The sequence below is a fragment of the Streptopelia decaocto genome, assembly GCF_964273445.1.
Source record: "Streptopelia decaocto genome assembly, chromosome: 7".
In the NCBI taxonomy this organism is placed as follows: Eukaryota; Metazoa; Chordata; class Aves; order Columbiformes; family Columbidae; genus Streptopelia; species Streptopelia decaocto.
This window is the reverse complement of record NC_138661.1, coordinates 29,043,715-29,187,893: the sequence shown is the minus strand read 5'-3', so window position 1 is coordinate 29,187,893 and position 144,179 is coordinate 29,043,715. Positions and strand designations below refer to the sequence as shown.

Below are 144,179 nucleotides of genomic sequence, written 5' to 3'. Positions count from 1 at the left end.
TAGAAAATGTGCAATAGATTCATACTATTATATTCAGGCTGTTCTGACTGCTGTGTTTTTCTCTTGTCCACACAAACCATTTACTTTTCAACTGTAGTTGCACAGCACTTCTGGTAGCAAAGTCTTGTAGGGATTCCCAAATTTAGAGTTGCTTTCAAGAAACTTCGAGAAAATAAGAACAAATAGGAGATACCAATTACATTGTTAAGGGAGAGTCCCAAATTTTGGGTGGTTTTTTCCCAAGATATTAAGGAGGCAGCTCTGATTTCTGTTTTCATGCAGCGATTGTGACGCTGGTTTCTAATAAAAACCAGCTGGAGGATCTCACAGAGTCCAGCCTCACTGTGCTGTGTAATACACTAGACATATCGGTAGTCATTTTTTTTGCTCAATGTACAGTCACACTGAAAAAAACCTCAACACCCATTTATTAGACGAGAGCTGAGAGGCAAAGAAGAAGTTAAGCCAGTCACATAGGGGTTTGGTGGCAGACTTCAGGTGGTGCCTTCAGGTGGATTTCTGGAGACCACTCTAGTCCTCTGGCATACTGCCACTCCAGCTTCAGAAAGGAGACATGATGTGTTTGAAGGAGACCATATAGCAAAGACTATCAGAGACTAAAAGCTGAAAATAATGGAAGCTTAAAAGATTTATATGTCCTTCTCCAAATAAGCTGTTTTTACACCAGAGGTGGGATTGAGGTTCACCAGATCACACTTTTAAGTCCAAGTAGATGCCTCAGACTGATGGAATGGACTTTGTTCTTGAGGAGGGGCTAAGGAGCAGTGGTTGCATTGAGTCACAATGAAGAACAAAATTTTTGTGCAGCTTTTGTGGTAAATGAGATCAGGCATCACATCTTCATTAAAGGACCTGGTGAAAAACACCATGAAGGCTGGCTAATATCCAGCAGCCCATCAAGTGGATGCCATTTCAACAGAGGGAAGCAATGGTCTGCAGGAGCTGTTATGTGCAAAATCCTGTTATGGGCAAAGAGAAACCCACCCTATGTGTAAAATCACACAACATTTTTTATTAGTATAACTGCAACCTTAGCAGTCTAATCAAAGAACTATTATTAGTCCAGATCTAATTATCACAGAAAAAAAGAAAGGAAATAAAAATAAAGAAATTGTATAGAAAGTCTCAATAGTAATAGTACAGGTAAAATTGTTATGCATGCACTATCTAGTACCTACCCCTTCTCCTGGTGACAAGCTTACCTCTTCACACCCCTGTGGCTCCTAAGGCTGACGGCTTTCATCTGCTGAAGAGAGAATCGTGGATCACCACTATTTGGAGTCCTGTGCCAGTAAGAGTATGATGTTGGTACTTATGGTTTCTTTCTCTCATTTTTTTCCTCTTTTTGGAACTAGCTCTCACCTGGGGCTATTTTTACATGTTTTCTAATAAAGTTTTACAACTTGATTTTACTTCACTGGTCTGCAACTATATCTTTTGCATTTTATTTATCTTAGGTACTTGTTCTTCTCTTTTTTACCCCTCAGCCTACTTTTCCCAGCTGCAGGTCTGCATGTCTTTGACTGCTGGCAAGTTGTTTCTAGCCTGGGGTCTCCAGTGCCAGCCTGTGCCCCATCTCTTACTGTCCACCGCCTCTCCTCTACACTGCAGCTCGTGTTTTCACTTCTCAAGGTTGCTGCTCTTCTATTATAACAGGCCTTCATTTCTCTACACTGAAAGATTGCATTAAAGTCATAAATATATCATTCTACACAGAATAACTACTACTTATTAATATCTATATCAAAACTCTGGTTACACTAGACAAAGCAAACATAAAGCAAATTAGACATAGTCCCCCTACTAGTATTACTAGGCCACATGCTGCTTATTACCTTGGAATTCCAGATTACTATTTGTATGTTACATACTTTATGTAGAAGCAGAGGTGAATATTTCCACAAAGGACATGGGAAGGAAGCAGGGATACTGCTGGCTAGAAAACAAGCTGTTGTACCTCAACTCATAGTTTTATGAGCACAGTTCATAGTCCATGCACGCTCGGCCTAGATACACTGGGTGTGTACGCTGCAAATAAGGCTGCAAAACCCCAATATAGCAGTTACTGTGTGATAGTTGAGTTGGAGGCCACACTAGAATAGCATAATGGTGACTCCAGATTTTATAGTTTATTTCAAGGAAGCGGGGAATATTAAGCACCTTCCAATAGATAATTCTCTAAGTATAGAACAGGATAATTATTTCAGCTTCTGTCTAATCATAGAATACAAACTATTTAAAGCAATGTCAGGTCATCTGTTTAAAGCATATATTCATGGCAGAAAGGAAGGAGCATTTGGCTTTGAAAAAATAATTTTAATCAATTTTTTCATCAGTATGGTCCATCATGTTATTCAGAAATGCCTTCTTTCAGTAAATGGATTGTGGATCAATAGCAGATATAAATAAAGCAGTACGAAGGGCACAGTGTTCAACAAGCTGCCAATCACTGGAGCAGAAGACAGCAGAAACAGAGTATCCCAAGATGGATACACAAATAGATGAGAAATGGATAAAGATGCCACCTTTTTAAAGAAACACCAGAACTCTGTCTTGTCCCAAGAACCACTGAAATATACATAAGCCTACATGTGTTTTATATGAGAGATCAGTACCAGGTGGAGTTTGGTCTGTTTTTCACTAAACATTTTCAAGCTCAATCTTCTTAGAACTTACAGAGCTCCTGAAATACAGACCATAAATTGTCAGGCTGCCAAAGATCTTTCTGGAGCCAGGAAGAAAAAGAAAATATTAAATTCTGCAGACTTTGTATTATACCTCAAAGGATCAATTCTTGAGATATACTGAATACCTGCAATTCCTATAAGGTCAGTGAAAAGTGGTATTACTCAGCACTCTTTAGGATTTGGCCTCCAACAGACAGAGCAATAAAAAAAGTTATTGCAAGCACAAGATCATAATGAATTTGTATTAGTTATTCACATCAGGAAAATCTTATTCGAATGTCACTAGTAAGAACTTAGAATATGACTCATATTATGTCTATCATAACTGTTAATAATAAATATGAATAAATATGTCATTTGTGATCTAGCTAATATTTGCAGGCCATTTGTGTGAATAGTTATTTTCACCTGTGAGAATGCCATTAGCAGGAATTCAACATCCTTAGGTATTTCATAATTATTAACTATACAAATCTGAAAACTCTCTTTACTCTCTTATCAAAACTATGAGCTTTGTATCTATTAAAAAATGTGATACTCAGATAGTCTGAGCCTGCAGATTACACATTCAGGGTTGGTTTGGGGGGGGGTGGGGGTGGGGGATTGGTTTGTTTTCCCAATAAAGATAAGGACAGAATATTTGTAACTACTGACGCAGAGTTTAAGATTGCACAGGCTGGTATGCTCACTAACCATGAGGTTTCACATCTTTTCCAGAATAATTATTTAAATAGGATTTCTGGATAATTACTGCAAAACACATAATTGTGTAATTTCAATTTGAACCCTTCTAAATCCCTGACTTCAAAATCCATGATGCTGCAGTAAAAGAGAAAATTGACTCATAGGATGAATGCAATTGAATCAGTTTTGAATTTGCCACATTTTAATGTTGCTGTTGTGCTCTTATTGCCTTACGAGGCAGAATTTCTCTTCTTAACACTATCTGTTAATAAAGTTTACTATACCACTGCGTAAGAGGTCAGCTGGGAATGGGTCTTCAAATGTGCCAACACTGTATATAAAAGAAATATAAGCTGTTCTCTGCCCTGCAGATTCAGTAGACAAGAAGCTGGAAGGAACTAATAAGGGCAGAGGGAACAATGAGATGGCAGCATACATTGTACCATTTTTATTTTGTTTTCCTTTAAATATTTCAGTCCTTTTCCTGAGGCTCTGTTATGAAAGAATTGAGTAGACAACAAGACCAAGGTAACAAGGACACAGACCAAGCTATAGCAAGCAGCCTATCAAAACACATCAGGGGAGATTTCAGAGTGCAAACTTCAGGAAAGCAATTCAGTGGTACTGCCTCAACTTCAGCTTCTATTAATAGATGTGCCTTACTTTTTCTTCCCTGTATAGCCCATGTTCAGTCCTGGTCCTACCTTAAGTGTCTCATCCCTGCACACTCTGGATGTAGCAAATGGGCTTTCTTATTTAGTATTTACTCCCTGAGAGCCTAAAAATTCAGTGAATTTTTTCTTTCAATGTATTTGCTAGCTAGAAAGCGTTGCTATTTTATAGACAGAAAACAGAAAGCCAAAAATGGTCTGACTCAGGAAATCTGGGAACAAATAAGTACATCAGCATTCATTTTTTTAACCTATAAACATTGATTGCTTGAGCATACTTTACAATAGCTAATACATGTAATATTTTTGTCATTATTTTGCAGTAAGAAACATATGCATTACCCCATTTTCATTAATAAAGCCTTCCAAATTATACATCTTCATTGGATCAATACTGACAATTGTTTTGAGCATGCTTCAGATGAGTACGGATATAAACCACACACATTATCACAAAGCAGCCTCAGTCTCAGGTGTCCTTTTGTTTAATGGGATGAGCAATGTCAGTACAGATGAGTACAAGTCTTTCTTACACCACATCTCCCAAACCATTTAAGTACATTAATGCTTAGACATGAAAAAAAAATTTAAAAAAGAAAAAAAAAGACAAGAGTTGCAAGCCAGTACTGTATCCAGGATAGAATTTATTTTTTCAAAATTCAATCAGATGAGTGTAAGGTCCATTTGTATCCAGTTTTAACACCTGCCTGTTCCCATATGTGCCGTGCTTGACAAGAACACCTGCTTCCATGCATTTGGCATGGGCTGCCAATTCTTTTTCACACAGAGTCACAAACTGAGAATAAAGTTCCAGCCCCTTTTCTTTTTCAATGTTTGCATGGTACTGCATCTTTCTTCCCTTTGGTTTGCCACCTAGGGTAGCTTGCGGTATGATTAGCACATCGCCTGGTAAATCAATAACAGAAACGTACTCGCCACTTTCATTTTCACTTAGTTTAACATTCAACAGCATGTTGACTGCAAAGACAAATAAAAGTTACTGTTACTAACATACGTTAAACAGGACCAATATAACATCATAAACCAAGACTTAACAAATATTGCAATGTGTGACAAAATATTTAAGTAAAAGAAGCTGATTACTAATGCAACAAAACACAGACAATCTGTAAATACTATTAATCAACTAAGATGACTGAGTATTGTGAAGAATGTGAAGGACATTTACATTAATGTAATATGCCTAAAGAGTTATTTCTGGGGAAAGTGGTTGGCTGTCTGAAATCCTGAAGTTTACTCTAGTTGGACACCCCCTATGGAACTCAGGATCTAATTTGTGACCCTAACTTAATTGCCTGATACTCCAATAGGCAACATTTGCACAACACTACACATTGTAGGAGATCAAACCACCTTCAATGCACTTGGGAGAAGTTTCTGCCCCGACTGTCTTTTCATTCTGGTTGCTCAGCAGTTTGGTCTCAAGTGAAGTGACGGGTGGGCAGGAAGGTCAGAGGTGCAAACCGTAACATATAAACTTGCAAACAGAATTGATATTTTGCTAGCATAATATTTTCCAATGTTTCTATAAGAAATCAAATCATTCCCTCAAAATTTAATCCAACTCTGTTTAAAGCTGTGAGGATAGTAGTCATGTCTCCAAACCCATACAAGTTTAATGTTGTTTGAAGCAAAAAGAGCTGAGTTGTGATTCAGAAGCCGAAGAAATACCCATTTAAACAGTTTCAAAATATGTTTAAGAAAAAATATTCTATGAGACAGACACTTAAGAAGGATGGTGCTGGATGAATCTCCTAATAGGAAACAGTATTTCTTCTTCAAGCCTGTTTCATCTGCCACACAGATGAAAAGGTCATTATTCACAGTCATAGAATCATAGAATAGCTTGGGTTGGAAGCGACCTTCAAAGGTCATCTAGTCCAACCCCCTGCAATGAGCAGGGACATCTTCAATTAGATCTGGTTGCTCAGAGCTCCGTCCAGCCTGGCCTTGAATGTCTCCAGGGATGGGGCATCTACCACCTCTCTGGGCAACCTGTGCCAGTAACACTCTCATGAAACTCTCACAAGCACAGAATCAATTCTCATATCATAGCTTTAACTACACCCAAAGATTTCAACCTAGTTTAGCATCACAGAAAGACTGTTCCCTCCAAGACCAAGAGAGACACCTCCAGGAGCTGCTCTCAGCATTGTTAATAGCACCTGTGCTTGTGCACTGCCAGGTCTTTCTGCTGTTCCCAGCAGGCAGCCTGAAATACACTATTGTTACACAACTCTCTGCAAAACCACTAATATCAGCCAGCCACAGAAAAGGAGCACTTTTATCTGGAATATGTGACATCATGGAATTTCCCAGGTGATCCAGTGCTACTGATGGAGGAAAGAAGGGAGAAGAAATTAAATAAAAGTAAAAAAAGAAAACAAGGACAACAAAACCTCAAGCAAAACCAACAGTGAGTGAAGACAGAAATCACTGCCATTTGACCTTATCCACAGCATCTTATCTGTTTTGATGTAAATGTTAAAGTGCATGTGGAGAAGAGGGAAACAACTGCAGATACTGCTGTTAATCACTTCTGAACCAGAAAACTGCACTTGAAATGCTTACAATGTATATAGTATCTCTTAAAGGAGATGGGAAGGACACTGTTCAGCTATCCACCCAACTCCCTCTGCTGGCTATAATTTTAAATAGCCTACACATACAGTGAGATCAGTGTTGAAATAATTCTCAGATCAAGCTACAAATTATTTAAAGGCAATTTTCTCTAAATTCAGGTCTGTCCTCGACTGAACCTGTTGCCTGATACATGTAATATATCAAACAGCAGGTGCAGTGCTTTCTCTCTTTGCCAGAATCTTTTCATCATGGGAACTGGTTTTCTAACAGGTTGATCACGAGCAGACAGACAGAGCGAGAGGTATGGAGAACTGTCAAAAGAAATAAGACTGACCAAGCTGTTCTTTCAGCCAGGTGATTGATTTGGAATGATGCTGTGTGATGGCTTGTTGATGACTTCTCCAAAGGCTTGCTGCCTTTTCTGCCTCTACTGCTCTTCTTTTCAAACAATACAATAATTTATAAGGATTATATCATACCAATTTTTGGAACAAGATCCTCATCAGCGTCTTTGAAGAAGCATATGTAGATAACCAGCCCTCTCTGGATCTATGAAAGATTACAGAAAACTATGTCAATGTTTCTCATTGTCCACCATGTACACTTATCATTAAAACTTGTATCAAAAATTACAGAACAAAAAAAGCTTCCAAGAGTACTTTTAGTTATTTAGTATGGCTTCAGACATCGAGTTTAGACACCACACTGTAGAAGCTTGTGAGATATATACTGATTATCTGCACAGGGCTTCTATGTACAATTAAGCCAATTTATTAGCTCCATGTGAAAACAAATATGGTTGGAATGTACAGTGTACAGCATTAACACAGACAAGGTGACAAGATCAATTAGTGTGCTTAAATCCAGCATAGCAAATAATTAAAGTTTCTTCCCTATCAAAAATACAGATAAAGTAATTTTCAGTGTGAATTATGAGTTTATTTCCAATTATAAAACATAACAAATACCACAGGACTCATCAGTAAACTGAATTGTATTTTGATGTTGAAAGTAATCTGGTACAGGATAGCTCTGAATAAACAGAGTCTGTTAAATAAAAATTTAAATATGATGACCAACAATGAAGAAGTTGTTCAGAATATTATGAAGTTGCTCAAAATATTATTTATCGGTTTGGGTGAAATCTTTTTGGACGAAATGGGTGAAAGGATATGCCACTTCTTCAGCATTCAGAGAGACTACTTGTAAGAACTATCTGAGGGAATAATTAGAAGCAAAAAGCACAAAGAAATTCTTGTGTAGCTTTTCTGCTCTCTTGGTTAGTTCACAAGGAATGCGTGTCCAACAGCCTGTGCCTTAGTAAGACAAACTGATTGATATTCTCTGCAATCAACAGCAATTATGTCTCATGCACAAGTATACCTGAATGGTTCCACTTCTTCAGGAAATAAAAAGAAAGGTATACAATATCCAAATGCATACAATATCTAAAAAACCCTCACTATTGCTTTGTCAAGAGTAAGTATCTTTATATATTTGTTAGAAGAAAAGTAAATGTCACCTTATGAAATACCACCTAAGAGATGCTAACTAGATTGGGGCAGGAAGGAGTCATTAATATTGATGTTATCAAACAAAAATAAGAAATGTTTCTTAAAAATACCTTTTAAAAGTTTTTTCTCTCTTGTCTTTATTTTTCCTTTTTCCTTTTCTTTAAAAGATAAGGTTTTTGGTGAAGAAAACTTAGCTGTACACATGAGATTTTATCCCTTTGTTATTGCAGAGATGAAACAAAACGCTCAAGGCAATGACTGGGAAGAGCTATGCCTTCTCAACTATTTTCCTAGTGACTAAGTCCTGGAAAAAGAATGCTCTTTGTAGCCAAGACGTCACATGCTGAGAAGTTTCAAAAGCTTCCAATGGGTTCTTTCAAAACTCATTTTGACCAATGCAGAATATTATACAGATTCCCAAATGACTGCCTTATTTCATAAACACTGTAAGAAATTAGATGGCCTGAACCTCAAATAACACTTCAAATCACCTGTTCAAATAAGGGAGAGAAACACAGGCTGCCAAAATTTAGAGATCTTTACATGTTTAGCTAAATATTTGTTCCAGAAACAGACTAACATCAGGATATTAATAGAGAATAACAATGCACACGTACCTACTAATAAAAATGTTTGTGATAAAATAGGCCAAGCACATTTACATTGTACGTATCTGACCACTGCATTAGAAAGAAGTGACTCTGTGATAAAGCACACATCACAGAAAATCATTCAAGTTCTAAGACTTGTGACAGCGTGTTTTGCACAGTCTCACATACGGGAGTAACGATATTCTGCAAGCAGCTCATTTAAAAAGATGAAAAGGTAAATAAAGTGACATCTGCAAGTCCTAAGGCCAGACAACGGAAGATTAAGGAAAAACATTCATTATTTTTCCAGCCTCTCTCATGATTTGATGCCTATTTTTGAATATACTTTTTATCACAAGATGAGACATACATATTGAAGGAAATTAGTGGGAAAGGAGGTTAAATGAAAAAAAAGTTAATTCAGAGGCAAGTTAAAGGTGCTAGAGGATGCTTCTATTTATATTGCAGGCTTATGATAGTCTAGAACTTTTAGAGTTGAGAACAATTCAACTGTTTTGTAAATTGAAACCTACAGTTTCTACTGTGACTGAAACCTGTAGCTGACCACTATTTTCAACATGTGTTCAACCATGTTTCAACCTCTTGTTATGTCTTAAATTCATTAGCTTTTTAATTTTCCTAATTGAATACGAGACATAAAATTGAATGCAATTTCAGGAGCTAACCTAATGATAATGTATGTCGGTCCTCTGATCTTATACCCATGTTCCAGATGTCCCAAGACTGGTGCTTGTTGCCAGTGTGAGGAACAGGAATGTGTAAACCTTCTGAAGCAAAGCAAAACATTGCATTGCTGAAGGTCCTCTGTAACCTATGCAAGTCTAGTTGAATGCCTTTCAAAGCTATATATAACGCAGGAAAGCAAACTAACACAAATAAGGTTACAAATTCAACATGCTGACGTGTGAACAGCCACCGCAAGGAACTTATGTAGTGACAGGCAGGAGTCGGGAAGGGAAACTGCTCTGTGCGCATTTGCTGTTATCAGTAAAATGCCTACATAAATATACCAGCAAAGCAAGTTACTTTGCAACACTAACATTTATTATACAACTGTCCTATGTAATCAGCAGACCAGGCAACCTCCATGAAGTGTTGAAGCAGCCAGCCCCCAAGGCCACACAGCCAGCCTGAGCAATGCTGCCCTCTACTTTTTTTTTCCTTTTTTCTTTTTTTTCAGGAAAATGTAATACAACTGGTTATGAAAATGGAGGCACTTTGTAATCCTCAGGAAACCAGCTTGTGAAACTAACTTATATAAGTTATTCTTTGACATTTCCATTTCAAGTTCAGATTTGCTACTCCGTGAGAAGATTTCTTTATACTTATACATTCAGAGATTACATCACCTACCACAGCTCACAGAACAAGCCTGTGCCTGGTAACTTTGCAGTTCTTTTTGCTATCTTAACGAGAAGACAAACCAAGGGAACTAAGATAAGGGGGAGACAGTTTTCATTGTATAAATTGAAGGCACTTACACTTTTTAGCTGAATATTAACTTTGTTTCTTTTCACACATAGTTGTGAAACACACCAAATCTGACCTTATTTCTTCCCTGCATTTAAAAGGATAATGCCTCTTTTTCCTCCTAAGTATTTTACTGTATACATAAACTTTTATGTATGCTATCAACCAACATTTCTCCGTAAACAAGACATCCCATCCCCAGGAATCCTTAATAGGCCAGAAAAACTCAATTGTGAAAACACAATGAAGAACAGTGATTCCAGATAAAGAACATCCACACGGAAGTTCCTAAAATACCTACAGGGGTCTCTTAAAGCTCAGAAGCTATTCAAAGCCACGTACATAACGTGTTATTTATAGTACATCAAAAATTTCTCAAGGTGAGGACCTACTTTTAAGTTGTTATAGATCATCAGGAACACACTGGTTTATGTAAATAATAGTTTATGAGGTCTGTATTTTTTATTTTTGTATTGACATGCATATATAGGAGTAACGTTACCAGAAAACATCAGTAGCAAAGATTCCTCCCAATGACCTCTAAAGTAGGCATAATAAATAAACTACAAATGTCCCATAGTTTTTTGCTGCACAGTGACTAGTTCTTGTTACAACAAATTTCTCCTAAAAAGACCCACATATCCGGGAAAGATTCCTGAGTACCCATGACAAATATTATTAAGGTTCGCATCTGAAAAAAATCTGCTGCCGAGACTGCCCAAATCTCTTGCAGATTCCTTTAGTGCAACCCATTACTTTCCCAGTGATTTTGGTTAAGCCATTTAAAACTTCAAATAAGATATATAAACAGCATAACCTCATTGTAATAGAGTTAGTCATGATATTTCCAAACCATAACATATGCCTCTTTTTGGACAGTTTAAAAGACAGCCAGTAAAATGACATGTCTGCTTTTATTTACTAGATCTACAATTACTTCTGAGATTAGCAAGCTAGAAATAGGATGTTTTTCCTAAAGTTAATTTATTCTGTGCCGAGCAACTTTCAGTTTAATTAACCTTACACTGAGAGGCTAATAATGCAATACACACAGATGTACTTCAGCCAAACACAGTATCTGTGAGATGACATGGATTTCCTCTGAGCAAAACATTCTGTTTTCCCAGATCACACTGCAGAAACTAGTTCTTATGGTTCCATCTGCCTCTTCCAACCAAGGAGATAAATGTTTTAAGGACAATGTCCAACAGGGAAAAGACCTATAGATTTGTCTAGATTTGTTGAATGAACTCATAAGCCCTTTAAACATACTGGAATTTTTACTTTGAAAAAGTTATGCAAGTGACTATATTTAGTCCATTCTGTTTTAGTAGACATTAAGAAGGACAAAGGACAACTGAAAAAACCCAAGAGCTAAATACTTGTCACCTTCACAGATGAGTCATTCTGGTGTAGGTAACCCATAAACAGTGAAAGCCAGAGCAGGAGGGGACATCCCAAAGGGCAGCCCTGGGTGCTATGGATATAGCATGTAATCCAAAGAGTCTGCGGACCTACCGACCTCTCCAGCCACAGGACTGGGGGAGGAAAAAGGGGAAATCACAAAGTTTCCCTCAAGCTATGTGGTAGACTACATCCTAAATTTCATTGTTGATTAGTGGTCTAATAACAAAAAAAAAAAAAAAATAAATCAGAACTACAGCTGCCATAGTCCACTGCTCTACCTCCAAGTGTAGACTATCACACAACTAATGAAGTGCACAGCTGAACCATTCAGCCACATTTGTAGCACCTCTGTGAAAGTGTATTTAAGAAAGGGTATAAAGTCCCAAAGAGGGAGCAGCAACTTTAGAGGAAAAAGAGTGCTTTGTGGTGGAGCAGTCACACTCCTGAAGGGACCAGTCAGCGGAGGACATGCTGGAGCACAGGGGAAGAATGAGCAGCAGCAAGAAACCATCACACACTGACCCCAGGTTCCCGTGTTGCTCATTCCCTTGCTCAGGGGTCTGAAGCGATAACAAGGGGGAAGGAGAGGGCTCCGGAATAGAGAACAGACATCGGGTAGGAGGGGTGTCTGAAGTGAAGCTTAGCCTGGGAAAGGCAGACAGGTGTTTTCCCCAAATGTCTAAATATTTATCTTTTTTCCCAATACCCAAATATTTATCTTAATTGTCAACAAACTAACTTCCCCAAGTCAAGTCTGTTTTGCCCCTGATGGTCACTGGTGATTTCTCCGGCTTTGATCCAACGATTTTCTTGCTCCTGTTTCTGCCCCGGCCGGGCGAACGGCTGGATGGGCTGCGGGCAGCGCCCTCCCCACGCCCGGGGCCGCTTCCAACACAGGCAGCTCCACGGGGAGCGAACCCGAGCACGGACAGACGGCAGCTTTGCAAGGAAAGTACAGACACAACGTCGAACTGGGATCTGCTGAACCTCCCCGGGCGTCACTGCCGGGATCAGTGACCACGCGTGGGGGAAGGACGGCACTTTCCCCCCTGTTATCCCCGGAGAACCCTCTTCAGAAGCGGACGCACCACATCCCATCGCGGGACCCCCTCACCCCGCTCCCTGTCCCCGCCGCGGCTTGCGCGCAGGAGCGTTTTCCCGCTGCCCGGCCCGGAGCGGCCCAGCGCCGCTGCCCCTCGCCCCGCCGGGGAAGAACGGGCGATCCCGCGAGGGGGCGGCCCGCGGCAGACGGTACCTCCACCCACTCGGCCTCGGAGCCGCGCTCGGGCGGCTTCACCTGCAGCCGGGCGGACACGCACTGCTGCAGTAGGGCCCGAGCCAGCGCCGGCCGCGCCGCCGCCATGGCGGGCCCACTCGGTTCGCGGGCGGGCGGGCCGGCCCCGGCCCGGGTAACGCCTTTCCGCCGCCGCAGGCTGCTGGCGGCCGTGCCCCATTGGGTGAGGGGACCCGTCCCCGGGAGCCCGCGGGTCGCAGGCTGCAATGGCAGGTGGGGCGGGGATAGGAGAGGGGCTGCCGGCCCGGCCGCCCTGCAGGGGAGTCACGGGCACGACGGCCGGGGCCGTGGGGTCTGCGAGATGGCAGTGGCTTTGCTTTGCAGGTATCTAGAAGCGACCTGTTTGACATACAAGCAATAGAGAAAATCACCCGGCACTGTATAAAATACTGCATACCTTTTGCAGAAGGTAAAATAGGGCTTGTGATGTGTCAGGGACTTCTAAGGAGTGAGGCAGTGAGGATACAAGCTTTAGAAGGGGATAAACCAAGTATTTTTACGGTCCAACTTACTACAGCTACCAAGGAGTCATGTTTTTGAATTTTTTTTTATATGAAAGATGAAAAATCTGCATGTCTCGTGGGGAAATGTTGCATGCTTAGGTTAAGAATAGTATTTGTGTAGTTTCTGCATGGAAGTGAAAGGCAATTATCTGAATATTGTTTGTCACTTCTTTAAAAGTAAGTGATGTTTCTGTTTCAGGTGACTGAGGCGAACCTATCAAATGGGAGCATTTCTCTTCAGTTCTGCTGTGGAGCAGAGGAAACAGACAGGAATGCAGTTAAAAGGGATCTGGATAGCTAGGGAGCAAAATCATGATCTGAAAAAAAAAAAGAAGTGCATAGTTCTGAAATGAGCTTCCATGCCTAATGGGAAAAGTTGAAGTACTGTAACTGTTTCTTTCAGGCTTTTGGCTACATACCCTGATGTTCATCATACAGCTCCTACATTTGAAGAGTTGTGCCTTCCTCCCATCAGTGAATTCTGACAGATACCAATTTTCAATAATATTGGCAGCAAAGTCAGGATAGAGCGAATTCGGTCTCTCTTGGAATTCATTTTGAGGCTGAAGATCTTGTTTTTACAACTTTTTTTTTTTTCTTAATAAGATGTAATACGTAAAACGTGAGTAAGAAGCCAAATTTTATTGCCTGGCCTCAGTCACAGAGTAAGATTACTGAAGTTATCTGTTGCACAGTAAGGGGCAATATGCACTCATTAATAGCCTGTGTTACACATAGGGATACTTTCGGCTTCTGTCCTTTTAAAGTAACATTCTCTTGCATGCATGTTCAGTGGGGTTGCTCTTCACAAAGCAAACCTTTATGAAAGAAGAAGAAATCACACTAGGTCGTTAGTGCATAAACTAGCTCATTTTTGCTAGCTGTAGGGTATTGTTAAGTATGAGCTGTTTTTGTTTAAACACAGCTAATTTATTTAAAATACCTTCTGTTTTTTACTCTAAAGCTGTATCCCCGTACTTATTAGGAAGTGTTTAATGAGGTAGAAATACATTTAAAGTGAGCAGGTTTCCATATATGTGATATAAATGGAAAATGGATTATACTACAGGGTGGGCAAATTATGTAAGCAGATTATAAAGGGATATTAATATACAAGGATACTGATTGTTCTTTGTTGTGCTACCATTAGTTATGCCAGGATTTGATGGAGAACATTTACTTACATGCAAGTTTCAACACAAATGCCTTTGAAACAGTGTGTAGAGAAATTAGTATGACATCATTGTTTATTTTTGGATGCTTGGTGTAATTATGTCATATTTTCCTTGGGAAGCCAAATTCATTTTGTTGTAATGCATCTTGCATTTCTTCAGTCTTATTGGGCCATAGTTAGGTTAAGGGCCTTTGCATGCCAAAGAACAATAGTAAGTTTCGTGGTTAAATTTTAGATGAGAGTTTGGATTTGATTGTGGGTTTTGTATAGGAAAGAACCTCCTGACCTCTAAAGAATATTTACATACATAAAATAGATTGATGATTTTATCAGTTACTATATGAAGACATTTTGCTGCGTATTGTGTATTTGACACCTGTCCCAGAATATACCTTGTGTCTTCTCTGCTGCTTGTCCCTGAAGCAGAGAGTAAGTATTTTGAGGCTGGTATCCAGAAGACATTTCTGGTTATTTTCACCTCAGTTCTCTTTCAGAGGGGCAGATGACAGTATGAACTATTTCTCACAAATTTCAGTGGACATGCATTTTTCCATACCCCTTCTGTGAATGGTCATGCATATTTCATTTATGTTTAATGGAATGAATCCTTTTGTGAAGAGGAGGGGTGGGTGCTGGGAGCTCTGCCTCTGTGGGTACTTGGCTTTGTCCTGTTTGATTATCAGAGGATTAAATGCTAGAGATCTTTTAGTACCAAAATGATCTCAAATGGTCTTGAATTCTCCCCTAGGGATGATTATTTTTGTTAGTAATAAGTTTGGTGTTGCATACCATTTTGCAGGGGCAGTAGCTGACTGGAACTCTGAAGGGACAAAATGCATCTTAGATTTTATGCCTTTGTCTGTGGTGTCTGAAACCATCATTGAAAGTCTTTCAAGCAGCTATCACATCAACAGAGTGTCCCTAGGTAACATAATCTGTTTTGAAGAGAAACTATACAAAGCTGCAGTGGCACTTAGATAGCAAAGATACAAAATAGGTTGCTGGTAAGGATTATATCTTGGTAGAACTACCTTTTGTGGGACAGGCATAGCTGAAAGGCTGCAGAGTGTCAAGGGAAGAATTAGATTCAAACATTTTACTTTCTCCATTGTCCAGTGTGGAACTCTCTCTTCCCACACATACAGAGATTAAAAAAGCCAAGTAGCAGGGCACATAAAAGGAAAGAAAGAGCACTTAGTTAAATCACTTAGAAACATTTAGTAAATAATCACAGGTGGATGCCACTACTGCTGTGAAGGGTGAGACAGAACTGATGTGCTCCGCTGTGCTAGCTAGTAGAGGTTGCTCTTAGAAGACTCTTTCATCATCAGAGATGGCTTGGAAAGTGGAATTTGTAGCAATGAATTGCAAATTTCCATCATGAGATAAATAAAATGCTACAAAATACTTGGTAAACTGGGATTGGTGTTTAAATAAAGTACATTTTTAAATTTGGTCATGCTGAAACAACAGTTCAGTCCTCAAAGAAAGGAAAAAGGCAATATCTTTAGCTTAAGATATTTAAACTGCCACAAGACAGCTCAGAATTTTTGTTTTTGAAGTAATGTTTACAATCTTACCTCCTGAATTGAATCAAGTCCTTTGCTTTCTGTTGGACTATGACCCTTTTTTCTTCCCTTTTGCTTCCAGTTTACTTATTTTGCTTCTCTTTCTGAGCTACTTAGGCTACTCACGCTATCTGTAATGAGCTATCTGGCTCTTTGGTGATTCTTTTTTCTATTTTGTAGCCTGTTTCTCAGTCTAGTTCAAGATCCAATTAAGCTTTCTTCTTTCTACATCTTCAGAATTGCTAACTGAAATGCTGATTAGCTGTGAGAGAGGAGATGTCACTGAACAGTGATGTGGGTATAGAGATGATTAGGTGGTGTTATTAGAATATTTTTATTGTTTAAGTAGCAGACACATTATGATGGCTCTATTTACTTCTGACTTCTTTCTTATGTAAAGTGCTGTCCAGATATTAAGGTGAAGAGTATGACTGCCTCCCAGCCATCCTCCACCTTCCTCCAGAGGTATTCAAATAGGGAGGTGGAGAGAGGGCATGAAGAATTTTACCAGTCAAGCAGCAGAAATGAGATGGAATAGCAGTCATGTCACTCAAAGACCACAAATATTGCACAATGCCTGTGTAAAGCTACGAGAAATAGTTCTTCCAGAGAAGATGTGGGGTGAAGACCGTCATCAGTTTTGTCTTCCAGACAGACCCCAGATCTGTTTAGCCTTCAAAAGAAGCATTGCAGACTTCTGGGGGAAGATGATTTAAAGGAAGAGATGGTACTGTGATTTTTATCTTTCTGGTTTGCACCATAGCTCTCAGAAAAGTCATGATTTCTTCAGCCCCAGTTTTGTAGTTTGACAGTGGGTGCACCTCTTTAGCTCTTCCAGCAGAGCCAATTTTCTGTCCCCACCAATGTCAGAATTGTTGCCAGGGCAGGTTGTTATTCCTGTTGTGGAAGAGCAATCCTGTGATTTGAGTAGTTGATTTTATGCATGTTTAAAGTACACAGCAAATATTAAATACACTATACAAAGTAGATTAGTGTTTTGTTTAGTCCTTCATACAATTACAAAACAGATACTGAAATGTGCTAAATTAGAGTAATCAAAAGTTAATTAAATTTCTGAACAAAATAACAGACTGTGTGAAGGCTGTGTCAGGTACGATTACAGCTTATTTAAGTGAGAAGCAGAAATCTGGCTCTATTGGAAAAAAAGGTAGCCAGATAAAGGCATGCAATCTGCTTGCTTACTATGATTGCCTGAAGGAAGTAAGAACACTATTAATCACAGTTTCTTTCTCTAGAGCTGTGAGGCATGTTCATCTGCCTGTGACATTTAAGTACTGTGGTTTTTTTCCTGCTTGGGTGTATCCACCAAACCTTTGTCTGCATGACTGACAGATGTTGAAGTTTAAAGGACTTCTGTGCCCTGCTCCAATGAAACCAACAGGGCAGTGGGAGCACATAACTTACATATAGTACATACCTAGAGTATGTACCGTGGGGTCTCATTGTAACACCTCATACTGGCTAGGAACAATACAGGGTTTTTTGTTTGTTTTTCATATACCTGAGCTAATCTAATAAGCTACAGTCCTGAACCTTTCTTGTGTGGAGCCAATCTTGCGTTTGACCACAACACTCTCAATTCTGGAATTCAGAGGGAGTGTGTACAGAGCCACATAACTGACTCCAGAAGGAGTCTCTTGAAGGTCAGCAGTTTTTTGCTCTGGTTTAGGAATGGTGGTGCCAGATCCAGGCTGATATAGGTATATTGAAATGCCTTTCTACTTGGCTTCCCCAGGCTCGTGAGTTTGGGGTCCAGGTTCTAGACAGCAGGACCATGTGGATACAACTTGGATATAGGACAGTAACTGAAGCAGTGGTGAGGGAAAAAGCACCCACCTAGTTAGTAAAAGCCAAAATGCATAGTCAGAGGGTCTGGAGCAAATAGGGTGTAGTTAGAGTGCTGAATGTGAATCTGCAGATGTCCAGGCTGTTTGGCCTCCCTGAGCGAGCTCTGTGTTCATGCTCAGGCCAGCTTTGATCAGTGAAGCTCAGCTTCAGCTTCTTATGCCACACGTGGAGCTGCTGACACATCTGTGCCGCACACATCAGTGCAAAGCTTGATGCTGGTCTAGGAGCGTGCAAGGTGGCGGTTCTGCTTTGTCACTGAGCTGCAGGTGGCTGTTGCAAACCTGGCTCCTCCTCACGTGGGAAGTAGTGAGAGCTGGTCCTGTTGCAGGCACTGTGGAGCACAGGTCCTATGTTCTTCATGTCCTGCTTTCAGGGTTGGTTTGGTGCAGACCTGGGGTCACCACACCAATGCTTGTGCTGTGCTCTGCAACCTCTGTATTACCAGTCTCTCTTATGCTGGATTGTGCCCTGTACCTCTGTCAAGTAAAGGAATTAAAATCTGTTCTCTTCACCAGGTATTGCTGCACAACTGCTCTTTTCACCTCATAAATGCTTTTGCAATAGCAATTAGTACTACAGAAGTGTGGTTTTGTTGGTTAATGCCATTTCTTTCATTTTCAGTGAGTAATTTTGACGTTAGAGTGAGAACATTGCTATAGACAGAAGTGCATCAATACCTTCTAAGAGCTGGAACTTGAGCTCTCTGTGTTTTCAGTAGATGTCGTAAAATTCTTAGAGTATTGGCATAAAGCCTCATTATTTAAAAAAGTACATAGATTGAGATGTGACTCTTTCTGCTCCTTTCACAAACAGTAGGAAAGATCATTTATTGTTCTCTGTGTACCTGGAGGACTTCTTGCTTCCAGTTACTATTAAGTGCAGGCATAATCAGGCTGCATGTAATATTTTTTTTTGCATTTGCGTGGATGACTTTAAAAATAAAAATCTTACCACAGCTTCAGGCCAAAAGCTTTCTCCTTGAGCCACAGCTCCTATCCTTTTTTTTGTTTTTCCCTGCAGGCATACTGATCCTTAGCTACTCGGGAAAGCTTGCACACAAATGATAGGTCATTAGGAAATTCTCTGAATAGTAAACCTCTGAAGTCATCTCAAGTGCCGTTTGCCATGCATCGTGATAAAACTGGGTGAGTTTGAGGAGGCACTAATTATATGCTTGGTCTGTCAGTTATTGCCTGCTGGAGCTCTTGTTCCCGGCACACAGCAACCTCTTTTGCAGCATCCTTCAACAAGATTGCTGGAGCTCAATGAGCCAAGCAGGGTTGACAGATTTGGGCATTTTATTCCCTTCCATGTAAGATCATAGTGTTAAAACTCAAATGGGTATCTTGCTTTGGCATAACAGAGCATCCTATACAAATACAGTAATGTTGATCTACGGGCTTTTCTTAAGATTGTATTTTGGGAACTTATTATCCCCTTAGAACAATAGCGACTGTAGGACTCCCAGTTACCATCAGCCTTTAGTTTTTGATGGTTTGTTTCTGTTAATACAATAGGGTATATATAATCCTTTCATGATTTTAACCAACTTAAATAGCAGTTGATCTTGTTTCCCCTCAGGTCTTGTGGGGAAAAAAGCAGATGTTTAATACAGTGAGCTAAATAATAGAAGACTGTAAATTCTAATGAATATTCATGGAGTCAAATAAGATAATGGACCATGTGTCAAGAAATGATGTGATATCCTGCTATGACTTCCAGTGTGGGTTAACATGTTTCAAACAGCTTCCAGTGTCAAGAATGGCTCTTTAATATTTAATTTTCGCACTTTTTTAAAGCTCAGATTTTTTTAATGCATGTTTCTGAAGTCATTTGGGGTGATGCTAATTCTTTATCATTTGATACCTCAGACGTACTGCAATGATGACAAGGAGATTTTTCCCGTAATCTTTGATTTTATTTATTTATTTTTTTTGAAGCTGCCAAACAGAGTTTCTTTCTTTTACTATAGATGCTAAATAGCTGCTACAGAGTGGAAGTAAAACACTTTATCTTCAATATTTGATGTTCTAACAGAATACAAAAATATTTGGTATAACTTTTCCTGAAAGAGTTTTTTATTTCACAGATAATTCTTGGAACTGCTGGAGCCTTAGATTTTTGTGAATAACTTGGTAAAACAATAACTCTGTAACTTGGGATATGTTAATATCACTTACAGCTATTTAATCTTTCCCTAGATCATCTGGTGCCCATAGGAAAAAAAAAAATAATTGCATCTTTGTAGTGACAGTCTGAATGAAGGTCATGCCCAGATTGAAAAAAACTTCATTTTGGTGCTCACAAAAAAATTCCAACATAAATATGAGGTGTTTTAGCTTGCGTTACAGAAAACATGGATTTAATTAATGCACTCTTGAGCTTAGAGAATGGCTCAGCTCACCTTCAGGTGAACCTCTATGCTACATCTGTACTAGGAAGTTAATAAATTGCAGAAAATATTCTTAGACAATGCAACTCATCTTTACTTTTCACAGTTCCTGACATACTTTTGGCCAGGGCTAACACACTAAAAAAAAATTTTGGTCCTAGTTCAGCAGTTAAGATGGGCCAGGACCCATTCTCAAGACACAGGTTGCATGACACCACCCTGCTTTGCAAACCCTCTTTCTCTAATGACTTCTTTCTCCAATGAAGTTCTAAGTGTGAGCTACTAAGCCAAGTTCTGAATTCAACTATCAATAGTCCTTCTGTTTTCTGTAATACTATTATATTTCATCAGGCTTTATTGAATTGGTATTTTAGGAGGTACAATGCAGTCCTTTAGTGGCAGTAATTATAAGAATGTAAATTGCACTTGTTTCTGTGATAGAGTTGGTTTTTAGACCTTAGTTTCAAGATCCATTGGCCAAGAGCTTTCATGAAGAATTTTCTAGAAAACTATTAATACCTTCCTCAACCAATTACAATGAGAAACCTAGTTACTTTGCTGTAGGGAGCCATGAACTCAGCGCCTCTTCTCTTCATGCCCAGGGAGCTGGAATGGAAAAGCAAAGATAAATTCTCTGAATCGAGAGGAAGTTGCTCAGCTTCAAAGGTGCTCTGCCATAGGCTGTGCTTTCCTTGGTCTAGACTTCCTCTACACGAGAAAATAGGCAAGTTGTAAACATGCCTATTTTTGCTCTCTATGCTAGAAGCATCAGTTGGCTCCGTTCTGCCTAAAGGAGCCTGCTGTTTGATATTAGAGGATGTTAGCCTAATCAAAAATCCGAGGTACTGTCCCTTTTTTAGGGGTATAGGGGGGATGTGTGTGTATGTGTAAATCAGTAATAGTAATGCTTCAGCATAGGACATTAGAACTCTGGGAACTCCAGAGTATATTCCTGGACCTACCTCTGGCTCAATGTAAAACTCTGCAGAAGAGTTACTTTCCTTCACAGCTGAGGATTAACCAGAGAATTGTGTTCCAGTAATCAGCTGCTCTGGCTCCACAGTGCTGGAGTGCCTCCCAGTTTTACATGATTGTGCTTCAAACAGGGTGTGCAGACACAAGAAGTGTTCTTGGGTCACATTTATTTTCAGCTGAGATTTGTCCTTGCATACTGAAACGCTCTGGAGCAGGTTGCTGCTGGCATAATTGGGTAAGTGGTCCATATACACCCCAAGTGCATTGGTGCCCTTCTGAAATACCTTGTGCTGCTGGTGTTCTGGGAATTATGAGATAAATATTGAATGGCCATGGAGCAGAACGGAACTGTTTTGGTACATGAACCAGATTTTAAAAGTAATTACCAAACACTAAAACCACGAGAAGTTGATGTAATGTCTCAATCAGCCTCATTGGTTAAATAAGATTAATTTGCTATATAGAACTCATTTAGGTTCAAGGTTCTGATGTTAACAAAAATGCTTCCTGTAAAGCATAAGCTCATTACTGAGAAAAATGAAGAGTAGAATTAAAATTATTTCAGAAACTGAAACTATGACTGAATGCCATTATGACTCAGGCCAGTGGTGTCAAGTGGTTTATGGAAGCTTTTAGGACAGTGGCGATCTTTTTTATTTTGTATTTGTACAATATCTAATATAATAGGCTTTTCCTGCCTGTGGGACTTTTATCATTGCAATTTATCTTCATTACTGGGGAGAAAAAAAAAAAAAAAAAAGAAGAAAAAAAGAAAGAAAGAAAATGACAGTCTTCCTTCAATGTTTGTAAAATATATGGCAAATATTAGGAATACTTTTTTAAAAAAAGAAAATATTTGTTTTTCCCTTTTCAAGTATGGAAATAGTGTTAATTGGAATAATTTCCATTCATGCAAGGAATATCTATATATGAGGTACCTAAGAAAAAATTATATGGCTTTATTACCAAAGGGCATATTCAACAAAATATATCTCTTCATTTTCTGTACCACTTGCTTGGGACTGGAAAAATTGCTGTAATATCAGCTGCATCTTCACTGTGATGTGACTGCTATTATAGTAAGCAATATTAACCTGAAGAACTTGATGACTGACTTGAGAAGAAACTAGTGATAATTTAAATAAGATTTTAATATTTTCTTGACTGTGAAGGACTGCACTGATTAAAATGTCCATGCGAAAGCAATATACAAACTAAACTGGGCTCAATTCTGCCAGATCTTCCTCATTTAGCAAAACAGAACTAAAGGAGACAACTTAATTTCTTTCTCAGTTTAAGGTTTGGCAAAGTATTCATGTAGGATGAAGCTACTTCTGTGGTCTTATTTTTATTGAAAATATTAATACACATGATAAAAATGAATACATTAATACTGTTTCTTAAGTGTTTTCACTGTGCTTGTTAACATGTTATCGTTTCAATTATTGCCATATGTAATGAAAAAATTTTGCTTCTTAAGGCGATATTCCATATGAAAACACAGGTAAACCTCACTTGTTTTGTATGGATATTTGAAATCAGAATCTCTTAAAATCTCTTGGGCCAAATTTACTGTGCAATAAGTGGGCATAACTGCCTTGATATCAGTGATGTCAGCCTTGGTAACTAAGCCTAGCAGAAAGAAGACGTAAGAAGAGAAATTCTAATGAATGACAGAGAGGCAATACCACGACCCTCTCCTCTTACATGCCTGCAGTTGTTTTCTCCTCTCATGCTTTTGAAATTCCCTACTTAGGTGTTTTTGAGGTGTGCCTTACTGACACAGCTGGAGCCTGTTACCCCCAGGTACGACTCTGAGCCCACATGCATGAGCTCTGCCAAGCCCACGTTGGTCTGCGCGGGGCCAGATCGCATCTCTCGGCATTAAGTAAAGCACTCTGGAAGCTGCTTTAACCTACATGAGGAGCATAGCAAAGATAAGGCAAAGAAGCCACACTGGTAGGTGTTTTGGCTTGGTTTATATTGCAGCCTGATCTATTTTGTCAGCCCCACAGGAGAATGACAGTCTAGCAAGAGCCAGGAGAGCAGCTCTGGCTTGGTCTCAGAGGTGGCAGCCACCAGGGTGCCCGGCTGAGCAGAGACACAAGCCCAGCCCGGCCCAGGCTGGGAACCAGGGCCCAGCAGCGCAGCTCCCTGCACCAGCAGCTGCTGGGAAGGAAGAGCACGGGAACTCACACAGGATTACCACTGTTTTTCAAGCTAGGCTTAGCGTTAAAAAAGCTTGGCAACGACTGTGCCAGTTTAAGATGGCATGGAATAAAAGGAACGTGATGACCCAGGTGTCCTCCCTGCTCTCCAGCAGTCTGAGGCTTGGATAGAAGCAGAGTCTGTAACTTTTAAATGGAAATCATAATGAAAGTTCTCTTGGCTTTTACAGAGGTGCCACAGCTTCCATAACTCTTTTTTAGGGCATTATATCTTATTTTAGTATATAACAATACATGGCAGATTATCTCATAATTTAATGTATTCCTCTGTATTTATTAATCAAACATCAGCCTCATTGTCTATCACATGAGCTTTGGTAAGTGGCCTAAAATTAACTACCTTTGACTTCTTTGCTTCATGAACCAAGTAATTATCACTATGTGGACAAAAAAAAAAGATAAAAAGCAACTTTTAAACCTTCTTTATCTTAAACGTGCCAGGGCAGCACAGCCAGGGACAGAGACACCATTGGTGACCCCATGCCACGCACACTCACCCTGGTACGCTGTGATGCACCTCTGCTGCCAAAGATGATGGGCCCAGCCACGAAGCTAAAACAACCCCTTAGTTCTGAAAAGCATTTCTTCAATATAATTTCTAGTTTAAATTGTGACCAAAATGAATGGCTCATATGATTAAGCAGTGTGTCCTTAATGTACTATATTGCTAATATCGTAAATAAGAATGGAAACGCAGGGCCCCATCAGCCTTGAAAGCTTACAGTCTTGATAATTTACTTTTTTTGAAGCTGTTTACTTCCTATTGCACTCAAATCAACCTAATTATCTACCAAGTCATTTTTCAAATGTTAATTAATTTTAAAAAATTGGAGTCATTTGGCAACAAATCTCTCCTTGCTGTACCTGGATACCCTTAATTGATTTTGGGTGGAGAAAGAATACAGTTAAACACAAGACAATCTAATTTCAGACAAAAATCAATTGTATTTTTATCATGTTAGCATTCAGGCTGAATAGCAATTTAAAGTCTTTGAAACGTTTTCCTACACTTACTTAAAGAAAATGTTATCAATTTACATTAAAATTAAATACTGTGTTTTTAATTTTTTTGACCTATTGAAAAGTCCAGAGTGGAATTTTCTGAAAGATGCAGAGATTGCCTGTAGTTTCCATAAAGGCACAAGTCTGGCAGTAAAATCTTTGTTAATTTTTGGTTGCATTTTCCTAGACTCTTATTTTAGCACTGTATGTGGATGGCAATGTCAGGCAAAAAACTTAGACCAATACTTTGAAATGTTAAAATTTAAATAGCCAAAAGCTATTATGAGAAGTGTATAATCCATAAAACTGTCTTTACAATTAGTAGAGATCATGGAACACTACTCAAACTGTAATCAATGTATTCCACTACTAACATTATTTTGAAAATGTCTGCTTTCTTGCTGAGAACTTTTGAGCCCTTTCTAATGGCCAAATTCTACTTTTCATATTCACAGTCAATACAACATACTGCCATATTAGCTCTCCTACTATTACCATACCAGTTCTAAAAGAAATTATTAAAAATATTAAGAATTGTTCCTTCTTAGATGACAGTATGGAAAACTCCTTCAGCTTACTTTTCTAAAAATGGCTTTTGTGCTAGATCAGCTTTACAAAAACACAAACCCACAAAAACATGTTTAAGGGTTGTTCCAGTTGGTGTTAGAGCTATTCTTAGAACCAGAGAGTATATGATGGGACTTATTTGCCATTTTCTTTGTGTAGACTTTGAAGTGATGGATATCTAAACTGTATGCCTACCAGTGATCCTGCATTACCAATTTAATTTCTGTGAGCTGCACAGTATTTTGCACTTTAACACTGCCTCCAACTGTTCCAAGGTAGGAAAACCAATTATGCAAATTTCTTGCAAAGCAAAAAGTAACATGGTTTCCTGAGTCAGTGAAAAAAGGGCCCTGGAGGTAGATCTATATCATAGTTTCAATATGAAGTGGCTCATTGGTTTTCACTATTTTGCATTTTGGCGCGGCAGTAGGGTGAATTATTGGGAAACTATTTCACCTCTTCAGGTGTTTGTGCTATCTGTGCAAAATACCCTCATGTGGGTACAACAAAAATGAGAAGTTGAGTAAAAATCACTTCAAGAATAGCAAAAAAAGAAGTTATTTTTATAATAGTAATTTTTGTGTAGTAGCTGAGCACTGGAATAAGCCTTTGAAAACTGTGTTTTTTAGCAAAATGCTTGATTAGCGCTTTTAATAATACAAGTAAAAAAAACCCAAAAAACCAACATCTAAAGTGGTGGTTTAAATTCCACTCAAAGAGAGGAAATGTTTATTATAATCAGGCTTTAAACTGACGCAAAATCCTCTGATTCATTACCTATCACAACAGCTACCAACAAAGGACACTGTGTATACTGTATTTTATCTTTGAAAACTAACGGCCTGAAACTGCCAAGATCTGAATTACTTCTGTAATACCACTCAGATGTATAAGGACTATTCATGAAATTGTTGCGAGCAAATAATGTCAAACTGATTTAATTTTCTTCCACAACATAGATACAAACCGTGTAGGTGATGTGTGTCTTAAAGCTTCAAACAAATCTCACTTGACTTAAGGAACAGAAACATGTTTTTGATGAAGGCTCTACGGAGTAGGTGTAAACTTGTTGGAAAACAAAAACTGTAACCAGAGCAATTATTAGTGCTTCAATGTTAGCAGTATTAAAAAAACAAACCAAAACATAAAAACCCCTAACAAACCACCAAAAAACCCCAGTCAACCAGGTGGCATCTGTCATGGCTACAGGTCTCTTTATTCTTTTAATTAAGGACCCAAATGATGAAATGGAACATATTTATTATATTTGCAGAGGACACAAACCAAGCTCCTGGGCAACCATGTTGTGTGCCAAGATGCCAAAGACACTGACGAGTTGAAGGAGCACCGCAAACGAGATTCAGCAGGGCATGCACAACACTATAAGGAACAACCCCGAACCGATGTGTAGTGCCTATGGTCACCCAGTATTTTCTCCTTGGCCCGGTTTTCGCACACGCCGGGCAGGGAGCTGCTTGTCCGCGCTGCTGCTGCGCAGCGCCCCCGCTCGGCGCTGCACCCGGGAAGGCCTCGCTCTGCCTCACGGAGGCTGGGAGCAGCAGCAGCTCTCAGCGAAAGATCCTCCACCTTCAGCAAGCTCTCCTTCTCCCCGGCGCCCGCTGGGCCGCTCCAGGCCCGCCGCCGGGATGCTGGGCCTCCAGGGCTAGGCAGGGACCGCGATACCGGCCGAGGAGGCGTGGCCCGGCCCGGCGCAGCGCAGGGGGCGGGCCGCGGCGCGGCGAGACGGCGCCATCTCAGCGCGCCCGGGGCGGGGGCAGCGGCGGGCATGGGGGCTCCTGCCTGGCGCTGCTTGCTGCGCGCCGCCCGGCTCCCTGCCGGCGGGACGGCTCTAGCGGCGCCGCGGCGCGTTCCGGGCTGCGGGCCTCCCGCCTGCAACGCGCTGTTTGCCGACTCCGCGGTGAGTGAAGTGTGAGCGCTTCGCCGTGCGCCGGGTCGGCGCCGGAGCGGGAGGGGTGCGGGACGGCCGAGCCCGCCGACCGCGGAGGGTCGAGCTGTGTGCCTGAGGGAGACTGCGGGGGGTGGGAGGTGCTGGGGTGCCCTGTCTCCTGGCTCGGCCGGTTCAGCGCCCGCTCCGCGCTGCGGGGATGCGGTCGCTGCAGGGCGGCACCGGCGCGGGGCGGCCTGGGGCCGCGGGTATGGGGCTACCGGGTAGCGGGCGGGACGCTGCCTGTCGAGATGCAGGCTTGTCTCTGGCCCTTCGTCCTGCCGAGAAGAGCCGTCGTGTGCCTTTTGCTCTGACATAGCAGCACCGCGGGACTTGCTCCGGAGAACCGGCGCTGGTACAGGTGCCTCTGCCAGGACTGAGGGGAGGGACGGGCCCCGGGAACCTGCCGGTGCTGCCGGTGGCAGGTGGGCTTTTCCCTGTCAGCTTTCCTTGTGAAAGCTGCAGGTTGGTGCATATGTACTTGTTTTCTTTCTGTTTTAGTCCTCAAGCTCCAGGGATGAGGCTCTAAGGGACAAACGCGCCCAGATCCTGTCCCGCGGGCTGCCGAAACAGAAGCCCATAGAAGGAGTTAAGCAGGTGGTGGTCTTGGCTTCTGGAAAAGGGGGAGTTGGAAAATCAACAACAGCAGGTAAATTTTTTTTTTTAATTGTTTGCTTTATAGATTTTGTAATACTTTGCAAGGAATATTTGAGCAGTTGTGTCATTCCTTTGTAATTGAGTCCCACTAACAACCCTTCACTTCTGTCAAGTCCTGTTGCCACCAATAAGAATCTATGTGGGTACAAAGGTCTTGGCTTTAAATGAGGTGCCCGTCTAGCAGACAGCTTTGAAGTAATATCTTTGTAATAGTTTGGTGCTGTCCTGGGATGGTCTGCTTTCTTAAGAAGCAATGTAGTCTGAGGTGGAGCAATCTGTTCCTCCTTCTCTAGCAGCATGGGGTGCCTGCACAGTAGTCTTCTGTGCGATGTCCGCATAGTTGTGTGCTCTGTAGAGGATACTAGTATTTAGAAGGTTTCAAAATCAGATGTCTGTCCAGTTTTCTCAACTACTTGTATACTTTCATAAGCAAAAGATGAAACAGCAATTATAAACCACACAAATTGATCAGAGCCTTGTGAAACACCTTCAACTTTTCTCTTGGCCCCACTGTTAGGTTTTGAATTAATTTTTCTCTAACTGTGCAGTTCCTAGGTCATAGAACAAGATAGTTGATGGGTTACCAGAACTGCATAAATTTGCTTGGACTTAAACAAAGATGACACTGAAGGTAAATATCTTTGCAAAGATCTCTGTAAAGTGTTAGAAATTGGTTAAAAAATCTCTTTCCTAGCATCTAGATTATGAAAAGAGTCATCCTTTAGTTGAATGCTCTTCACCTCCATTTGCCATGAATAACACATTGATGTAGCTCTTAATTTCTCATTTTTTGGTCTGTATGTAATTTGTACATAAAGTATGACACATAAATAACACTTAAAGAGCTAGGAGTTCAGACCCATGCATTGAAAAATAAGAACTTGGGGTTCAACAAGCATTGAATAAGAGAACTGAAATGTAAATGAACTGTTCAGATGTTGCTGTACTGGGCAGTCATTTGTTAATAAATATATTAATTTATAATATTGACAAGAAAAAGGAATCTAGGTCCTTGTTTGTTAAAATGAGATAAATTTCATGGTTCTGATGAACGATTGAAGATCAGATAACTCACGAACAAAAGTATTGCATGGCATCATTGCTGAATTATGTATGTAAAATTATGTTCTTCATAATGGAGGTTTGTGGGGAACGTGTTTGGTGACAACTCTGTTGACTCATTTTGAGAGCAGGAGTTGAAAAGGAAGGAGAGTGGTAAGAACCGCTAATTCCTAACATGCCACAGAAAACATCAACAGCCTTATTGTCTGCATCTCTCTGAAGGACTGTCAAGGCTCTTCATGTTCCTTCATGTGTTTCAATTGCTCTAGATCTCCATTTCAGGAGGAGTGGATACACATTCTGGTCAAGTTTGTCAGGACTGTTCCTTTACCTATCTTTTTATTTCTGTTGAATAACTCTTTCTGTTTGTTGTATATACATTCCCTGTTGTATTATCTGTTGCTTCTAGCATTTTCTGGTCTTGTGAAATCAATATAGTCAATGATTAGAAGAAGAAATTGTGTTGTAGAAAAGTATTTTTGAATGCATGTTTAAATATTACGATTGTTTTTTGTTATTGTTCACAGAATCACAGAATGTTAGGGATTGGAAGGGACCTTGAGAGATCATCTAGTCCAATCCCCCTGCCGGAGCAGGAACACCTAGATGAGGTTACACAGGAAGGTGTCCAGCCGGGTTTTGAATGTCTCCAGAGTAGGAGACTCGACAACCCCCCTGGGCAGCCTGTTCCAGTGTTCTGTCACCCTCACTGAGAAGAAGTTTCTTCTCAAATTTAAGTGGAACCTCCTGTGTTCCAATTTGTACCCATTACCCCTTGTCCTATCATTGGTTGTCACTGAGAAGAGCCTGGCTCCATCCTCATGACACTCACCCTTTATATAATTGTAAACATTAATAAGGTCACCCCTCAGTCTCCTCTTCTCCAGGCTAAAGAGACCCAGCTCCCTCAGCCTTTCCTCATCAGGGAGGTGCTCCACTCCCTTAATCATCTTCGTTGCCCTACGCTGGACCCTCTCCAGCAGTTCCCTGTCCTTCTTGAACTGAGGGGCCCAGAACTGGATGCAATATTCCAGATGTGGTCTCACTAGGGCAGAGTAGAGGGGAAGGAGAACCTCTCTCGACCTACTAACCACCCCCCTTCTAATACACCCCAGGATGCCATTGGCCTTCCTGGCCACAAGGGCACAGTGCTGTTTTTGTTTGCCTAGTGTAAGTGTTGGTTTGTTTGTTTCCTATCTTTCCTGTCAGGATTCTGTAGTTTACCAGCATTCTGCTGTGTTTACTCTGTCTGGCCAAAGGTTTGGTTTTGTGTGCGTGTGGTTGGAGATGAGAGTACTGTAGAAAATTGATCCTGGCATGAGAGGAGTTCAAAATGTGGTCTTGAAAGAAGTTTCTAATTTATTGAAATTCTTATTGTTTTCAACTGTAGAAGTGGAATAAAATTAATGGCTGGTGTTCTTGCTCATATTTTGTTAATCTTGCAGTTTGAGGAAGATAACGCTACTGGTACAACCAATGACCTTGGCCTTCAGACATTTCTAGCAAAGACTAACAGGCTGAGATTTTTCATTATTGTTCAGGAGAGCTGATAAAGCAAACACATGGTCAAATGTATCTCAGTTCTATTAACTGTGTTCTATTTTTTTTTTTCTCTTGCATGCTTTTATTCTGCATGCAGGATGTTCTATTATTGAAATTCCCCATTTCAAGGTAGGGGCCAAAATCCATCTATTCACCTGACCAACTCAGACATGGCTTTGGCAAAGGTGATAATAGTATTTGTTTGTGGTTCTTTTCCAGGATCAACATAACTTTTTTTTATTCTGGGCCTTCTCTACATTTTAAAATATTCTGATAAATAGTCATAAACTGGTTATTCACTTGTATTGAGATGTGAGTATTGAAAGTTATCTTTTGGAGCGAGTTCATCTTGGTTATCTACAGGTCTTTTATTGATGATGTGGATTAGCCATGTCACAGACGTAGATACACTCAGCTGGCTCTGTACATTTCTGCTTTGGGGCCAAGATTTATTTGTATTGTTAGCTAAATATTCTGAGAGTTCAACTGTGCCTCTTCCTAGGGGCAGTTTGGATTTGGAAGTTAAAAAGTCCAAACTAATGAGCCTTCCCACACTTGTACTGGTTTTGAGAAGACTGACTCTGATCTCCTTGTGCATCATTCATTCTTGGTGTCAGTCAGCTGGTTTAGCATGGGTGGAGATACTGTGGTGATGTGTCTTGGAGCCTGCTATGAAGTTTTAAAAAAATAATAAAAAGAAAAGTTTTATCGAACTTCTCGTACGTATATGCCTTGCTCTCCTGCACTCCTGGTTTGGGAACTTACTAGTTAGGGCCAACATTAATGTTTAGGGTCAGCTAGGTCCTAAGCTGCATCTCTATACCCTCTTGGAACTGATGGTAGTAAAAAGAACAGAATGCAAGAATCAGCTGGATTCAACAGAGAACATGAGGTGTCCAGCTAGGTAGGTATTCAGCTAAAAACCTCTGTTATTTCCACTGTAACCATCTTCCTCTTTTCCTTTCAATACTTGGATATCCTTTATTGAAGAAGCATTGGGGATCGTACTTTCATTTTTACACGGGATAATTGTATAGGAAGAAGATAGATGTATAAAGTGGTTTTGAGCTGTGAGTGGTAACTTGCTGCTTCCTTTGTGCCTCTTCAGACATGAGCTGCAGTTGATTTAATATTTTTTTTTCTTTTTTATCACTAGTTTGCTTGTTTTTTCTCCGTATCTGTGGTTTGTAGATTGGTCTCCAAGTTTCAGAGGATGAATTTTCCTTTGATTGATTCAGGGAACAGTTAATCAAGCATCTGTTTAAAGAGCAAACTGAAGAATAAAATCCATATGCTTTATCAGCTTAGGAGTAAACAGAGGCTGTGTGCTTCTTAGGGAAAACTGTACAATTTTCCTTGTTAACCTCGTCACCATGTTGTTTAAAGGAACTTACCTTTATCAATACAAAATTCTTTATGCTGAGAATCTGGCTCCCCAGCTTGTTCTCAGTACTTGCGTGCTCTTCCATGAGAACAAGGCTGACCCCCAAGTCTCAAGAGGTTCTGTGAACTGACCTAGAGCAGTGTGTAAAGAAAGCAAAAGCTATTACCCTGTTACCCAGGAAAGGGGGATGTGTGTGTGTGTTTGTTTGTTTTTTAAAAATGTATTTTAAAACACATTACTCCTTGGATTACAATAATTACTATTTGGTTATACTGAAGCTTCTAGGAGGCCTTCCAACGTAATTGAAGCTGGCAAGCCATTAGAAGATACCATTTCTTGCATGTGCTACCTGTAAACAAACTCACAGTCTTTAATTGCTTCATCCTTTTTTCTGTTCCTTTAGTTACAGTTGCTTTCAGGGTAGATAAGTCTTCGTTTACTGACATAAAAATCAATTGTGAAGCATGCGTTGCACCTTCTGCCAGAAAATATCCACGTTTAATATATCACAAGAAATCAAAAAGAGGCGTATGATCATCTTTCTGGTCACTGTACTTTAATAGTTTAGATCAATACTTAAAGTTTTTAGAACATTCACTAGAGACTGTGGTGAAGGTTACCTATGGTACGGTTATTTTAGTTTTATAGTACAGTATCCACTGGTCCAAGTCAAGCAGGTACTTCAATGTTTTCTGAAGGTTATACTTTGGCAAAATACTTAGACTGTATTTTTATTTTGTGTATCCTCTAGAAACTTAGAGTTTGCAGATGCGCTTGAGTTTGTTATCCTGTTAACAAACAGACAGAAATGTGGCTGCTGCTGCACCTGAACTAGGAATTTTGTAGAAGTGCAGGAAGCTAAGAACCAAGATAATGAATGCAATTATTAAGTGTGATGTATTTATGTTATATTTTCTCTTGTTAGAAATTAAAACATTCTAAATATTTAGGAAATAAGTTTTCTTGCACTTAATATTTTTTTCTTCCTCTTTCTTGCAGTAAATGTAGCCCTCGCCCTAGCAGCAAATGATTCGGTAGGTGAGCATCTAATTATCAGCCTTAATGTGAAGCAAGTGTGTGAGTCATAAATAAAATGGTTACTGCTGGGGGCAGTCGCGTACATTAAATCTAAGCATTTACTCTGACAGTTAATTTCTTTATTTGTTTTCCATGGACTTCTGAGTTTATATTAATTTGTTTATATTTTATCAGTACCATGAATGACTTAGTAGCTCTCATCCTTCATATGGGTTTGGTTCTCTTCTTTCCCTTGTGTGTCTCTTGAGTTCAACTGCAATTCTGCAAGGATGTGTAGACATAGTAGAGGATGTTTGTATAGGTTGGAGGCAAGTAATAAATAATTAAATTCTATCACTTCAGAGTACTGACTTGGAAAAAAATATGAGTAAGTGCTGGATGGTGTCCAAAACGTTTTTTTATAGCTGTAAAGATTTACTTTTTCTTGAGAAATTAATGTGCAAAAATAATTTTATATGTAAACAGCTGAGGAAAAAAAGGAACTACATATCTTGCCTAAAGCTTGGAAATATGTTTTTAGGGGGATAAAATATCATTGCCCAGTTTGTTATTGCTCAAACTATTACTTAGACTAGAGATATACAGTGAGAACCATTAAAGTTTAAAAACAACAGGCCTTCCTTATATCCATCTGCAGCTATAAACTGGGAGTAGTTCTGTTGTGCACATTGTTGCCACAGAGGCAAACTCAGAAGCAAGCTTCACTTCCTATGTAGGGGTGTATAAAGAAGGTTTTGTACTCATAAAGCATTACTTAAAATCAAAGTATCCTTAAGTACTTTAATCTGGTAAATGTAGCATCTTTTTCTTGTAAAAGATGAGTGAAGGACAACAACAGGTAGGAGTGAGGTTTACATGCAGTCTGCATGAGTCCTGTAGGAATTTTGTGAAAGATTAAATACTCCTTATCAAGTATGACTGAGCTTATGGAAATTTTTTTAAAGCTGTTATATGAAATAGGTACTGTTTGTAATGGCATCTGATCTTGATATTTCACAGTTTTTAATTCCATGTTTTAAATAGGATGCTGGAATAATTTGATTTCAGAGAAAAATCTGTCATCTTGAAAAGCAAAACTGCTTGAATGGTTCCTTCTAATTAACTTTAAAACATGGCATTTGCTGTAATACTTCTACAAAAAGAATGTGATCCTGCAATGTAATTTGTGTTGCGGCATGGTCATCGAGTAGCTCCATGGAAACCATGTCAACTAGTTGTACGTAACTTTCTGTACCAGTGTTTTTAGGATTGTGCCTGATACCTTTCAAATGTGCAGTTTTGTGCATTGTTTAAATTTATGTTTAGATAAAGCATGTCTTAGTAATTCTGACATACACAAATTGTGGGATTTTACTTTTTTGTTAGGAGTTAAACAGCTGGCTTTAAACATAATGTGTTACATCACTTTGGTAGTCCATTAAAACACTTGTAAAGCACACAAATAAGAGAGGCCCTAGCTCAGAATGATTGAAAAGGTTATTGCTGAACTTATTTGGAAAGTCAGGGACTGAGAAATATTTTTTGATGAAATTGAGCCAAGAAAGTTAAGTAAACGTAGAATGCATTAGTCAGGTGCACCTCACGAATATGAGGTGGTGTAAAATTGGAGGTCAGTGTCTGGTGGATGTTAATCAATGAAGAGCAGCTGAAATTGATGAAATAGCTGTGACTTGCTTGAACTGATGGTTACAATTTAATAAGCTGCTGCCATGGTGAAGCTGTGCATTGATGTAATTACAGGTTAGAAAATATGAAATTAAGGTGGATTTGATAAACTCTACTCTTGTTTGTTTGTATGTTAATTTTTTTTAAGGTAACGATGGCATACATTGTGTTTATGTTTAACCTTTGGGCTTGAATTTGCTTGTATGTTCATTTGTGTGCTCCCATTGATTTCAGTTTGCCAGCTTTGTGAGTCAGGGTTATGAAATTAGTATCTCAGGGACCTTGATCCAGGCTGGGACTGTCCAGTGCTCCGAATTGTGTAGGGATCATTGCAGTGTTCTGTTTTGTTATGGTGGAGGTTCTTTTCCATAATCCATTGGTGCCTTCTGCTGAAGTGAATTTCTTTGACCTCAGATACAGACTGCTTTTTACTTTTAATAAATACTGATTGTGTATTGCCTTCCCACGGTTTCCCTTCCCTTCATTGCTGTTGTTAAGTTCACCTCCTTCCGAGGAAGCAGTAATGATTCTGTCAGTAACTCGGAGCTTCAGCAGCCTCCTGCAACTCTTTATGTCTCTTATAAGCAAAATACAGATTTATAGAAACCGATACTTCATCTTGATGTACTGTTTAAAGGAGGAAATAAAGACTTGTGAAGTAAAACGGGTCACTATGACAATGAAGGTCGGTGGTTCCTTCATTAGATGCAGTCTGTTTCTGTTACAAGTTCAGTGTTTATAACTAGATTTTCAAAGCAGGTAGTATACTGGAGCTAAATGACTTTTAAAATAATGTTGTCTTCTGATCCTTCAAGTGTTCTTTTTCTGAGATTATACAAGTCACAGACTATTGAGAACAACTGTTTTCTGGTGAGGGAGATATGTGGAAGATGCTTTCAGAGGAGATAGGATTAGATTCTTGCTACTTTCAGTAACAGCTGTGACATATTATTGTTGTTTGATAGTGTTGTAAACTGGAAGAAGATTAACAGTCAAAGCATAAAGGAATTTTTCGTCCTCTTGATAAAAGAAAGCTTCTTCCCGTTGTCTCTTAAAAGTCTACTTTCTAGAGTTAAAAAACCTAAACCAAAAGCTCACTGTTTCTATAGATTTTTTTTTTTTAATAGAAGATTTTTCAGTTATTGTAGTGATAGTCTGAAGTATTAAAGCATCGACAGAGTCTTGGACGCTGCCCTGGGTACACAGTGTTGTTGGCAGAGCTGGGATTAGAATTCAGGAGTTCAAGTCTTGCATCCTAGTGCTCATTCTGTTTGGCATATTTTTACCTCATGGTTACAGACTAAATAATTCAAGATAGGATTTCATTTAGGTGCCTAGATACCACATCCAAGACAAAGTAGGTTTTTTGTGAGCTTGTGGTATGTTTTTTTTTTTTTTTTTAACGCAAAGCCAGGGAAACAAATGTGGCAGCCTCTTATCCCTTTCTGCAATATTAGGCTTTTAGCACCCCAGGTTACCTGCTGTAGATAGATTAGTTAAGAATTGCAGAAGCTCTTGTGCCTGTACCAAGACCTGTAAATCTATACAATGTTCTTTTTGTGTTAAGAAATAACTTAAAGTTTTACCCTTGTGTCCTATTCTAATTGCTTGCCTAGTTTGACAGCTGATTCTTTTCATTCTTTTGATGTACCAGCAGTTAGTTGTGCTCCCCTAGGAGCACTTGGGAAGAATTTTTGGGTCTTGTGCCAGGACGATTCATATTCAGACTAGAATGACTATTTATGAAAGCTGCCTGGCCAGAGACGATTTTTTATAGTAGAAACAAGTTGAATTAATAGATGGCAGCAATAACAGGGTAGAGATTGCTTGTTTATGAACAGAGTATTTTCGTGAGCAAACACCAGCTGTGCATGACTAAGGATGGCACAAATCCAGTTGGGAGGCTGTGTGCTTGTGCTGTCACTGTCAGGCAAGCTCCCCGGGCAGATTTAAGTCTTATGAGCAGTGGCTGAGGGAACTGGGGCTGTTTAGCCTGGAGAGAAGGAGGCTGAGGGGAGACCTTATTGCTCTCTACAGCTACTGAAAGGAAGTTGTAGAGAGGTGGATGTCTGTCTCTTTTCACAGGTAACAAACGATAGGACAAGAGGAAATGGCCTCAAGTTGAGCCAGGGGAGGTTTAGATTGGATATTAGGAAAAACATCACTAAAAGAGTTGTCAGTCATTGGAGCAGGCTGCCCAGGGAAGTGGTTGAGTCACCATCCCTGGAGGTGTTTAAAACACAGATAGATTAGGTTCTTAGGGACATGGTTTAGTGGTGGAGTTGACAGTGCTAGGTTAACAGTTGGACTTGATGATCTTAAAGGTCTTTTCCAACCAAAACAATTCTATGATTTCCTTTGACTCCCCTTTCCTTTCCAGAAGACTTACATGTTTCACTATAGGGTGAAATAGCTTTTGTGTTGTGGAGGACAGAGAGGAGGAGCAAGAAGTAAAACCATATGGAACAAATAAGCATCAGCAAGTGGCTTCTGCCTGCAGCAGTGGGGACACGTGATTAAGGGCATCAGTTTTAACTATTCTAGCCTCTCTGTCAGGGGATTGCTGAGTCAAGCAGACCAAGACGAAAATTTGAATTACATAAAGGGTGATTCTATCGCAGAGAGTGGCCTTTGTTTTCCCAAGCAAACCCGCTGGTTGCTGCGCAGCGCCCTTAGTTCTGTGGGAGCAGCGGCGGTTCTGAGGGGCGGAGGCCGGCCGGCAGGGGGCGCGCTGCTCCCCGCGGGCCCGCGTTTCCCTCCGGCGGGAAGCGGCGCGGCCTGAGCAGCGCTGGGGAAAGCCCGGCATTAGCCACGTGAAATACACTTACCCAGCGCTGTCACGGCCAGAATGTCACAACGCGGATTTAGGTTTGTTTTGTTTTTTTTTTTTTTTTTTTTAAAGCAGAAAATTTCTGTGGATATCTGCCTATTAAATGCATGTGATAGTAAGAGGTTTCTTGCAAATATATAGTAAGTTATAGCATAGATATTGTATAGGTATGAGCAGAGTCTTCATGTGAATTCGCTATAGTGATAATAAAATTAGTTTAATTATTTCAGAATGTGTATTTAATCAAACAACACACTTTAATTTTAATACTACTCAAAATCCACTCAGCCTATTTTCTTTACATTCCAGCTGCACCCCCCCACCCCCCCCGTTTGGCTCCTGTAATTAAACTATATGTTTACAGGATAGTATTTGAATGCTGAATTAATAGATGACTTTGCAATGCATATATGATTCTTTCTGGTGAGGAAAAAGATTCATGCAGTAGTAACAAACATCTAGAAGAAATGAGACAATAATGGTTTCCTTCACTGACCAATTATAGTGTGAAGGCTAAGTTTTTTAACTGTTTTGTCATCCTCCTATGCAGCTTTCCTAATTATTAGGGTTTGATTCTAGGCATCTTTACCTTTGCTGCTGAGTGAGTCAGAAGACTTCAATTGCTATAGATAAGATGTTCATGCTGTTCATGCTTGTTTCTTAATGCTAAAATGTGTCAATAACGCTCGAGACTCCAGTTAGAATTGATTTGGGTTATCTTGCAATGACAGCGCAGCTGAGGCAGATCAGCTGAGAAAACGAGAGAATAAGGGTTTAAAAGTCTTACTGTTTTTTCAAGTAAAAAATGAGTGAAATTAAAAATATCTTTAAACATAGGCCACTTAGAATGTTTTCTTTTCATCAAATAACTATATGCTTAATTTGAGGAAAATAAAAATTGTTAATTTTTTTTTTTAAGTATTGCATGTGGAGTTAATTACCTGCACCCTGAGTCTTCAAGTCATTGAAAGCCTAGGGCAGATGTCAGAGATACTGATGTGAAAGATGGAGCATGTTTATAATAATCTGGCATACTGTGAAAGCTGGGAGGCATCTTGTAGAGATGTATTAGTATTTGGGATTCCGTTTTGGATTTTGGTAATTTATATTTTAAATGGTGCTGTATTTATTTTTTTTAACAGGATACATAGTGTGCAAGAAGGCCAAACAAGTTTGTATTACTGGTATCTGATGATTTAGAAATCTCACCAGGACCTACTGCAGACTCTTGAAAAAAAAAAGTGCCAGAGAAGTTCTGTAGCTGATAGAAAATTAGAAGATCTTCATATGAAGGAAAAGGGTTTTTAAACCAGTAGAAGAGTGAGTGTTTAAAAGAAGTTGCATTTCTAGGCTAGGGAGTGAGAAAACTGCAGTGATATTTTTCCGGCTCTAATCCAATTTACAGCTAGGCACTTAAATAGTGCGCAGTTGAAAGAGTTAGAGAATTAGGGATTAAAAGATGGCTATTCAGTGTGTCAGTATGTCAAACGAGGAATCCAGAGCCTATACTGATTTTAAGTTCCCTTTTGTCCTATGTGTTGCTGCTTGCGGTTTGGGATTAGCTCTAAGTCTATAATGACATTAAAAGGGTAAATTGAGAGTCCTGGTGGTGGATTAAGAGGACCAGCTTTAAAAATAACTGGTATCTTCAGTTAGCAAAGATGGAATTTCTGTCTCTGAAATAGGCTGCGGCTGCTGAATATCAGGAGTGCTTCTAATATAGGGAATCCTTCACCATCTAGAACGACGACAGCTCATTAACCTGTGTCTCTGTCTCTCAGACTGAACACCAGGGAATTCTGGTCATCTGCAGAGTTTACTTCAAAGTAAAATACCATCTGGTAACGTCTAGTGGGGACACATATGCCCTACCAAGTATGGCAAAAGTCTCAGAAAAGATAAGCAAAAATGAAATTAATGCTGTTAAGGAGCCTCTGGATGTTTAGCAGTAACACAGGCTGGGTTGATTAACAGCTATTTATAGTAGCTTTTTGTGGGCTGATTTTTTTCCCTTTTTTTTTTTTTCCTTCTTTCTGTTGGCATGAAGGTTTTTATCAATTTGTTTCTCAAGGAAGCACTTAGCAACTTCGAAGAAATCAATTAATATCACCAGGTTCTCCACTGAACACAGAAGTATGTATGGAGGGGTCCTCTGTGATATATGAATGGAACTGGTTGCATTTGGTTGAAAAACCTGTTAGTGGAAAATGTAGTTGATTTCACAGTTAATAGTACCTGAAAGACAAAAAGGGAACCTACATAAAGTGTGTCAGAGAGATGAAAAAATTTAAGTGTCTGCTAAAATAGTTAACAGTAGGAAAGATATGGATCATTTTGTCATTAGCATGTCATCTGTACAAGGACCATGTATAGTAAAACTCACCTGTGTAAGAGAACAAACATGATAGCAATTGAATAATTTTGAAACTGCATGAGGGAAAGCAAAGGATGTTAAGTTTACTTGATTTTTACAAGACCTTTCTCTTCCAATATTTAGAGGGACTGTGTCTAATATGACCTTCAACAATTTTATTTTTTTCCCCCAAAGGATTTATTACAACTAATTTCAGAGTTTGAAAATCATTAATTCAGAATAGAGCTGTCTTGTACATCTGCTGCTCACAAGGCAGCGGCCAAGTTCAAAGGCTAAACTGAACTTTAATTACGTTGAGAATCTTGCCAGAGAAGTTAAAGGAAAGGATCTTTTTAGTGAGGTTATCTGGGCCTGTAATTTGTACACTGCGCAAAATGAAGCTGTAGGATTCTCAGCTTTCAGGGATATATGCAAAAATATGATTTTTATCTCTTGATGTAGCATTTGATTTTCTTGTAAATACAGAACCTTGTACCTGGTGACTGTGAAAACTTGTTTTTATTTCTTAGTTTAGGTGATAGAAGTTTCTAAATTGGAATGAAAACTTTCCTGTATTTGTACTGGGGTAAGAGATGCAGTGATTATGTAGATATACCTTATGCTGAATATTTGTCAGAAATCTTTGGACAGGTCTAATTGGGCAAATTAATATCTTGTTGAGAAGATTAATGGCAGTGAAGTAAAAAGTATGATGTAGTCAGTGAAGTAGAAATTATGCTGTAGTCAATGATGTAAAAGCAGAAGATGAAAAGGAGTTCTAGTTGTTAGTTATAGTTGGGGACAGAGTTTTTAGAAGGGTGTGTTATGACAGGACAAGGTGTAATGGTTTTAAACTAAAGGAGGGGAGATTCAGGCTAGACATGAGGAAGACATTTTTTACACTGAGGGTGATAAAATGCTGGACAGGTTGCCCAGAGAGGTGATAGATGCCCCATCTCTGGAAGCATTCAAGGCCGGGCTGGACGGGGCTCTGAGCAACATGATCTAGGTGAAGATGTTATGCCTGTGTTTTAGGATTTGTTTTAATACAGCAGTCCTTTGAAAGATGTGTCGATTTACATGTGGGTTATATGGATGAAAATGCAATTTATTAAAATTGAATTTAATTTTGTATTTACTATTGTAACCCGTGCATCTGGATTAAACTTCACTTAGCATGAGAAGTGTCTGGTGTTGGGGTAATTCTGACGAACAGTTTCACATGGTACCATCCAGGTGTATACAAATTATGTTGTCTCTTGGCGTTTTAAAACATTGTAAATGCTGCAAGAGCTGATCTGAACTGTGCTGTGCCTGTCTTCAAAGATCCCATGGTATCTGCCATAATGCTTTTCCAAGACAATTAACCTTGAGTAAAGGGTTACTAGTGTTCTAGGGATGCTTATGTACTTCAAATGCAGAGGTAGTTGAGAGAAACAAAACTCAAACCCTTTGGTTTATTGGGCCAATGCTTTCTGTATAAGCTGCTACTTTTAGGCAGTGTGAACTCTTTTTACCTAACATATTGAGTTGCTTGATGAGGGAAAAAATACCCTACCTTAGGCTGTCTTCAGTGGGGTTCTGCCAGTGATTTAGAGAGTTTTTTTTCTGAAAGACCTTTCTCCTATAATCTGATAAAAGGCACCATGGCTGTAGGAGCACTTGTGCTGTCATTAACAAGATTTGTAGAAACTGGAGAATCTGTTAATTATTTTTCTGTTTGAAGACAACTGTTTTATTGGAGCATATCCATTAACAAAAGCAGTGCCTCTCAGAAACAAACATCTTTCTTACTTTTGAGGAAGGGTGTACATTTTTTTGAGAAACTGTCAGGATTATTGTGTTAACTTGAAACAAAGATTAGCTTTGTAATTTGGAGTAGTAGCTGGATTTGCAGCATCCTCCTGGATAACTGAGGGATATTTTTCTCCAGTATGCATTTACTTTTTTCTTAATTTCAGGAAATTGGGTACACTCATGGATGTACTCCCGCTGACTCCTAGGAAAAAGTGGCCTGTGGTGATGAACATCTTACTATGCCTAGGAGGCTGTGAATTCAATCTAATTAATTTAGATCATCCTAAATCTTCAGTCCCCTTAGGCTGAAAATAGAACTGTAGTGAGTTGTAAGATGATTGTAGTTAGTCAATCAGTGGATAGTCACGGTCCTTGTTGGGGTGAAAAAACCCCTCAAAAAGTTGAGGGAAGGGATGTCAGCCAGGTTTAAAACACTATGTAGGATTTTCTGCAAATATTTACTTTCATTTGAGAAGCAATTAGGTGGCACAGCCCTTAGATGATGTTTTGATGGGTTCGATTAGCTGCTGACACAGATAAAGGGACTGAGTCATGAATCTTTCTAATCTGCTAAAATATGCGTTTTGTACAAGAACAAAGAAGCTCTCATACTGTTGTTGATGTCTTTGAAATCTAGTGTAAAAATGGGTCTTTTCAATCTTTCTGAAATTGCAGTTTTCATACACTGTGCAAGAAGTAGAATAATTTGTCAGAGTAGCTCCTGAACTTTTTTGTAATGGCTTTCACAAGATGATATAAAGAAAGAAATATTAAAATACCTGAGATAATTCATGTAATTACATATGCTTTGCTCTGTTTAATAAAAAAGAATATTGAATAACCAACCCCAAATTTGATTGATTTTTGTAGTAAAAACGTATTTTTCAAAGTGTCTTCAGGGTTGACTATCAGTAGGTTAAAAAAAAAGAAGAAAGGAACGCCCACAGAAAAACAAGCCCCAAACAAAAAATATATGTTTTAGTAAAAAGGGTCAGTCTTGCTTCTCATGTGTCTAGGCTTCTATGATTTAGTTTCTTTATCGTAATTGAATTTCAGATTTATTTAAAGTAGTGACCTGAATACGTAGGTTTTTAATCCGAGTGCATTTCTGTTTAACAAAACAAACAAACCGTGATGCCACAGAATGTACGTCCTGTTTAGAAATCCTATTGAAGGGTAGAGATGCTGTAGACTTGTGTTAAAAGCCTCATTATACTCTTTTTCTAACCAGAAACTTGATTGTTACCACTGAGCCTTTGGCTTTCTCTCATTCTTTCCCGTCAGAACTGTGATAACAAAATGGCTTAATATATGATACCAAATCATGAAAGCTTCATCCAGAAAAAGAGGTGCGCAATTTGAAACACCAACAGTGAAAGACTGATCCGGCATTATTGGAAAAGCTCCAGTTGCTGCCTTAACCTTTCAAACAAGCTCTTAAACATACTTGCAAATGTTTTGCAAAATGTTGAATACAGTTAGCTTATATTAGAGGCACTTGACGTTCAACACTTCAAAGCGCTTGCTCATTACTACTTAATTTGTGGAACTTGGTAATTGGTAGTGTGTCTTGCCATCTGTAGGAAAAATAGTTTAATTTCTACAAAATATGAATGTATATCTATAAAAAAGCACATAGAAATGAATCTTGTAAGTCTAACCTACATAGTTATAATTTTTATTTAAAGTTTATTGCCTCATGTACCATATGTAGTTGAATAAACCCATTTTTTAGCATTCTTTGGTGTAAATGCATTTGGTTAAAATGTTATACCTGCTTAATTGGCTTCAGAGACTTGCATTTAGGTATTTTCAAGATGTCTCCAAAAGTTTACTCTCACCACTTAAGTGGAAGATAAAAATATTTCTTATGTTTTTGATGTTCCTTGTAGTCACTAGTACAATTCAAATTGCATTAATTTGAATATATTTAGAAACATTGCTTGGTTGTTACACAATGAAATTTCATACCTTTTTAAAAAAGTTAAAATACTATTTCTGTGTAAATGTACATGGAGTAGAGAGATCACTGCTTATAATGTTTGTTAGTATAAAGTCTGTAGTCTACATTGTAAGTAAGAAAATGTACAAGTGAGGATTCTGCGTATCGAGAATCTAGATTTTGTGAAGACGTCTGGCTCAACTAGTAGAGACATTGTTATCTTTCATGCTTCAATTGCAATTTAGAGAGAAAGGAAACAGTGATGACTTCTGTCTAAAATCAAGATAATATTTTTATTTCTATGGGCAGTTTTGATATTCTACTCAACTAATAATTTATAAAGGAAGATAGCCATTTTGACGAATGCTTTTTTGTGTTTGTTTCCCTACACAGACAAAAGAAGTTGGTTTACTTGATGTAGACATATATGGGCCTTCAATTCCAAAGATGATGAACTTAAAAGGAAACCCAGAATTAACACCAAGTAAGTGGAAGTGATTTTTCTTGCTGTCTTTTTTGTACAGGGGTGAGCATGGACCACTGATTGGTGCTTCCTTGGTGTGACACAGAAGGAATGCAAACAAGAGAAGACAACTTAATGTATTTTTAAAATTCTTTTTAGGAATGAGGTTGCTTTCAAAGCTACCTTGTACAAATAGGAGCAAATTCAGGGTAGTGTTTTTTTTTTTTTTTTTTAATATTAGCCCACAGTCTTTAGAGTTTTATGGGTTATTACTAAAAGACTGGAAAGGGTAGCTAGGAAACAAAGGTTATCATCAGTAGTTTTAAATTTGCTATATAGGATGCCACTATAGAAGACATTCAAATTAAAAACCAAAAAACATTAGTTTAGGAAATGAAAGAAGGATCAGAACAGTAGCTTATATAAAATGTCATTGAAAAGATTGTATTTGATCTCTTTCTTCAGCCATACATGCCAGGCCACTTGATTCCTTTTTATTTGAAGTTGTGTGTTTAGGAATGCAGTGGTGGTGGCTTCACCACCAGAAGGTAAAGACAGTAAACAAATCTCCTATTTTTCCTTTTGCTAGGAAGGGTGCTGGTCTGGGGAAGAGTAAATTCAGGTATGTGAGTCTGGAGAGAAGTAAGGAAGACCTAAAGTAGAAAGGTTGCATTGTCTGTTTACCTTTCAGAGATTTAACTTCCACCCAGGCCAGCCAAGGTGAAAGTGAAGAATGACTTTATCCTAATAGCCTGTTCATGTGATGTTTGAGTGTAAGGGAGTGTGCTTTTTGGGGAATGGTAGGGACACTGGGGCAACAGGATTTGTTTAATGCTTTGTTTTGCCTGTTCTGTGATAAAGTGCATATAATTATAAAAATTAAAAATGTAACCACAGACAAAAACAGTCCCACACTTTTATTTGGTTTATGTGGCAAGGCTTTTGTAGCAGCAGTGCTACAGGGGTGGCTTCTGTGAGAAGCTGCTAGAAGCTTCCCCTGTGTGTGACAGATACAAGGCCAGCCATCTCCAAGATGGACACACCGCTGGCCAAGGCTGAGCCCATCAGTGATGGAGGTAGCACCTCTGCAATAATGTATTTAAGAACGGGGGGTAAAAAAACCTGCACAATTGCAGATGCAGGAGAGGAATGAATATGTGAAAGAACTCTGCAGACACCAAGGTCACTGAAGAAGGAGGGCAGGAGGTGCTCCAGGTGCCAGAGCAGAGATTCCCTTGCAGCCTGAGGTGCAGACCATGGTGAGGGTAGCTGTCCCCCTGCAGCGCATGGAGGTCCACCGTGAAGCACAGAGCTGTCTCCAGCCTGTGGAGGACCCCATGCCACAGCAGGTAGATTTCCAAAGGAGGCTGTGACCCTGTGGGAAGCCTGCGCTGGAGCAGGGTCCTGGCAGGACCTGTGGACCCATGGAGAGAGGAGGCCAGGCTGGAGCAGGTTTGCTGGAGAACTTGTGACCCTGTGCGGGACCCAGGCGGGAGCAGTCTGTTCCTGAAGGACTGCACCCCATGGAAGGGACCCAGGCTGGAGCAGTTTGGGATGAACTACAGCCCATGGGAAGGACCCATGTTGGAGAAGGTTGTGAAGGAGAACCATCTCCCATGGCAGGGACCCCAGGCTGAAGCAGGGAAAGAGTGTGAGGAGTCCTCCCCCTGAGGAGGGAGGATCTGCAGAAACAATGTGTGATGAACTGACTGCAGGCCCCGTCCTTGCCCCCCTGTGCTACTCAGGGAATGAGGTAGAGAAGTCAACTCAAGGGAGTCAAGTTAAGCATGGGAAGAAGAAAGGCGTGGGGAGGTGTTTTATGATTTGGTTTTATTTCTCATTACCTTACTCCGATTTGATTGGTAATAATATATTAAACTAATTTCCCCAAGTTGAGTCTGTTTTGCCCATTACAGTAGTTGCTGAGTGATCTGTTGTGGCCCTTATCTCGACCAACGAGCCTTTTGTTATATGTTCTCTCACCTGTCCAGCTGAGGAGGGGAGTGATTGAGTGGCTTTGCTGGGTACCTGGTGTCCAGGCAGGGTCAGCTCACAGCAATGCTATAACACCTGGCCTACATATTGAAAAGTACTAGGATCCTATTGAAGAAAGTATGAACTAGCAACACTTGTTGACAGGGAGGGACTAAGGACATGTACCAGATGAAACAAGGCATAAAAGGGTTTCAGTGAAATAATAAACTTTCAATGCCTGTTAATGTTTGTGGGCAGCAATTACTAGGTAAAAGGGAAGTTAAATATTCCTTCCACTTCCTTTCATGCCATGATCTTTGTGTGTCATAGAATCATAGAATCGTTGGAAGGGATCTTCAAAGGTCACCTAATCCAACCCCCTGCAATGAGCAGGGACATCTTCAACTAGATCAGGTTGCTCAGAGCCCTGTCCAGCCTGGCCTTGAATGTCTCCAGGGATGGGGCATCTCCCACCTCTCTGGGCAACCTGGCCCAGTGTCTCACCACCCTCATTGTAAAAAATTTCTTCCTTTTATGTTGCCTGAATCTATCCTTTTATAGTTTAGAACCATTAGCCCTTGTCCTACCGCAACAGACCCTGCTAAAAAGTCTGCCCCCATCTTTCTTATAGGCCAGGCCCCCTTTTAAGTACTGAAAGGCTGCAAAAAGGCCTGGACAGACTGTTCTCTTTTTCCAGGCTGAACAACTCCAACTCTCTCAGCCTGTCCTCACAGGAGCCAGCCCTCTACAGCTCCTCTGCTGTTGTAGAATGTGCATTTGTAACTGGTGTTATTTTGTGCAGGTGTATGGGTGTTGCTGTAGTGGTTGTTCTATACATTCTTGCTTTGTATAAAGCATGCAGAATGAAGCAGTGCCAATGTTTTTAAAGGGAGGTTGTTGAGCTTGCAACATTAGCCTCTGAAAAATTATTAAGTGGCAAACTGAAGATTTCTTAATTCTGTCTCCTTATGCCACGTGCCATATACTCTGGATAAAGAAAAGGTAACATATTTCCAAATGTGCTTATACAGGCAACTGTCAAATTGAGTTCTTTTTGCATTTAAATACCTGGCTTACAAATACGGACTTCATTTAGATTAATTTCTAAGAGAGACTGAGAGCACTTGGTTTTAGTTGTTGGGGTTTCTGTTTTATTTTTTGAAGTCAAAGGCTAATTCTGTTGTGTAATAAATAGCCAAACCCTGTCATGTATCATCAGTAGAGTTTGACTTCCTGATACAAATGGAAGTCTTCTTGCATTGTCCTGTACTTCGTACCCTGTCGAGAGTGTGTGTCATACAGGCTGTGCTTTCCTCTAACAGATTCTTTCCTGATGAATTTTGCACTTGAAGTGTGTTATGCAATATGAGCACAAAAGGGACTAGATTGTGGTGTTCTTGATCTCTCTTCTCTTTGCCTTTTTATGTGACGTTGACTTTTTCCTTTCTAAAGGAGATCAAGTAAAATTTGATTGCCTCTTTTTTTTTTTTTTTTCCCCCCATGCACTATCTGAAAAACTGATCAGATAAGTTTGAAATTCTTATACATTTTGCTCTGTATTTTTTCAATCCATACCAAATTTAAATCCATGTAATGAGCCACAAATAAGAAGCAAGTTGTTCAGTCTGTTTCGTATGGTCATACAAATACCTTGCTAGGAATGCAAGAAGTTAAGAGTATATTCAGTCAGATATTAGGGCAGCTCAATTTTGTTTGTATATAAATTTTAGTGACTGTAGATGTTTTTTTGTATACAACTGAAAATTCACTATAAGCTTCTGTCTTAAGATGTTTTGGGAGTTGTTAAAAATACCTAAATCAATATAATAGAAAGAAATTGGAGGATTTCCCTGAATTGAAATTGCTGCTGTTCACTTGTAAGCACTAACATTTTGATCGCTAAAATGTATTCTTTCTATGTCTGTGTGGAATGTACAAGCAAATATTATCAGGATTTAAGAACATACCTTATTTTTCAACTGACAGAAAATGAACTTGTGTATTTCAAAAGCTCGGCACATTACGCACATCTACTGAGAAACTCATGTTTAGACAAGGACAGAATTTGTATTTCAGGAATTCTGTTCACTTCTCTGTGTGCTTGTAACTCTTGAGTTGGTGAAGCTGTAGAGTAGCAGCAATGAAAATGCTGGCGAAGTAGCTGACATTAAGATGATTTCATTGTGAAAATAGGAGTTTGGAGGGCATAAGAAGCTTTGACTGTGAACTTCAAGAATTCCTTTAGTGTGTGACAGATAGGAAAAGCTTGCAAGGAAGTGATTTATCATAGGTGTATATATATACATGCATGTATAGATATAAAAATATATATGACCCTTGCATTTTGGTGTGTTGAGGTTTAGTGTTATTCTCCTATTTCTTACTACATTTTCAATAATAAAACATAAACTCTGAACAAATATTGTTTATACAGTAACTGAGCAAAATCAGGCAGTTCTGTGTTAAATACAATGCATTAACAATCTATAGCTCACAATAAGTCAGTTAAAATATTATTTTTTTTTAATAGCAGAGCAATGAAAAATAGTGTTTAAAGTCTATTGTTGTTTTCAGTGTGAGGCCTGGATTTGAGAATAAATCTGTAAGGTAATCCTGGGAGGTTCTGAGCACTCTTGCACTGTGATATCTGTTTCTTTTCTCACATGTAGCAGTTGAAAAGGGATTAGGGGGACCTGGTACCATACAGAATAAATCCGTGCAGCAATTATTACTTCTGAAAAGAAATTATTATGGTTATGCTATAATTTAATTTTTCAAAAATTAATTAGGAGTTCTTAGTGAGGAGAGAGTCTGTATAAATGGAAGATACTCCATTAATATAATTTTGCAAACTATAGTATATTGGGAAGGCTGCTAATGTTTAATGAAGTGTCATTCAAAATACTTTAACTGAATGGTCAGGGAAAAATTGGTTTGTAAGTTCACAACTGAATTTTATTAGCTAATGGAAGATTATCTAACTATGGAATAAATATTAATTTCAGCTACAGTATATACACAGAGCAATGCTTATAACACAAGTAACAAAAGCATTACTTACATTTCCTCAAATAATTTAATTAAAAGCAGTTTGCTGGCTTAGTGAACTGCATAACTTTTTTGTTTTTTTTTTTTAATCTGCTGTTTGAACTAGTTGGCAGAGAGCAAAAGCTATTATATTGCCAAAAAGATATTGATAAATATAACTTTTCTTCACTTAATTTAAATGATTGTGAAGGTTCTGGTGGGCTTTTTTTCTTCATGACAGTTGAGTGCTCTCTTATTATTTCAAAGCTTTGCCATTTTATGATATTCTCAGTGTCTCTTTTTATTTCTTAATAAAACAGTATATTCAAAAGATCAGTAGTGAGCATATGTTTTCTAAATTTGGAATTTCTGAAAGAAGGATAGCAGTAGTTATGTCTGGCCCCATTGAGTCTAATAATATTGCAGGAGCTCTACTAATGAAATTACTGATAAAATTCTAAAGTCAGAAATGGACATTTGTGTTTTTTCACTGGGTCACATTTACATGTCTGCTACTCTTTAGACTGTGAAACAGAATCTCCTAACAGAAAATGATAGTATAAAATAGAATCTATTGTGACTGTTTAAATTTAGAGTTCTGCTGGAAATAACTGTATCAAGAGATTGTGGTGCATCCCTTTGAGGAATAGAGAAAACGTTACGTAGGTAGTGTAGTTACTGAGTTAACCATGAAGAGCTTTCTTGATCTTTCATAAGGGTTTAATTTTAAAAATACAGCTTGTATTCTCAAAGTTGCCTTTATCATGCTTTACTGGTGGAACTGCATCACAATTTAAACAAAAATTAAATGCAATTCCTTCGAAAAAAATCATTGTTTGCTACTGCCATTATCTCTTGATTTGTGATCAAGTGATTTTTAGATTGCACATAGTCTAATGATTTGCTTTACTGATTCTGTTTTGTAAGAAGTCTAAACTGAAACCCAGTATTTTACTTTTGGTGATGCCTTACCCCAGTTTATGTGGATGGCTGGAGTAGTCCCATGTGTCTTACACGTGACAAAATAATAATTTAGAATGTTGTATTTAATTGTGATTTGTATTTTGGAGGCTCTTTCATATGTGATGAGGTAGTTGAAAATGAGCAGAATGCTGAAGTGTTAAATATTTTATTCTGGACCTTGACTTTTGCCCTCAAGCCTGTAACAATTAACCTCAGACTGGATTAATTCAGCTCTTGTAGAGTTTACCTGTAGAAAAAATTGATGACCTTTACTTGGGAGGGGAAGGAGGTGGAGGATACTCATCTCTGCAAGGAATTATTTATAGGCATGCAGTTGTTAGCTGCTGTTTAAAAAATAAAAAACCTCTAGACAGTTAACTTATTAAAATTTTATCCTTCATTATACATAAATTCATACTTACAAAAAAAAAAGTAAGACAAAAAAGTATGAGAAATGTAGTGTAGTAATTAAAGCCTCTTACTGAGAGCAGTCTTTTTTGGAAAAACAGCAAGTCAAATTTTACTAAATGCTATTGGAATATAAATTACTGAAACACTGTAACCTGAAAAAAAATATATATATTTCAAATACTTGAAAGTGGAAGTGTGTTACTCTTCATGTTGTTAATCCTGCAGTGCAGTAATTATAAATGTTCTGATATGGATTATGGCTAGAAAATATTCATTATACTATAGAGTTTACTCATACAAATGGTTTTTCTGGTTCAACTTCTATAGAAATTGGAATTAAATTGCCAAACAGTTTTGTTGTAGTAACATGATAGATACACATTTCATTTTACATACGTGAACGAAAGAAATTATTTTTTTTGTTTGTACACTGAACACATGTACCTTTTTGCTTTTTTTCAGAGGAGTAAATGTTTTCATCTCTCTTATCTGCTAGAAATAAAATTAAAGAACTGTAACTAATTCTGAATTTTCTCAGTATTATTAACCTTGTGATTTTACTGTCTTGTTTTTTTCCCCCCCCCCCTGTGAGTTTCTTGCTGTATTTTTCCTCTTTCCTGCCTGTTCTCTATAGTACAATGGAGTGGCGTTTAAGAATTAAAAAAAAACAAAGCAGAAAACATCAAAAATAGAAAAAATGTGTTTGATCCTTTCCCTGTACTGACCAGGGGCTAAAAGTGACAGCAAGAGTTTGAAAGCTTTGCTTGGCTTTAGTTGATGGTCATAATCTTGTAAAGTACACAGAACTTTACTTACAAGTGGTGAAATTAGAATAAAGTCACAGAAGGATGCAGGACAGGATTCATGTGGAATGCAAAAGGGAATATTTAATATACACAGAAACGCATTTTTTTAAAGTGGAAAATCAACCAGTTTAGTGTACTTTTCATCTTTGTCACCAGTGTCCAGGCACTTGAGGGTTGTTTGGTTTTGGTTTTTTTTTTCATTACATGTAATCCTTTGAACAGTGTTTTTTTTCCAGGTCTTTTCAGCTACTTTGTGTTTGTTTTTGGGTTTTGATTACAATATTGAACCTGAAGAGGCTGGATTGACTCAAATGTATTGAGTTCCACAGCTTTGCTTTGAAAGCAAAACCAGTTAACCCTAGTTGACTGGAACGTTGTTTGAAGTGATATCCTGAGTGGAAGGTACAGCGTAGGGACCGTCTGCCCCTGGCGTTCCTGCCTCTCCCTGTCGTGCTGTCCCGTTGTCTGTCTCACTGTTACAGGTCTGACCTGGGCAGTCCCCGCTCACAGAAGCCAGTCGGTGCTTCAGATAACATGACCCTTCCCAGAGGTTTTTTGTGTGTTGGGGCAGAATCCTTGACCTGAACATGTATTGTTAGCCTATTTTATTCCTTGTGGGTATAAAGAACCTGCCCAAATTAGTCTAATAAAGCTTTTCATGCACTATAACTAATTTTTTTGGATCCCTGGGGATCTGAGAGCTTTTCGAAATATGGATTATTTTGGTGATTGTTAGGAAGACATTTGTGATTGGAAGTAATGACAAGAGACTTAAAACTAGTCCTGTGTTAGTATTCTAAGCCTGACAAATCAGCAATGCTTTAAAATGTAACAAAGATATGACTAAATTATTGTGCTGTTTACTTGTGCCAGACTTGCTTTTGAAGTATAGTCTTCCAGCAAGCAATTAGTTCTTTTGCTTTTAGGTAGGACTGATGAAGTCATATCTGCAGAACAGTTCTGTTAGTGAAAAATGTCTTCCAGAGCTTTGTTTCCTCTGCAGTCTATCAGGAGGGAAAAAAAGTAGAAAACCTACTCAGGCAATGGGACTGCCTAAATATGAAAAGCAAATCTTCTGGAAAAAGCTGCATTTCTTTATGCATTTGTTTCTTAAAGTCGAACTGTGAGCCTTGAATAATGCTCTGAGTCTCATTGCTATTTTGCTTCTAAGTATTTGTGATGCCTTTGTGGTTAGATAACACAGTTAGTGTGGGGTGTAATGGGAAATCACAGCTTTCCTTGTGTGGAGCTCTTCAAGCTTAAAATACAAATTGCAGTATTTCTGGGGCAATTCTGCAAATAAACTTTTATAACACAGTGTGAAATCAAGCTTGAAGTCTCAATTAGTCTGTCACTTGCTGTAGAATATTCTGGGCTTCTGGCATAAGCAGTTAAAACAATGATTTAAAATTTGTGAGTCTGACCACCTTCTGGTGACGGCATCCTTTCCTCTCTGTCATAGGTTAGTCTCTCTGTTTTTTTCTGGGATACCTCCCTTGCTTCCCCCCTTGCTTTCCTGTTTTCCCCACACCCCATTGTTGTAAACCTTATATAGCCTGAAGCCTTTGTGTCCTTGACTGGAACCTGGATCCTCCTATCACAGAACAGTGATCTTGAGAAGTGACTTTCAAAATAAACAGCAATTAAGTTCCTTATACTTCTGCATAGCAGCAGCTGTATGAGAATTATTGTTTACTGTGATGAACAGAAGGTGCTGTGTAAGTTGGAGTCCTAACTTAGATTGTGATTGAGTATTCTGTAGTCACTGCAGCATGAAATTGTACACAATTAAAAACCAGATGATGCAAAAAATTTTCAGATTTTACAAGTGACCATGCTGAAAATCTGTTTCAGCTTGTCTGTATGTATGGTACATTAATTGAGTTTGTCTCAGATAATCTTGTTTAATGTACTGGAATCCACAGGCCTTTCTGTAGTGTCTGACTAGTGTGGTGTGTTTTGTTTGCCACGCATCTGTGTTTCAGGTGGTGAGATGTCACTGAGATGTGAGGAGGTGGAAAATAACAGTTTGTCATGAAAACCTCAGCTAATGATGAGCTGTGCAAAGAGCAGCAGAACCTTTAGCTTGTGTATAAACTATGGAGAAACATCAACTTGCTCAAATTTTAATAAATGTATGCAAAGGGTTTACAGTATGGGTTTTTACTTAAATAACACACTATGAAAAATGAAGGAATTCTTAAATGTCTGAGTTATTCAGAAATACACTTTTAAATATGCTGCTTTAATGCTTAAATACAAGATGCTAAAATGTTATTTGGAGACTTGGGTGTTATAGACAATATGTAGTGTAACTTTCTGCAGGTTTTTCTGTTGTATGCTGTTTGTGCCTCAGTTTCCTTTTTAAAATTTCAATTCTTTCACATATATTTGGGAATTTCAAGGGAAAATACATGACTTCAGCAATGCACCTAAACTGTGTAGATCTCCTAGATGTTTATCAGTTGTGCATGACATGCTTTCCCAACATTGCGGATGCTGTAAGTGGAGCATCAGACCTTGGGGGAGCACAGCACAGGTCTTCAAATCCACAGGGTTCTTGAGTAACCCAGAGCAAGTTTCACAGTCCAGGTTTTGATTCCCTCATCTGTAACATGTAAGAATAATTTCCCACCTCAGAAGCATGTTGTTAGCTAAAAATGTTCATTTTGGGTGCATGGATGTTCCGGAAATGGGCCTTGTATAAAAATTAGGAATTGGGAAACAGAGCATAGCCTGGAGCTTGCAGTGGTAACTATGCTGGCAAACACTTCTGCATTGGTAGTGTCTTCAGAAACATTTGGAAATCAGCATGCAAAGGTCAGTAGGTTGTTTTTAACTGCAAATTTTTACAATTATTGTACTTTTTGATAGATTTAGCTATTGATGTCCCATCTTAAAACAACTTCAAAGTGCCACTTTCCTGCTGGATGACCAAAATCCAGTTAGCACAGACAAGTGACTTCCACTGTTAAGATTTTTTGAAGACAAACATTAAGTAAAATAATTATTATCCTAGGAAGTCTCTGATCTTCCATTATATTGACAAGTTCCAAAAATAGCCAAGTACAATATAAAATCTTCAAGGGGGAGGAAAATCGGAGCTTCTAGTCTTCTCATCTCATGTTTGGATTTTGCCATTGAAATGGTAAAAAACCCTAACTTACCCCATATTTCAGACACTCGAGAACTCTGAGCTACTCCTCTGCGTTAGGGCTTCCTCAGCCAGTGGGCTCAGAATAGGTTTGCTAGGGTGTTGCATGAACTACCATACTATTTAATAATTGTAAGCTACCTTTGCTTTTTCTTAAACAGCATGATGCCTCCTAAGGAGGTGTAGTATAATGTCACCATCTTCTGGAATAATGATCTTTACTAAGCTGATGAGATAAGACTGAATGTAAGCCTTTGTTTGTTCTGCAGATGTCTTCTGAAAACTAAGCCAAGAATTAAAATGTTTCCTTGGGGCTTAACCCCAGTGGGCAACTGAGCACCAAACAGCTGTTTACTCTCCCCCCTCAGGGAGATGAGGAGAAAATCAGAAGGGTAAAAGTGCAAGAACGTGTGGGTTGACATAAAGACAGTTTAAGAAGTAAAGCAAAAGCCGTGCACAAGCAAAGCAGAACCAGAACTTCATTCACTGCTTCCCATGGGCAGGCAGGTGTTCAGCCAGCTCCAGGACAGCAGGGATCCATCATGGGTAATGGTTACTTGGGAATACAAATGTCATCACTCTGAACATCCCCCTGTTGCTCCTTCCTCCAGGTTTTATTGCTGAGCGTGACATCATATGTTGTAGAATATCGCTGTGGTCAGTTGGGCCCAGCTGTGTCTCCTCCCAAACCCTTGTGCAGCCCCAGCCCACTCACTGGTGGGGTGGTGTGAGGACCGGCAAAGGCCTTGATGCTGTGCAAGCATTGCCCTACAATAACTAGAATATCTCTGTGTTATCATCACTGTTTTCATCACAGATCCAAAACACAGCCCCATGCAAGCTACTACGAAGAAATTTATCTCTATCCCAGCCAAAACACTACATATAGCTCTGTACATACATTCTATGCTGTACTAAGCTGTGGCCACCATCGGATGCCTATGTTGGGCTTTCTAGAGGAAATGAATAGAGTGGCTCAGTTAGTCTGCAAGGCTTGATGCTTCTGGGGAAAAAGAGTTAAAAAAAAATTACAAAATGCAGAAGACCCATTCTAATGACTTCAGCTTCTTTCTTCCCTTCATGAGTAGCAATCCAGCCTTCAGACCAGTCCTAGGACTTTTAAAATCAGCAATCTGCTATAATGCTGTCCTGAATTTGCATGTATCTGCCTTTTCCAGTGCCCTACTTGTATCCTACCAGAAAAGTCATTTTATTGACCTTTCATTGGTGCTCTGTTGATCTTATTGATCTGATTCTTATGTTTAGAGAAAACACAGCACCATTTGATTTAGGGCCATCAAGCTAACTGCAAAGTTGTAAATAAGGAAATTTTTTTGATCTCTTGATGACACAGTATTGCTGTGTGTTGTGATTTTAATAAATATGTTTTCTTGCATGTGGGGTTTTTGGGGCGGTATGGTGGACATCTGATAATGGAGAAAGAAGTGTTAACTCTGAAAGCAATGAGAATTAGAGATGTTACTGAGATCTCATTAAACTAAATCTTCTTTACATGTTACGTTTTAGAAAATCTTCATGAGACCCAGGGCGAAGGAGGAGGAATGCCTGTTGCTTTTAATGAGACAAGGCTGATTACCAGAGCCTACTGAAGCACTTCAGATTTGAGATAGTCTTAAGAATGCTTTTTAACAGTAGGCACACAGTGGGATGCTCTACAGTATTTTCTGTTACTTTGAGAATATGAAGAACATTATAGCCAGAATATACAGCAGGTTGTGAATTTTACTTGTGCATTGTATAAATTTGATTAAATCTTGCTGCTCAGAGCAGTTTATAGTCCTTGTTGTTAACCAAAGAAAATTAAGATTTAGTTTTTGTAAAATGAAACTCTGCCATTGAGAAATAAGCAGTGCACTTGTTTAACAACAGAGAGGCCCCTTTGGCTACTCTGTCGGTCAGTGTTTGTGCACTCACAGCAACTCCCCTATTTTACCCACCAAGGTGAAGAACTTCGAGAACTATCTCTGAAGATGGGTCTGTTCTGTGAGATTGGTGTATCTGTCGGGGCTCTACACAGATGAAACCTCCATGCAGGTAGTGGGTGTTGAGGTTGTACCTTCTGGATATTTGACTGACATACTGTAGAGCACTTGGATTGAACTAAGAAGCAGCATAGTATTTTGGTGAGCATTTTTATAATAAATGCATCTTTTCCATTCTTGTTACCCTCCAGTTCATGGACCTCATGTACTGAGCAGTCAAGGGTTGGCCTCCCTCTTTTTTATTTTTTCTCCCTTAAAGTAATTCTTATTTCCATGATAAAAATGAAGGAGACCTTGAATCTCCAGTAATGAATGATGTTGCAGATACTTTTTTTTTCCTGTTTCTTTTCTCACAACCCTCTCATAGGTAAATATTTAGTAATTTTTCTTGAGACTTCTAACAGTGTTATAATTTGCGGCGCTATGTATGTTGTTGGCTGGGGCACCAAAGCAGTGCGTAGAGATGGCTGTAGGCTGAAGTTCCAATGTCATCAGCCTCCTCATAACAGAACTATCTTAGTGAAGGGGGGAGAAATAGGACTGTGATTCCTAGAAATGTGGTCAGACAGTATAACGCCACCAGAATAAGCCCTGACTAAAGTCTGAAAAGAGCTGTGAAGTAGAGAAGAGGTGTGTTACCCTGGTGCAGCGCATCAGTCCAAGCCCATCTCTTTTCCTATATCAGTTCCATACCCATTCCTTAATGCAATAGCCATTCAAGTGATTTGTTTAGCTTCCTTTTTTGTTCTTTTTGATTTGTAAACCAAAACATCCAATTTATTTTCAGCCATATTTCTACAAAATTACATGGCTTGGATGCCTACTTACTTGATTGCTTGAAAGCTTTCATCTATCGAGTTTAGCTGTTCAGTTTGTGTGCTTTTGGGTGTTACTTTGTCTGAATTTGGAGTTCAGCATTGCACTGCATTATATTCACACTGTTTTTATTTTACTAGCTATATGTTTTTTACCTTGGGTGCATCAAGGTTTTCTGTCAAAATGTGTATTATAATATATTTTTTATAGCTTGAAGTATTCTTTTTGTTTTTCTAATGGTTACTGCCTGTGCACGCTCTTAAAATAAACCAGCTGGACCAAATAAAATTCCTCTGGTTCGTGTGTGCGCACCATTTTGAGATAAGGTGTGGATTTATATGGCAGAGACTATTAAGGGGAGTTGTTGGCTTTAATGAGGTTTTGTTTTGAATGCACTTTTTTTTACTTTCTGCTTGTTTGCCCTTTTGCCAGCAGAACAATTACAATATTTCCTCCCCATTTTTTTTTCTTGACACTGGAAAGCATAGGAATATGGAGCATGATAAGGACATTACCTCTGCAGTGTTCAAATAAGCATCTTTTGTTCCTACAGAAATTTTAGAAGTCCTGCAGACTTTGGCCAGGATTTCTTACCTGGAGCTGTTGACACTGTATAGTTTAGGGGCGGCTTTATTTGGTACCTCACCTCTGGGCTTCCAAAGCAGACTTAATACAAGGAGAAGAATACCCCAGAACACTTGTGTGTTAATGGGAACGATCCTCTGATTAATGAGATTAGTGAACAGCAAAGTTTTTAAAAAAATTAAATCCCTTTGTGTTGTGGGACTTTGATTTTGTTCTGATATAAATGACTTGTGTTGTAGGACTTTGATTTTGTTCTGATATAAATGACTCAGCGTTTAGCAAGGTGTTGCTGAAGTAGAAGGCTGCTTAGCAGGGGATTTATGCCTCGCAGCATGGGGTTTTCATACAAATAGATGAAGTTGGTTTCAGCAGCACAAAGTGACATTATGTTATGGGCAAATGCATTGTTATTCTGGCAAAAGATAAGTGAATCAGTAAAATGTAACAACCTAAGAAAAAGTCAGGCCGGGTTCTTGGGTAGAATAGATATATACACATATTGAAGGAATGAGGGGGGGAAAAATAGACAAATGCTTTTAACAAAGAGGGAAAACTGCTCTTAAAAGGAAAAAAAAAAGTGTAAGCTATTTCTTTAATAAAAACTAAAAACAATACCCAAAACCAATTCCACCCCCAAAAAACCTTGTTTGCTTCTGTTTTAGAAAATCTAATGAGGCCCCTTAAGAACTATGGAGTCGCATGGTGAGCATATGTTTTAATTTAAGTCAAGCTTCTTTACAGATGTGCTTTGGTATTGTGCTGGAAAGCTTATGTTTTTGCTTTGTTTTCTCAGCATGTCTATGGGTTTCTTGATAGAAGAGACCGCCCCGGTTGTGTGGAGGGGGCTCATGGTTATGTCAGCTGTTGAAAAGTTGTTGAGACAGGTAAGGACTTAAGTACATATTTGTGTTTCAAACAAATTTGTTATTTTAAAATGCTTTTAACTGACACGAGTGTTCATGACATTATTTCATATACTAGTTGTGAGCTTTTTTGTAGTTTTGGTCTTAAGTTCTTAAGAATTTAGTCTTCAGGTAAGAGGAAAAAATGGCGCTTTTTGCATTTACCTGTTCCCTTGAAATAGAGCTGTTGTTCCATGAATTTGATGAGTGAATCACCCCAATTTGCCTGTCTTCTTATTGCTTTTTATGTTTTTTTATGCAGTTGTTAAAAAAAGGGCATTTTGAAGTTGCCTAAGGATTTGAATGTATAGGTATCAATGCATATTTACCGCTGTATTCCCTTATGTCCTTGTTAATTTCCCAGCACTGAGAGTTCTTGGATGGCATTTGACGTATGACAGGTACATGAGAATCATTATACACTATCTCTGTGTAGTGTAGATAGATTGTTAGTTAATAAATTTCTTGGCATATGGAAGCGAGGTGGCTTTCTTATTTCTTGACAGATTTTTTTTTCCTGCTATTGTGAATAGATCTGTGAAGTGCTAATGAGACAAACAGCTGAAAAAATGCATTAAAGTTGCATGTTTAGACTTTTAAGTGACCCACATTGTTCATGGCTGACATCCATTTCAGGGATTTAATGTATACAACTTGGAGATCAGTGTGTTTCTGTACATTTGCTGTAAGTGCCTCCAAATCTTGTGCTCCCTTAATGACTGAAAAGATTTTTTTGTTTTCAGCCTCTTCCCATTTTTACGGAATTCTCCTCATAACACAGACTTTAGAACAGTTACAATCGCTGCCCTAGTCAGAAAATCCATGTGTCTGCCAAAATTTCAGGAAGAACATCTTTGTCTAGATTTGGCCTTTAAAAGCAAGGGGTGTCCATGCCAGGAGGCTGTTCTGACCTCTGTGTGTGTTGCATTGCGTCGGCCAGGCTCACAAAGACTAGAGCCTAAAACCTTGAAGGTGGAGCTGAATTCAGCACCTGCTGCACTGGCTGCTCCACCCTGGCAGACCGGGGACTGGCAGGCTCCGAGCTGGCACTGCCACCCGTGGTGTCCCCGGCGGGGCAGCATGTGCCAGCATCCTTGCGGAGGGTGCGGGTGATGCTGTGTAATGAGCTCATCGCTCCCTAGCAACCGACAAAGCAGCTCCAGGCTGGCCGATCATGCTGTAGGAACGAGACAGAGTCCATTAGTGCTCAGGGCATCAGCGGTTTTCCTGAGAGTGTTTTTTCTCCCCACAAGCATTTTTCTTTTGCACAATGACCAGGGTAGTCTTAAATCTGTGCTGGAAAAAGTTATTTGCATCTCCTCCTTCGAAGAAAAAAGCTCACGTGAGAACCAGCAGGTTCTATTTGATATACAGGTGATTTTTAGCAAATAACTAATACATTTTCCAGACCAACTCATGCTGGTTTGGTTTTAAAAACTGTGATCTCCCATCTGACATAGTTACTAGTCAGTCTCAAGAAGGGGTTAACTGTAGAACCAACAGTGTTATAGCCTTGGACACCTAAACAAGAGAGGACCACAGCATGTGATGATTTTAAAGACACTATCATTTCATTTTATATTAGAAATAGTTTTGTGATCTGTTGGGGGCTTTGAAATTTTTCCTTGTTTTCTCTCTGATTGGTCTTGTTCGAAAAGTTAAAGTTGCTTGCAAGAGTAAAATACTTCTGCTTTTATTTAACTTTCTAAAGTTGGTCTTAAGATAGCTGCTTTACCTCAACAGCTACATATAAACCATTTAGATTAGCAACATGATCTATAGTATAAGTGTAAGGAGCTTTGGTGCATTCAGACAAGCTGATAAAACATTAAGTTCTTAATGTAATTAAGTCAGCCAGATAGAAAACACAGAGCCTCCCGGACTTTTGCATTAAAAACACTGATGCTGTTTTATAATGGTGTTTATTGTTAGATGGTGGAGGGGTTTTTTTGTTTGTATTAAGAGTATCAAGACTATGCGTTCACTCTGTAAAAAACTTTGGATGCTTGTTTGTTTTTTTCCGTATGAACAAATCTGTTTTCCAGAGTTTATCGTGCTTCAGATACTTCAATAAAACACTGAAGGGCCTAGTTTCCAAATTCATTAATGGGGACTTGTTAACTCATTAACTTGTTAGCTCATAATTGGTCCGTGCCTGTAATGAGTATTTAAATGCTTCTCTTACACTTGCAGCTTATTTAAATTTCTGGGATTCTTACTTTGGAAAATGCATTTGTTAAATGTTTACATTATGTGCTTTCTTACATACATGTATTACAAAGAATGTGGTTACATGCAGTATGCATGTTTGTCCTTCTCTGGTTTTACTTCTTTGGTTGATGAATGCCTTTTCAGCACAATCCAGAGTCCAACCTCATTTTTGTCCCTTTTCACTTCTACTTGCATATGGCCAGGATGTACATTACTTTTCAGCTAAAATACCACCTTTTAAATCCAGGCTCTCTTTTAGCCACATGTCTAGTCTGAGAAGCCACCTTTCTTCCTGTGTGTTGTATAGTGTCAGACTGGTAGATAATGGGGAATAATATTTAAGACCAAAATTAGTGCTTAGTGTTTCTCTGGTAATCCATATCTCATGAACAAGGATGCTTTTCTGGAACACATATGATTGACCTTAAACAGAGTTTGAAGGTAATGTGCCTTGTAATGCAAAATAGAGTAAATAGTTTAGTATACTATATTACTTACATTATATATTGATGTATGTGTATCAAATCAGTATATAAATGAAAAAATATATATCGTATTGAATCTCTAATATCCTACTTTTAATAAAAGTATTGCTCAATAGAAAAGAAAGAAAGGGGTGGTGATAAGTTATTGAAAGAACAAGAAATACATAAGGAAATTTTTTTTTTTTTACCTGTAGTGAAAGTGAACTGCAAACATTAATGGAACATTTGATTCTGTATAAACAAGTTCATAACTCTTTCAGGTAAATAGTTTACATGACATGAAATTATTCGAAGTTTAGTTATGGCTGAGAAGTGACTACTTTTTCACATAATTAGATGTACTGCAGGCCTGTTTACACTGCAGGCTGATCTTTTTCTCTTATCTGGGTTTTAACTTTTCCCATTTCCCTGCTGCAATTATCTTCATGTAAAAATTCTTTCACCCCTGTTAATACTTCCTGTGAATCTTGCTTGGCTATAGGTGAGGTGGAAGAGAGTATTTTTTTGTTTACTTGAGTATTTTAAAAAATAGCTCTTTTCTCTGAAGATATCTTTAAAACCCAGGTAAGGAAATTTTGGTAGCTCTCCAGTGTCATCTGTAGCACTAGGCTTTTACTATTATATTCAGTTTTCACTTGACAAGCACTTCAGAAGCTGCCTACTCTTTTGTATAGTCCTGTTCAGCACTTGTTCCCTTACTCTCTGTGTGTCTCGACTCAGTGCTGTGGTACTTGGTTCAGATTAAACAAGCTACCTCAAAGTGTGTCATCTTGGTATATTTACTGCGGGAGCGACTTCTGGTTAACCTTTAGGCTAAGTGTAGTAAAGATACTAAATACTTTGAGAGTTCCATAAAGCCTGCACTTGAACAGTAATGTGTCTGAAAAGATCTGTTGAAGTATCAAGTAGACAACTAAGAACTGTAGAAATGTAAAGATTATTTTGAAAAAAAAAAAAGGCAAGCAAAACTTGTTGGCTGGTTTAAACTGCTTTGCAACAGGGATTTTAAATGGTCATCGCCATGGTCCCATACAGTCTGTATAGTAAATTTTCTAGCACCATTCTCATTTCTGTCTGAGGAGATCTTGACAGGTCAGTCAGTGGAAAAGGCGCAAAGAGAAGGGTATGGGCGCAATCCTGAATGGACCCGGGAGTGGCATGAGTTCTACCTCCTGGAGTATATTGTAGTCATTGCTCAGCTGAAGGGTTGGAGGAGTGACGCTCTCTTGGCTGCTGAAGTCATAGCAGCAGTACAAACGGGATGGGTTTCTTGTTGAGGCAGTAATTGGTAGGACTTTTAATACGAAGGAGAGTGTTGAACTCTGTCTTATTCTACATAAGTTATCAAGTTGAAATACCATCAGAGAAGGAAAAAGTTCAGTATGCAGCAGACAAGTAAATTTTCCTATTAAAAGAAAAAAAGGTACGTAGAGTATGAGTGCGTATTTCAGCATGCAGTGTTCTCCTTGTATCTTTGCCATATCATTAGATAAAGTTTTAGCACTACTGGAAGCAAACATTACCTACACAACGTGGATTACAGATGTCAGCAATTCTTTTAAGTGCAAATAGTCCCCTTGGAACTAGCCCAAAAATCTGTGTTCTTTTCAAGGCAGGAGTCTCTGGTTGATTAACATCCTTAACAGGATTCGTTACCCTGACATGGCATTTTAACCAATGTTTTTGCAGGCTAGTCAGATCTTACCTGGTAAGACTCTTGTATTTCTTCCTTATCATGCTTCTCTAGAGTCTCAAGGACATTCTGTGCATTGCAAGCATCCTTGGTATAGTATGGCTATAAAGTAGAGCCTCAGTGCTCTTAAGTGTATTGTGAGCTCTAAAGGTTCCTTAGATTTACCTGATGAGGACAGACACATTTTCCCAGAGAGATGATAAAGCTTTTCTTGGAGTGGCTCAATTCTAATGAGTTCCTAAAATATTCTTCTTATTAATTGTAATTCCTCCATCCCTTTCTTGCTGCTTCCTTTAGCACTACTTTAGTGCCTCTGTTTTATAAAAGGTATGTATTGAAAGAAAATTAAAATAAAGCAATTGGAAAGGAAAGAATGCAGGGAACTTAGCAGGAAGCAAATTATATAAAACTTGGAATGCAGAGCAGTTGCACATGAGCAAAAGGAAACAAGGCTTTGTACTCTGAAGCGTGGACAGGTTTTATCTCCTGTGGATTCATGTTGAAAACCATAAATTCAGCAGAAGAATGATCAAAAATATTTTATTAGCTCAACCCAAAGCTGAAAAGGGCTATAGTCTGAAGATCCAGCCTTGTCCTTAGAAAAACTTTACCTCAGTTTATGCGAACATTGTAATTTACATAATTTTGAAAGTTTGGTCTGAGATGGAGATTTTGCGTGTTGCTTTCCTTCTGAAGCTGTCCTGTACTAAGAGAAGAACTGCCTCAAAACCAGCTCTTCCAGAGGTAATGGTGGCATGGAGTGTGTATGTGTGAATATACGTATGTGTACTCAAACCTTTTCTGTAGCATATTTCTCTGATGCTTAGTTATCATACATAAGTAGTTGGAGAGTATCATATGTTATTTGGAATAGGGAAGATGCAGACAGATGGATAAATTGTCTTTGAAATATCGAGCAGACTGTGGGTTGTGAGGTCTGGGATATTTCAAGAGCCTCCATGAAAAAGCTGTCATAAAAGCAGCAGTGGAGTGAACGGAACAGTAAAAATTTATGTTTAAAGATTTGGGGTTAGATTAACTTGGAAACAGTAGTAGTATTTAAATATTGGGAGAGCCAAGACTGTGGAGGCTCTGTTGTTGTGGGCTGTTGATCATTGCCTGAAATGGCTCATCTCTGTAGATGTTCAATACTGGTTTTGTTCGACCTGCATCAGTTAGTAGATGGATATGTGCATGTGTGTTTATAACACACTGTGTTAAACATCAGATTCTTCAGCTTACACATTTTCACAATTTTGTACTGTCTTGCTTACCTGTGTGTATAAATACATTTCTTACAAACAGAACAATGGAGGAGCTAAGGGAAACCATTCCAAATTAGAAGGAATGATGTATATTTAATTTGGAAGCAACACACAACAAGAACATTGCCAGTAAGGTAGTTAGGTACTACATGCAGACCCGTCTGCCTGATGGATTAGTATAGTTTACTAAGAGTTGTCCTTTGGCTTCTGTTTGTGTCCTTTTTGTGGGACCATGGAAGTTTCATTCCGTACTGTGTGTTCAGCACTGTACTGAGTTATCATTTCTTGAAAGATGCAAAAAATACAAAGACTGGTATTTATGATTTCCAGGTAAATCTAAACTTTTCTTTGATGCTTTTTAGTATTTATGAAATAAATTTATTTTACTTCAGTACAAGTTGCCTGGAGAGATTCTAGAATCTCTCTTTTGGAAGATATTTTTTTTTCCTTTAGTCTTGTTATCAGTGTCATCCCTGAGTATTTTACAGTGTAAATTGGACAAAGAAAAAATGCAAAGCTAGCAGCAAATAACATGTTAAAATAAGAAGTTACACATGTAAAATAACAGAGAGCATCTGCCACAGTTTATTGTCGCCCTGGAGTAAATGGTGACACATCTTTTATGTCCAGATATTTTAGAAGAAAAGTTCAAGAAAGATAAGTGGGAATGAGTTCAGGAATGGACTCGGGAGACATGGATTTGAAGGCTAGCATGTTTTTAAGTGTTTGCTGGGCAGGGTTACTGGTGCTACTTCTGTATATGAAAAATTTCAAAATGTGGGCTACAGTAGACACTTAATGCCACTCTTCCACTAATAAAGAAGTGAAGTCTGTTTTGGCTGGCTTTTGTTTGGTTGGTTTGTGGTTTGTTTGTTTGTTTTTTGGGACTTGGGTGTTGCTGTGCTGGACACGGCAGCTTCTGAGGGGCAGGTGTCCTGCCAAAGCCTGGGCTGGAGTCACTGCGTACCTGGGATGGTGGGAATAGGTCACTTGTCATTCTCACTTGTCATTCGCAGTGGTACTGTCTGGGGGCTACTTTTGCCTCCTGGATTTACCTCCATACTCTTTGGCACTGTCTTAGGAGAAAATGTGCAAGACTTAGATTTTAAGGGTACCAAAAACTTCTTATCATTCAGATCCATGGCTTGGGAAAATTGGTGTGAAGTTTGGTTTTTGCTGTGTTTCACCACTTCCGTGGTAAATGTAATTGGGGGCTTGCTCAAAGATGAAATTATTATTAGTGTAGGCAAAAACCCATTTCTTGTCAGTATAAAATTAGTGAGAGAGTATATTGGTGGATGAGAGGGAGCAGTGAAATGAGATTTGTCAGAGAATGACACGTATTGGGTCAGGAAGAATATGACAATAACAAGCTGATGGCTCTGATTTTTTGCAGCTATATTTTGAATGGATCCCAGAATAGTAATAGTGAGTCAATGATGAAAATTATTCTTGTTGTAAATGTAAAGAGCAAGTGAGGAAAAAGCACTGCAATGCAGTGCAGTGCTTTTCTTGAGGGTAGATTTTATTTTCAACACTTTTTGGTTTAGTAAGGGCACTCTATGAGGAGATTACCATTGAAGGCATTTAACTTGCATTATGGCAGTAAATTTTAGAGACAGGAAAAGAGTAAGATGCTGCAGTGGTAAGTTGTAGCAACCATGGTCAGAAACATGAATAGCTCTTCGTATGTTTTTCAGTCTTTTATCTTTTTGCCTTTTAATACACGTTTAAGAGTCTGTGAACACTTGTTTGTTTATCAACAGATGAGGTGTACCTAAGGGCGTATGCTAATTGCTAATTGATATTGTTTTCCTCTTTCTATATTTTGTGTTTTGTTAATTTCAAAACTGAATTGTCTTTCACAATATTCATGTATTTATTCAGTCTGCAGGTAACTGAGGAATTGAGGCAATAGTCTCTATCAGGGTATTTACAGTTTACATTTCACAGAGCTAAACAAAGCTGTGCTTATATTATAAACTACAAAGAAGTGTTAATACTTTGCAGTGTGTAATTCTAAAATACAGTAGTCTCACCAGGTGTCACTACAGTGAAAAATTTGCCAGCATTTCAGCAATTACAGAAATATTTCTTCTGTTTTATTTTTCTGTTTTGAGTTATCTTAGCCTGAGGTGGGCATGCAGGTTATTGGTTCAGGCTAAAGTCTTTACAGCTTGGGGAAAAAAAAAGTAAAAAAGGTAAGTTTAGACATCCCTGCTCTTCAGAACAGTAAAAGCACTTGAATCTTCAGGGAGTTGGGATGCTTTTTATTTTTATTTTTGTGTTCCAAAGTATGAAAATGAAAAGATACAGACATGTCATCCCTGCAGATAAGATCACTGATATTATGTATTTGTTCTATTTAGAAAGGTCAAGATCTGCTGTTGAGATATTTTGGAAAGCCGAGCAACACTCAACAATAAATAGCGGCCGAACTTTGCAGTGCTAAGACTGCATTTTGGTATCCTACCAAGACTGCAACAACGGCTGCCAGACAGTAAACAATAGCTCTGAATGCTTGTAAGATTTTTTTTTTTCTTATATCTTTAATAAGCTTTAATTTAAAGCAAGGAAGGTCAACTGTCATCCCTCATTTTATCACTGAAATTAAGGAAACTGTTTCAAGGGCAAGATAAGCAGGTGACCCACTCATCCCGTATGAAAGAATTTGTTTTTAAAAATGCTTTAACTGATTTTATTTTTTTTTTAACATTTATTTTGCTAAGTGTGAAGGATGGAGAAACTAATTCTTATCCAGAGTCCACTGAAATAAATGGAAATCCTGACAGTAATTTCTACACCGTGTTTTGTTTGTGATGTTGATGTTTAGAAAAGCTTGGTACAGGAATTTGTATAATCATCACCAGTTTGCTCACTTGCAGATAGTCACCTTGAAAGTTCCTGTCTGTCCAGAGGGAGCTGCCTTAACCAGTCCCAATCAATGTGTACATATTTAAAGGAAATTATTGTACTTCCTGGAGATTAGAAGCTAAACATAGATTCATAGATCTACTGTGGCCAAAAGTGGGGGACATGACAGAAGGTTTCTGCTTTGCACCCCTCTGCCCCCTCGGTTCATTCCCTATGGCGTGGGGAGTATTCCTGCCCTCACGCTGGGACACTGTTCCTCTGTGCTTTGGGATGGATGTGATTGAATGAATATGGGCTTGATTCTTTCTTTTTGTTTCTGGCTGAAGCTACAAAACCTGTTCTGTTGCCTTTCTTCCCCTAATGAAGGAAGCAAGATCTATACAGATCCCTGTTGCTTTATTGGCTCACATTAGCAGCTGATATGAAAAGGGATTATCGTCTCTGAAGGGAATTGACAGTCACAGAACGAAGTGTTAGGAAAGCCAGAAGAAAACAAAAACATTAGCCAACATCTTACTGCTGAACTGGAAGCATTTGCAGTAAATGTATTTTAACTGTCTTTGAGGATTAAAAAAAAAAAAAGCCTAACAACATAGTGAGAATGTATTTACAGCAAACATTTCTTGGCCTGGTTCCCCTGGTTCCTCAGCTGTCATGGTTATGACTGTGCAGCTACTGCTGCTGTGGGAACAGGCTGTGAGAGTGTTTCCTTTGCTCTGCTTCCAGTAGCCTCGTCTCTCACCCAGATTACACAGGTATGCATGTGTCTGTCCTCTTTTGCATGGAACAAAACAAACACAAAACAGGCAACTGTTTTGCTGGTTTTGCTGACTAGGCAGGAAGAAATGGCAGAGTTCAGGGTGTCAAGGTGGCTCTGCTGGGGTAGAACTGATTTTTTTTTTTTCCATTCTCTCTCTCTCCGCCCCCCCCCGAACTTTTAAAGGAAGCTGGTTTGAGGTTTAAGGTTTCTCTGCAACGAAGTTCAGAACATTCTGCCTAAATGGCATCCAGCTTCATTCTTGGAAAGAGTTGATGATTTAAGGATGTTCCTAGGTGTTTGCTAAACAGGAGTAACTGGTGGTGGAGGAGCTAGGAAGAGAGAAGGCACTACTTGTCATTTTTTCTAAATGAAGCTTCCATTATGTACCTGAAAAAATTTAAAAAATAGTAGACATCTGGTGCTACTCTTCTATTTTCTCTATTCTCGACCAATAAGGGTGTCCTTTCTTTCTAGCTCCCGTAGCTTAGATGCAAAAAGGGACTTGGGTGTTGCTGTGCTGGACATGACAGTGCCTGAGGAGCAGGTGTCCTGCCAAAGCCTGGGCTGGAGCCACTGCGTACCTGGGATGGTGGGAACAGGTCACTTGTCATTCCCAGTGGTACTGAGAGGTTACTTTACCCTCCTGGAGGTATCTTCACACCCTTTGGGAGTACCTTAGCAGAACAGGTGCAGTATCTTAGAGTGCTGAGGGTTAGAGCATGGTGTGGAACAAATGGAAGTTAATGGTGTAAGTCAAAATTGGTAGGTTCACCAGCTGGAAGTGAACAACACTGAAGACGTTGAGCGAGAGGACTATTAGGAAAAGCCTGTGGGACGTGTCTCACTTTCTGTCTATGTCCTGAGTTTCAGCACCTAATTGCTGCCTGTGTTGAACAGCTCTGTACAGCAGAGATTTACAGCCAAAATTGAATGTCTTCTGTTAGGTGCCAAGACCTTTCTTTTGGTTTAACTTGACAGGCTTATTCTCTGTTCATAATGACAGCCTGGGAAGGTTCCATAACCATTCAGCCAGGACATGGGAACTGCAAGTTCAGTTACTTTCTCAGTTTAGCTTTTAAGCCTGTATTTCCCACTACCCGGGAAAGTGCCCAGAAATCCTTTACAGCGGTCAAACCCTTCTGCTCTACAGCTGGGGATGCAAAGATTTCTGGGGCCAGGACTAGATGTGTGAAGGGGGAACATGACCCGTGCTATGCAGGAAATTCAGCTTATCTGAAGTTTCAGCTTTCCAGGTGAATATCTCAGCTACTGACCTTATGTAGGGTCCTGGTGGCTTTATGGCTTTTGCGTTCTTGGTTGTACAATGGCTCAGGTAAATGCCAGCTGCCTGAAAAATTGAAACTCATACCTTCCAATTCATAGATAGGTTCTCTAATATATCTAATTATGCTATTAATAGCCACAATAATAACAGCACAACCACAGGCTTTTTTTTTTTTTAATGGATATAAGTGCTCAGTTTTGTGTTGGATTCGGTGTTATCACTGGCAGGTGTGTTTAGAGCATGCCTCTAAATTGAAGGTTCTACATTTTGTGCAGCCTTGTGGTGACTTCTTGTTGGGACTATTGACTGTTATGCTCCAAGGAGATTCAAGCAGACTCTCCAATGCTGGTTTCATTAGCAAATGTAGACTATTTTGAATTCAGTGACTGGGGGGGAGGCTGTATCCTTGTGAATTTTAAATATGGGATGTTTGCAGGATGTATTTTTGTCCGTATTTGTGAAAAACAGATTATTTTAAAAAACCCAAACCATTTTATTATTGAAAATTAATGTTTAACCTCAAGGCTACTATTCTGAGATCTGCTAACATCTCACCAGACAAAAAAAACTAATCCTATATTGAGATTTACTGTCTTTTGACCTTAGTTAAGCAGTCTACATCAAATTCATTCTATTCCAGTTTTTATATTGCACAATTTATATTCATATTGGACGGTTTTCTTCAGCAGCATTTTAAGTGACTTGAATATCATGTTGTTGTCTTCTGTAATCCTTGTTTTGAAGGCCTTAGACTGGTCTCTTGTACAAGTTCCCTTTTCTGTACAAAAAAAGTGTTATACATTGTACTTAAGAAACAGAATATTCTGACTTTTAAAATCTAATTATATTTAGTTTTCATGCTGATTTAAAATCGGTGTCTTGATGATGGGCACGAAATGGTGCCTATATTAGTCTGTTGGTACCCCAGTAAGGAATTTATTAATTTTCCTGTAGAAGCAGAATATGAACTGAAGCTTAAGGAAGTTAAATAACTTGAGAAGTAGGAACGTTGCTTTCCATTGCATAGCTTAAGCATTCAGTCTTAAACTATACATCAGCTTCTAATATAGGCTAAAATACGTAAGGGGAGTGGGCTTAATAAGCTTGTCCCTTTTCATATTTGTTGCCAACACTTGTAATATTTTCTTCTGTTATTGTAGGGAAAATCTGAATCAGACAGCATATATAAATTTTATGAGCTTAAATTGCGTCATGATAATACTGCCTTAGACATGTGTTGTTGGCTTTGGGTTTGATAACTAAATGGTGCTTTTGCCTTTTGTATTAGTAGGGAGAGCTCAAAGAGAATTTATGGTTTAGATGATGTTCTTAACATAACTGCATCAACCTGGTGATTAGTTTAATTAGATGGTGTGATGCTAGCCCACTTTCTTCTGATTTGTTCACCTTTATATCACTTCTGTGTTTTATTGCTAAAAGACATAGGAACATAAATTTGCCTAGTTACGTCTTTCTTTTCTAGATGTTGTTATTATGCAGCTGAACTACAGACAGTTCTGTGTCATAAAACAAGAAAAAAAAAGGTGTATTATTGAGGAAAAGTTTCTGCAAGTTATGTAGTGCAGACTGTGAGTCAGGTGTGGAGAGAGCAGATCAGTGATGAATCTCAAGACAGCATAGTAAAAGTTTGGTTCTCAAACTGTCACCTTTTAGAGAAAAAGTGCTTTGAATCCCTGGCAACCAGGAATCTCAGCTCATGGAAGTTTTTGTAGTAACACCTTGAACCTAGTGGAAGCGTCTTTTATATGTAGTAGTTCTGATACAGTCTCTGTCAGTCATGCTGGGAATGCCCAGAACTATTAGTTTTCAGTCATCCCCAGAGAGTGTTTCCGGTCTCTCAGGACCATGGCTGGCACCCCACAGCTCAGTGCCGTCGTCCCTTCAGGCTGACACAACGTGACTGGGCTTTCTGAAGGTGAGCAAGAGCCCAGTGTTGAGTTCCCTCCCCCTGTCTCCTGGAGTGCCTTGTGGAGAACAACCTCTTTATTGTCATCTTCTGGGAGTTCTTTAGTTTTGTGACAGAAATTTCAGGCTACTGCATTTGCCTCCAGTTCTTAACGTTATTAAAAGCTATCAGGGAGGAGAAGGCCAGTTTCTGGTTTGGTTGTTTAGTTGAACAGGACTCTGGCTTTCTTCCTGGGCACTTATTTCTAAAAGTTACTCCTAGTCTATATTGAGAAAGAATCAGAGAATTTCCTTCTCTTTGTGGAAAAGTCTTTGGAGCAAACTGTTGTTATGCTTCACCTCAGTTCCTCTCTGAACTTGGTGGAGCAGGCTGCTGAGGAATACCTTAGAGGGAATTTGAACTGTTGCATTGCATCTGTTTTTTCCTGGTGTTGGATTGCAAGGCTTTGCGATTGCTTAAGCATCAGAGGACAGGTCGAAGGGGCAGTCATCTTTGTTCTGAAAGTGTCAAGTTGCATTAAGCACTGTGGAATATCCTGCTATGGTATAAGTAGTTATTTCGCTACCAGAGAGAAAGTTTCTACAGGGACTAAAAATCTTCTGTTTTATGTCTGGGAAATGTCTCCTTTATCAAATATTTATGAAAATAAATATAAATATGTTTTAATTAAAATGCCATGTTTCTTTATACTATTCCTAAACTATCTGTTTTGCTACTTCACAAAACTACTTATTCGTTCCCAATGTCTATGTATGTTTAAGCAGAATCTTTTAAGGAATTTTTCAATGAAATAAATATTTGTTTTATATTGACTGAACAGATGTAAATATTTGTGAACAGTTATATACACATACATATTCATTTAACAACATCATTCCTTACCTTTATGTTCTTCAGCTGTTTGCCTGTATTAAATCATTTATATACGCAACCAAGTAGGTAGGAGGAGGGGGGGTCTGGCAGGACCAGACTGTGAGCTGCCTGCCATGGAGCTCTTGGTTCTGTGCTGCTGCTGTTGGGAGTTTGGCTGCCACATCTGCACCTGCAGCACTGCTTGATTGAAACTCTGCATGCATTCCTCTTAATAAGAACAAATAAATAACATCTTCTGTTATTTACCAAACACCGGGATTACTTCAAAACCACAAGTAGCAATCCCTCTTCTGTGCTAATAGTCTATCACTTCTGCCTCATGCTCAGAGGATGCTCAGGCTTCATTCCTCAGCAGAAATGCGATCTGTAGCTCTATGTTCTACCTTGGGTTTAACTTGCTATATGGAACCCTTACTCAAAATGCATATCTGGTATGTTGATTATGAATTGTCACATAAACAGAGTGATTGATTTAAGTAATTTACATAGAAGCATTCATGAGGTTTCTGAGCAAGGGAAAATACACAGAAGCACATGGCACTTAATTACATTGCTTAACAATAAATGTCAAGTTAAACCTTTTTAAAAAAAGATGAATGCTATACTTAAGGAAAGCGCAATTACATTTCTATGGTTTGAAGTGTTATACACACTGTATATATTAGAGGGGCAGAGATATTAACACTACTGTACATGCAAAGGTGTTGACAGATTTCAGATGCTACAAGACAGCTTTTGTAACCACTGTCCATTTATTGCTTGCAAAGGGAGCTCATTTAATGTGCTGTTAATCTGAGCTCATTTTCTGGTGTGCAACTGCATTTGCATACAGACACACTTCTCAGAACTGATTGAGAACATGAGGAATACTGGTCCTGATTTGGTAAATTGTTGCATATAAACAGGATTTGCATTCAAATTAGTGTTTTGTATCACCGCCTGATTGATTATATGTCCCATTTTAATAATGTTGAATGAATGGCAATAGTAGATTTCAGAAAGCCAATGCTCTGATTATATGCTCTAATTCTAAATTTAATTAAAGATGTCTTTCCCTTGTTTTGCTCTCCTCTCTCCCCCTTTGCTTAAATTTAGTAACAGACCTGGAATTTCTTCTCCCATTAAATAATGTGTACACTTATATAACAAATTGTTATACTTCCCAAATTACATTCAGTAATTTGTTTAATAAAAGACAGTTATACTGCTTCTGTATTCCTGTGGGAGGGTAGTGGAGGAGCAACCGAATTCCACAGTGTTCATCATCTGGTTCTTGCGGAACAGCAGAGAATAAGAGGAAGCCTACAGAGAGAAATGGGGTGAGATGCAGAGTTTCCCAACCGAAGTCTGAGCAAATCCATGTTGTTTAGAGAACACTGCTCACTGGGCAAAGACACTGGCTCAGTTCTTTTCAGCAGTTATAGCCGTGTCATTGTGGTGCAGCTCTTCATCTTCACCCTGAATTTCAAATGAAAGAGCATAAAATTGTGAGGACAACTCTCTGACTACATCCTTTTTTTTTTTTTAAAATTAAAAATCAGTTTTAATGAGAAGTGATTTTTCCAATCTATTTTGCCATCTGACTTCCACCAGTTCAGTGCCACAGCAGCAGCATAACTCAGAAAGTAGTTCTCACTTATATTCAACACTTGTGTACAGAGACATATTCACTGTTGCCTTTTCTGAACTGGAGTGACAAAAGGCTGTCTCAGTCCTACTCTGTGCAGCAGCAGCAGCACATCCTCTCCACTGCTGCTGGGATGGTGTGGCTTCTCCATTTTTCTGTTCTCAGATTTATAAATACTATAATGGAGCACAATTCATTTGATAAAGACAGCTCATTTCATTTTTTCAGTCCATGAATTTGAAGAAAATATATGAAATAAGATGGTTTCAGTGCCATAAATTAAGCATTATAATTTAATTGCACTATGTGTTAACAGAGTATTTTTCCTGTTGCCTAGCAATGAGATTTACCATGAGATTCACCATGTGCTTAAAATTCCACTATTAGCTTCTGTTTTCAGAGGTTTATAACTTTAATAAAAAATTGTACTCATGGAACAATCCAGAAAGTGCATGTTGGAAGTTCTTTTAGATGTTATGGAGTCACATACTAAGGAAGCTGGAGGAAGAAATTTTTGGTGCCCTTTGATTTCTGTACCCATTCTACTGTATGTGGTAATTTTGGAGCAACAATTGCTTTGTGTGTTCCTGAAGCAGTAAGCTATTTATAAAAGTATCCTTTTACTTTAAAGCTCTGAGAGGAAGACATTTTTACCAAGGCAGCTACCTCGGCTCAGAAGAGCAGCAGAGCGCCAAGGAAAGGGTTTGGGTGCCGGCACTGGAGGTCTCTTCTCCATTGGCGTTCCACGTGGTGGTGGAATAGGGCTATGTGTTTTTTTTGGGGACCTGTAATGCTTGCTGGGTAGGAGGATCACATAGGGCTCCATGAAGGAGCAAGTGCATGAAGAGGCTGAAGGAGCAGAACCTCTGATGAGAGTGAAAAGTTACAGGACAGGCCCAGAAAGTCACGTTGTTCCACAAGAGGAGCTAGCTTAAAGTTAGCGTCAGTAAGTATATGCAAAACCAGACAGCTTTTAGCTATCGCAAAAACCCAGTGTATTTTTTTTTTTTTTATTCTAGTTACCTCTGGTAAGGGTGGGATTTGGATTGTCTTGAACTGTTCCATGAGACAGTGCTGTACATAAAGGGACTTGAATTTGAGCTTGTGGAGAAAAGGGCTGAAAACTCCTTAATGTCCAAGTTATTTCAAGAACCAAGCTGTTTTTGCAGAGAAAGTGATTTGAAACAGTGTCAGAATGATAGTAATGCCATGCCACTCACAGATGTGTTTCTGGGCTGTGTCTTGCTGCAAGGCAGAAAGGAAAAAAACAGTTAATCCATAGTTTCTGTAGAAGTATTTAAGGAAGGAGAATACGATTACTGGACTTGTAAATTTGGACTTAACAGAAGATGCCAGGCTCAGCCTTTATGAAGACACAGGGGAAAAAGGTATTTCAAGTTAAAAATTTTAAAAATTGAAGCTCTATATACCTTAGTGTTTCAAAATGGTCATGATTATTATTAAATATTTGGGTTTGCATCCTGAGATTTATGCACTTAACTATTTGTAGAAGATCTGTGTGTTTAGTTGTGAATCTTTAAGGAACTTGACTTTACTCACATTGTAAACCTCTACTACTTTTAAACAGCTATATAATTTCTATATGTCACCTTTACAATGATTAACTTTTAATTAAGAACCAGAAAGTTAAAGTTCATGTCTTCGAGTGGTCAAAGTAATTTCGACTGGAAAAGGAGGCATTCATCAGCACTGACATTTATCTTGCTTTATAACTAAGCAAGATTAGTTAAGAAAAACGAAGTAAAACCCAGATTTTTTAGATAAACTGTCTTCTCTGCCTCACAGTTATGTTTCAGTACATACATTTTTGCACACAGATGTAAATTTTTCTTTGGGATTATATAGTGTCAATATGATTATGAATACTAATTAAGAAATCTGCTAGGTATATGTCATTTTTGTTTTCAAAATACAGATACTGTAAAATGATATAGATACCATAGATAATATAGATCAACATTAAATATGAAAAGGTAAAGTACGGTGTTTGCTGTGGTTAATATAAGCAGCATTTCCTGTTCAACTGGACTGTCTTGGGCACCATTTAGTGCTGCTGCAGCCTTTGTGTAGAAAAGGAGGAAAGGGAGGGGTGCCTGAGAGTCCCTAATTTAGACATCTGAAGTTAGAATTTGCAACTAACCTTCCACATCCCCCTTCTCTCTGAAGTGCTCCAAAATCTTCTGTCTTTATCAGCCTGCCTTGAAAAATTCCATTTCTCGCTGGAGCGCTATGTTGGGTTAGTGGTCTGGATTTCCCATTGCTTGTGCTTCCCCAGAAGATCATAATCTGTACAAGAACTGAATGAAAATACACGAGTGTTCCCCTGACAGGCTCAAACGCTCCAGGGCAATAACTGGGGGACTGGCAAAATGTCAGTTGTTTTCACTGTGAAAATAACTCTGAGGGAATGTGTAAAATAAAAGAGAAAGTAAAATCCTGCTCGTTTGCCACTTTCCTCTATTAAAGCAGCTCATACTGTTGTATCTTATATATATTTTGTTATTCAGAAACATACCATATAATTATTATATATAATATACATTATATTATTATATATTATAATTATTATGCCTATGTGGAGGGAAAAGTGAGGGGGAGACATTTGTGGGTCTTTATTTTTAACGTAGTTATGATTTCTAAAGCTTCTGTACTGCAGAGAGAGAAGACCTTGTACATGTCTGCTGGCTTGCAAGAGTGCACTAACCTGCACCACAGCAGAATTGAACTGAGGATCTCTCAAAGCTTACTTAAACTGTTGGGAAATGTTTAGGCAAAGTATAGCTTGGCTTTACATGATACAGAGTAGGCTTAGGACCATTTCTGTTCTCATTAAGAGAACATTTATTGCAGTAGGCAGTGCTCTAGAGAGAGTTACTTGACTCTCCTGAAAATCTGTCCTAGTAACGAATGTAAATAATAACAGCATTCTCATATTTGACCCTAATATCTTTAATGATCGCTCTTATTTGATGCTTAGCAACCAGTACACTTTTTTTGTTGTGTGATACCTTGTTTTGGACCAGATGATCTCCAGAGGTCCCTTCTAACCCCAGCCATTCTGTATGTTGTAAGTTTGTATAATTATACCTGGTGATTTTCGTTTAACAAATCTGTTAGTTTGTTTTTCCTCCCAACAGCTCTTTTTCCTAGACAAAATTCTGTACTGAGCTCTGACTTTGCAGTAACAAACCAAAAAAAAAATGCTAAAGATTTATATATATTTTAAAAGAAGTGATAAGAAGCAAGCAAAATTAGTTTTAAATGTATGGAAACAATTCCTAACTGTGTGTGTTGCAGAAACCCCAGAATTTTAGCCTGACCTAACATTATCTTCTAACCTGTGGTTAAGCAGCTACAAAGTAAAAGACTTAAGTTGTTACTGCTTTTTTGGGGGGAAGGGAAAGAATTAAATAGGATTATGCTCGTAAAGTTGATAATAAATTTATTTAGCTTTGAGTGATCAGCAAAGGTTTCATCTCTTAGAAAAATAATGTATTGAGCCTGTACTGAAAGCGTGACTAAAAGGGCAACACAGTATAATTCTTTTGAGATGGTCTTGGTTCACGTGTTTTACATTATAGGAAACAAAGACTTTAACAAAACACAAAGTACTTTAAATAAAAGAACTTCAAACCTCCAACATACACGTTTATTGTTGTCTTCTAGGTTGACTGGGGTCAACTGGACTATTTAGTAATTGACATGCCACCTGGGACTGGAGACGTACAGCTGTCAGTCTCACAGAATATTCCAATTGCAGGTATGTGTATTGCTTGACTGTTTCAGAGATTGGAAATTCGTTCTAAGTCTGGTAACTTTAGAAAAATCTTATTTTAACATGCCAGTCAAAAAGTCTTGTGATTGTCTTTCTAACACACTAAGAAAATGTTCTGTCAGTTGTGTGGTGATAGAAAACAGTACTAGTGATTTTTAACGTGTTAACTCTATGATTGTGTTACTTTCTTTTAAACTAAGTTTCAAAAAGATTGAGAAGTATAGCAGTACTCTTGAACGTAAGGCAGTCATACCAAAAATTGGTAGGGTTAGTAGTAGAAAATATTTTCTTTGTACCTGCTGCATAATAAAGCTAATACAATAAAATAGTTTGTCTTCATGATTGCTTTTTAATTAGAAGCTGACAACGCTGTTAACACACAACATTTATTCAGATAAACTATCCAGCACTCTAATACACTATAATGCATTATTTTTCCTATTGTGTTACTAATTTGACTTTTTTCAGGGGATTTAAACTTGGACAAATCAATCTTGCGATATGCAGGCCGCTCTCTAATCTCATAGGTTTCAGCAGGAGTCAGAGACACTGTGTCTGAAAGAATGCTGAGCATCTCATGAGATCCAATAGACTCTAATGGTTTATTACCTGACATGCTTCAACAGAAATAGTTGTCGATAGCCAACGTAATCAACGTTTAGAACTCAGTGGTAGAAGAGACAAATCAATCCTTAGAGTTCCCGGAATAATTTAATAATTGCTGTGGCTCTTCACCAGGTGGGTAGCGCAGTGCTGGAACATGCTACCCAAAGAGTCCATGGGATCTCTGTCCTTGGCTGTTGTCCAGACTGTGCTGGGCAAAGCCTGAGCTGAGCCTATGTAGCGTTGCCAGTAGGTGACCTCCACAGACCTTTTCCAATCAGAAATTCTGTGATTCTGAGGTGTTAAGGAATCAGTGGGACTACTTGCTCCACTTTTCAGTGATATCAGATAAATATGTTGATACAACCCCAAAATGGTAGCATCTTTTACTGCTGTCATTCTTTTCTTGGTGCACCAGCGGGCCCTGGTTCCCTCCAACACTCCTTTTTCTCTGCACTTTGGTGACAGTAGCGCACTGAAGTGAAGCCACTAAATATTAAATTTGTAGAACCATTTCATTTGCATATAGAACCTTACCAGACTGCCTGATAAGTTCAATTAATAAAGAATTATGGATATCTAAAAGTCCATAGGATAAGATAATAGAGTTAGCTGCAAGTATAGATAGTAGGACTGGTAGGCATTATAGACCCGCCCATGTACAAAGGCACTAGAGCTGATTGATTTTGGGACATACATCCTGGTTGCACAGCAAAACCATCACGAATGTTAGAGACAGGAACCCTTTAACGATCAGGCAGCGCTTTGTATCTTGTCCTTGACACAGTCATGTGTCAGCTGAAATTGTACATGATAACCACAGTTACTCATATATCTACAAGCCAAATTTTTTACAAATAGTTAAATTTAGTGTTAAGGCAGCGTTGTGGTATCTCTTGATCTTCCACAATGCCAAGCTCAGAAAAACTTTAATCTTTTGGATATAAAACACAAATGTCAAGGCACATGCTAACTCAGCCATAGCGCTATTGCCCCACGCCTGTTAATAACTATGGGAGGTTCTCTCTGCTGTGATTATGTTGTGTGGTGGAGGGAGCAAATCAACAGAGTTGTGATGAAAGATTTAATGAATTTTTCCCATCAGAAGTAGAAGAGGCGGCTTCTAGTGCGTTAGCTTATCTGTGACCTGGAGCATACGATGAAGAGCCAACCATGATTCATACTGGTTTTCTTAAATACGATGCTTGGTAGGTTGCACGTGTGAGCAGCAGAGCAGGAGGGCCCTTTACTCCTGAGGGTTTTAAGCAATGAGGTGAAGTGTGGCTGTGGTATGGAAGTTTTTGGTAAGGCTGCATTTCACATTAAATCTTGTATGTAAGGTCAGTAAAATTATGAGTTAAAGAGGTGTGGCTTCATCTTTGTGGATTTTTTTTTTTAAGTATGGCAGGTATTGATAATGCTATTCAGTACAGTCCACCTAAATGCCCTAATTTAACATAGAAAGGTTGTTAGACTCTTAATTTTCAAGGGATTATTGTGCTCTTTTCCAACCGAATTCTATGCTGTCTTCAGAAGTGTGAGTAGTTGTGGTGTTGGTGCACTGGGTCCTCTGGGACAGAGAGGTGATGGAGGAAAGTACTTTGATCCTGTATTTATTCTAAGTTTTGCTGAGGTCTGTTTGTGGAATGTCACAAGATCTTTCTAGCTGATACATTACATCAGTTTATGGAAACCTTCATTTAGATAGGTTGTTTTTTTTTTTTTCATAATACGCCGCCTTAGAATGTAATAGATGTTAACAAAAGCAAGACATATTAAAAAAAAAAGCTGGATTTTCTTGCTAAGGACTGCAAGATCCTCATTCTTGTGTAGGTGTAACAAAGTGAAGGATTAAGATTAAATAATTTTTATTCAGTATTTTCATTAGTTTTCCATGTGATTGTTGGAAACCTCTTGTTGTCATACCTGCTGAATCAGGTTTTGAGGCAAGTCAAAGTAGACAAGATGTTGATTCAAAAAAGAAAAAAAAAAAGGAAAACAGGTTTAAAACAACAACAAGCAATGCAGATTTTCTTGATATGCCATAAAAGGAGATAAATTCTTGCCCATGTCTCTCTTTAAACCCTCCATTGTGGTTTTCTGGCATATTTTTTTCTATTTATACAATATGGGCTTTTATAGCTTCCTAACTGAAGACAACATTTTGATTTGAATTCTGAAACGGCTTCACACTCTTACCACAGTTGCTCAGTTCAGCTTATTTCTTCATCAGTCCGAACTAACTTCACGACATTAGAAGTGATAACATCAGTTTACATTTGTCTTTCCCATTAGTTGCTTTTGTTGAGCATGTTGAAGTCAACTCTTGCAGTTTAAAAAAATAAGTGTATTGCACTTTTGATGAAGACAAGCACAGCAGACAAGGAGTGATAAGATTTGTAATTCCCTGTGTTCTTACTGGCTCAATGAATTGTAGTGATTTATAAAGAATTTTCTCTGTTTTGTATTATGGGTATTTTTCATTCTCATTGGAAGGGCTTATTTTGTGTATTACAGCTTGAACTGTGCTTTCTTCCTTTACTTTTGTTACTTGGTTTCTGTCTCTTTGACAGTTCACAGCCTTGTTTGCCATGCTTGTATTTTCTTCAACCTTGTTCCTTTCAAGGGTACAGAAGATAGTGTTACAAATCTCGATGATGATGCCTTTGGAGCAGTCTGCAGAATTTTGCTTTTTTTGTGGGCTCCATCTTCATTTGCAATTCATGTTTCTAAGCTGTGTGTTGTCTTATTTTTTTACAGAAAGCATTTGATGTTGTGCGATTCTGTTCCCTCTCCAATTTTCTTGTTCTTTCTTTATCCTTTGAGGATGTATTAGTGGCAAAATTTCTCTCTTTTTCATCAGAGACAGCATATACGTCTCAGCTAAGTACGTTTAGAAGTGCATTATCTAGTTTGCATGAAAGTTGTACTTTGATTTGCATGCATGCATATGTGAGATACAGTATTTGCATGACAGTTTCTTAATTATTTATCTGTGGCTTCCTGGGGATAGACAGGGTAGAAAATTCTTATTCTGTCTCAAATTTACAAAACCTGCGCACATATTTTTGCCAACCACTTAGAGATTTTTCTGTGAGTGTGAGAGTGAGCACTGGTAGAGGTGTTTTGTTTAGGGGAGATTTGCCCAGATATGGCATGAAAAACTGTAGCAATGCAACATCTGACAGTGAGAGAGGGACTGATAGCATGCGTGAAATGGGACTGGGTTTTGATTTTGGAAGACTTTTTAAATTCTGCATCACAGGTATCATGATTTTCTTAAGTCAAAAAGGCATTAGAGCAGTACCTAATGGGTATAAGCAACACAACAAAATGTGTTTTATAATTCTGGTTGTCATAAAAGAGAATATCAGCCTCACACCTTCAGCTGGTCTGACAGTTTCGCATGGGTACTTTTCCTTCTTTAAAAGAAGATGAAAAAGGAAACTACTGTGACTTTTATTATTCTTAGTCACTTTACAAGGAGATGCTTCTTATTTAGCATATTATTCTTTAATCATCTGTAACTTTTCTCATATTGCATTCATTCTTCAAAAAACTAGTAGATGAGAAATTACATGATGGCTTGAAAATGGGATATATATTTCTATTCAGCCACCACATCTGTCTTCAGATGCAAGTCTGCTTTCCAAATAGAAATCATGGGTCAGTCTGGAGAAGACTTTGTTTGTGGTCTGTTGTTACTTCGTTTGTATTTAGTTCTACTACTTCTACTTTGTTCTTCTGCTTCATCTTTTGCATGAGATGTTTAGAAGTGGCGTCCTTATGATGTGTTGAACATGCATGCTTGGGAAAGTTTGAAATGTACACATTTTCCAGCTTTTAAAACATAGTGAGTTTCAGATAACATCAAGTTTGATATCAAGATATAGTTTAAACTAATGATATTATGGAGAATAAGGCTTGTGATTCCTTTGAATTACCTAGTTGCTAAACCATTAAATCTAAGTGTGTGTATTTGTTTGATTATTTAGCTAAAGGAGCCGTAAATCAAATGAATAAATAATGTTGGAGATGGAAGATTAGCCTCATCTTTCTGTCCCCTCAGTGTGCGGAGGCTGGGTGGGCGACAGCGAGAGCATCTCTGTTGGAGAGCAGTCCCAGAGCCCTGTGCTGGGGTTTCTTCCTCATGGAGAAGCTGCGTCGTGGGCACCGACTGTTAAATAAATGAGGCTGTCTGCTGCCCTTTCCTTTATTAACGTTGAAGTCAAGTCTGTGTTAGTGAAGTGTGACAGCTTGACAGCTCTAGAGACTGACACTCTGTCTCAGTTGACAGAACTGACTCCAGGTTAATACTGGAATTGTTTCATTTGCTAAACTTTGTTATATCACTCTTTTCTTTGGATATCAGGGTGCCATGGGAGTGAGAACCACTAGAACCATGAGAAATATACACCTATTCAGTGTGAAGTGGCCTAAGACAACCAAATACTGTCACATCTTACTGAGCAATCTTTTAATAATTACAGTAGTGAGCATTGGACTGAACTGTGTTTATGCAGGAGACCTAAAGATAAAAGGCTTCATGTTTTATTTCAGTGCTCTTAATTTTCCCACCTTTAGGAAGTAACTGTTTTTCACACAAAGCATGTATTATTATAATCTTATCATGATAAGCTTTAAAAGGCTGTTAGTAAGAATCAGAAAAACAACAGTTAAGATAAATGGAGTGAAATCAGTGTGAATGCTATTTTATGTTTTTCTCAAGTTCTGTAAAAGCAGAAGCATTGGTGTTGCTAGTCAGAAAGTGAATGAATATTGTCATCATTTAGACTGAAAATCAACACAATACATAGTTCCTAGCATCTTGTTATTACCTTATCCCATAAATATTGTAATTTTTCCTAATGATTGCATCTTTGAGCAATATGTAGATGTCAACTATCTCCTGAATGCCTTTTGCAGATGAGGCTGAAATATTTACTAAAGGAGTTTTGTTACTTCAAATTTTAGTTTTAAAAGAACTGTAATTAAATAGGGTTTCTTTTGATGGCAGTGTTTTGATAGATAGGTTTAAATAAAAACAAAAAGTGTATTTCTGTCTTTATTGATCAAGCATTAAGAGTCTTATTTCTATTTAAATATGTACATTGAAGAGGAAAGAGTAGAGGATTATCACCAAGTTGAAGACACATGGCATTTTAAAATTCTGAATGAAATGTGACATACCAAACTGGTGAGTGCTTCTGTCACCCAGAGCAGGGTGTAGCCTTGTACACAACTGTTCCATAGCAGCCTGTGGGACTCAGGACAACTGGATCCTGCCTCAACATACAATAATGTAGAAGAACAGGAAGTTCCAGGTGATGAGTAGACCGACTGTTCAGAAATGAGCATTAAAAACAGCAAAAAGAGAATTTCAAATCAGATTTTTAAAAAGAAAATACTGTTGATGTGTTATAAAACTGTGCATGAATTAGCATGGAAAAAGAACTGTGTCTTGTGAGAGAAAGGTGTCCTTTTAAATTAACCAAAATTGCAAGCTGAGTAGGTATGGTGCTGTTCTCTTGTCTTTCCTGAAGAGAAATGATCAAAAAACCCCCAGTGCTGGAGTACAAGTTGCATGTAGCATGCAGCTTAAGATTAGAGGTGTTTCTGTGTTCTCTTATTGCTCTTTGTGTAAGTGTCTGTTTGCCCCTTGATGAATATCTCTTACTTTGATGCAAATCACAGTTGCAAGGCATGTGATCTTCTTTCCTTTTAGTTTAACAATAATATACAGTGTTTTTCTCCATTTCTGAGCTTGCTTTCTTCTTTTATGGAGGAGGTACATCATTAGTTTCTACAGTAAATTTTTGAAGATATTGTATGGAAGCCATCTGGGTAATAGTCAATTTTACTTGATCTATTTTTGAAAGGCAAATATTTTTAATATCAGATTTTTATGTAGATTTACTTTCTTTCATGCTGTATTTTGATATTTTAAATAACTGCAAGAAAGGAAAGGCACATACTTTTAGGTTAGATTGAAAAGCAAAAAAAACTTAGTCACACCAGTGGGGATTTAAAAATAGTTCTTTGTATTCACCCAAATGTAATTTGTATAATAAAATAGGTTACGTCTCTTGTCAGAAAATAATATAGAAGACAAATGCAAATAATCATCAGGGTTATCTTAGCTTTGGACACTCATGGTACTTCATTATGAAGTGCCAGACTCAGTAGACTCAGTAAACTTAATTTAGAGACCAAAATACAGTGTGAGTTTACACATTAATGCCTCATACTCTTTGAATATAAATTTAAATTTAACTCTTGGCTCATGGAGATTGATTTAACACACATTGCCTGTCCAAGCTGAACTGAAAGTATATTCAGTGCAAGTTCTTTAAATTTTATCATCCCTGAAAAATAGTTTCCAGGTATTGGGGAAAAAAAAAGCTGTGAAGTATAGAGGCTTTGAAAACTGAGGTTCTCTGAGGTCTGGCAACAGTGGCTAAGTGTATGTTAAGTAGTAGATTAGGTACAATTGCCTCAATTTTTTTTTTTTTTTTTTTAGACCAATTATTCTGAATAGGAAGAATAAACGAGCATAGTGTTCAGCTGACAATTGCAAAAGATGAGAGAAATACATATGAATAATGGTACTGTATTCTCTCCTTTAGCTATTTCTTATGAAAAAAAAAATGTTTAAATCTGCCCCTTATGACCTCCACCTCTAGGGAAAGAAAAAAGTAAAAAACTAAATGGTTCTTGGAGATGATTGAAGCAGTCTCAGTGTTGTCTTTTTTTTGGAGGGGTGGGAGGGGGGTGTGTGTGTAGTAGAACACAGTTGTCCTCTTTGGATTAGGACCTCTAATTTTTTTAAATATTCATTTGTCAAAAGAGACTATTTGGACTTTGCTCTTGTGTAGTACAAAGCTCATTATAATCTGGACATGATTGGCAAATGCCCTTGAAAGCAGGAGGTAGAATGGAGCGGAGCAGAAAAACGCTAATTCAGATAGCTAAGGAAAAGTGGAAAGTGGCAGAGTGTCTGTGAGGGCATAGCTTTTTATTTAATGCCTGTACTTTGCAAATAATGCGTGTGCACAGATGTTATTACAAATGTTTCCAGTGTTTTCACTTTGCTAAATAACTATTGCATGTAAAGTGCTTTAGTGTGACATGTGCATGCAGTTTGTCATGACCAAACCCAAGCATTTTAGCGCAGTGAGAGTTGTCTTTCCATGTCTTTCTCCATGTGATCTAGCATGAAATGGATGTTATAATATTACTGATCAGTTAGATGAGGATAGTTTAACTTCAGGGTGACAACTTTATCCAGCTTGCGATGCTCCTCTGCTCAGTGGTTTCACCGGCAGTTCCTCTTGCCAGGAGGAAGAAGCTTGCTCTGAGATTTATGTCCTCTTTTCATGTGGGCAAGGTGGTAGCATCCCAATCTCTAATTACCCGCTAGCTCGTGGGCAGAAGAGGATGTGCGGCTATTGGAAACATCCACTGTCTGAGCAGTTGTTCAAAGACTCCTCCAAGAAGAAGGTATCGAGCAGACTGGAGGTGAGACACAGCTGGGATCCACCCTTTGGGACAGTTCTGAGCTGTATTATGAGTCTCGAGTAAGGATCCCTTAAGGGCAAACCTCACCAGGGATTTTTAATGTTTTTGTATCTTCTATCGCCAGCTGAAATTCTAGCAAAGGCACAAGTCTTTGTTCTTGCAAGATCTTGTTCTGCATCTTCAAGTGCAAACTGTATCAATAATTGCAGCAGGTTTTACCTGTGAAGTAGCAAGTAATTTAACAGAAGGTGAGAGGCAGTCTGAAGAGACCCACAGCAGAGAACACTTATATTCACCAGGCAATTTATAACTTGAAAGTTCCACCTAGAAGTTTGAACTTCATGCAATGGGAAAGGTAGCAAAAGCTACAAAAAGTGCTTGAGCGCTCTGCTCAGATCAGGCCATGCGCAGCTTCATTGAGGCCTGCATGTGGTTCCTTGCAAGAGCATTCAGTGCTTGTCAGTCAGCAGATGCAATGATTAGGAAAATGCAATATGTCTTTCTGTGTCTTTATCTTCCAGAACTCTATTTGTTGGTCTTTCTGGTCAGCTACACTTCGCAGGTTTTGGAGTGGCATTATTTGCTAAGTTAATAAGAACCAGAGTGATGTAAGACACAGTCTAATATTTGTGTGTGGAGGGGTCCTTAATCATCTGTCTGGATGAGATGCACGTAGTCTGGTTCTGAAGTCTGTCTTTGAAGGCACTGGAGAGAAAAGGGAATATGTTAGAGAGACCCTTTTTATCCTAAGGTAGACCTTCTAAACTGTCGCTTAGCTGCTTTTTAGAACTGCCTGTTTTACACTTGTGTACAAATGGACTATACCTAAGGCTTGGAGAGATTCCACCTTATGCCTTGTAACCCAGAGCTTTTAATGGAAACCTTAATGATGCAGTGAATATAGGTGATATTTTCTATACACAGAAACTATAGGCTGTTCCAGCACTTGTATTTCTCTGAACACCAGTCCACCAAAAATGTGAGTACCAATGTGCTGTGTAGGCACACCTTTCTTTTACTGAGGATTGAAGACCTGGGGTTAAAAAAGAAAGGCAAACATCAGTGTTACAGGCTACTGTTAGTTCTGTCTCTAAATGTTATACACACTAAGGATTACAAATATAGTTAGTATAGTTTTGACTAATGCAACATGCATCAGCTTTTTGTCAACTGAAGTTGAATGAAGTTACAAAAATAAATAGAATGCATGAATAAGTAGATATGTCAGTTAAACCTAAACGTGCTGATCTTAGAAACCCTTAGTATGCTCAAAGCACAGAAATTATTCTTTTGCACACAACTGCAGACAGAATTTGTAGTATGTTTTAACGTGCAATGAGATAGCATTATACTTTCTGCAACCTCTCTGTTCAGTTTGTCAGTCTTAGTTTGCCTCATTCAGAGGCTTGTGTAAACATTGTACATATTTCTTCAAGAGATGTACTGTGTGCATGAATTCAGTCTTATTTCATTACTTTATTGATGAAAATAACTCTTTACTGTTTGATATTCCTATTAGCCGTGTAGAGCCAAGACAGCAAAGTAAGTGTGAGCTGTGTTCTTTCTTGCTCATCATTTGAATTACTTTCTGAATTACACATATGCAAACTTATTCAGGGAGGGGAGCACAGTGAAAAGTCTCATTTGCCATATTTGGTTGCTAATGAAGGAAATAATGCTGCAAATAATTTGAATTCTTGAACTTCAGGTTGGGTTTGCTGGACCAGCAGTTGTACCAAAGGAAGAGAAAAGATACTTATTTTAAAAGGTGTTGTATAAGTCAGTACAAGCTTGCTGTGAATAAATTTTGTCTGTAACAGCAGCCAGCTCAGAGTGAAAAGGAAAATAAGAGAGACACATCTATTATACCATCAACAGCAGCTTCCTGGGCATGTTGGCTTTCATTCTGTGAAAGCAGCCATGCACGTTGTCCACGAGCATAACTTTAACTCATGCAATCAGAAGCCGCAGGTTTTCATACAGGGAGTTGGTGTTTGCAGCAGCCTAAACTCTGCAATGCGCCATTGGGTCTTTCTGGCATTTTAACTTTCTCCCTTTGGGTGAGGTTCTCTAGCAACACAATTTGTTAGGCAAAAATATCGCTGGGATAAGCTGCTTGTGGTTTTAGTGGGTGTTTGAATGGTGCATAGTCTCTGTCCTTCATGCCATGCCAAATATTGGAGTCTTAAAAACATTAATAATGAACCAGAAAATGTAAACTTCAGTTTTGTCGACTGCATATTGACTTCTCCCTGAAGATCTAGGGAATTCCGAGCCAGCACCTTCAGAGAAGACTGTGAACAAATGTTTGAAACAACTAACATGACTGTATACACATAAGACACAAATTTCCAATTTTGTTTGAAAAGAAAGCAGTAATGAGCATTTTGTCCAAGTATTCAAGGATCTTTGTTTTACAAATACGCGGAAAACTTGACGGCATTGAGTCTAAATTACTTGTGGACTGTGCTTTTAGGGAAGGGTGCATTTGTTTTATGGAATTAACCTTACATTTCAATGTCACCTGTGAAGTGTAACCCTATACTTCAGTGAAATGAGGAGCTAAGGTGAGTTGGACATAACTGAAAGGCTTCCACATTGTTGTTTGCAATGCCGTTGGAAGCAGGTCAGCTGGGGTAAAATAGCAAATGGTTTGGACGCCAGAGTTTTAGCAAACAATAGGGAAATTGCGTTTGCTTAGTACATTACATATGCCGTTCAGTTTTTGGACTTGTGTGTAATATTATGTAAGGCAGAGATTGGCAGCTTTTCAGGAGCGATGTGCCAGATTGTATTTTTCTTTCACAAATTAGAGGTTAAGAACGCTGGTTGAAAACATTCAAGCATGCTGGCAGGCCGTGTTTGGAAACGGCTGCCTGGCAGGCGGGCAAGATGGCAGCAGGCGGGCAAGATGGCAGCTGGCGGGCAAGATGGCAGCTGGCGGCCGGCACAGGGCCACAGTGAGGGGCTAGGCCCCCTGTCCTGGCCCTGCCAGAGCCAGGGCTGCTGGTGCTGTAGCCCATGTCAGCAATGCCAGCGTCGTGTGCCTCTGGAAATCCACCCGCTTCTCCCTTTGCTATGTACACCTAGGGTTGGGAACTGCAGGCCCAGTAGGAAACTCTGTCCAATGCATCTAAAATTGTCTGTTGTAGTTGCTATTAGTGTGAAGTTGGGCATACATTTCTTGCGCAAGGTTGGGTTAGTGTGGCTCTGTGAAATGTTTTATATAGCACATGCTTCAGAGGCTGGATGGTCACTGAGAAACCAGAGCTAATCAACTGACCATTAATGTCCTCTTTTGCATTGCATTTTTCTAAAGTATGGACAAACATGAGCAGATTTGTGATGAAAGTTTTAAAGAAATAATATTTGAAACCCCTGAGCATGTGAAAAAAGATGCTCCTTGTGAAGTGATGTGGAATATTGTTATATAATGCCTATATTGTTTTTGCAGGCTGTGTTAATCAAGAAGTGCTATAGGGTAGTATAAGATAGTAACCTTCAGGCTTACTTTGGAATCTAACCTTTGACAAAGAGCTCTAGCTGTTTTATATATTTAAGAACTCTTGGGAGTACTAGTTATCAGGTAACCTGGAGCCATGTTTGAACAGCGAGCAATACTTTACTTTTTTTTTTCAAGTGTGCATGAATTGGCCTCTTGTTTTGTTGTATCACTCATACAACACCCTGGTGTTGCATCTAGTGTAACAGGTTTCAAGATTGTGCCTGTCAACGTTTGTATCTGGAAGTTGTATTGGGAAGCAACAGTCTGATTACAGGCAGCTGCCTCTTCATTGTAGGACAAGGCTTGTTATTAAATTAAAAGCTTTTGAATGTAATTATGGTGTGGGACCGTTACTGTGCAGATATTCTCAGAATATCACCTCTGTGACCTGACAGCTTGTAGAACATCTTGTCTTCTGTCCATGGTCATATCACAGCTAGATCGGTTTTCTCATTAAGAAAATATAAATGGTATCTACATAGAAAAACTTATAATGAAAATATCAAAATTGTTTCTATCACTCCATATCATAGCTCAGTGACCTTGGTCATTCCCTAATAATAAAAAAAAAAACTAGCATCATCTTGTTTTTTTAATCTAAAGATGATGATGATGATAGTCTTTTTGTTAGGGAATGACCAAAATCACTGATATATGCTACGGAGTCATCAAATAGTCAAAATATTTAACTGTCTAATTAACAATACATGTTTTAATGGTATTTCACGTTTTATTTTCCCAGGAGCTGTGATCGTCTCCACTCCACAAGACGTGGCTTTACTGGATGCACGCAAAGGAGCTGAAATGTTTAGAAAAGTCCATGTACCTGTAAGCCCCTACTGTAAAAATACTAGTAAACTGTTTTTCCAAAATGTTAAAAAAAAAAAAAATAAAATCCGTGCATTGCAATAGGTGAACAAACCATTCAGGAATCACTTGAATTTCATAGATTCTTCTTTAAAAAAAAAAAAAAAAAGTATTAGAATCTATCTTGTACCTGTATCAGGAGCTTGCTTTAGCAGAAAGAAAAGAGTTTTACCAGGCCAAGGTCATAATAGTGCTTGATTTCTTTTGAATCACTTCATTTAATCACCTGGAATGGATCAGACTGCTAAACAGAGTGTCTTACAAAGTAATGTGTGCTTTCCAATTATACTCTCTTACTATTAATATATCCTCATTATGTGCCCTCTTCAGCACTGTCTGTGTTGGAGCTTAAAATCTAGAATTTCTTGAAATGTGGAGAAATCATATATTGATACATTTTAAGAAGGAAATTTAATTTTTTGGGAAGATATGCATGTACCTAGTTGTCACTTTGCCATTTGAAGGGCTCTGTGACTGTCAAAACAAGTAGACGACTGACTGTCTGTATAATTTTGTTTTTCATGAGGTTTACAGCTTAAATGGTAGCTTGCTTGTTTGAGACATGCAAAATTAAAAAATATTCACTATATTCGTATGGATTGGGAGAAAATATTAAACAGGGTGACATCTTTGACTGTATTTTCTATGTGTGCTACAAGTTGCTAAGTAACTGAATATTGTATTCTAGAGTATGTTTATGAAGAGATTCATTTTTCAATTGAAATGTGCAGTTGATGAAAAATATAAACTGAAATGCTTCCTTATCTCAAACAGTAAAGAAAAAAAGCCATTTACTATACTTCAAAAAGGATGGCTTTTTGCTTACTTGTGTGAAGGTCACTTCTGCTCTTTATTAAGATTCCTTTCATAGCTAGTACTTTCTTAATTTAAAAAAATGCAACAGAAACCTTGAAGTGACTACTTTCCGTTTATGTTTTAATTTACAGAATAGCCTAACAAAAGACATACATTGATAAATTCCTTATTGTTAACTATTCCTTAAGCATATTTGCACCAAAATAGATGTATAGTAGCATTTATCACTTGCTACTAGAAGAAAAACAGATATATGTAACAGAAGAATAACATATGGAATGTCCTGGTTTGATTTTATGTTTGGGTTTGCTAAATTATGCAAAATTATTTTCTTGAAATAAAGTAGTTTTCAAGTTAGTACTTTGCTGAATTTTCCTTTTGATTTAATGAGACATTGCCAAGGTTTCTTTCTAAGTCTGTTTTGTTTAACGTTCTTTGAAGACAACGACCTCTAAGAAAATCATGCGTTCTAGGATAGGCTTGGCTGCTGTTAATTTGACTAGTGGTAGATAAAATATTAAATATGATATCTTTTGATTTGTTTGAGTTTTCAGAATTTTCTAAATCACATGAAAACTTGCAGCGAAGCTGTCCTGCCAGATGCTGAGTTTGTATGTGCTTGAACCAGTCATCAGATCTTACCTTTTTCGTAGTGCTGCTTCATTTTATTCCAGCCTTGTACGTACATCAGTACAGATGTGTCATGTACTTTGGTGGTAAGGCAGCTCCTGCCTATGTATTACATTTCTATGTGTCAGCTGAATCTGAGGATCTAAAGAAAGTTTAGTTATGTAATATTTGATGGACAACTTCAAACCTGAGGTTTACATCGGAGAGGTGGAATCTGTGGGACTGTGCTAAGATTGCGTGTCCTGGTTATGTAATTGACTGATCTTTAAAAATTTAATCTTTGGAATCTTTAATCTTTAAAAAAGCACTTGCAAAGGGTCTACTTTTCAAAAAAGCATAGAATCTGTAGGTTGCTGAGCTCTGAGTCTTTGAGTATGCTTGCTTGTATTTAATGAACTGGAGTCTCTCCCTTGTACATATGGGCACAGATACATACACCACACACCACCTTCCTCTCACAGTTGTTAACATTGTTTGTCCTTTACTACGCTGAAATTAGAGTAGAATGACTGAAGGAACTGATGAAAAACTGGCAATGAGAGTCAGCATTAGAACCAGGATTAAAATGCAAAAGTCTTATTTTCAGTCCTAGGACATAGTCGCTAGAAGAGGAGTGCCATCTCTTGTGTAGTGCAGCACACATGGTAAGGAAGGAGTTTGCAAAGTGGTGCTGACTCCTATCACAAGTTTCAATATTCTCACCCATTATGTGAGTTTGACCATCATTTTCATGCATCCCAGAGGCTTGCTCTGGGCAAGTGACAAAAAAAAGTGAATAACTTTGAGTATTTTAGGAAAAAAACTGCCTATTTTGACCTGCTGAAATTGAGTCCAGTTCAGTATGGTTTACCTAATCAATCATATCCCTGAAAGAAAGAGACAGGGTTTTAGTTAAATCTGCAACTTTTCTGGTGGGTTTCCTTGAATTGGAAGGTTATGGTGTGGATTTCACAGGTTTCAAAAAACTGCTTATGTATACTCAGCTATGCATTTCCTTCTAAGATGTAACACTAGGTGATCTTTCAAGGTCCCTTCTGATCCCTAGCATTCTGTGATTCTGTGAAAATTGTTTGGCTATGTACTTACTGGTATTTCTGTAGCATCCAGAATACTCAGATGACATTGTGGTTTTATATTGGGCACGGAAGTTAGACCCCAAAATTGCTGTTCTAAAATGAAAGGTAGGAAGACAAAAATATTATTGTGAACGTTTACCTGAAGCACTGAAACGTCAAGTGACTCATAGATGGTTACGTAGGAAGATGGCAAACTGCAGAACTGTCACCATGGTCACTTCAGTCCCCATCAGATTGGAGCCAGACCTCAGCACCATCTGTCCTTAAGTACAGGGAACAACTTAAGTGGGTTTCTCAGGAATTGTCTCCCTGTGTAAAGAGAGAGGGATTTCCTTTTCTTACTGTGTTTTCTTTAACTTAGAAGCTACTGTATTTGGACTTCAGCATGATTTGTTGTTCAACCAAAAGGTTAATTCAGCATAAGAAATTTGTAAACATTCAGAAAGTGTGTGCGCAGATAATTCGTACAGAAAGTTTTCTTAATTTCCTGTTATTTCTTGATGTCTCTTCACTGTTTAAAAGAAACATTTGACTAAATGAAATTCAGTTCCATAACTGTCCTCTCCTCTGCCACCACAGGTTAGCTCCTGCATTGCGATGCATGTCACCCTGCCAGCTTTCATGTCATTCCTGAGCCAAGTTTGCTGGGAAATGTACAGGGAAAAAAGAGATCAATAAGGACTAGAATAGAATTCTCACATCCTTATGGGATAGTTTGTGTAGAGAGTAACAGCTGCTTTGAAGCTTTTCCAGAGCTATTATTTGAGCAGGGAAATGAGAGTTATTACTGACTTCATTAGCAAGACCTATTACTTTGTAGATTTAAAAGCTCTGAAGAGCATAGTGAATGCTCTTCCATCTGTAAATATATCTACAGAAATATGCTGCACCAGCACTAAATTTGTGTATATTTGCTCAGATTCTATATTAAACTGGGTGTCTATATTTGGCAACTTAATATTAAAAAAAAAAATCTCTTAGTATTCCAGAAGAATAATTTGTATATTAATAAGTATGCACTACTCATTGGTTGACAGGAACAACACTGAAAAAGTAAAAGTGATTGTGTAATGCTGAAATGTCACTTGCTTTGAGTCAGATTTGTTGAAATGAAAACAAAAAAGGACAGTGAATAAGACCTCTAAAACTGATGTAGCATTGGGGATACAGCTGTATCCCAGAATTTGCATAAACCGTGGCAGAAGGGCTTAGTTATTAGGCTATCAAATAATTGAAACAACTATAATAATCCTTAACTATTCACAAAACTGTAGTAAATTACTCAACTTTGATTGTGAGTTCACTGAATCATAAATGTTGTATGACTGCTTTGAGGAGAACGGAAAGTTCAAACCCCAAGATAGCTGAAGATTAATTAATTCATTTAAAGTATAAACATCAGATTATCTTTTCTTCCTGTGCTGCAGAAAATGACTTACCTGAATCCTGGTTAAAATACTCTTTTTCTTTTGTCCAATAATACTCCTTCCACTGTTCTTCAGTTTACCACCAACACAGTGAAAATTCCAAGATTTTAATTTAAAGAGAGCAGGATGCGTGGCTGCCAGAGCCCTTTTTGCCTTCCCTGGACCTTATACCCTTGCACATGGAATATTTCATCTCTCTCTTAGTTTAAGAACTGGATGAGAAAATTACCTGTAATAATTTGCCAGGAAATATAAACTTGTTCCTCTTGTTCTTCTGGCAGTTTGAAGGAGAGAGCAGAAAATGGGCAAAGTTTGTGGTGTTAAATTTAAAGTAGGTAACCTGTTGTTATTGTGGTTGTTACTGTTTCTTAAAATGCTCCTTGCTTTAAACCCTCTGAAAGATTTACGTAACACTTCTTAGAAAATAGTGTGAAATATGTTATGGTGGTATAGAAAAAACAGGTGATCATTTTTAGCTTAAATAGAAGGAAATTTTTATTAACATGTTGTAAATAACCTGCTTTTTATTTTCAGTTTTGATGCCAAAAGTTGTACATTCACTCTTGGTTAAATAACTATTTGTTGGTTGCATTAAATACTGGTGTTTCTTTTTAGATATTCTTCATTAGTGTAGTGGCTGTTATACCTCTAGTAACTAGGCCAGCTTGTTCAAGCACAAAATTAGAATGCTACAAAGTAAATAACAACTTTTTGTACTTGAAAGTATATACTCATATTTTTAAACCTTGGCTATAGTGTGTGTGACATACCTAGATAACATACATCTTAAAGTGAATTATTGTAACATAGAACCTCTTAAAGCGAGTCTTCTGTGGATCAGCAGATGGGTAGAAGCTTTCACCCTGTGGTGTTTGAGTGCTGTTTTCATCACTTTTGAGAAATTCTGCTCTGCCTCAATGAATGGCTTTGTTTACTACGTGAATAAAATAAGATCAATGCTATCATTAGCATTATTGTACATTGTGAAAGAAGATTTTTGTGAGCATGATTTGGCAAATTTTCATTTGACATATTTTGCTAGGATGATGTTGAACACCTGGAATGAACAGAAAGGTACCTAATATGTGTGTATTAGATTTCTATGCTGTGGTTTTTGCTACTTAGTTTCATATAATTTTTTCTTTTGTTCGATCTTTAAAATGTGTTTCTGCTCTTCAGAAGAACAGCAAATCAGGTTCTTTTCGAAAACATTTTCCTACGGGATAACTTACAAAAATATCTTAAAAGCATGTCTGATTGTGTCATTTCTTGTAATGGTATGTTTTTGTTTTGTGTTTCCTGAAACTGCAAATTATAAAGCTATAAAACACAACATGAAAATTCTTCCAGTATTCAGAGTTTGAAAACGAAATACCAGCAGGGAGAGTTCTTGAAAAGATGGGCCTGTACAAGAGGTTAATCTTTGAGAAGTATAAATGAGCAAAACTTGAAATAAAGCACAAATGATAGTGCAACTGAGACAACTAATAAGAGTTGATAATGGTTGTAATGAGGCTGATATTACTTCTGCTTCCCATTATAAATGAATACTTCTTGTTGATTTTTTGTTGATAATCTCTTCTTTATTGTCAGAGATGAAGAATAGAAATATTGAACCCCAGGTTTGAACATTGCTTTCTTTTACTTTAACAGGTTTTAGGACTGGTTCAAAATATGAGTGTTTTCCAGTGTCCCAAATGCAAGCATGAGACACACATTTTTGGAGCTGATGGTGTAAGAGATCTTGCAAAAACCCTTGGATTAGATATTTTAGGTAAGAATATAGGAATGGTTTTATTTTTAAAGAAAGATTTAATGGTGTGTGTGAGGGAAGCATTAACTGGAGTACGGAACTGCATAATCCTAGATTATTCTATATTCAGACAGTATTCAGATATAATAGAACTAATAACTTAGTAGCCAAATGTCATAGTTTCATATTCTCTGTTTCTAATCAGGATTCTTGTAAATGTGATGTAGACTGGATGTGAAAATTCTTAAATTGCATCTTAAATCTCTTTTGATTTATAAACAAACCAGAACATGAATTGTTTTGATATTGATGTGCTATATTACCTGAAATTCCTTGTGCTATTGATCATACAATAATTTTCACAAATAACCAAGAATTCTATTTTGTCTTGTAAAACAGACCTAAACTCTGTCCATTAATGTCAATAGAAGTTTTTTATTTTATTTAAATGAAATGGCTTGTCACATATTGAAATAAATACGGTAATTGGAAATGCAGTCCCTTAAAGCAATTGTTTTTATGCCCATCTTGGGATATCTTGACTTTCGTGTGGAGGGAAGCAGACTGTAATGATTGTATTTAAAAGTTGAGATAAAAACAATATGGTGAATTGCAAAATGTTGTTTCAAAAGAAAATTTATCGAAAACAAGAATTAGCTATGATTAAACAATCTGGCATTCTGTAAGCTAAAATATACATTGATCTTCAAAATATATATTGCTGTTTTAAAAAGGCGTAGTTCATCCTGTGCTGTCAGTAAAAAAAATTATAGAATATAACACATCATAATTAAGTTGGTAAATGGGATAATTGCATGTGCTAATGATGTGTTTCCATGTATTACTATAATTATCTCAATGATTTTCCATAGTTAATTCATTAAGAAGAACCAGGAAACTCACTTAGAAAGATCAACACAGAAACATCAAGGTCTGACATAAACTTAAGCTAGCAAGGCAGCGCATAATTAAAGATATGCTTTTGGGCTATCTTTTAGTTTTCTGCATCTATGATGAGTTGTGATGGGAGCCCCAGGAGACTTCCACAGCCCCGGGTGATGGGGATGGATGCAAATGCTCTCCAAGCAGCTGAGTCAAACATACATTTAGATCCATGAGCACAAATGATGCACCGTGCCACTGGTCCCATAGGTGGTTTTGTTATTCCCTAAGAGGGCAGAACTCATTGTAATTGTATTTAATTAAGAGTAATGTGAGAGATTTACAGGGTTAGCAGGGGATGGATGAGATGTGTGAAGAAAAATGGAGTGAAGTTTGTCTTCAAAGTGGTAGTGAAAGACCAGACTAAGATGAAGAATAATGCCTTAAAGGTTAAATTTAGAATGACAGTACTTGATCTGATTAGTATGCTCCTCTTTCCAGGGATGACCATTATATAATAATGCCATATGTTATTGTAAGAATTACTGCTTACAGATTTTACATTAATGTATCCCAAATGGAAGTTTTATCCCAATGCTATTATTATTTGAATTCTGCCTAAAAGGCTTGAGAACTTATATGTATGTATATATATATATATATATATATATATGTAATGTTTACAATTACAATTAAAATTAGTATTTCTAAATTTATTTTGCTTATATTTTGCAACACCTGTGGCTGTTCTGTTTGTTCAACTAAGCACCTAGTCCTCTTGTGAAACCTGACATTTTATTTGCTCAGAAGTGGCTGCCTTTAATGATACTGAATAATTCCTTTATTTTGTTTATGACAGAAGACAAATAGCAGTTGCCACTGCACCTTTTAGTGTAGTTCATTATTTCATGTACTTGTGATTGTCTTATCTTTTTATTCTCTAAAGGAAAGTGTGCCAAGGGTTGTGCTGCTGATTGTTTCTCTCCCTGTCTCTGAAATTCTCCTATTTTGATTTCTATTTTTTTTAAGTTTGATGACCATAACTGTGACCAGAAAACTGTACCAATGATATACGTAATACTAACATGATAATTTCTGTACACTCCAGCCGGAACTTTGTAGATCCTAACTTTCTAAACTGTATCCACTAATAATACATGGAACAGTGACTCCCAGATTTTAAAAATTCTTCTTGTTTTTACTTCCTGCAAGAAATTAATTTTTTTCTCAGCTCCTTTCTTTGCAGTCAGCAATACTTGTTAGTATCAGAAAAATGTTTGATGGCAAGTTCCCATCACATTCTGTAATGCAGAATAGTGCAGGATCTTCATCTTCCTAAAATCCTTAGACCCAAACAGCTGTGCAGATGCTTTTGCTGTCTTTATGCTTCTGCTTAAGCATTTGATTTCTTTTTTTTTTTTACATTAAGATTGCATTTCGTCTTCACACGGGCACTTCTGCTCATACAAGCCCTGTTATGCTCCTGTAGAACCAGCACATCTTTCTAAGTATGAGGAAGAAAAGAGAGAGGCTGCCATTTTGTAGTAAAGTAGTTCTTTTTGTTATTCTCTGAGATTGTTATTAAGCTGATAGTGAAAAAGTATTTTTTCATTAACAAAACATCCTTGGGAAAAGAAATTGAAGGTTAATCTCTGCGTAAAATAATGGTAGGAACTAACTTCTGGGAGATTTACAAAGTTATTGTTATTCTATTAAGAATGTTTAAGGGTAAAAAAACTTTCAAAAGATGCTCTAAATATTTTTTTTAATAAATGAACAGACTTTTATGCCTAAAGAAATTTATCAATGACTGAAACAAATAACAAATTGAAGTTCTTCAAGGATTCAGCTCAATAATGATGGAGCCACAGCTTTTGTGTTTGTTATTTGTTTGGTTGGCTTTGTTTTGTGTGTATTTCTGCTCCATTTTGGTTCTGGTGTGTATGTTTGTTTGTTTGTTTTAATAAGCTGTGTCAATCTTTGTACAGTTTTTTAATGTTGTGGTTTGTTTTTTGTTTTTTGTTTTTTTCTGACTACATTGAACTTCAGTAATTTACAGTGGCCTTGGTTTGGGTTAAATAAATGTTCCTAAAGTGTGTGAATTAAACTGATGCATTTTTTGAGACCAACTGAGATTGGACTGTTCTGATGACATCCATCCATGATGGAAAATGTAGCTGTATCTTCCATTAAAAGGAAATTGGTCTTCAATTCATTCCATAATTATCTATGTAGCAACAAACTCAACGTGAGACCTTCAAGTTTTCTTTAGTGCTAAAAACCCATATTTCAGAAAGTATGTTTCAGAATGGAATGGGGCTGCTACCTGATTCTCCTTTAGAGTGTTCCTTTCCTCTCTGACAATTCCCTGCTCATTATACAAGCCGAATATAAAGAAGATTTGTATTGGAAAGAAGAATGAACCAAATAGTTGTCTACCTTTTAATTGGATCCAAGGCCTAGTAAGGACAATAACAAATGCTGTTATTTGGAAATTAAGTATTCAAAGAAGTCTTTGAACAGTGATTAAAATCTTAAAACAGCCCTGAAAAGAATATGCAATGAGGAGATAGGCTGAACAGTCAGTTGCATGATGAGCATTTGCCCAACACTCAAGCACTTTTTTTTTTGGTATGCAAAATAATTTGTATCTCAGCCTGTGTTTTACTGTGTATTTGAAGCAAAAAAGCAAGCTGTCTTCTCTCATAAATGACTACAAAGCACAGTCCTTCCTATTCAGAGAATGAAAAATCCAGAATATTATTCATTATGGAGGTGCAGAAATTGTACTGCAGCCAATTTTCATTTTAAATGCTAATTTTTTGAGATTAAGTTATTCGAAGACTATACTGAACTGGAATTTGATTTCAGAGTGCTTCAGGGCTATTTTAATGAAACATTTAAGAAATATTAAGCCTTCACAATGTCTATCTTGGTATCTTCGATACAGGTGACATTCCACTGCATGTTAATATACGAGAGACGTGTGACTCCGGACAGCCTGTGGTGATCTCGCAGCCTCAAAGTGATGCCGTAAGTTTGGTGCACTGCACTTAAGCCTGTTCGAAAAGAAATGTGTATCTGAGTGTAACTTAGGGAAATGAAGTAGAATAGGGTGGTATCATCAAGTAACTCAGGCCCTTCATTTTGGAATGGTGATTAACTGTTCTGCTTCTGTGGGTTTGGTTTTGTTTAATTAGTCTGAATCATTCAAAATTTGATCCAGGTTCAGACATGCCAAGAAGAGGAATGTCAGTGTGAGGCCTCATGAGACCTTGCAGCTAATGTGGATCCTCTAAAACTGTCAGTTGGGCCTTTGGTAGTTGAGTCTGGAAACTGTCAAAGGGTCCTATCAAAAGATGTTTGGAACAAAACCTGCATATTGTCAGTACCTGGGTTGTTTTCAGGAGGAAGTGGAGGAATTTACACCCAAGAGGAGATGGATTTTTCTGGGCCTTTACCATAACGTTCTATTGCCGAAGGAAAGTATGAGTTGTTGAGGTGATGGGAGTCAAATATGGAAGGCTATAAAGAAAAGCAGTTGCACATATAAAACTTCATTAATACTGTTAGAGTAAGATTTTCCTGGCTAGTATTTTCTCTCGTGCCTCTGCTGGAGTTTGTCCGCCAGGCTCTGTAGGGCAGGGTGTTGTCTGCCGTGTTGTGTTTGCACGGTCTGTGTCATGATACATCCTCACCCTTGACTGCTGCTTACACGTTACGTTAAAAACAGTGATTGATGCTGATCATAGATGGTAGAATCAATTAGAAATAAGGTAGAATGTACAAATAAGGTAGCCTTCTAATATCATGTGTGCTAGACACATGCTGAAATACTTTTTCCTTCCCACTCTTTTAAAGGAGAAAAAGGATAATCCAGTGTTACTAACATACTGATTGGGAAGCCGGAGGAACAGTGACGGTCTTAAAATTGTCATACATCATTTTTTTAAAACAGAAGCAGCAGCACTGTGGCATGTTGATTTCTAGTTCAATACGATATTTTTGCTAGGCTTGGGCAAAGCCTGTGCTGATCCTCTATGGAATAATGTAGTGATCTTGAGTCTAGATCCTTGTGAAAAGGAATCTTCACAATTAATATGGTAGTTTCCATCTGGGAAGTTTGATCAGCAGGGTGAAGGTTTGAATAAATGTGTGGCTTAGGTCAAAGTTGAAGCAAAACAGCTGAGCAAACCAAGATGGAAGGCTCACAGTATCTGAAATCTGTAATAACCAAGAGTCTGTAGCCTGCAGGATTATCAATCTAAAAATTCAGACATGTAGGATAGCATTCTGAAAATTAAAAAAAAGACAAGAAAGTCTGTTGTGTTGCCATCTGTTCCTCCTTGAACTATGTTTCTGGTAATGAAAGGAGTGGCTATAAGCACCATTTGTGGCAATTAAGTTAAATATGAAGAGGAATAGAGATTGACAAATATGTGTGACTCTGGGGAAAACTTTTAATATGCCTCTCTGCCATTGTGTCTGTGAGATAATCATTCTCCTCGGAGAATGAAGGTTTTTTTTTTTTTTAGATGTCACTAATCTCTACAGAATGAAAAATAATTTCCCTTTATCCCTGGTTTGCTTTTCATTTTAAAGACAGGGAATATTATTGTTGTTCTCTTAGATTTTAAAAGAAAAATTAAAGTCTTAGCACATAACTGATGGTTGGAGAGGTCATATAAGGTCAGATTCTAATCTTTAATACATGACACCCTTCACCATGTTTCTCAAGTAAACTAAAATTGTGGCTATTCATCCATGAACAATTACAATTTTTCAGATAGAGAACAATGTGCGCAGAGCTGCTGAAATTATCTCTGCTCTTGTCCTTTAAATGTACAGGGTTCTTTATACAAAATCCTATGCTGTTTTTGTTAGAACACATTTACAAATCAAATACAGAATCACAGAACTGAAATAATACCTAGACGATTCAAACAGCGGGGAATAAGGATGGTGATTGACTTCTCAGAAACCCAGCATGCTGTCACACTTTCTAAGCTCTGTCAAGACTAGAATAAAGGGTGTTTCTGAAATATGTTAGCTAATACTTTTTTTGCTTACGCACCTGCCATAGGGTTCAGCTTGCCTTGCTGATATAAAAAGTATAGTTCTCACTCTACACTAGAATTTTAAAATGTGTAAGCAAACTTGTCTAAATTTGTCATTTTAAAACTTAGATGTAGTTGGTGGAGAAGGGAAGCTTCCTTTTCACAACTGGCAAGGAAATTACTAACAACCAAAACAACCCTTCCAGAAAAAAGAAAATGACTTGTAGAATTGTGCGTGTGTGAACTTAAAGAGCTCTTCCTCAGGGAAGGTGCTGAATACATAAGACTTGTCGGCTTGCAGAAGGGGCTGACCATGTAGCTAAAGGATGGGAAGGTTTAATGGTTCTCTTTGGGTGAAGCTGTAGACATTCCCCAGGGAGAAATAAACAGTGCTGGGAAATGATTTTGCTCTCGATCTAACATTATCTACATTAATGTTTCTGTCAGCTTAGTTGTTTAAACTGTGGCTTATTTTTGACACTCTTCATTGAAAAAAACTTTGCTAGGTGCTGTACAAATGGAGCGTTGCTGTGCTGGCGTGTTAGGGGCAGGGGCTGCTCCAGCTGACAGAGGGCAGGCAGACCGCAGCAAGTGGGAGTGATCGAAGATCCTCTACAAGAAGCTAATCATTTCTTAGTTGAATCAACTGTGAGGACTTACCAGACCCTTCTGGAGATAATTGAGAGTCTTGGGAGCATTTTCCTCCTCCATCAAGCTGTGGAGGTAGATTGGCTGACTAGGGCTTCACTTTTTTCCTCCCCCTAACATATGAGAGAGTCTCTAGACAGCAAAGACTAATGAAGGAAAATCGGCAACACTGCTAATGGTGGAATAGGGAAAAAGGTAGAATATGGAAGACAGTAGGGAACAAGGTAGAATAAGGAAAATAAACGAGGAATCACTGAAGCCAGGTGGAAGCACTGAAGGAAAGGATAAGTAGAGGTTCCTGAGAGCTCTTCCATCTATGAGCACAGAACCCAGAGAGATACGGGACACTAGGTGGTTATCTTGTGAAGACTTCTTGCTAGAAACTTTTCCATATATCACAGCCTTGCTGGCACAGTGGATTTTTTAATACTTTGCTAGAACAGGCAGCTTAGCTGTGACCATCAAGCACCAAACTCCCATCTGTCTCAAGATCAAAGCAGCAGCTCAAGGTAGTGCAAAATACATTTGCTGTACCAGTGTGTCCATTCACCTTCTAAAAGCTAGGGAGTCTTGTTGGAATAGGTGTTTCAGGGAGGAGATGTGCTGGAGGCTGAGGCAAGCAGTAGATGTTTCTCATCTTCTTCTCTTGGGAATGAGGTGATTAAAAAAAATGTGGAAGAGAGATGATACACCTCAAAGGTTCAGCAGGGATAATGTATTCAAGACAGCAGAGAAATCATGAAAGAATGAAGTTCAGATTTCACCTTCTTCCCTTTCTCTGTTATTAAAGAGATATCGAGCCCTCATGGCAGAAAGTATAAGAAGGAAGACTGCTTTTGGAAAAAAAAAAAAAAGTCCAGGAAACATGTAACGGTCAGTTCCTTAGTGTTTACTTGCCACATATTGTTATGGAAAACATTTGGAATCTATTAAGGAAAAATACTTTGACTTCACTGTCTTGTGAAGTCTTGTGTCTTCACTGTAAAAATCAAGTGTGGTATAGTGGGAAGGTAGAGGAAAATGAAAGGGAGCAAACATGGTGAATCATATATAGCTTAGAGTGTTGGATCCCCAGATTGCGCAGCCTTTTGCAGGTATGCACAAACTTACATGCAGTGTAGTGCTGAATATGTGACTTGGGCAGGAGAAGAGCCCAACTTGTCCTGGAGCAAGGAAACCAGAACCTGTGGCTGGAAAATGTGCTTAATGTCATCCCATCCAGCTTGTGATAAAGACCAGTGTAGGATACAAACCCCACATACTTCTTGGGGGGAGTTTCTGTTAGCTGTCTAGTTCGCCTTTAACAACGTGAAATGTATTCAGCTCTCTTGCAGATTTCATTAGCTTGTATATATTGGTGAAGGATTTTGAGGCCACTAAGTTGCAGACAGATCTAGTAAGACGAGAGTAAAAGCCCAGTCAGGTGGGAAGCAGGGGCACAAAGCATCAGCCATCTGACGTAACAGGAGACGGTCGGTCTGGTTAAAAATCCCTTTTCAATTAAATTAGAAATGTTACAGGCCTTACTGTGGTATTATCCAAAGAGACAGGTGGAATTTGTATTCAGAAAGACTTTTTTTTGTAGAACTCCGTGAATGGGTAATGTGTGAGTAGGGTGAAAATATACAGCCTTTTAAAGCCTGCAAGAAATAGTTGGAGAAAAATTGTGGTAGTAGTAACAAATAATGTTTGCTGTTGTTTAGCTGTCATCAATAATTCCATTTAAAGAGAGGTCTCTCCAGTGTGTGGTGTCTTTAAGAGAAAAGCAAACCCTGAAGAAGGCTGCATGATATGATTTATAGTAAACCTTATCACCAAGGCTTCCTTTGAATGATCACAGTAACATTTGGTATGTGCAGGTTGAAGTCCTTCATTCAGGTTGTACATAGTACAATGCATCATCAGACACTCATTTATGCTTCACTCTGCTGAAGAAAATGCTGAGTGGTAGGATAGTCTGTTTGAAGGATGTTACCGTATTGCATCTGAATTGCACTGTTCTACTTAACCATGTTGGCGGGGCAGGATGTCTTTTTTGATGTACATAATGGCACCTGAGTGATGTACATGCATATTGGCACCTTGGGGCGAGCACTGTTTCCCAGCTGCGGCTCCCTCGGAGGATGGCTTGGCTTTTGCAACTGCTGAGATATGGGATTTACAGGAAATTTCCCATGAGCACTAAGGAATTTTTTTTTTTTTTGAGGTATTAGGTTCAGGAAGCATGCAGTTTACTTCCGTCTGCTCCATTTCATGTTGCAGTTTATGGATTGACTTTTATTGTCTCATCGAGTCCCCTTTCTGGGCTGAAACTTCATTACAGCTTGGCAGCAGTTGCAAATACGTGCAAAGAAGAATCCTATGGTAGAACTGCCCAGAGGAGATCAGAGTGGGAGAGGCTCTGGGCCTCTTGCAGCAATCATGAATTTCTCTGCATGGCATGAAGCTTTTATCTGAAGTGGAAGCTCATTTAAAGCTGTGTTTACCATCCTGCTTTTAGTGCCTTCTGAGCTGACCACAGTAAAATAAAGACATCAGAGGGCAGCTCCAGGCATGCACTGAAGGTTGGAGTTGTGTCAAAGTAACTAGCAATTTCCATGGAAATTAAAGCTATTTAAAAATCTGATTGAACTGGAAAATGGACTGTGGCTGAGCAAAAGAGTGTGCTAATAAGAAGAAAAGCTATTGTCTGTCATTATTTTCATGTAGATGCTGGCTAAGTCTAGTATTTGTCCTTGTGATAGCCATTATTTGATTAGTTGCTCATGGTTGCTAGCAATTAATAAAGTATAAGCCCCTAACAGCTCTGCTGAGCAGATTTCTATATCTTATCCTTTTTTACAGGTATAGTAGCATCCACGGCATTTGATATTCTAGACACACATGTCTGGTGTACTTGGCCTACATGCAGTTGGATCAGTATGCTTTTTCTGAGTTGCTGGTCTGAAGCTGTTTGTATGCAGTGGTTTGGGTGAAGGCAAATGTGGTATCAGCTGCTACCTGTTTTGACTTTGCTGATGGGTAAATCGTATTCTGTACTGGTGTGGTCATTGCACTAGACAGTGGAAGCCACTGCAGTGACCTGTTTGCAGGCCGAGATCTGCGCTTCAGTGAAAGGCAAAGTAGCAGGTCAGGCCAACACCATCCCTGAGAACAGGGCAGAATCAGCTCTGACCTGTCCGGTCATTTTGCAGTAATCCTAGCAGTGATGCATACTTCCATCATCGTTAGGATTTTTAGGAAGAATGAAATGCCGTAACTGAAATGCTCACGGTTCTCTGGGATTAACATAGGGCTTAATTAGATGAGCTAATAAAAAGTCTTGCAGTTTAAATCTACCCTGTGACAGAGTAATGAATCACAATGTTCCGATTATTTAGGCTAAGTAGGACTTTTCAGTCCTTTTCCTGATGAACTTCATTACGAGTTCTCCATTTCCTACTCCTGGATCTATGCTGTCATTAGTCACTTCATCATCTACAGTGCCCTCTCAGTCCTAAGGAGGTTTGTGATTTAAAGAATGCTGCACTCTTTTCTGGCAGTGTTTGTACCGGTGTTTGAGAGGTGAACAGTCTCTCACTGTGGCCATTATCCATCTCTTTCGACGCTTATCAGTGTCACCTTCCACCTCTACCTGTGCCCTCCCCAGTGCTGCTCTCAGACTCCATCTAGACAGTGTTCATAATGAACAAGTCTGGTCTGGTTTTAGGGCATTCTGTCTTCCTGTGCACTTCTCCTTCAACCTCTCAAAGCTAGGAGAATGTTTGGCTTCCAGCTAACTGATGTGTTACTGATAAATATAAAGTTGTCCATCTGCAAAAAAATTCTTTCAGAAAGACAGTCTACAAACCATTCCTTTAGAGCTTCCAAACCATAAAGGGAAAAACTGATCTGTAAAGTTCACTTTTATCCTATTGAAATGAAAGTGGTTGTGAGTGATGAATAAGAACTCATCCTTTACTTTTTCTTCTCTGACATTTCACCCAAAAAGGAAATAAAAAACCCTCTCAGTTTTAAGTTGCAGGCCATCTGTTTTTTGCTTGGTAATGAGGAAGTAAACAGGTGAACTGAGCTGTACTCTCTGTCCACAGATGCCACATTGCAAAGATCCTGAGTAGAAGACATTCAATACATGTTGGGTTGGTTTTGTGTAATGAAAGCATATTGGCAGTCACTGAGATTCCATTTAGACCTTTCATGGATGTTGATATATGTTACTGCTGGTAGACAGGGCCTTACAGCTGAATGATTTGTTCAAGGATAGGAAACTAAGGCTTGGAACAGTTGATTTTGTCAAAGGCAGGTTACTGGTGGAGTTCTGTAAGAACACGTATGAGATGCTGTTCTGTTCAACATATAAAGGTCTAGGAAGACAAAAAAAGGATGCTTGGCAGGTGAGACTGATTGCTGATAATACTAGGGCTAGGTAATACTAACATGCTGGCTACAAAGAGTTGCACCAGGAACCTCCTGTTACAAAGCGACAGATCAACTACTTGGCAAATGGGAGTCTGTGTAATGGCAGAGTTGTTGCCCAGATACTCATTAACAGTCTTTTTTTGGGGAAAAAAAACAAACTAGTTTATCGGGATCTTGACATAGGGTAATCAAGTCTCCCAAGCAGGATATCTGGTTGCTGTCTGGATGGTTGTGGGAGTCTGTTCCAAGGACCTTTGACAACCGTGTCTTTCACTTGATCAAATGAGACTCCATAAATGAATGGCTGGTTAGCTCAGTTTTAACAATGCATCTAGTCCCTGGTCTTATATGACTAGTGCAGCATACGCATGACCCTTTGCTGCTGATTATCTTGATTTATGTACAGAACATCTCCTATCTTAACAATGTACAAAACACTGTCTTATGTTACTATTTCTGCACATACAGGAACAATTTCTATGGTGTATTTATAATCCTGTGTACAATTTGGTCAACTCTGGAGCAGGAACAGCCTAGACAGTCTCTAGAAGGGGCCAGATTTTCCATGCAGGTTGTTTAATTGACTCATTAAAACGTGTGAATTGATCTGTGCAAAGCATAAGCTGCTTGCAGGACTCTTCAGGGTAGTCCACATTTGCCACCTGGAGAGTTCCTCCACTGCTTAGTCAAATACTTAACTGCGAAGCCCGCTTGACTTCAGTCAATCACCTCATTTCAGGTTGGTCCATTAACTCTTCTGTGCAGGTTGCTGGCTGGGGAGTAGCTGAACCATCCAGGGAGTTGACAATTTGGTGTGGTGGGTGTTGCACATGGACACAGCTGTGTTGCCCAACTGTGCTGCAGTTGTACCTGCAGGTCAAGTTTGAATTTCATGCTTGTAACTTAAGTTCCATAGTTCTTGCCACAAAGTCATGCGTATGGGAGGAAACAATTGAGTCTGTGTCGCGATTGAGAGACGGGGACGCCACTTGATACAAGCATAGTATCCACCTTTATTATTCAAAATGTCCGCATTTATACATCAAAAGGCGTGCGTGTCTTATGCTAATTGGCTAATCACCTTAACAGACAGGAGGCTGGCCATCCCCGGCGGGAACACTGGTCAGGCAGTATTCGCATAACAAGAAGACTGCCACTTCGTAGTCACAAACTGCTTCCCGCCTCAGGGTACAGGCACCGCCCCCGTACTTCGTAACTATGGCAACACTTAGCCTCACACACACGGCAAACATACAACAAACTAACTTATTAACTCTAAATCCAGACAATCCACAAGTCTGGTGTCTTAGTCCTTACAAACTGAGAAAATGACGTGACTTTAGTTTTAAGGTGATGTGAGCACAGAGACTACAAGGCACTGAGGCTGGGAGTGCCAGAACAGAAAACTCAGCAAGGCAGGAGTCAACCCTGGAGGAAAAGAGACGTGTCGAGGTGCCTGACCCTGCAAAACGCTGCTGCCTAGTTCAGCCCATTGATGTTTGGTGCTAGTGGACCAATTGAGAGACTGACCTTCTCTTCCTGCCTCTCAAGCTCTGGCTCAGGCTTTTGTCAGCCTGTTGTCCAGTTTAAAAGCTCATCAGGGATACAAGGTCTGTCTCGAAGTTAGAACCATCTAGGAGCACTGCAGGAGGAAGGACAGAGCAATATGGTAGGGAATATTGTGGTGATTTCTTCTAGAGAACAGGGAAGGTTGCCAATTTAGGCTCCATATGCAGATTTATTTGGGAAGACAAAGTACGTTGGTTACAGGCTAATAGAGAAGAAGGAAGCTGAATGGCAGGAGAGTTTTCTATTGAAATTTCTAATTTCTAACTCTGTTTCTACTAGATGAGCACAGAATGTGATGCACTTGCTGGAAATTGAAGCACGACAAATTCAAATCATAGATAAGATACATATTTTTAATAATGGAAGCAATCAACCTCTGGAACAACTTACAAGAGAGAGAGGTGTATATATATAAACACACACAAATGTACTCCTAGTGGCAAATCTTTATATCAAGATTGCAGACCTTTCTAAAAAGGCATGTTCTGTTTCAACTACACGTTGTTGAGCTTGGTACAGGAATTATTTGGTTTCATTTTGCAGTTTGTTCTGTGTTGGACCTTAGGCAATGTTTTTATCTGTGTCTCTTGGCATTAAATTTATGAATACTTGATGTTAGACTGGTCATGCGTCATGTTTTTAGAGACGTTAAAAGATGTATGCTTATTTGGGTCGCTTCTGTTAGCCTTACAGTTCTGTGCTCTTCTGCCCTCCAGCTGATGGTATCTGATGGTATCAGGTTGGTGTGAAAGAGGGATTTTGCTTTATGAATTCTAGTGTTGCAGAACTAGTTCTTTCTAATACCCACTTCAGTCTTTTGGAAAGATGTCTCTTTCTGAAAATACTTTAAAGTCTATATAGGAAATTCTGTAGTGTAGTCTAGTCTGTAATGTGTCTGTATATATATATATAAAATTCTGAGAATGTCGTTGTTTTCTCTGATTCTGTGTCTCAGTCCTGTGCATGAGGGATCTCAGTCTTCAGGGTGAGGGAAGTTTATAACCGACAGTACCTGTGGGACTGAATAATCTCCTTCTTCCTCAACACTTCTCCTCCAGAAGAATATTGATTCTGTTTGCTATTCAAGACAGATTGTTCAGTCAAGTTCTAGTCTCAGAATAATACCAAAGTTAAATTTTACCCCCCCAGCCCCCATATTTTGAACAATGTTTGTACTTATGTATCATGTACTTATGCATAATTTTAACTAAACAAAAAGCTAACTAAATTGAACCCATTTATTTAACATTTTCTTCTTTGAAGGTGTGTGAAAGAACATATACCTAATGAGATGTAAAATATTCCTTTTTATAGGACATGAAGGGTGCTAAACATATGTTTCTGTTTTTACAGGCTAAAGCCTATCTAAAGATAGCTTTGGAAATAGTAAGACGACTGCCAAAACCTCCTGCTTGAAGTGTTTCTCACTGAAACTTATACCAAAAAGTGATCTTTTGGTGTGACCAACGCAGAAGAGTCCTGCTACCTAATTATAAGGATGCCGTGGTTGGATTTTGAGAACTTTTTAGCAGTCACTTTACCAGAGGTTAAACTATGATTGTGATATTTACTGTTTTTCAAATCGCTGTTTGGCAATGTCCAAATGGATTGAAGTGTGCAAAAGATGATATACAATATTTAGCTGCTGGATTGTAACATCATCAGGCAAGAAGGGGCGACGTACATTTTTTACATGCATCCTGTTTTAAGGTCAAGAGTAAAAAAACAGCTGCTCCAGCCAAGCAGAATGGTGAGAGGGATGCCAGTGCATAAATAGTCCTTAAAAATGACATTTGCCATACTCTGATTTCTGTAAATTTGGTTCAGCTTTTTACTTGATTAACTACAGAGGTGACCTTAAGTTCTTCACAATTTTAAGAACCAAATTCAGTTAGGTAGCTGCAATACTTTTGTGTGTTCATCTTAAAAGAAAATTTAAAAAATTCTACGTATACTCTGAAGAGTTCATGTGATGGGTCATGAGCAAATTCATTCATTATTGGATAATGTTCGATCATGAGGCTGTTGAGTTTAGTGGAGAATGGATTACGTGACCCCGAGGCTTTTTTCTTGTCTATTTTGCTTTATAGCGGACCCAGACAGAAGACTTAGGTAACCCAGGTCTTCATAAAAAACAGATGTTGTGCCTGAGCTCAGTTTGCCAGGGGATGCAAATGATCAAGATAACTTAAATTTAAGAGTGCATATGCCAATTACAGTGCAGCAACTTGGAATTTGAACATAAAGATATGTTTTTGAAGTAAAGAAAAATTTGGTTTTCAAACTGTATGGCCTTCTGGTTTGTTTTTTGATTGCCTTATATTTCTGTGATTTTTATTTTTGTGTTGGTGTGTGGAAGTGGAATATTATGCCTTCAGGGAAGGAGTTCCCATTTACAATTAGATATCTGAGTTGACATTTAGGCTTTTTCATTTACACAATCAAGTGTGGGTATCTTAAACATACAGCTTAGCCAAACCATACTGGGAATTTAACCACACTAGAGAGTTCTGCTGTTGACCTCTGTGGGACCAAGATTTTCCCCGTAGTTCAAATAATTATTCATAATTCTGGATGTAGTTATTTTTTCTTATTGAAGTGATACAACATAAAAACTTGGTATACATTTACTTCAAGAATATTTAAGTAATATCTACCCAGAATTTACATGGGAAATCTAGACACGAATTATGGGTTGAATTTCAAGTTTAAGTGATTTTGTAAATGTAAATTATATAGTCTAAACCAGTTGTGGTTTATTTTTTTTTTTTGCTTCAAGTCAATCTCTGAACCTTCTCTCCTTCACCCTCTCCCACGAGATCTCATATCAGTGTTCAGCTTTTTCAGTAACATGCTATCCCAGGCCTGTGGAATTGACATAAATATTCACTTCCTTTAAATTGCCCAAAATATTTTACAAAAATTAAAGCAGGCTTAGTGTTCTACACTTTCATATTTTATTGATAACTTATTACTTTTTTAAATTGAGTTTTATCTCTACACATATTTATTCACTTCTGCTTTACATATTGTAATTGTTGATAAGTATAAGTAATCCCGTGGTTGTTTTGGCGTAGTATAATAAAAAATTGCAATGGAAGAACTGGGATTTCTAACTGTTTTTTAGCAAAATATACTTTCTGAACTTTGGTATTTATTGTTTTCATTCCGTTAAAAAGAACATCTCTGACACCCAGTTCATGTTGAGACTGGGTGAACAATCCATATACAGATATAAGGGTTGTTTGTTTTCCCTTTTCTTTCTCATTATTTTTTGTGTTAGCTGAAGGATGAAGTTTGCTTTCAAATGTCCTTTTATTTTTACTTCTTTTTACTTTTTTTTCCTTTTAATTAAGTATTGTGGTTTTGCTCTGTTGAATCTTTCACCCGCAGAACTATTTCAAATGCTTTTATCAAGAAACTGGTTATAATGATTAAATATAGTTTCTAAGCCAGTCTGAAAATTCAGATTTAATTAATGTTTTTGTGGAAGGATTGCACAATATAGTAGGTGAAACCTGATTTATTGACTGAAAATTATCAGTCATTTAAAAGAATATCTATAATTGTACAGAGCAGATAGGACTTTGCTTTGCTTTCCTTCTTCTCATGAGTGAAAAAGTACGTGTTTCACAGCCGTGCTCTCCTGCAAAGGCACTGAAGAGCATTGACACAGCACTATTGCTGCTTAATGTTATAGAAACACACACTCACATACACATATCTTTTTATTACACAATACACGACTAAATACATGTTAATGAATTCTAGTCAACATACAAGATTTGAAATCATCATTCATAAAATCACAGATACAAGTTATTGCATTGAGGATGGTGGGATCAGTTGGAGGTTTGGCAGGAGACAGTGGCTTTTCACCACAGTTTATAAACACAGATTATAGACTTGACACACAGCGTTGTTTGCTCTTTTCAATTCCAATATTTTACTTTCATCTCTCTGATATTTCCTAGTGTGCTAGTACATTTTTTCTAAAAATGCTAATCCTAACAGTAGGACCTGGCTTTCCTGTGCTATATGGGTAGATGCTCTTTGCTCAGGAGCAACAGAGACTTACTACAAAATTACTGTGATCATGGCTTTCCAGCACAGGATTATTAAAGTCTGTAGCACTGTTAAGCTGCAGTTACACGCTGCGAAATCCCACAGAGGATGAGAAAAAAAGAGGAAGGCTGGGGAGGTGCCGGGCCAAGCAGGCAGGAGTAGGGACACAGGTGAATATCAGTCCCGGGTACCTCCTGTGTAGGTTAAGATCAAGATTATCAAGATCACCTTGCATCACGGTCAGAGTTATTTTTGCTTTCACGACACGGCCCTTTGTATACTGACCACAGTTGTTGTGTTTGCAGATAGTTCCTCTTGTTTCTTGGGTGAGGAGCACGTGGGCTCTGTGTTAACACAGTGCATTTCCTGGTTTTCACATGTTTGGGTTTTAATCAAACTCAAAGAATATGAAATTGTTTGTCAGTGACGTGTTTTGCTATAGAATTTTTACTGCCGTGTTGAGGTCATTGTGCACCATTGAGCCACTGAGACTATGGTCTGTGCATTCCTTCCAGTGTTAAAGTTCTCACAATAACAGCAATTTTTTTAATTGTTACTTGAAGCGATGAGAGAAATGTAGTTTGCAAATCAGTTTTTCTTTACTAATTCAATTTGAGTTTTAAGCGACAACCCATTTCAGTTGTTCTGATTGGTGATCACAGTGATGAAATAACATTAACCAGAGGAAAACCAACAGAAGCAGGTCCTCTTCAGTGCATTAAAAAAACCCTGCAATTCTGAACTTGCTTTGAAGTAGTTGGACTCACTTGGATCCAGTGCAGCATGTGAATCCCTCCACTATATCTGTCCCTTAGTAAGTACATGATTTCCACCTGGACCTACTCACACTCCCTGTTGGGTTTTCCCTGCTTGGGATGCAGTTGTACTGATGATGGCAGGCTCTGATCCACGTCAGGAGCTGCATACTGGTTTGTCGGTAAACTTTGTTCAGGCTGTTATTGTTCTCCCCTAATGTAAACCAAAGGCTGCAATGAAGTGGGGGGGAGAAGGGAGTAAAGAAGGGGTGAAACTCATGACGGTGGGAATATCTCCAGGTACCCAGAGACTCTGCTCTCATAATATTGGGCTTGCAGGTGCAAGAATATTTGTGGGAGAATAACAGCAGGAGAGCAACAAGGAAGCAAACCCCTTCTGTTCCTCAGGTGAAAGATTAAAGAGCTGTGAGAGGCTCTGTGGGCTGCAGAGCTCGTTTGCAAAGGCCAAGGCACTGGAGATGTTGTGTGACAAGATAAAGGGGATTTTGGTACTTACTTCAGCTGTGCAAAGCTGCTGTCGGAGCATCCCCAACCCCGAGACTGGTGTGTGAGCTCTGTACTCGGGTACCCAAGTCACAGACACTGCTCCTGTCTTTCTAGGTATCATTGGTGTGGGGTAGGTTCCCCATGCTTATTTTTCCACAAGATTTGCACTGTTTGCCCAACATGCAAGAAACTTGTTCTATGCTTGGCTTTGGCTGACAAGATTCAAATCCAGAGTTCCTAAACTTAGGAGAGGTCCTCAGCTGCCTGGCTTAGACTTTGCTGAGAACTGTCAAGAAGCATTCATCACTTCTGATAAAGCTATATTGCTTGTGGAAGGCATAAGAAACGTAGTCCTAATCACAGCTAATTATTTTTTTGCCTAATGACTTGGGCTGGAGTTTGATCTTTGCTCCCAGCTTTATTGATGGTTTTTACCTAATGAGTCTGTGACTAAATAATCAATTCTTAGGGTAGTGTCTGGCATTGTAGCTGCTTACAGACTTGGGAAAAGGCTGGGAGGTTCTGCTTTTGGACCTTCATACCCATGTGTCATTTTAGTTTCTCATGGCCACATCTGGGCCTATATTGTTCTCGTCATTTTTATGTAACAGGATTGCTTCTAGCGGAGATGGTTGGGGGAAAGGCTCCTGCTTAAGGATGCTTGGCAATGAGATGAATCTGAATTGCTGATTTAATTTCAGAATTGGCTTATAATGGCAGGAGTTATAAAGATGATTATATTTTATTTTGGCAGCCTATCAACTAAGGCACAGGTATGTCAGCCACATATCACAAAAACACAGCAAAAGAAAAAAATCTTCTTGAAAATAGTTTTCAGCTTAAATTTAAGACTTATCTCTTTTTGTGCATTCTGTTTTGCATTATAAAAATATTGGGTCTGAAGAAAAGGTATATTCAAAGGTCTGTATTTTTCCATTATCTTCATGTATTCAGGCAGGCCTTTTTTTTTTCAGCAAGAAGAGGACAGACACAGCTTGTCATTCTTTATGCGCCTATTGCTCTCAGTTTCTCCATTTGTATGAGGCTGGATCTGAATACCCACTTTAATCAATGCAAATAAATGACTTCTCCTAGGGAGGATGTGAGTCTTCGAACAAGCTAGTGGGGGAAGAACATCTGTTGTTCTTTAACATGGTTTTGAGGGCTTACAGATTTATTTGAAGTGTTTTCACTCCTACCACTGGGATTTTCTAAAACTTGTGTTATTTCCTGTGGTCCAGAGGTTTTGTGTTTTCTATGGGAGAAAAACAGGAGACTCCCCACACTTGCCTCCACCATGAATGCTTCCTGTTCTAAACAAGGTCTATTTTAAGAATACGAAGTTCTGGTTACTTTTCTGAAATGCGTTAGCTTATTTATTATAATGACTTTTTAGTGGTACTTATGTGTACTTTCTCCTTTTTGCTTTCAAGGATTTTTTCTTTTTTTTTTTTTTGCAATTAATATTGAAGAAATACTATAATATATTTTTAAAGCCCAGTTTGGCTGCATATTTGGGAGAAATAAATGGAGTGAGAAACTACCTTATTAAGCCAAGCCCGTATTGGATAGTTTTAACTTTGGAGTGTTCCTCCAGTGTGTAAATGTTGCAAATATTTTTGCATCTCATTAAGGAAAACTGTTGAAATGAACAAAAGTTCAGGAGCCTGAACGCTTCCCCGCTCCGCCGTCAGCTTTTGAGGGTGCGTGAGATGCATCTCCAGGCTGGTCAGACAGGCCAGGATGAGTTTACATGTTGTTTTATCTGCTGAATCAGGAACTTTCTAGTGTCTCTCTTTAGAGGAGGAATTTCCATATAAACAGGCTTTTGCCTGCGATACCTTGAGGCTTCTAATTAATTACATTTCAGATGGAGTCGGGGAGGTTGGGGTTCACACTCCCCACTTCCTCCTGCAGGATAATAGGACCCAATGGCTATTTTGGAGAGTTACTTTTTAAAACAAGTGTTAAAAGTCTGGGAAAATGCACCTCGTAAGCATCTAGGCTTTGGAAACTTGATCTAATAAATCCACATTTATTCGTGAGTGCCAGAACTACTGGCATCTCTTTTGTAATGCCTTGGTATCCTAAGCTTTTAGAAGCCTGTGAATTTTTGTTGCTTGCTTGCACTTTTTTTATAAACCTGTGTTTTACAAATGCATTTCTTATTAACACAAACAGTGCCACTTCACTTTTGGCTTAATTTCTCTGCAGTATAAATAAAACTCTCTTTCTAAAGCAGTTTTTCTTGACTATTGGTAACACATCTAGAAAATTTTTCCTCTAGAGGAAGAAGTGACAGGGCTGTTTGATGCTGAATGCCTTCTTCCCTGTTGGCTTAATATAGGAAATTGTAATTGCTGTCTCAGTGAATGTTGTTGGTTTTGTTACCCTGATGGGAAAAGTATCTTCACTAATACAAAATGAAACTGCTGATAAAATGCCTTTTAATTATTAAGAGTTTAGAGCTCACAAACATGGAGAACAGTACGTGCTAAGAGTAAGTTACTGAAAATATTCCCATTTTTACACTTAAGTGTTGTTTCTAAGAAAGTAGTAGTAATGAAGACGTTTGGACAAGCTCTGTTGAAATGAATTGCTTTCCACTGGCTGGAAAGGTCTGCCATTTTCACAGAGAACATGACTCAGAGAAGTTAAATGTTATTCACTGTCGGTGCCTGTGTGCTGAATCCTGTACATGACTCTGCAGTAGCAGGTGACAGGAGGGAAGAGAGATGATGTACCAGCATTGCCTGGAATGACCTCATGCCAGGAAGCAACAGGAATTTGTTTGGCACAGCAAAAATACAAGCAGAATTACATTTTTAGTGAAGGGAGATGGGTCAGGGCAAAGCGGGGGATGCCTTATTAGTTTGTAAATGTCTTTTTCTAATGGAAGGAAATAAAGCAGTTATACTTTCAGAAATAAAAATGGGAATGCATCTGTCCCACTTCTGCCAGAAATGTGCAGCTGGGGAAGATGTGACCTGGGGTGCCCAGCACCCAGGGATTTGCTGGTCCTGGTGCTTCAGAAGGGTTGGCAGAACAGAAACATCAGATCTCTGCAGATCCTCAGGAGTTTTCATTTCTGACACAATTTCTGCATGTTAGGGAAGCTATTGAGAAATGCATTTACAAGTGAGTAGCTGAAAACAGTTGCCACAGAACGTTACTTGAGAAACGGGATGTCTCAGTTCTTGGCCGGCTTATTTTACCACAGATGATGTGTCATCCCAGGGTGGCTGTGTATCAAATCAGCATTGTAGCTGTCTTTACCACAGAAGCCGAAGTTGAAGACAATAGCAGGATATATAATCGCTGTGAAGTATTTTTCGTGACACCAACAATCAAGGAATCATTTTGAATACCTTACTGAATTACTGTGCCAGCACTGAAAGTAACCTGGAGTTTCATCCTGTTCTGGTCAATTTTTTCTATACAAAGTGTTTCACATTTCTGGCGCTTCACTGCTGTCAGTTGGTCAGATAAAGATAAAAAGATTTATGTATGGGAGCTCCAAGAGGAAATTTCCTGCTTTGAAGTGAGATTATATAATTTTCTTTGAAACAAAATGATGAATGATGGGGTTTTCTTTATTTTCTGTTTAGATTTCAGGAATTACAGTCACCATAAGATGAGGTACCAATTAAACATTATTTTCAGTAGTTGGATTGGAACTCTTCTAACCGGGCACTAATCAGATCTTGAGAAGACAAACACACAAGCAACATGAAGCTCTGTTTTTGGTTGGTTGGTTGGTTGTGTGTTTTTTTTTTTTTATGTGAATGTCTTTATTTAACCTTATCTTCATTTGCATGGGAACAATAGTGAACTGTGGCAGGTAAAATGCACAAGACAGTTGAGAAGCATGTGAGTTAATTGTCCCAGTTGAGGATCATGACAAGTATCTGCTGAACGCAGATTTCTGATGCAGCGTGTGCATGCACTGACTGGAGGAGCCAGCAGCCTTCAGATAGTGCCACAAAAGTTTCTGCTTCCAGACTGAAATACAAACTCATTCTGTGATTTGCTATTGAGAAAAGTCACACCCCAAACAGTGACTGTGTTGAACCTTTAGCCTGAATATTCACCTGTCCCTAACACGGAAAATGACTCATGGAAATGTTTATTCTTCACATTGCCCTCTACTCTCCCCAGGAAAACGGATCTATTAACTCCATAATGTATCAGCACTTCTTATCGGACTGTACAATATCCCTGCTGAGGCTGGCACTGGTCAATATTTGTTAGTAGCTGGTGTTCTGTTTGTAGAAGGACAGTTGCTGTGTGTAATATGAATACTTGGGAACCATGTTCTTAAATTGCACCTGGCTGCTCCTGGCAGTTGTGACAGGTCATGATTGTTGCTTTGATTTACTCTCTGAGTAATGCCGCGTTATTTGTAGGCAATGGGTGGCCCTGCAATTCTGAAGTGCTACCATCCACAAGGTAAAATCCTGCACTGAGAATGCCCCTCCAGCAATGACACCTGAGCCCCCTCACTCCACCGCTTTGGGAAGAGCTCTGCTGGGCACTGGGGACTGTGGCAATGGCAGAGCTGTCCGCTCTCCTCTTCGTCAGGAAGGACTTAGTGGGGCCTGTTGGGACACAGAGACAACTGAGGGTCAATAAAACGCTGTGAGCAAATAGCCTTCCCATGTTAGGTCTGCACGTGAAACTAGTAAGGATGGAAACATGGAGGAAAGCTGGAACCTCTCTACTGTTTTTCTGGCCTTTTGACAAAGATGACACCTTTTGCAGCATTGTAAATTAGCAGTTTTAAGTCACATGGCTTTGATAAACTCTATATTTACTATTTGGGTTACTGTAATTTTAAAAAGTAACTGGGCTCTCTGTGCACCTTTCATCAGTACCTGTGTTGCATATTATTCTTTCAATTAGGTTGAATATGTCCTGATATTTTTTGCATCATCATACTCTGGTTGCCTGTTAGCACGCTGCTCACTGATGATTTTAGTACTGTTACTTATCGCATCACTTTCTAAAACAGATCATTATTTCCCCCCCTCTATATTGTATGAAAATGTGCCGTTGTGCTTTCACGCATTGCATGCAGTACGTCTTCTGATTTCCACTGCGGCTCAACTGCAAAACTGGGAGAAGGAGCACACACGTGATTGGTTTCTGTTTGAGTAATTGTATGTTTTGAAAAAAACCTTTACTATTCTAACATGTGCTTGTCAAGCAATACTTAGAGCAAAATGTGAAGACTTTTATACCTAATGCTTTTATTGTTCTCCAAGTTCTTTTGAAAGTGTGTTATTCGTAATCTTTTAAGAGAACTGTTTGTTGCTTTTTTTTTTTAAGTGGCAGTGTTTGATATGTTTAACTAAGAAATTAAACTCAGAAAGCTGTTTATGAGATACAGTTTTATGGTTTCTGCTGGGACATATGAAATGCATATTTTTTGTAACCTCTGCTCTCTAGCTTAGTGCCACTAAGATATGAAATAATAGAGCCTGGCATCCATGGAGAGGTGGTCAAATTAAAATGCAAAGAGGATGATTTGTTGTTTGCATTGTAGCACAGAGAAGGTAAGGAATTGCTTGCATCTCAAAGCCAAGCTCTAAGAGTAGTGAATTCTCCGTAAATTTGAAATACTGAGACTTCTAATCCCTAGTTGTAAAAAAGAATTAATTTCACTCCTGTGGTATGTTGTGTAGAACTGCATCACTGTCTCTGTAGGAGGCCAGTTACTGCTTGACAAGACTGGCAGCCGTGAAGTTCCCTGCCAGTGAACGCCTTAGTCTTCAAGAGAATCATTGCGTTTTGATTAACATCAATTTATTGGCATTACTGTACACAAACAATTTGATTAAACCCTTGAAATTGCTGAATGCTGACCTCCAGGGATTTTGTTCTATAAGACACCTGAGACTTTAATTTGGCAGGTGGTCCAAAAATCATTGAGTGACCTCTGGTCCGAGGCGCCCGGCTCTGCTGATGCATGGGGTTGCACACGGTGCACAAGTCGTGCTGATCCATCCTCTCTCCCAGGAAACCTCCACTGGGCTCACTTCAAGCCTTGCTTCCCCTGAGGGAGTTTTGGGCATTCCTGCTCTTTTAACGGGCTGCATTGGAAGATACTCTTGTGAAACAATGATCCCGTAAGAGCAGAAATACAGTCAAAGCTAATTCATCCTGGAGCTTGTATTAACTGCTCATTACCAGCATTTGTCATGTTTTCCTCAGCTGTTGTTTTGGTGTAAGCAATGTCAAGTGATCTGACAACAGCAGAAAATCACACTGCTTTCAGAGGCTTAGATGCAGTTTAAGCGTTTTCTAGCAGTTAGCAGTCATCTGCAGACTAGCATCTCTTTATGGGGGCCACCCGTTCGGCAGCCCGATCCAGATTTCAGCCTAAGGGCACTATTTGTGGTGCGATTACCAACGCTGTTGTTTCTGTTGTGCTGTGCTGTTGACTTGCTCAGCGTCATGCAAAGCAAGTGTTGCACAGTGCTGCTCTGCACCGGGGCCCCGGCAGCGTGCTGGTCCATCACAGTCTGATGCAGTGATCCTGACAGTCTTGCTAAAGAGACGCAAAACATTGTGTGAAACGTTGGTGTTTGTAATACACGCCCCGGACCAAACCCCTTCCTTGTGTTACGGGGGCTCAAAACACTGGCTCCCTCTGGAAAGAGGAAAATCAGCCTACACTCTCGCAGTTCTCACTGGGAGAACTATAAAAGGAAGGTGCTTTTCCTAACATTTATCAGTATGAGAAATTTTCCCAAGCAAGTGAACCCCTTGGGAGACAGAGGAGGCTGTGGGAACGGGCTACCAGCCTTGGGCCTCAGTGGTGGGCTGAGCATGGCTCATCTCGTAGAGCCCCCGATGAGGGTGCAGCCCATTCCTGCTGCTTCCTAATGGATTTCACACTTTGGTGGTTGTAAATCAAATCCAGGTGCTACAGATCCCTTTTACACCCTGCCCAGCACTGCCTGCTCGTTCCTTGAGACGGGTGCTCGGGGGCCGCACCGATGGAAGGAGCAGGCGGTGACAGTTCTCAGCAAGGGACGAAGCTCTGTGTGCAGAGGCACAAGCCAGGGCTGCATGGAAATACAGGCAATAGAGATGCACACAAGTCTGTGTTTGCAAACTAACTGCAGGGTTTGTTTAAAGAAAAAAGGTCCTGTAGAAGTGCGGTTTTCACTAGGAGACAAGGAAGAGGGAGAGCAGAAGGGGTAAAGAGTTGTGATTGCATAGGAAAGCTCTCACACATGTAACTAAGGCAATAATCCTCCAATTTAGAAATTTGACCTAGGCCCTCTCTTCCAAAGAGAAGCATCACTTATTTTTCTCACGGCTGTGAGAATCACCCTTCCTGCCATAACTTCCCCAAACAAGGGGATGTTTCTTCTCATAACTTGAATCTCACTGTTCTGTTTTGGGATGAAACAACAGCCTTTACTAATCTAAAAGAAAATAAGCGGCTTGGCGGCAGGTTTTTTTACCCCTAAGGTTCATTCTGCATTGCAAAGAGCTTACAGATCACAACTATGTTTAGCTGTTGTATCATGTAGAGTCACCTTTTTAACATCAGAGTAAAGTCACGGTGCTAAACTCTTCAGCAGCTCTGTGCAAACACTTTTGCAGTACCATTGCATAGTCCTTGTGCTCCATCCACTTGTTTCTTCAAGTGGCTGTAAAAGCATGAAACAACGCACAGCTGTTTATCTTGCAATTATCTAATTATCTTTGATAGGAATAGGATGTAAAAAATCACATTAAATTTGTTTGAAATTTGCTGAAAAGCTTATTTGCAACTAACCACATACAACCTGTAAACTGCATCTACAAAGAAACTGATATAGAAAAATTAACACTTCTTTTCATAAAAAAATTTCCCCTCCAAAAGTTTGTGACTTTTTTTTCATTGACTTTCCTTTTGTCTTTCACTATTTAAAAAATAAGCCCAGAAATAAGCTACCTCCTTCTTGCCTTTTCCTGCTTTCTTTAAATTACTGTTATTCAACAGAGAACATTGAGCTAAATCTTAGGTATAAGTTCTAAATAGCAGGAGATTTAGGAGCTGGCAGCAACATTTGGTTGAAGACTTAGAATACACCAATCTAAGCAGTATAGTAATTTGAGGTTGATTCCATTAATTTAGTTCTTTACCAGAAAACACCCTTTTTTTCTTGGCTTTATCTTAATGACAGATACCAAGAAACTTTTGTTCCTTGGTAATTTCATATTTAATGCGTACCCATAGAATGTGTTAAAAGAAGCTTTTTTCAATACATTTATTTATTCTTCTAAAATATGTACACACTTTTCTTTACCTTTTTCAAAACAGAATTGGTAATATTAAGTCTTTGATTTTCAAATGGGAAAGAATCACAGCTTATTTTATAAGGATTTTTATTCCAGATCTTTGTCTGTCGTATACTGGGTCCTTGTTAAAATGATTTCTGCAGTTCCTATTATATGCATGAATTTGAAAGGCTTTGACAAAAATAAATAGGTGTGCAATCACTTCAGATCATTTGCTAAATATATAATGATAGGATGTACACCACATATAATTGCTTCCAAATCCAACTAATTGATTGTGACTACGTTTTTGTGATGTTCTCTTCTAAAAGTGTATAATTCATGTTTCAGGATATGCTGCAACTTACCTTTATAACAATGATATTTTGACCCAGCTTATGCAAGTATTGAGATTTCAAAGAAGAAAAGGGAGCAATTCTCCCCCTTTTCAAAGCACAGTTGGTGTGGCTGGGTAAAGGACCACAGCATGTTCTGAGAAGAGATTTGCTTTGCAAACTCTGGGTTGCTTTGTCTAGTTTTGAGGTGGCTTGGTCAGATGCCCCTGGAATCTTCCCCCGAGATCTACAGAACAAATAGATTTGTCACAAATGTTAACAGGAGAGTCAAGGAAACTTGCTAGATGTGTCATCTGAGGAATCCACTCTGTTATATTGCTAAAAAATACAAGGAGATGGCATAGATCACAGCTTGGATTAGGTAGCTGTCACCAGGAAGAGAAAAATTGGGCTTTAGCCCAATTTTGTAATGTTAAAAAAATACACAGAAGGAATAGAATTATCTCAGTCTCTGATACAACAGTTTGTACAAAGATATCATTTTCATTTGCATCCTGAATACTTGATGCCTGCACACCAAGAAGGTATAGTATTTCTGCAGAAAATACCCACGTACTCAAATTTGGCACACAAAAGAATCCCTGCTCCAGGGAACAAACAGGTCTGAACTAACTGGATGCCTGTGAAGAGATGTAAACCTGTCCCGAGGAAGGGATGCAAACCACACTATCAAAACAATTTGGAAGCTTTTTTCAGTCCGGATTCCTCTCTGCCTGTAATTTCAGCATTCATACAACAATAAGGCGTTTGTGTAGCTACTTTTGTGTAACGACACAATACTTGGTATGTTTATTTATGTATTGTGCCTAACAACACTCCACCTAAAACCTGTGTGCTTCATATTTACATTGCATGTAGAGCTGACTATAAACGTCCATGCTAAATGCCTGTGCTCCTGGACTAAAATAACTAAACGAAGGCCCTACCTCAAAATTTTTGAAGAATTCAATTTTCCTATTCCTTTAGATGGGAACACTTTTCTTTCCCCTCACCACCATAACTCTTCCTGTTATGCCAGAGACAATAAACGAAGAAAAAAGTTTGTGATTTAGTATTGTTTTCACAGAACAATTAATATAATTGTTCTATTAAGATGGTATTATTTATATGGATTCACCTGTCTAGATATGACTCATGTGAGGACAGAAATGCATTTTTATAGAATAGGGGACTGCCAAGCCATTGTTTTGGGAAATGGTGAGTGGAAATCACTTCTAAAGAGGAAAGGGTCATCTTGAGTGTGTATGAAGAAACACTACCAGATATTCTTTAAGAACAGCCGGTAACTATCAACTTCTATTTCAAAAACACTTGGCATGGCCTTATTCTAGTGTTTTCCCCATGCAAATAAACATCTAAAAATGCTTCTGCTTCTGCTTATTAGCATAAACAGCTTTAACAACACATTGAAAGTGACTTCTACATCTGGTTGCCTAGTAATTTATTAATAAGCACATGCTGCTTAATAAATGATTATTTTTTGTAAAAAGCATTAAGAATTTATGTTTGAGGGTTTTTTCTTTTTAGAGAAGTCAGAAAATAGTTTGGAGTTCAAGGGTTTTTTTCTCTTTTTATCTGCTGTAGATATCTATATTTTACATCAAGATACCAGGTGGTGCACAAAAGGCGAAGCTGCAAAGGTCAAGGAAAACATCTTTTCAATGCAATGAGACAGTGAAATGCTGAACAGGGAACCCAACCCTGGAAGGGCACTGTTGGCTGTGAATAATTTAAAGATTCAAAGCCAGTACTGAGTTTTGCTTCATGATTTTGCATTAGAATGATGACCTTAGCCTGGAACAGTCCTGTCATCCAGATTTTTTCTGATGGCTGTTTCAGTTTTCTTTTTCCATACTGAGATATGGTTAGTTAGAGCTTACATTTTTACCACTTGGATTTGTGTTTCAAGCTTACTTTTTGTGGCTTGGAGCTTTGATGAGCAAGATATAACCTCTCTGTTTCCAATATGCTTTTATGCATGATATACCTCCTCATATGCATGGCATACCTACTAAAGAAATGATAATTATCAAGCTGCACAGTCTGTATACGGCCTGTCAGGGCATCTCTACACTTGCTGAGTATTGATTTTTCCGCACAATATGAATTAATGGAAAATTTCAAATCCTGAAGTCCCACCTCTGACCTGCTGCTTTAAACAGCATTTCGGAGGGAGCATTATCAAAATAGGGATCTGAGTGATTGACAGAGGAGCTGGGCATTGGAGTGCTTGGCATATTTGCACAGGTTGGGACAATTAAAACTGAGGAAGAAATGGGAAACGGCAGGGAAGCGCAAAACACTTTTATCCAACTTGAAATTAGATGACTTCAGACACCAAAAGGTTCCTCTCCTGTGGCAGCTCTCAAGCAGCTCTCACAGACTTCAGCTGGCACCAGCTGATGCTATACAGAGAGAATTCAGTCATCGCTGGCCTTTTCTGGCTTTATTTCCAGGGGCGAAAGAGGTCAGAGTGGCTAAAATAAAGTCAGCATAAGGTCTCAAAAACGCTAATATTTTAAATCATGTGTTTTATGTTGCTTGATGTGACCTCCAGATCTAAGCAAACAAAAATGAAGGTGAGAACAGAACGTCAAGAGCTAATATTGACTTGGAGCGATCCCAAGTTCAGTACTGCCAAAACTGAATTTGCAAACCATCAGGCTGCATAAAACTCATTATCTGCTTAGGGAGAACTAAAAAACCAGCCAACCAACCAACCAACAAACGCTTTTTATTTGCCTGTGGTTTTTGAGACTCTATTTGAGACAGTATTCACAGGTTTCTGCAAATGTGGAGACTAGAACCTTACTATTTTGTGTTCCTGGAAGTCAACATAATAAACTCCCAAATTAGGAGTATTTTAATGAAATGGTGAAATTTGGCAAAATTGCAGGTTGTGGAGATAAGAGGGCAAAACCCCATTGCTGTTAAAGTATTGCTTAGATACTGACGGGAAGGATTAGCTTTCTGTAGGCATATTTTACTGCAGCTGCTGTGGTGAATTGGGTGAATAAGGTGGTAAATAGGGCTGATCAATGAAAGAGGAAATCCTGTGGCACCAGACAGTGGCTGCAGTGTGACTGTAAGTGAATGAAGATCTCGGACAGAATGACTCTTCGAAGGATCTCACCTATCTCCTGAGTTAGATGGACCAGAGTGAAAAAATGAGGGACTTTGCTGGACGCAAGCATCTTCATCCCCTCTTAACATCAGACAAACACAGACAATTACCCTCCTGGAACACCCACCCTTACCACAAGCTGGGTACATGTTTTTGCAGGAGGCCCAAACCTGCCGTGGTGTGTGTGTGAGCACTGGGCAGGACAGGATGCAGGATGGGTGGTTGGTCTCAGCGCTGTGTCTGACCTCCTACTGATGCTCCAGTGAAGCGGCTACTGAGGACTCTATGCAATCACCTAAAATTGCTCTGATTTCTGCTCTTCTGTACCAACCAGATCAGTACATACAACATGGAGACTGGAATAAGCTGTATCACTGATGCATAAGACACCAGGTCAACTGGTTGGGAACTTTCTGGAAAAATATTGTTTCAGCAATAAGTGGTGACTGAATAAAGCCAAGTCTTGACATAATTCCATTTCTCCATTATTTCTATTTCTCTTCCTTTCCTCTCTCTAGCTCCTGGCCTCCATTCCTTCCTACCTTCTTATCCCTTTTGTTCTTCAGTTGCCAGTGTTGCAATCTTCCTGTGCCTAGAGCATCTCTTAGTCCCGGTTCTGCTTCTTGCTAGACTGGCACCAGGTGTTCAGAGATCCAGGAGGCCTACTCTGAGACCTAGAGGTTAATATACATAGCTTACACGCAACCTCTACAGCTACCGTTTTTCTTTTTTTGTCCATGTAATCAGACTTTTTTTTTCTTCTTTTTTCTTTTTTCTTTTTTCTTTTTTCTTTTTTCTTTTTTCTTTTTTCTTTTTTCTTTTTTCTTTTTTCTTTTTTCTTTCTTCTTTTTTCTTTTTTCTTTTTTCTTTCTTCTTTTTTCTTTTTTCTTTTTTCTTTTTTCTTTTTTCTTTTTTCTTTTTCCTTTTTCCTTTTTTCTTTTTTCTTCTTTCTTCTTTCTTCTTTCTTTTTTTTTTTAAATTGAAAATATTTATAAACAGGCTCTCTGCTGTTGTTTCCCCAGTCCTGGGCCCTGCTTCTGCTAGGCTTGTAAATATTTTTAATTAAAAAATATATACTTTATTTTATATTAATAAATTCTGCTGAGCTTTTAACTTTTTTTAGAATCCTTCATCTTGACAGTGCTCCTAATGTCTTGAAGTTCAGGCATTGTCTCAAACGTGCATAAGCAACGTGAGAGGTGAAGAGGTTACTGATCCATACAAATTTACTTTTTTGACTTTTTCTTCAGGGTTTTTCTCCATATGTAATGCTTTCCTATTTGTACTTCCTCTCACTTTCTTTTTCCTTGGTCAGATGAAAGTGTGCTGGCGCACAGAGCTCCTTGGTAACAACAGCCTTTGTGTGTGGTGAAGGGCAAAGAGGTGAGATATTCCCATCCAGGATAGAAGGAGAGATGAAAAGAAGGGCACACAAGGAAGCGTATTCACAGCATGAACATTAGTAACCAGTGTCTGCTAAACACGCAAAGGTTGGTGTTTCTGGCCAAGTAAAATGTCTCGATCACAGTTGCCAAGTGAGTTGGTGTGTTTTCTATATAAGTTTGAAGGCATGGTCCAAAAATGCTGCTTGTGGCAACAGTTCTTAAAGCTCACTGTTAGATTCCTGTCCGGTTCACACATATGTCAGATGTCCCTTCCACACTGAGAGACCAGGGTCACTGACCATTCACACAGACTTGAAAAGCACCAGTTTTTCAAATGTCCAGCTGGTTTCCATTTCCATTAAGCCTTAGTGCACCTAGTTTTGACCAACCCCTGGGTATTCCTCAGTCACAGTATCCCCAGGGTTTCTGGAGATTTTGTAACTATCTAGCAAATTGTGAGATAATGGATATTTGAAATACTGATCAGATCAGTGAGTAAAAGTTGTTTTGAGAGTCAGGAGAACCACCTGCCTGGTGCCTCTGAGGAGCAGTGCTGCTTCCCTCCTCTGCTCCTTCACAGATGGAAATCTGGGATAACAGACCTGCCGTGTTTTCAAACAGCTCCTCAGCTGCTGAAAGCAGTGACCCAGGGCTGCTCAGAGCCAGGAGGAAGAAGGCACTGCTGTAATGACTTTGGGGATGGAGCGGGTGTTGTGAGACTGGGTCATGATGCTCCCAATGGTGGTGGAAAGAGAAGCAGTGATGGAGAGAATCATCTTGTCACTCCAGTGTCCTTTAATAAAACACAATTCGCTTTGGAAGCTTATTTCTGTATGCTAATAAAATGGAATTGCATTTCTGAAAAGTGTTAATATCAGCACAGTATGCAGACTTTTACACAGACTGTTATAGTGAAAAAAAAAGAAGTCCATAGCCTGTTTTACACTAGCAATCGCTGCTGTTAATCAGTCTTTGTTATCTCTAAACTGAAGTAATACTGTGAGCTACTCGTGCATGCTGCTTAGCTTCACTTAATTGTCCAGACATTTGACTCAGCACTGACGAACCTAGATGCCAAGTCTGTATGCTGACAGGTTCCCCTGCTCTGAGGGGACTATTAGTTAGCAAGCTGCCCATTTAATGCTGAACACGTGGGGACTGCTGTGTAGTGTGAATATGCTGGCCCAGCAGACTTGTTCCAGTACCAAAATGCTTCACAATTGGACATAATTTTTCAATGTCACATTCCCTTTCAGGGAACTCTCCTGACAAGTACAGGCTTTTATTTTCTTCCCTCTGAACCACCATTGGGTGCTCAGAGATCCAGGAAGTAAAACCTGCCCTGAGACCTGGGAGTGCTTTGCAGGGCTTGCACACCACCTCCCTTCCCATGTCGAGGTAGAAGTGGCCACAAAAACATTTAGTTGCCCCCGTTCCCTCCCATTATCCCTTCTAGGAGATACACAATTAAAAGTTGTGGGCCAGCTTTTCTGAAAGGAATGGTACTTCCTCGTATCACCGGTTCACTGGCACAATGGGCTGGATCCAGCCTGTTGTGTTCCTTCAGAGCCCCTCAGGTGGGAGGACAGAAGCAGCTGTATCTCCCTCCAAGGTGTCAGAGAAGCTCACAGCATACTAGAAAGACCAAATTAATGTTTTTCTAGGCATTATCTGGGCTCTCTTCCCTCTCAGCACAGCTCACTCTTCAGGCTGCCGGGGGCAGTTCAAGGGTAACAGCAGACTCCCCAGGGCCCTCGGTTATTGTTGGGTAAATCCAGCTCTAGGTCTTTACAAAAAGTGAAGAGTGAAGAAGTATGAAATAATAAAGTGAAAGGTGAGAACAGGTCACTGATTGTATTGAATGATACCATCAGTCATCACTTTTGCCCTTTTTTGTCTGTTCTGTTTTTATGGACAGACCCACAGCTTTGCTTACCTTTTCATGAGGCTGTGCTGTGGTGAAGCCTGCAGAAGCTTTCCTTCTCGTCGGTATTCATACCCATCTCTGTTTTGTTCCTCACTTGCTGAGGATGGAGCAGTACCCACTGTTGGTGCTGTGCTCTGGTCAGGCAGAATGAGGTCTGTCAAAAAGAAAAGAAAAATAAAAGCGGGGGGAGCATTTATTTCCTTCTTGTGGGGCTCAGCAACATTTTGAAGCTTGGGCTTCAGCAGGGCAGTGAATGTGACTTGGTATTTTAAAACTAAGCGGACTGCGTAGTCCTTTCACAGTCCATGGCATCATGGATGGTCGTGCATTGTACTCTTAGCAGTTTATTAGTTGGATGTTTCACTTGCTTTCACATTTTGAAATGGAGATTTCTGTACCTCCAACAGGCTAGGGAAGCCCCAGAAACAGACTTAATGTTACATGGAGTTGGAAACTTTTGGACAGACCTTTTTCTTTTGAGAAATGCTTATTCATTGAAACCGAGCTGTGCAGGGGACCTTGATTTTGATTTTTTTTCTTTTTTGGACTGGCTTTTTGCTGTAGATTGTATTATTAGATAACCCTAATTTTAGTTAGTACAAAATTAAATGCAGAATTTAAAAAAAGGAGGAGAAAAAGGGTGACATGTTTAGATTTGCTGGATTTTTAGTGCTGTTTTGTGGCAAATGCCAATTTTTCAGTCCACTCTGGAGTGAAGCAATTTTTGCAACAGCAGCTGTTCATGCGAGAGACATTTTGAAATCTGACCAGCACTGTGTGCTGACCTGCATTGCTCATCCTCCTCTTTCCAGGTGGTTGTGCTGTGCAACTTTTACTGTGGGCTGTGGTGTAACCTCTTAGGAATCATTAGAGAGGTTGTCTGGGTATCAGTCTGGAGAGAAGAGTGTGGCAGCAGTGAGCAACTTCTGCTGAGGAGAGGCAGAAGGGATGCCTGGAAAATGGAGGAGCCTCGCTGGCTGCAGCCCTGGGTTTTGAAAGACTGAGGGGAGACTTTCAGTAACTTTATTTATTATTTGCGTGACAGTGTCCTCTGCAGAAAGGAAAAGAAAGGAGAAGAGGAGAAAGGAAACATAAAGAAGGAAAAGAGATGATCAAGTTTTCACAACGAAAAAGTTGCAAAATTACTTAAAATTTTGTAAGAGGAAGAAAAGGGAAAAAAATGTGAGCAAGTGAAGGTGAAGAAGCAACAGGTGACTCAGTGCTGCATTGAACACACTGACAGGAAAGACAGGATGGCTGGGATTGAGAGGCTGTGGAGACTGAAATTATAGAGAAAAGGGGGGGAAAAAAAAGGAAAGAGCAAATTCAAGAGAGGATAAACCCAAAGAATATGGTGAGATTCCCTTCCTAGTAATTTTGTGGAAATGAGCAGTGGTTCTGGGCATGAGGTGCTATTTTCTGTGTGTTGAGAAAGCAGTAAGCTCCCTGACTTTTGGTACCTTTTCCTGCCTACTTCAGTGTCTTGAAAGACGTGGTATTGTCCTGAAGTCTGATGACAGGAATAGGCTATGCCATGAAATTCCATCAGTTTTAATTTATCTGGCTACCATGGATGTCACAGGGCAGGAGTATCATGCAATTACTCTTTAATTATATGATTAGTTAATAGGTTTTCCTATTAAACACCATGTAACTACATGGAGATTACCATGTAATTACCTTTAGTAGATCCAAAACTAATTAGCATATAACCTGTATTCTTGCCTTGTGGTTCAGAAGGCTATAATCTTGTAATGATATGGTACTCACTGTGCTGTTTGCCTGCCACTACATGCTAATTTCCTTGCAGTTAAACGCACAGTAGTTTTCATACAAGTAGTATTTGTGCCCTGTTGCCAGTTGTCCTATAAACTTGTGCCCCTGTTGGCTTTGACAATGACTTAAACCAATTACGTTTTCAAATTGCCTTTGTGAAGTGCTTTTGTTACACCTCTTGCTTGCTGCTAAGCTGTGAACTCAGCTGGATGTGAACTGTAAAAACAATCCTGAGATAGGCGCCTTGATTAGCTTCATTCATTTGCTTCACGGCACCCCATCTAGTACAAAATGTATGCGCCCATGTTACTGATGTTTACTGTTCATTTGTGGAAAGCAAAGATTTCTGGGTAGCAGATGCTGCAAGTAAGGCACCAGTTCAACAATCGTAATGAAATTACGTGCACTTTAAAGATAAGCATCCCTGTCCAAGTTTTAGTGGAGGTAAATTCTTTCTGTGTGTTTCTCTTTTAAAATTCAGCTGAAATATTGGTGACCAAAGCTAGCTTGCTTGATAAACAGATGCTAAGTTATATCTTTTAGTAGATGAATAAAAATATTTTAAAAATATTTGCTCTCTGTTTTTGCATATGTAAGAGCAAATTAACTGTGTTTATTCTGCAGTGTATTCTTTGCTATTCAGTTTCTAATGAAGGGCTCCATCATACTTCTCAGCTGGGATAGGACAGGAAAAATTACCACTATAAATGGAATCTGTTTTACTTTTCCTTTTCATTTCCATTTCCCTTTCCTTTTCCTTTTATTTTCCTTCATTTTACCCAGTACCAATGCCTTTGAGTGATTTTCCCTGACAGAGCAGAACTACAGATTATTTTTCCTTGGTCAAGAGATGAGCAAACGTAAATTGTACACAGCAGTATTTGGTCTCTGTAAGACACAAAATTTCGCATCCTGTGGGCTATGAATCTTGCCACTTTATACAGGAATGGTGCAAGCTACAACTGTTCCTCCTTCAGCTTTCAGACTTACCCAGTAATTTGCCATTAAAATGAATAGTGTTTTTCAGGGATTGCCTCTTAGCTACAATAATAATTTCTGCACTGATAATTTTTACTGTGCCTAGTATGTGATTTCAGAAGCTGATGCCAGTTATTAGGATGTCAGTATGTACCTTGTCAGTGGCTTTTTGCATTAGCTCTCCACCCCATCAGCCTTCCTGACTGGTGCCTAAAAAGACTGGTCAATCAGATGACAGCAACTTTTTCATTGGTTCATTAAAAATATTAAAAAGAGAAGGAACATATTCAAATCAGTAATGTGTGTGGGGGTGTTCTTGCTATTTTTACTTTATGCATTATTTGCAAGCAGGAGTTTGGACGTAACCACAATAAAGCAATGCCCCAAATCTCAGAAGGTATATGTGCAGCCACCAGCAGGACTTCGATGACTCTGAACATAATACGGAATGAAATAACTCTCAGACACAGCGTAAACAAACTTCTCACACTCCCATCATGGTGCAGTTTTGAATGTTACATTTTTTTGTCAGGATCTCTCTCACCAGAGATCCCTGGAACACCACGGAGAGAAGAAGAAGATTGCTGTGGCCCCGAGTAGCTTCCCTAGGAGCCAGCTGGGGATTTTCTTGGCTGCACGTGGGAGCAAACAGCAGCATCAGCGATGGACTTACCCTTGAGGGTCTGAGCAAGTATCCCCAGGGCCATGCAGGCCGGTGTCAGGTCGGCACTCATGGCTGTCCCAGGAGGAGCTGTCTGTCGTGATGGGCACGCTTGCACATGGTCAGACCTGCAGTGAAGTGGCACTGGGCCGTAATGTCTGTACATGGGCAACCAGCCTGCGTTTGGGGTCTGTGGGTCTTGTGGCCCATCAGTCTCTTGCTACACCCACGCATACCCATGCGCTCCCAGGCAACAGTATTTGAAGTTATGATTAATTACAAATACAATGATTTGCTGTCTGCAGCTCCGCCTGGCCTCCCGCCATCCTGCGGTATCTTCTGCCCCTCTTTGCCTCCTGGCCTGGTTCCTCTCCAGCTGAACTCAGACCCTCACCTGGTTCATATCCACCTTCCCGAAGTCCAGCTACCATCCTGCAATGCTCCCCATGTTGTTTACAGTTTTCCTTGAACCTAGAGTAAGCTCACACATGTAAATCCAGTCTGAAAAAAACTGCCATGTTGTTCCTACTCTTTGCTCAGAGGGTCTCCTAAGGATGGGAGGACCTTAAAGGCACTGGTGTTTTTAGAGTGGCGGGTAAGCTGTGTTAGCAAGGTGGGCTGGTTGTGGTTTGTGTCTGTTTAATTTTCCTGTGGCCCAAATGGCTTGTGCCCTGTTAGAATTCTGTCACATGCAGGTGCAATAAATGCACTTCACATTTCCATGTTTAGGCTACCCAAGAAAATATGCAGTGGGAGCCAACCCAGGCAGAGACCTGGAGATTGCTGCAGATCCTGCTGCCCAGGATCTGTATCTTTCTCTCTGACAGTGACATTCTGCTGGTTTTGACTGTGTAGGTTTCTTACCAGGCAGTTCTGCATGTCTTTGAATAGTTTCATCTAGACTGTATCTCCCTAGCCTGTTTGTGCTGGGGAATGTCATGTGAGACAGTATCAGAAGCCTTGATAAGTCAAGATATATGACATGCACTTATTCTTTTCTATCTGCTAGGTCTGCTTCTTTGTCAGAGAAGGAAATTACAATAGTTTGACATGACTTGTTCTTGGCAAATCCATTATTGGCTTTTACTCATCTCCCCCCCTCCTCTCTCTCTCTCTCTCTCTTCTTCTAAGGTCCTTGAAGTAGCTTATTTATTTACTCCAGTATTTTTCCTGACTACTATAAAAGGGGTTTTGCTCCTGAAACCATCTCTCATTTTTTTTTAATAATTTACATTAGTTAGCTCAATAAAATGCATGAAGTCTCCCTATTAACCGTTTCTGATGTGTACCTCTACACTATCTAAGCCACAAAACTCTGCTGCTTCTACAGTATTTACACAGACTGGTCTGAAATTTCCTAGCCCTTCCATTCACCTCTTCTAAATAAGAGCACACTATTGCTCTTTTTTTCCTTTTCCTGGACCTCCTAATTCGCTACCCATGAAGTCTGAGAGATAACTGCTAATGGTCCTGACACTATTTCACCAACTTTTTCAAGTATCCCATGATGAAATTAGCCTGGCCAGGTGAACTGAAAACATCCAGCTACTCTCTAATGTCTTTCTCCCTCTTCTAGGCAGAGATACTAACTCATGATGTGTCGTTGGTACCACTAGTGTGAGCGAACTGCCTACAGCTAAACAAATTTGATGCTTTGACCTCTTACAGGTCTTCTGCTGACAACTTTCTCCCGCTGTGAGCAGCAAACCAACTCTTTTCTTGGTCTTCTTTTTACTAACAACCTATTTATAGAAATATACTCTTGTTGCCATGAATGTTTCTTCCTAATTGTATCTCATTCAGTACTTTTCTGATTTTGCCCCGCCTTTATTTTATATCCATTCTTCTGTGACCTAGCTTACACTTTCGAGTATGTTTCCATCTTGTGTTGAGGGCTTATGATACAGACAGATGAGGAGATGAGCACCACCTCGTATTTAAGTATTCTGAATATTTAATAAATACATGAGATGCATAAATATAGAACCACGTAGGAATTCAGATGTGCAAGTGGACAGCAGAACTAGAGTTAGAAAAAAATCTTCCTCAGCTACGTGTGATCTTTATAGTGAAGTGGTTGGTTTGTGCAGCAGTTAATGTCCGGCTTTGCTGTATGTTGTTACTCGGGATTGGTGTGATTTATCATTTCAAAGTAGTTCTAGGAACTGAGATGAGGCAGCAACACTGCAGAACAGAAAATTCTCTCGTCTTACAGGAAAGCTGCAGAATAAACTTGGAGGCATCTTTTATCTTTCAGCTTGTTTGTATCAGCCTTCATTTTTCTCTGTCATTTTTCTCTGTCTTACATTTCCACTCTTCTCTCCTCATCTATCTTGAGGTGTCAGAAAACTGTGGAAATCCACGTGGAAGCTGGGGAAGCCCAGCATGTCACAGGCAAAGGCAGCAAATGGCAGGGAGTTAGCAGGTGCTCTTGGCTGTGGTGCCTGTCAGTGGGCTGAGAACAAGCCAGTACCTGCGAGGTTATTGTGGTGGACCTGGGATCACTGGTGGAACTGGGATTCTTATTGTCAGAGGGCTGGCAGCTGCATTAGTGATAAGGGCTGCTGTGAGGTCCTCCTTGACATTTTATGTGAAATCAAGAGGACAGCAGAGCTGCATGTGATGCCTGAATCTGGAATGTCCATAACTAATCTTGGGGAGATAAATGAGGAGAAGAGCTTTGACAATTCAGTGCTGGCCTTGTTGCTCCTGTTTATTTGAAATCTCTAAAGGTGACAAACCTGTGGACTCTTTACCACCATAGCAAAAGTGGCAATACTTCTGCTCTGATATCTACGAAATTCAAATGTGGGAACAGGTGCAGCCTCTTTCTGGGGTAGTAATGGGGTTATTAAAAGAACAATGACCTAAAAATGACAGAAGTTCAGTAACAGTAAGAATGAGTGGAGTTGACTTTTCAGCAGAATATGAAACTGTTGGTGGCATTCAAAGTTTGATTTCTTTAAACATCCTATTCTCACAAGACCTCTGGTACTTCTCTCTGTTTTGAATGGAGATGGTGAGAACATTCTGAAAGACCAATAGCATTTGCGTTTTACTCAGGTCTTAACTAGAGCTGTGATCTATTGACCATGTCCTGGTGATGAAGCTGAAGGACTACCCTGGTTCTCCTTCTCTACATAAGAGCAGAGCCACTTGGCAGTGTCACTCTTGGACAGGTTCGTGTGATGACAGGTACACTGAGCGCAGAATCATCTTTGATTAGTTCTGCTCCTGGGTCTCAGACTTTCATATGGGACCAGATACCTTGGATTATCTCCTTCTGGATGGGGAGCTGCAATCTGGATAACATAGTAAAGGTACGTTTTAAATTATTTTTCTTGAATTGTTTCAAAAAGCAAAAGAAAAAGTTATTTAACACATTTTAATTTAGTTTGGGATTGTTTATTCATCTATACTAACCTTTTTCTCTTCTCTTTTTCAAAATGTGGATTTTAAGAGTGCATTTTTCCGTCCATCTCTCTGGATCTCAGTTGTGAGCGAAATACAGTTACCTATCAGCAGCTGTGCATGAAGAACTTTGCTGAAGAGCCAGTCTGCCGTTTTCCAAACTTTTTCTTGTTTTCTTTCTTTTGCAGTGACTCAGTAGACACAAAGTCACGCTGAGCGCCTTGGTCTGTTTAAATTCTATGGTTATTTCACCACACGTGGAATAAGAAAAGCGTAGATTGTTTAGAAACTTCTATTACCCATGTTTTTAAACAACTCTTTCAAATAACTCACTTGAAATATTCACCCTGCAGATTTTAAAAATGTATATGTCAAAATCATCATCTGCTTGTGCCACTCCCTCCAACTCTGTTATGGAAGTATTACTAAGTTGCATCACACTCATTTACAAAGCTACATAATTTAAGTGAATATAAAGCTCAGATTTTGATAAACCTTTCAACTATAAATTTTTTACTTCTCAAATTACTGTGGAAATAACTTCTGGGGAAAAAAAAAAAAAAAAAAAAAAAAAGGTGAATCCAAAAAAAAGGCCACTCAAATTCCAAGTATAAAAGATGGTACCTGTACTTTTCAAACCTAAATTGATGGAAGACCGTTATGAAATGCACTCGGACCAATGTGTAGATATTCATGGACATTATAAAACATCTGCAACAGAAAACGCACATTTTGTGTTCATATGGCATCAGAATTTACCTCAATCTGCTACTGTACAAAGCTATTGCTGAAACAAATAATCGCTAGACCCCTTATTACATTTTCACATATCTGGCACAATGTTTGAAGATGTACAGACATAATATAATTCATTTTTCTAATCTGTAATGGGATGAGCATGTGTCTTACCAGCCTTTGTCAAAGACATTTCACAGCCTGGATATCCCAAAAACAATGTGTCTCAAACAAATTCTGAGACAATTATTTCTCTAATTTGGAGCAAAATAAATTTAAGTTTTTATTCAACTTGCTAGTTATATGAAAATAGCTAAGTACCATTATTTTTATGTCTAGGTTTTTGCTTATATGTCTTCCAAGGGTTGTGTCCTGAGGCTCAGTTTACAGTCATAAAGGCCAACTTAAAGTTCCTCAATAAATTTGAATTAATTTCTGAGTCATTGCTGTTTCTGTAATGTGCATTTGATTGAAACTAAGATAGTGCCCCACTGGCTGTATTAGAGCTTTAATTTTGAGAGGAGACTTGAACTGTTCCTGCTTGTGACTCTGCAACATTATACAGCAAGACGGCAAATGTGCTTTACATTAGTGATATCCATTCCATAACAAAGGTAAGAAAACTGCCCAGAATTGTATTCATGCTGTCCCAAATATCATTAAATTGAAACCACATTTGCATGAGAGCACAGAAAAAGGGGAAAAAGTAACAAAATATCAGATCAAAAGAAATACTTTTTCACGAAGGTACAATGTGATTTTGAGACTCTTAACCAAAATAATTTCCAAGTGCAGAGTTTAGCAAAAATTCGAGACAAGGATTAAACAGACAAGTTAATTTCAAGCAGAAAACATTGCTTGAATACAATTATGAGAAACAGTGCATTATGATAACAGAGTATCATATTAAAACCAGAACATTATGATTAAGAGAGCATTATATATAAAAGCAAGTATTTGTGTTCCTGTATTTGGACCAGATGAAAATCATGTCCTTTTTCTTACCTCTCAAAAAGCTGAGTGTTTAATCTAAGCTAATCTTCTAAACATTCTGTGTAGCATCAGAGGAGAAGGAGACACAAGGTGCTATTTCCTTGGCATTTTAAAGCTCAGGTTCAGCAATGAGCTCCCTGTTTATCTGCACCAGACCAATCCTTCATCAGGTCCAGACAGCAGGAGCTCGGCTGCTCATGCAGAGCTTGGGTAAGCATTAATAACACCATCAGTGAGCGAGGACGGCTGCCTTCAGTTCTGCGGGCAAGGCAGGTACAGAATCGAACCACACCAAGCTCCTTCAGGACCGGGACATGAATATGATCGATGGTGATTACTTTTCTAATATCACCTGTGTCTAGACAGATGAGTATGTTCTTGTTAGCTGATGAGTTGTGTTAATGGTTTTGGTAGGAATGTGTCTTCAGACAACCATTTTCTTCCTCTGAGAACTGCATTTGTGATGTTCCACGAGGACTGTACACAACTCAATAGATGCTGAAAAGCCTCTGAATGTTTCTCATAGTCTCGATGTTTTATTTTAAATAGCATGTCATTTGTGAGACTCCCAAAGACAGATAGCTTTCCCTGCTAGCTTGCAGTCACTCTGCAATTATATGGAACAGACGTTGAAATGATGATGGTGGCGTCTCACTGCTACATTTTGCTGGTGCTATGATCTAATGTATTTCAGCAACAAGCAATTCCCCCTGCATTTTGTATTCATCAGATGTCGACATTAACACACTGTCACTTCTATCAGCTACACACAGTTTTTTTCAAACTTGAAAAATGGTTTTTAATCCAGAAAAAGTGCCACTATATCACTGTAACTGTAAAGGTGGAAGTTACCCAATGCAAAGGTAGAATGACGCCTTACCGTTTAAAACCTTACCCTGAGTGTTAAGATGTGTATATGGGCCATTATGGAGCTAAGTGTGCTGGGCCAAATTTTGCATGCTGTATGCTTAGCCTGTGCTGTTCTCTGTAAGCATCTGCTTTTGTTGAAAAACACCCAGCTGATGTGCATGCTGACATTTGTAGGTATAGTTTTAGTTTAGTTTATTGATGATTGTTTAAAAATACCTGTTGAGGTTCTGTCCATCCTTGATCAGAATAAAAAAAGGGATGAAAAAAATATACACCCAATTTAACTCACAGATAGCATCACTCTAATGCTTCTGAAAAATTCTCTCTAAGATTCCAGCCTTTCCTAAATCTGCTGCACCTCCCTGGGGGACATGTGCTTGTTTATTTCATAGCGAAATCACTTATCCTTAGAGAAGTTCACAGTTCACAGCACATTCTGTATCTTCTTCTTTATCTCTGTGATATAAAAGTCTGTTGGGTTGTTTTTTATAATGGAACAAACCATGGAATTCTAGAAAACAAAGGAAAGGTATTTGTTTGGTTTTCATCCCCATGGCTATACATCAAGAGATCAAAGGAATATCGAAAAGGTATCCTACTAAAACGGTGAGTAGAGAGAATTTTCTAGAGGTGATTTAGATATTAATATATGTGGAAAAACCTGAAAAAATATGAACATCTTGCTCTACCTATCTATTTATTTATCTCTGTATAACTCGTTCACAAACACTGATGGTTTCATATTGCCGAGAAAGTTATTTTCACACTTCCTGCTGGTTGAAGATTTAATTTCTTGTACATGTCTAAAAATACATAGATTAAAAAAAAAATCTGCATGCAGCAATTTACCACCATGCGGGGACTTCCTCTGCATATGCTCAGTGTTTTAAAACTGCATCAGCAATGGAAAACTGCTCATGCAGCATTTATTACTGACCTGCACTAACTCCTCAGTCACCAGGCAAAACTCACCACTGGAATTTTTTCCCTCTGCTAGTTTGAACCAAGGCTGCACCTTTGTGCACTGTACACTGCTGAAGAATCTTCAAGATCAAAGCCTCATGCCTGAGCACGGTCTTGTTCCTGGCATGTCATGCCAGGCCCTTTTCTCTGGGAGTGCTTTGATGCAGCAGCAGCAGTCAGGAAAAATAACAGAGCAAGAGCAAAGCGGGAGAGGAAAGAGGCAATGCAATGTGTTCTCATGTCTCTAGGCTTCTGCATTAAAGCTAATACATGCGAACCCCCTCTTTTGGATAAGTTTCTCCTTATTACCGTTGTTTTCCTTAGTTACTGCTTCAATCAGGCATGCCCGGAGACGTCATTCTCTCATTCTTGTAAATACACCAGTGAAAAACATAAAGGACTGCTGAGAGCAAGAGACTATTTCCAGCCATTCCCAGTGTAGAAAGAATGGCACACTCATTGATTCACCCGACCCTGCACCTGGCCATCAGCAAATGGAAATGTTCTGCATGATATTATACAGTGTCACCAACCTGAGAGGTTTGCAAGAACTATGAAAGCACTGTTTCCCTTTGATGGAGCTCTTCTTTGCTCAGGAGAGGCTGATCTCAGTGACTGATGCTCGGCTCTGAGTCTCCTAAGGGACCTTCATCTTACTCTGTTCTGCCAGAAGAGACCACGGTGCAGGACTGAGAGTGAGCATCACAGATGAAGCAACTCTGAAGAACCTCTAGGACTTGTGAAAAGATAGGCATGGTTTCCAAAGAGAAAACTATTGCATGCACAGAGGAAAAAAATACCCTTATGTGAATACCACGAAAATCCAGTGATGCCAAGAATCGTGGGGGTAAAACCAGGGCCACCTTTGAAGTCAGTGAGAGGCAATACAGGAAAGTACAATGCAGATAGTTTCTGTTTCGGGCACAGCTTCTGAAAGGAGCCATAAAAAAACTTTCTCCTTTTTTACTCCTGGTAGTATAGGACTGCTAGCACCCAGCTTAGCCATTACACTGAAATAGCAGGTTCCCACTGACACATTTCACCTGAAGAAGGTGGCAGTACTGTGGAATAAGTCTCCTTGGCTTCCTCTCTGTGGACAGGACAGAGAGGAATGATTGCAAAGAGAGAAAGGCTTTTCACTAAGGCTTTTCCTGACTCGGAGATGGTCCTTCAGGTCACTTCTGGGAGTCTATTTGTGCAGTTGCAGCCACTGCACCTGGAAAGGCACCACAATACAGCAGAAGACACAGTTGCCCAGTTTCACCGTGGTGCTGCACCTTCTGCTGCTGGGCCCAGCTGTGAGCTGGGCTGTTGCGGGGGGTGTGCTGGCGGGCTGTCGGCTGCAGACACCTGAACCCCAGGTAACAGTACTGGAGTTTCATGTCTCTGGCCTGACAAGCACTTTTTTCTTTCCAGCTTCTGCAGGTGAATAGTCATTCATATGAAAGCAGAAGAATAATGGCCTGATATTAAGCAGATTTATGATCTCTTTGTGCCTTCAGCCTTTACCTAGGGGAAAGTCCTATTAGATTCAGCAAAAATTTGCATAAACTGAGATTTTAGGAATGAATAAAAATGCAGATAAAATTGCTTTTCTATGTTTATTTGTGGCAGAACTCTTTATACACTAGACAAGTTATGAATACTTACAGATGGTAGTGACCCTATGAAAACAAACACTGGATTGCATTTAGGGACATACAATAGGCTAAACAACTACTCCACTTCAAAATTGCCTTCTGTACTTGATTGTACTGACTTGTCCATATGGATCTGCCAACCAGTAACCAGTAGGCTGAGAGCCAGTAGGGAGTACTGAGATTTTCTTCCTCACTTGAGTTGATGCTTTCTTTACCTTATTGTGAATTACTGTCAGCAGCTGATTTTACTGAGTTTGCCTAGGCTCACAGCTCTCCTACTGTAAATGTATATTCTTCTTATTGTTTCCGTTTCCTTCATATATCTTATTTCTTTAGGTTGTTTGCTGTGATTACTTACGCTATCTGCTCTTAACTATCTGTCTATGAGCAGATTTCACTTTTTCTTGTTTTTTGCATAATCCAGAAACCAGTATGTGACCGGGGTGTTTCTCTAGCACAGTTGCTTATGCCTATTTTACTACCATCTTCAATTTTTATCAATAAAAATCCTTTTGATTACTCCTTTGCCATATTAGCAGAAAAATCCCTTCTGAGCCCCAGAACATGTTACTGGGGGTGGGCAATGCCAAGCTTCTGCTTTTGCTTTCATTATATTATTAAGAGTTTTCCGTTGTCATATCAACAGGAATAAGTGTTGATAACAGATAAATAGAGGATGGGTTAAATTCCACAAGTGACTTTAATGTTTGCACTTTTAGAGATGTTGGCTGTAGTAATTGCACTTAAACTCTCTATTTGCTTTCGAGCTTCAATTATTAGCTGATGTCACCTGTGTCATAAGGCTGGAATTCACTAAAATAATATCAAATGGATCCAAACACCCTGCAACTATTATTCTCTCAACTGAATCTCCCTTGGATGTATCACTTCTTCAAACACTGACCCAATAGCAGGACTTAGTACCTGCATCAGCATTTAGAAAACAAGCACAAAACCTGAAACAAACAAAACCCCGTAATGTGTTGCCATTGGACGATCTGAACCTGTAAGCTGCTACACACACTATATTTTCTATGAGCTGTCTGCATCATGTGATTTTTAGTGTATTTTATTTGCAGTGTTAATCATTCATATGTCATTGCAAAATGCTGGCATTCTTTGAGAGATCACATTAATCCAGATGGGTGAATGCTTCTGACTGGAAACCATGCAAATGAATTTATTCGAGCCAACCAAATCAGCCCATTTCAAACTTTTGGAGACTTCTGAACAAAGATCTGTCTAACACCCACTCAGCATGGGTCATCCTTAAAAGTCTTCATCCTGTGCCATGAAAATTCAGGGGAGTTTTTTCTACTGTCTTTCATGGAAACAGGCTCAAACATGTTACCCTGCCCACAGTGAAGTCAGCATCAAAACTGGCAGACTCTACATTCATTGCAAAAACTTAGTTGTCAACAATTTGACACAGAGAAACATAATGTTCTCTGTTGTTATGAAGAATAAAAAGGAATAAGACAAAATGATTTTTTTCTTAGATTATTAAGAAAACAAAGACTATGTAAAAAAATTAATTCAGCTGATATTATCACAAAAATACTCTGGATAAGGATTAGAACTATGTAGTATAAACACTTTTTTAAGGGTCCATACATTTGCCAAATATATATTCTCATTATTATTTTACCAGCTTGAATGAGGTGTAACTTGTATAAATGCAAAATTATTTGTGAAATGCAAACAAGACTGTTTTCCTACAGACAATGATTGTAGATGCCTCTAGATAGGTAAGACTTGCATGGCTTTTCTTTTTCAACATCATGGTGTTTATACAATATTTACATTCTGGTTTATACTCTTTATATTTTAAAATAACAATGAACATGTATTCAGTTAAATAACAGCATATAATAATGTAGTAGTCATAGAGCCAACAGAACATTTTCTTAATCTTCTTCAAAATGATCTCCTAGATAAAAGTTTGTCTTTCAGCTAAGGGCAAAGATGTGGAAGGTAAAGCCAAATCCCTAATCCAGATTGCCTCTCAGAAATATGCTTTACGTGCCCATTTTTTTTTCCACTCTCTTCCTGTTTGTAGCAGGGAAGAGGAAGAACAATATGAAATATTGCAGCCTTTAACTAGTAAATACGTGCATATGGTTTGTGTCCAGTCACGTTTGAATTATAACAGGGACGCAACAGTCTTGGTGCCAAAGCATTGAATGTAAACATCAGAGTAAGGTTATGTTAACTTGATTGATCTGAATTGATAAGCTGCATTAATAGTACAAGCTTCTCTACCGCACTTGCATTAGATGTAATGGAGAAAGCAAAAAGTGATAAGAAACGGGGAATGAGCATGTCATCATATGACTCAGTGGGGCCACTGGGAACTCTGCCTTTCTGAACAATTTTGGCCATCCACTTTGGAAGTGATCAGGTAAATAAATAACAAAAGGGATGAGCAGCAAAGGCTACGTGCAAATAATGTCCATTTCCTTAACGAATTGTTTCAGTCCCTCTGTCAGTCGTGGAATGTGCACAAGCTGTAAAAGAAACAAGAGGAACTTCTTTTTTTAGTGGTGTGTGCAGCTGCCAAACATTATCACATCAGAGACATTCCCCATGAGTTGTGTATATCCTGCATGCTTGTGCTTTCTTATCACTGAACATTACAGTCTATATTGCACCACATATTGCTCAGCTGCTTCCCTTTCATGGAGGCTCATTTATCATGTATTTTGGCTTGTGCAAGGATGAGGTTAACGGTCTTCTAGTTGCTGCCTGATTTATTCCTACTTTTCATAACTTCTCAGTATAGTCAGCTGTATTTGTTCTTAATGAGTGTATTAATTATACTTAATCACCCCATTTAGCCGGGAGAAATACAGGATCCCTGATGCTACATCTTTGATCACTGTTCTCCATGAAAGCCAAACACTACCAGAAAAGGGTCCCCCCACTTCCCTTCTTCAATGATACTTTCCCATTTATTCTGTTCTCTCCCTTCCTAAAGCTGTATATTCTTAAGTTTTTCTGAATGTATTTTCTGTATGCATTTGGGCTTTGGTCACTCTCTTTCCTCAGGCATTATCATCTGTCTCAGCTTAACCTTCTGTCCTTCCCTTGTCCTGATACACCTTAAGTAATTAAACTTACAGTTTATTAGACCCACAGATGCAAGCTGTGACAATACTGAAATATACAGGTTATATTTACCCAGTGCACATTTTAAATCCAGGTAGGCAAAATGTGGAACACTGCTTGTGCCTCTTATATGTGGATGAGGAACACTGAGCTGGGCCAACCGGGGTAAAACTTCTCTGGAAACATTACTGAGACTTTGTCCTGAGGTTTTCCTTTTCCTGGTGAATTTAGGTACTGCACTGCAGTTATGTGGTCACCGAACATAATACTTTGCACCAAAGTTGAAGGAGAAATATTCCAAGGCAGGATCCAGGTTTTTCCCTCCTGTGTATCTATGGCTTTTTTCTCTATTGATATTTCTCTGAGAGAGCAGCGAGGGGATAAAATAAAGATCATCTTCCTTCAGTGGTGCAAAAAACCTGTATTTCAGCCACAGAGGTCCATCTCTTGCCATGCATTGCCTAGAGCTTTACTCTTCTAGTGCACTTTGTTTTGCTTTCTGTTCTTACAGTCTACCAGGCT

The 144,179-nt window shown here is 38.9% G+C and overlaps 2 protein-coding genes across 5 annotated transcripts; one reads left to right on the top strand and one right to left on the bottom strand.

Moving 5' to 3' along the window:
- Positions 1-4,093: 4,093 nt before the first annotated feature.
- Positions 4,094-13,063, bottom strand: DTD2 (D-aminoacyl-tRNA deacylase 2). 2 transcript variants are annotated; one of them, XM_082058083.1, is made up of 3 exons: positions 9,723-9,798; positions 7,147-7,216; positions 4,094-5,041 (listed from the first exon to the last, which is right to left on the bottom strand). In XM_082058083.1, exons 1-3 carry the CDS (start codon positions 9,765-9,767, stop codon positions 4,716-4,718), a joined length of 441 nt encoding a protein of 146 aa, XP_081914209.1. In that variant the 5' UTR covers positions 9,768-9,798; the 3' UTR covers positions 4,094-4,715. The 2 variants fall into 2 exon arrangements, with proteins under 2 accessions (XP_081914209.1, XP_081914208.1); XM_082058082.1 differs by lacking the exon at positions 9,723-9,798 and adding an exon at positions 12,925-13,063 and having other exon boundaries at positions 4,127-5,041.
- A 13,618-nt stretch (positions 13,064-26,681) lies between these two features.
- On the top strand, positions 26,682-110,410 carry NUBPL (NUBP iron-sulfur cluster assembly factor, mitochondrial). Of its 3 annotated transcripts, XM_082058736.1 has the most exons (11): positions 26,682-27,159; positions 27,688-27,835; positions 32,831-32,865; positions 43,850-43,940; positions 58,321-58,360; positions 58,452-58,542; positions 77,248-77,341; positions 89,725-89,810; positions 95,452-95,572; positions 99,384-99,466; positions 109,480-110,410. In XM_082058736.1, exons 1-11 carry the CDS (start codon positions 27,028-27,030, stop codon positions 109,540-109,542), a joined length of 984 nt encoding a protein of 327 aa, XP_081914862.1. In that variant the 5' UTR covers positions 26,682-27,027; the 3' UTR covers positions 109,543-110,410. The 3 variants fall into 3 exon arrangements, with proteins under 3 accessions (XP_081914862.1, XP_081914863.1, XP_081914864.1); XM_082058737.1 differs by lacking the exons at positions 26,682-27,159; positions 32,831-32,865 and having other exon boundaries at positions 27,815-27,835; XM_082058738.1 differs by lacking the exons at positions 26,682-27,159; positions 27,688-27,835; positions 32,831-32,865; ... (1 more) ...; positions 58,321-58,360; positions 58,452-58,542 and adding an exon at positions 66,609-66,737.
- Positions 110,411-144,179: the final 33,769 nt, after the last annotated feature.

Bases quoted from the DNA above. Each gene is read 5' to 3' on its own strand.
- NUBPL (XM_082058736.1), top strand. From the start codon at position 27,028: ATGGGGGCTCCTGCCTGGCGCTGCTTGCTGCGCGCCGCCCGGCTCCCT. The intron at 32,866-43,849 runs GTAGGTGAGCAT...TTCCCTACACAG, and splicing joins CCCTAGCAGCAAATGATTCG to ACAAAAGAAGTTGGTTTACT. The intron at 77,342-89,724 runs GTATGTGTATTG...TTATTTTCCCAG, and splicing joins ACAGAATATTCCAATTGCAG to GAGCTGTGATCGTCTCCACT.
- DTD2 (XM_082058082.1), bottom strand. From the start codon at position 13,032: ATGGCGGCGGCGCGGCCGGCGCTGGCTCGGGCCCTACTGCAGCAGTGC. The intron at 7,217-12,924 runs GTACCGTCTGCC...AATCTTTCATAG, and splicing joins CCGAGGCCGAGTGGGTGGAG to ATCCAGAGAGGGCTGGTTAT. The intron at 5,042-7,146 runs GTATGATATAAT...TTGTCTTTGCAG, and splicing joins GGATCTTGTTCCAAAAATTG to TCAACATGCTGTTGAATGTT.